Source organism: Colius striatus, chromosome 10, assembly GCF_028858725.1.
Source record: "Colius striatus isolate bColStr4 chromosome 10, bColStr4.1.hap1, whole genome shotgun sequence".
NCBI classification, from domain to species: domain Eukaryota; kingdom Metazoa; phylum Chordata; class Aves; order Coliiformes; family Coliidae; genus Colius; species Colius striatus.
Genome location: NC_084768.1, coordinates 18209365 through 18331791, shown reverse-complemented (window position 1 = coordinate 18331791; position 122427 = coordinate 18209365). Strand labels below are relative to the sequence as shown.

Genomic DNA, 122427 nt, shown 5'->3' with positions numbered 1-122427 from the left:
ATTGTGCTTAGGTCGGGGTAATTACCCGTGCAAATGCAAGATGGGAACCTTGCTGGCTAGCCAGACCTTTTACAGATAAAGATCCACGAGTACCTTGGATCAAAGAGGCAACACCGTGCTGCTGTGGGAAAGGTGAACATCCCCCCAGGACGTACAAACGCAGGCAGAACACAGCACCACTGGGTACTGCGTCTCGGGAGGTGAGGCGTGATGGAGAGATTCCAGCAGCGGCTGGGGCACAGCCTGTGGTCTTGCTCTGCAGAAGGACAGCAGGAACCCTGCCTGTTTAGTCGGAGGAAGAGATAGCTGCAGGGACACATGATAACCATTCCAAATACATAAAAGGCTCCTTCAGAGAGGAAGAGAATTCTTTTACCCATGGGGATCCGAACAAAATGTTGCCAGCTCAAATAGTAACAAGGGCAATTCAGGATAGTCAGGGACGTTTCCTACATGTGAGAACAGTTAAGTCAGGGAGAGTAAGAGACAGTAAGGACTCGCTGCCACTGAGGATTTAAAAGAAATGCACTAGGCAAGCTCCTGTATAGACAGTTTTGAGTATAGCTGATCCTGTGTTGGGGCAGGGGATGGCCCAAGTGATGCCAAAAGGTCCCTCCCAGCCCTGTTCACAGGACTGTACATTTCAGTGAGGTTTTCAACTTCCCGCTTCAGCAGGTGTGGAGATGTTTGCCAGATGGGTCCCACGTCCCAGCCAACGTCACACAGGATGCAAGAGGCTCTCTGGGGAAGGTGTGGCCCCTCTTTGCCCCATCCAGCCATGCTCCCATGGGCTGTGGCTTGTGGGCGGGACCATGGCACTGCCGGTGCCATGGGCAGGAGAGGTTGTATGCAGGGAAGAAGTTCCTGCAGGGATGGATTCCAGCACAGTCTCCCAGCCTCATGCCAGTTTCCAAGTGCTGACCATGGGCACAGCTCCTGCGCATAGCGCTGGGCCCCAGGAGCGATTCCCAGCTTGTCCTACACCCAGATCTGAACAGCAAACAGTAACGTCTAGGTTACCGGGTTCTTATGCTCATGCTGGCTGCTGCCAGCCTCTCTGCTGCCAGCCTCTCTGCCTTGCTTAGAGACAGACCAAAACGTCTGCTGCTGTGCTGAAGCTGTTTCAGGCTGTGCTGCCTGTCCACTTCTGAGTTGAGCATCTCTACAGGATGCCCGTCATGGCATTTCAGCCCCAGTTCCCCTCCTAAACCAGATGCTTGACACGTGGCAGGAGCAGACACACTTGAAGAAGGAAGGATAAGTAAATGCCTCTTGATGGGCCCTCAAAGGCTGTGAGCTGAGGATATTCAAGGCTTATTCATACAGAACACAACTTGCAACGATCAGATTACTGTCTCTTTCAAAACCAAGCCAGGGCTGCAAAGTGGAAGTGAATCAAATCCAAGCCCCAGATCGTTTTAGATGGCAGCTTTTCTCAAAACTTATCTGGGACTTTTGCACACTCTTCTTACACACACTGAATCATTTGTTTGGCTTAAGCCCCAGACTTTAGTATAGAAAATCTGTTTGGACTTGTCTCTCTCTAATGTGGTTTTGAGGCTACCTCCATACGTATTAGCTCTGCTGTATCTAGAATGTTTCTAGATGGCACTGGCCTCTACCTCACACGTCCAGAGTGATGTATGATGCAAATGCTTTCCTTTTTCTCGTATGCCAGGCTTGTTAGATGGAATCAAACTGCACCCAACTCTTCATCTGCCCTTCATACACTGATCAAAGCCAAGAAGGCTGTTTTAAAAAGGAAATTCCATTGAGGGTAATATGCCTTCTGTTGTCTGAAAAAAAAAAAAAAGCCCTGCTGATAAGGATCCTGGTGTGATTCAAAACCACAGGATGAAAGTACAAAGAGCCTGTGTCACCTCTACCTCCAGTTCAATACACAGACGCTAGAGAGGAAAGAGGTTCATGTCATTGACCATCTCCTCCTGGTCTGGCTTTCTGCTGCACAAGTGTTCTGTGAAAGGCCATGGGCAGCATTGAAACTGCTATTGTGTGAATCATTTTGCATAGCAGAGTAAGGGATTATTCCTCTTACAATTATAATAATGATAATTCTATAATTAGCTCTTTCCAAATATTGCCTTGATTGGTAGTGATACATTTCACAGCCAGGAAAGCCAGGGAGCTCTAAAAAGAGTGAGAGAGGGCAGAGGACAGCACAGGCAAGTGCATCAGGCAGCACACAGCAGGGCACCTGATATTATCATGAGTCCTGCCACATCATCAGCCGTTAAGATCTTCCTGCTGCTCACCCTAAACTGAGATACCCATCCTTAATTCCACTCCCAGTGCCCTGATGGCTCTCATTCCCACTGGGCTGCCATTGCATGCTGACAGGTTCTCTTCTCAGGCCTCCCCTGACGTTGCAGAAAGCTCCTCATGCCCAGAGCAGGTGCCAGGACTTTCCTGGGACCACAGAGGGTGCTGAGCTGTGGCTTTCACTGCAGCCTGATTCATCTTGCAGCCACCTGCACACGTGTGGCTTTCGTGTTTCTTTGTATGCACATGCCACTGGGCTCTGGAAGATTTGTTTGCTGTCTAATCTCACACCCTCACTTATTACTTGTGCTGCCTTCTCTGAGCTATGGTTTTTGTCACCATCTTTCTGAATAGAGTGTTTAATTTGAGGGCGATGGCAGAGCTTTTTATCTTTCTTATTTTTCACTCAGCTCTATGCATGGAATCCCACAGGGCACCACTCTTTGCTGATGGAAAACTCCTCCATTACACAAACAGAGGCACAGCCCTGCCCTTCTCCACGTACCCTCTTTCCTTCTCTGTGTGTCTGCTTTCTAGGTCTCCCTAATTCATTACATGTAGACTTGGTGTAGTTCTGTTGCTGAAGGTGTAACTCCAAGAGCCTCAATAAAAGTCAATTAGTCTCTCTGCAAAATCCTTGCCATTATTTCACTGTCCTCATTAGGGTTCTTTAGTCTCATTCCATCTGCGTATATTTGCTGAGGTTTATGTCCCTGTTTCCAGCCCTTTGAATCACTGAATGCAGCACTCCGCTGTAACAAACCCTGGTAAGGGCCAGGCAACAGTATCTGTAAATACTTGATCCCAGAAAATGCCACCCACTGTGATGCACAAACAGGATATTTATATTCATGCCACTGGCAAATGAACTGAGGGCACTATTTTAGAAACCGGGCAGACTGTTCCATGCAAACCCCTTCTGACTGGAATCACAGAATGGTGGGGAGTTGGAAGGGACCTCTAGAAATCCTCTAGTCCAACTCCCTGCCAAAGCAGGTTCCCCTCGATCAGGGGGCACAGGAACAAGTCTAGGTGGGTTTGGAAACCTCCAGAGGAGACTCCACACTCTCCCCAAGCAGCCTGTGCCAGGGCTCCTTCACTTAAACTGCAAAGAAGTTTCTCCTTGTGTTTAGTGGAACTTTTTGTGTTCCAGCTTGTGCCCGTTACCCCTTGTGCTGTCACTGGGTACTATGGAAAAAAGCATTGCCCCATCCTCCTGACATCCCCTTTAGGTACTTGTAATCATTGATGAGGTCCCCCTCGTTTCTGCAGGCTGAATAGCCCCAGGTCCCGCAGCTCTTCCTCATGAGAGAGATGCTCCAGTCCCCTGATCATCTTGGTGGCCCTGCGCTGGACTCTCTGCAGTAGTGCCCCGTCCCTCTTGAGCTGGGGAGTCCAGAAGTGGGACTCCGGATGAGGCCTCACCAGGGCAGAACTCAACAAAAGCAAATGCTCTATGTCCCCTCCCCTGCAAGTAGCCTCAGGGCACTGCGGCCTGGCAAGATGTCGGAGAGGGCCGTGCTGGCTGCAGGAGCGCCGCTGCGGCCCCTGAGCAGCGCCTGTGCCTGGCCGGGTTCGCGGGAGCGGCGCTGGGGAGGGAGGACGTTCCCCGGCAGGGGCAGAGCAGGCGGCGGACCGCGGCCCCGCTCCCCTCACAGCGCCCGCCATGGCAGCCGCTCCGCCTGCACTGACAGCCGCTCCGCCCAATCAGAGCCGCACCTCGCCGCGCTCTCCCCGCCTCTCGCTCAGCGCCGCGGCCATTGGCTAACGTCGTCTCCCGGAACTGCGGTCCTTTACTTCCGGCCGTTGCCAGGCGACGTGACCCGAGCAACTTCCGGGTCGCGGGTTGCATTTCCGGGATCGCGGCGGCGGTGCCGGGGCGGGTGGGATCACAATGAGCACCATGTTTGCCGACACCCTCCTCATCGTCTTCATCTCCGTTTGCACCGCGCTGCTGGCCGAGGGTGAGTGCCAAGTTTCGACTTTCGGCCTGTCCCCCTCCGCGGGCCGGCTGGGGCCTGTCCCAGCGGGGCTGTGGCGTAGCGGGGAGGCCCAGAGGCTGCTGGTTGCCTGTGGCATGTCACCCCTGAGGGCTGTTAGGTTAAAAGGCGGGATGGGGGTCTCAGGAGAACGGAAGGGAGAGTGGGTGTCGGAGGAGGAGCAGCACGGGAAGGGCGCGAAATGAGGCGCAGTTGTTCGGGGCCGCCTGAGGCCCTGAGCTTGGAGGCCAGTGTAGGGAGAATGGAGGCACCCCGGCAGACGGCAGTGAATGGCTCTCGAACAAAACTAAGCGGTGGGAAGTGGGCTCGTTCCCTCGAGGAAGGCTGCGTGAGGACAGGCTGACAGTTTTCAGTGTGCCTGAAAGAGGACACTGGTGGCTTTCTGTAGCTCTTTTGGCAGAATGTGAAGAAATCGCCTTCTTTTTGCAGTGATGGTGCCTTAAGGTGCTTGAATAGGCTTTTTAAATGGTAAGGTGGTGACAAGTGCAGCTCTTTAAGGATGAACTGAATAGGTACCTTTTGGGGTAGTTGAAGTCAGAGGCTGTTCCTCCTTCCTGTCACTGAGCTGTGTCCCAAAATCTCCCTCACCCCAGAGCAACATGACACTGTCTCTGGGCATTCAAGGGCAGGGAGAGTCCTAGGTGGAAGATGATACTTGCTTTTTTAGTCACCCTATTGCATTGTATTTGGGGTTGGATGGTGTACACATCCATTGTCTTTCACAGCACAAAGTTGTGTTGTCCTCAGCAGCATCCACAGGGCTCACTTCTCTGCAGCTGATGGTTCCTGGGATGTAGCAGCATCAACCCTGTTGTTCAACCAAAGCTTAAAGCTTTGTGTAGAAGCTCAGATCAAACTGTTCACAAACCACTGGTTCCACACTTGTGGCAGAACTTATTTTGAATGATCTTTGAGTGCGAGGAGTTGGGCTGGAAAACTTCTTGAAATCTCTTCTAGCCTAATATCCCTATTTGCCTTTTCAAAATGTGCTCCTACTAACGGGCAGGTCCCAATAGAAGTGGAAAATAATCCTTGGCCTTAATTAGGTGCTGTGAAAGTACAGAACACAAAGTTGTTGACTGCCTTAATCAGCTTCTGGCTCTAAGGTGAGCAACAGCTGGTAAATGTGAGCATGAAGGAACTGAATGAGTCCCATGCTCAGTAAGACAGCTGGTAACTTCTGAAGTAATTAGTTTTATAAGCAACATTGCTTCATTGAATTTGAAGGAAAGTGATGATGTAGCTTGCTGGTGCTTTTTGTTTTGCCAGGTTATAATGTGGTTTTGTGGACATATGATGTGTGGTTTTTGCATATGTGTTTGTTAACTTATATCCCTGTGATCACAGAGTTACTTGCTGAGTATCTTGTTTTCAGGTATAACTTGGGTGCTGGTATATCGAACAGACAAATACAAGAGATTAAAGGCTGAAGTGGAAAAACAGAGCAAGAAATGTAAGTACTTTTCAGGCTTTAGAGAAGGTGTCTGGCAGCTCCTGTTCCATCCTGCTTTAGCAGATGACACATTGAATAGTCTGCACTCTGAGAAATTCCTGCTAAGGGAAAAGAACTTTCTTCAGCTTTGATCTCTTAGGAGACTAATTTTACTAGTTGCATTAATCTGTACTGAGATGACTTCATTCTGTCCTTAATTCTTGTCTTTTGCTGGAGGGAAGGTTAGTACAACCTGTTACCTTGTCTGAATTGCCTCCCCTCTTAATGGAGGGCAGGAAGGAGTAAGCGATAGCACTGACATCTCTTGTTTTTTTTTTTTTTCCTGAACTAGAGGAGCTAGTGACTGTATATGTAGATTCCTTCTTTAGATGCCTGAAATAAGTTCAAAGATGCAGTTTCTGCTTTTCGAGGCCAATGGAGAATTTGAGATCTGTAGTGAGAAAGAAGTAGTGTTGAATAATGAACACCATGAGAGGAAAGCATAATATGTAAAGAGTAAAAGTGATGATTAATGGTGAGGAATGGTAAAGACAAAGTCATGAGGGAAAGCTCCTGCACCGTCAACTGGAGTAAAAAGAAATGACACTGCTGTAAAGTGTAAACAAATAGAATTGGTTAGAAAAAAAGGGCCCAGGTGACTTCCACAGAGAGGTATGAGAGGCCTGGGAAGGGTTGAACAAAGGATGAGAGAGGAAGGAAAAGGGAGCAGAGAGTCATCAGTCAGAAGACACTCATCCAATAGTAAGAGGAATGGTAAACAGGAAGATCTGAGCATGGAGTGCTTCAATGAACCTGTCTGTACCAGAAGCCAAGGAGCAGAGCAGAAATTCATCTGACCTTTCAAACTCAGTATATGCACCCTATGCCCACACTTGCAGCAGCCAGAGGCAGCATACAGCTGGAGTTGTTGAGCTGGTTTTACCTTAACAAAATTTCACTGTGATGTCAGTGCTGTTGCTATGTGAAAAAACAATATTGCCGAAGTGTGCTCTTTCCATCTTAGCTTATTCCAACCTTCCCCTGGGCTAAATAAACCAAAGAGATGAAGTATAGTCACGCTTATGTCACCGCTCCTAACTTAGGGGCTTTGTCACCACAGCAGTGTTGGATGGGGATTATGTCTCTGCCTGCCTCACTTAAATCCCACTTGGCTGACAAAAATGTATAGGATACAATTAACTCCAGAAGAGCAAGTCAGAGGAGTAGTTGAAACCCAGCTGAAAACTTAGAGTTAAATGTGCTGTGGAGCTCTGAAGGCAGTTAGCAGGGTTTAATCTCTGAGGTTTAATGATTACTGTAAGAGTTTAATACTATTTATTTTCATAGCTCTCCTGATATGTAGGCTATGATCTGTGAAGGGAAGGATGTGAGGTTCATGCATCTCAATTAGTTTCTAACCTCCTTGTTTGATTCTCCACGCCCAACAAAAAAATTAAAACTGAATAAGGAATCTCTAAAAATTCAGCTTTGACTTTTTTTTTGTGGGGTTTTTTCCCTCCTATGCTAAGGACAGCTGGCTGACCTGATGGCTTATAGGCAACTTGCAAAGTAGATCACTTGAGCCACACCTTTCAACTGTTATCTAACACATCTGGAACAGGAAAAAACACATTTGAGACCTTTAAGCTCTCCCATGGGAGTAGTCCTTAGGAGCTGCAAAAACAAACCAGCTAAGTAGTGTGCTTGAGCAGACATTGTTACTCACTGTCCTTAGTTTCATCTCTTCCTGTCCTCAGTCTACATTGAGCAGCACAGCATTGTTTGAAACTGCTGCAGAGATTATAGTGAGTGTCCTGGGATAAATGTAGTGGTAAATTTGCAAGTATGAAAGTTATCTCTAGAATTGCTGTCATGTATGTACCCACAGACAGGCCTGCCTGGCAGTTATTTGTTCTGCTTAAACCATAAGGGAATTAGGGCCGTAGAGCTCCTCAGTTTTTGGCTTAAGGCTCAATAGCTTTGTCTAGAGTGAAGCTGGGCTCTGGAGGAGACCTCTTTTTAGGGCTGGGGGCAGTAGATAGGCCTGAAAAGAGACAAAGTGTTCTCCAGTTTAGACTTGAGGGCCATAGGGTTATTTGGGATGGGGTTGGGATGGACTGGTTGGACTCTCCCAGCTGGATTGACATAAGGAAGGCCATGGAGAGAGCATTCTTTGAACACTGGGTGCATTGTGTCATCTGGTACCTCTCTCCTACATTCCCTCTGAGCAGACTTCTCTGTTTTCTCCCCACTGTGCTAGTCTGCCCATCAGAGATGTGCTTGTTCTTTGGAAGAAACAAACTGTCTTACTACCTGATCGGGGAAGAAATCATGTTTAGGTATCTGTCTTGCCTGGGCTAGTGTGGTTCTCTTGGTGTTTGTGACTGACTTGCGTATTGCAGACATTTCAGAAGGCAGCACAGCAAATCCTTGTGTGACTTGAAAGGATGTCTGTCTTGATTTCACCTGTGCTTTTAAATCAAAGCTAGAGCATTTGTGCTGAGCTAATACTTCATATGGGAGAAAAGTCCTAATGCTCAGCTCTCCAAGCTGGTTCTGTGAGCTAACAAGAAGCCAAGTCTGTTTGTTGGTAGAGTAGATATGGTGCACAGAAGAGTTTAGGGTGAAAAAGAGCTGCTATCAGTCATCCTTTATCATCCTTGCTTCTTGTGGTACTCTTGTTATAGGTCTTCAATTAAAATGTCTCTTCCTTCCTGAAAAAGCTCTTCTTGCTGTCAGCAGAGGAGCATTTGCAGATGAGCAGCCTATTTACTGTGTTATAAATTCACTATGCAGGCTTGGTGTTATCTGCTTTTGCTGCAGTGGCAGTCGTTTGCAGATACTCGGTGTGTGTCTGATTTGAGGTTTTAGTAACTCAGAGCTTGGGCTTCTACTTCAAAAGAATGGAAATGCTCCAGTGCTAATTAATTGAAGAAAGAAGAGGCTGTGGCTGACTGCTTGGACAGCATTTCCCCTGAGAATGCCTGCCTGTGAAGAAGGGATGCACGAGAACACAGGCTTTCCTATATTCTGCTTCCCACTGCAGATCATCAGGAGCAGAGCTTACCACAAAGCTCTTTTCATTTCACTTGCTGAATCAAAAGTACTGTCTAGCACTAATGACAAATCAGCAATGGTTATTTGGGCCAAAATTGTCCCTAGACTGCTCAGTTAACAATGTAATGGGTTCTTGATAGAGTTTGAAGTTAACCCCTTGAATATTCTGCTATCCAGGGGTTTTAATACACTTTTTGTTTCAAGGGATTGGTGGTTTGTGATTTATTGATTCTAAATATGTTCTGAGCCATGCATAGCTTCCTTCTAGGCCCCTGTTCTCTAAAGGCATTAAATGTTTTGTTAAGTGTGTGGAAAGGGATGTTGGTATTCCTATGCAAAAATGATGGAATATCTTTCTTTTCATTTGGCAGTGGAAAAGAAGAAGGAAACAATCACTGAATCAGCAGGCCGACAGCAGAAAAAGAAAATAGGTAAGATTGGGAGAAGAGTGTGGTGCCCCAAGAGTGGAAGTGATTATCCTTTCCTTCCTTTCAAAACTATTTATTCAGAGTGGTGCTAGAGCTGATTCTTGGTCTGATAACTGGAACATGAACACTTTTGCCTTATTCTTCCAAGACAGGAGGCATCTAGCCTCCTGATGGCTTTAGTTAAACCCAGAGAAGAGCAGCATCACCACAGAGGAGCAGCACTTGCTGTGTTTCTCTCTGATTTGAGCCTCTATCTGTGAATTACTAACTTCTGTTGTCAAAGCTCTTTGCTTCAGTGCACTGTCAGCTTTCAATGTCTATATAACTGTATGAGTGTGATTTTATTTATCTTTTTTTTTCCTCACTTGAAGACTTCAGAGCTGAAGCTGTTTGCATGTTAACTGTAACTGTGCTTAGATTAAAGTTTGATAAAACATTTTTGGTCAATTTGAAGTATTTTATTTTTCCATTCATTTTTCCTTCTCAATACTCTGAAGTCTTTCTGGGTACAGGTAAAACTTCAAGTGCTCAACTATGTAGGAACAACATGGTAGGTGTTTAACGGGTGTGAGCTTGAGAAGGTTCTGTTATCTGCAGGACTCAAGTAAAACATGCAGCAAAGCTCAGTTAAATTATTACAGAAATCGTGACAGGAACACTTCTGAGTGCTCCTGGGAGTTGATTTCCTCATTCCTCTGTAACACCAGGTAGCTGGATTAGTCATTTGATCTGTACAAAGCTTGGGAATAATTATAAACATATCTTCAAACAGTTTTTCCTAGGTAAAAAACCTGTTATCGCTGGACTCTTGAAGGGACGGGAGCCAAAACTCTTCCTCCTGCGCATTTTCAGTTCTTAGTTTGGAATAATCCGTGCATCGGACAAACACTTCTTGGTGGATAAGGCAACTTGTTAATGTTACGTGCTATTGTTACATATGGACACTTCTGAATGTGTGGCAATGACTTTCTTTGCAGGGCACCATCCAAGCTATGTTCCTAGCACTTGTACTTGGACTAAACTAATAAACAGCAGAATCTGAGGAATTCAGATGCTCCACCATTCTTTTTATACACTGAAATAATCTTGTTTTGCAAATGAAAAACAAAGCACAAAGGGATTAAGAAAAGAGCTTAGGAAATGACCACTGAATTTGTTTGCTGTCATGCTTGCTGGCCAAGCCTAAGGTACTAAGGCTGATTTTTTTATTTTGTTGGGTTTTTTGCAAGTGCTGCATAACTTCTCATTTGTTTTCAGGCAAAGCCGATTTCTTAGTGTTTCTGAAAAAATCAGGCACTGAATAGCAAGCTGGACATCCAGAAAATGACTCATAGCTGTTAACTGCTTTTGAAATCTTTGATCCCAGTAACTTACTGGATGTCAAATCATTCTGTAAGATTGTTGTAACAGCAAATTTACTTGTCCTGGAATTCCTTTAAATGTTACTATTCTAGTTTAAAAAGGAAAAGAGCTGAGGATTTACAGCTAGTCACAGCCATGGTACAGACCTGCCTCACTTGCCATCTGTTTTGTGCACAAGATAAGGCAGGAGGTGTGTGTATGATATTAACTTGGTTGTGTAAGGGATGAATCATGCATATGCACAGGGAGGTAGAGTGAAAGTTACATGAGAAGGCTTAATTTGGTGTTTCCTACTTAGCAAACTTCTTATTTTTAAGTGTACAGTGAACCAACTTCAGTCACATTGTGTCTAAACCACCTTTCACACTGCTAGAACGGGACACCTGTAATATCATACTGAAGCTTTCTGTCATTTCAGCTTAAGGAGTGTGTTAGCTTAAACTTTGTTACTACATTCTGTGTCCATGTGCTCCTAGAAGAAAAGTCAGTAGCATTCCCAGGACTCCACAGGACTGCTGAGTAGACAGAAAACCAAACCAAAAAACCAACACTGACAAATCATATTATTGCTATATCCCTCTGTCCTTGTGGTTTGTGTTCCTGTGAGCAGATTTAAGATGATTTTGGACTTCAGAGAGTGCTGCTTGTTGACTCAGACCTCTATGCCTCTACCCAGCTGTATAGCAAAGTACTTAAGTGCTGCTTATGTATGTCTTGGGCAGGAACAGACCATTTAGGTCGGGTGGGAAAGCACCCAGAGCCTGATGGGTTTGCATTTGTAGAAATGGGTGAGAAACAGATCGGGGGATCAGGGCTTCATTCTTTGTAACCTTTAGCCCATCTAAATAGATGGTTAGTTAGGGAAAAAACAAGTGTTTGTGCCAAATGTGATCCCTAAAAAGCTGGCAGGTGATTAGTGAAATGTCCCAGAACAAAACTCTTCACCTGGGTCAGGAAGCAGGTGTCTGGAAAGTTCCTGCCAGAGGAGTAGTTAGGAGCAATTGAAAACGTTAATGAGGAGTCTAAGAAATTGGGTCAGGGTGTTGCTGTTGCTTTTTGTAAATGTTAACTGTGAGTTACTGTATTTAGCATGTGAGAACTGTTGATTTTCTGTGCATGGGGCTCTTGTACTGAAACTTCAGCAGGAATCCACTGGACAACTCACATGCTGGATAGCCCATGACAATCCATCTGCATCCTCCTCTTCTTCATGCAGACTGTTATTAGAATATTCATCGTCCACATCCTTACTTCAGCTAAGCCCTGGCGCTGGATCCTCAGTCTGAGAGGATCACAGTGGACAAGGGACACTGGGAACTCAGGACAGGTGACAGGTGGTGGATAATGCTTGAGGCCAGAGCAGTCCTTCAATGAGGGCCATGGAAAAATGCTCTCCCAAAAACTGTGTATCTTTGGAGTTTGTGAGGACTTGAGGATGGGCTCTATTTCAAAAGTAGTATGTTAAGGTATTCTCTGCAAAGCATGGTAATGCACTCATTCCTGAAATGAGTGTAGAAAACATCTTTCCACTTTGGAGAACTTTTTGGGTGTGACAAAAGTCCACAATTCATCCCCAAGGCCAGTAGGATGTTAGCTTTGTTGAGGTGCAGCTCTCTGTGTATGGATTCAAAGTCCCTTCTGACACCTCCAAAATGAAATCCTTATAGAATGTATTTAAAATGGTGAGCCTGGTGCACAGCAAAATGAGACTGCTCTCTTTTGGAAGAGAGGTGAGAGAGAGGCACTGGCTTTGTTTTCTGGCAGCATTGCTCACACTAATGTGTTGGTTGAGTTGACAAATTTGACATTCTGTGCATTTCTTTCCAAAGTGCTGACTGTGTGATTCTAGCCTCCTCCTCTTTTGTTCCTGCTTTGCTGCATGTTGCTGTGGTGGAAAAGCACTTGGCTATGTATAGCTTTATACTGTCTGGCATAGAGAGCTGGAGTTGGTTTTGGAAGTGTTATTTGTTTGGAGAGACAAGAAGGTTAAGTCTTCCTGGAAATGAAAACACTCTGGTTTCTAGGTTGGTATAACTGATTATAACTGTTGTTTTTCTCTTTCCAGAAAGACAAGAAGAGAAACTGAAGAATAACAACAGGGACCTGTCAATGGTAAGAAAATTAAAGCCGGTTCCTGACTGATGAAGATTTCAGCCTGATTTCAGCCAGATTTTTTCAGCTTTTCCAACAGAAAGACTTTGTTCAATTGGCAGACATAGCAGCTTTTACTTCTGACAGGTCCTTCTGGATTATCTCTTAATAGCTGCAGATTTCAGTGTGAGCCACAGTTCTACAGCAGTCACTGCCTTATCTCATGCCCAGCCTTAGCTATTTTCAACTTTATAAGCCTCCATATTTTTTTCCAAGTAGAGTTAATTTGTCTGACTTCCTCTTGTAAGTTTTGTCTTAATAATGATCCCCTGCTGGTGGGTTGTATAGGCTTAAGGAAAAAGAACCCAACTTGTAGAAGGTAACAGGACAATTCTTGAGTAGTTTTTTTTCTTTTTTTCTCTGAAGCAGCTGTTCACATCAGTGGTCCAATCTATGGCTGCCTTTATACCCAGCTGTTGGCCAAACTTCTCTTTGTCAGTTCTTCGGTCACTTTTACAGTCCTTGTAGCCTTCTGGGTAATTTTTTTTTTCCTTCTAGATTCCAATGATGCTGTACAAAGCCTGTTTGTAAGGGTGTGAGCCCATAATCCCTCAGTGTAGGCCTGTTGTTTTGATTGTCTCTGACCTTTCTGCTTGCAGGTTCGGATGAAATCCATGTTTGCCATTGGCTTCTGCTTTACTGCCTTGATGGGAATGTTCAACTCCATGTAAGTATCACCTTCCTGGATATTTATTCAATTTTCATGGTGAATATAGTCTCCATCTTCCCTCTGTTACCTGAAGTGCTACAGTGACAGAGTCCCTCCAAGACCTGTAATTAATCTGTATTAAATGGATCAATATTTCATATGAAGATGCAGTTGTTTGGTCACCACATGTGTATTTTACAATCTGAATGTAATCCAGCTGAATAGATTACTTTGATGTAGATACAACTCTTAACATCCTTTCTGCTTGAGAACATCTTGATTAGGACAAGTTTGGTAGATGTCAGGCAAGTAGCTACAGTCTCCAGCTACTTTGGCTTTGTGACCAAAGAATGCTCTCTCAAGCAAAACTGGGTCAACTCCCCCTGAGCTATAATTGCAGTTTGTTGTTGCCTTACTTAAGGTGATCACAGTTAAGATATTAACAGGTCCAGGCATGGGCTCTAGTCTTCTTTTGCTTTAAAAATGACCTGGAATAGCTTTACTTTAAAAAAAAAAAAAAAAAGCCTAAACTGGTTTCCGGGGTACAGAGAGCTTTGTGTCAAAGCTGAAGGACTGTGTTTGACTTTTAAAATCGGATTCAGTCTTGAAATGCAAACTTGCCAGTGGCTGTTAAATCCCAAGATGACATGGGTATGGTTAGCACAGCCTTTGGGAGGCTGCTTAATATCTGGGCAATATACTTGTTCTGCAAACAAGAATTTATGTTCTTGGGTACCAAAACCTTTTGCCTCTGTACTGACAGTCCCCAGGATACAGTCAGCTGTTATCTCATTGCAGATCTGAGGGTGGATAAATTGCAACGAGGCAGGTAACATAAAACCAGAAGTGCCCCTGTGTGGACTTGCTATTTATTCAGCTTAGTAAGACTTCAGCATCAGGCATTCTCTGGAATGCTGTGAAACTGAGCAGAGGAACACAACACTAAAGGACTTAAATTTGCATCTAGCCTTGAGTCATTGGTGTCTCATTTCACTGCAGCCTTGAGCAGGGATGGAGGTGCATCGTGGGTCATGTGCCCAGCAACATAGCATCTGTGGGAGATTTATAGTGCTGTATCTGAGCCCTTCAAGTCCTTGCCTAGCAATTTAGCTGCACTACAGACACCACCTCTGCCCCGAAGCACTCTGAAAGCCAAACTTAACTTCCACCCTACTCTGCTCGCTTTCCTAGAGTAGGACAGGGCAGTTCAGAGTGTGCTATGACTGATGAGTGTTACAGGACTGGAACTTCATGAAGAGTTTTAGGAAGAAACTGATTTTGGTTAAATCCTGTATGTTTCCTCCTTCCATAGATGTTGCGCAAAAAAATCAAATCATTAGTTTCTTCTCCTATAAGACCACCAAGTTTATTTGACAGGTTCCTCTTTTAAGGTTTCCTGCCCACAAAGACCACGTACTAGACACAGAGTTGATGTGAAGCTTTTGGGTATATTTTTCCTTTAACTTTCTCTTCCTTTAGAAGGAATCTGAACATGATCAACAGGACTGTCCGGGGAGCTCACTGATTGTTTGAATTGAAATAGCTTTCTTGCTAGTATTTGAGGCTACTGAATAAAACTCTCTGTATTTGTCTGTCTGGCCTTTGGGACTAGTTAAATTTGTGCTCCTGCTCTTGGTACAAAGTAGCTAGCATGTTTGTATCGGAATGGCAGCTTTGGGGTGTTGTACCTGTACTGTCTGAAGCTGGTAGAATATGGGTTGATGGAGCTGATTCTCACTTATGTATTGACGTACCATAAAGGTCAGCTGCTTGTCTCAGGAGGAGAGTACTTCAGTTGTGACCCCAGGAGGCTCTCTCTGGGAAGCTATCGCTGCCAGCTCATCCATGGAAGCACTCTGGGTGTGGTGTGAAAAGGAAGAAAAGGGTGTCTGACACCTGCAGTGGCTGTAGTCTCTTTGGCTTGCCTTTCCTGTTCTTGAATGAGTTCGTTCCTCTAGGGGGCAAAAGGAGTAGGAATTTAATTGAAGTAGCATGATGTGCTGCCCTTTGGACAAGCACTCTGCAGACTAAGCACCTCACCTTTGCCAAATGCCAGCTTAGCCAAAATGGAAATTGCTGTAATGACTAGCTCTGTTCCTTAGAGTGTCAGTAGCAACGGGGATCATGTTGGAAGGGTAAGTGTCAAGAAGGCTGATTTCAACAGATCTTCATGCTGTGTTGAAGCAGCTCAATGAGACTGTTGTGGCATAAAAGGTATGTTAGGGCAGTGAGATCTGTGGTAGTGGCCTCCAAGCAGATTTGATATCTCTTGGGAAAGAAGTTGTCTTCTGCGTGTCTCAATTTTTCCTTGACAGAAACTTTTTAATGCAATCAGTTTTCAGCTTACTCCAAGTGGTGTGTTTCAGTACCCCCTTCATAACTGTGAAAACCTGCTGGAATGAAAAGCAGGTACCTCGGGGTGCTACTGCTGAAGTACTTGTCATTCTCACAGCAGGAATAACGCAGAACTTTAAGCCACTGGGGGATGTTACAGGGAGATAAACATCCGTTCCTAGCTCTTTTGCCAAACTGCCTGTGAGATGTAAACAAAACTGGCGTGTGTTTGAGCTGTAGCTGTGTGAATGCACCTCCACAGGAAAGAACGCTCATTTAGGATCTCTTGAAACAAGAAACACCTGTTAGAAAATCAGTGCATGCAGGGAAAATAACATCCAAGTATGCACATGCTGATGAGGCATCATACACACTTACTTCAAAAGACTGGGTTGACTGTCTGGGTTGGGAGAAATCTTTGCAAACTGGCCAGAATTCACACTCTGCCTGATGCCCTGGAATGCAGACCTGGAGGAGTTCCAGCAGCAGGAGTACATGGTATCGTCCTGCCTCTGCTCTGCTTTTGTCTTCAGAGCTAATGCAGACAAGACTCTTGGTATTAAGGCATTCTATTGGTGGCTCTTATACTCTTAGCACAAGAAGAATTCATTGCTGCTCTAGGAAAAGGTGTCTTTGGTTTATGCTTTGCTTAAAAAAATGCTCTTTTGCTTAAAGCAGAGTCCATCTTCTTACAGTAACTGCAATACAACAGGGTGATAGTCATCCATCTGTTATTCAAGTGCTGACTCTGTTCTGGAAAGTGATCTGCTAAATGTGACTTTTAAATAAAATACACCACTAAACTGCAAAACACCAACCAACATTTTTTGAACCAACAGCTTCTCCAGATGGTCACTTAAATCACTATGAAACACTCTGACTATGGCAAAACCATTACTGAGGGAGCCCTGCTTACCCTGTGGGTGACTAGGTGTGGAGGGCTTGATGAGAGAGCTGCATTTAGCCTCTTTGGTGTAGTATATGTAGAGGTGGACTGGAGAAGCCAGCATGACTTTTTAGCCTTCCACATCGGTCTTATCTCTTATCTCTTCTCCAGATTTGATGGCCGAGTGGTGGCCAAGCTCCCATTTATCCCACTCTCGTACATTCAAGGGCTCTCCCATCGCAACCTTCTGGGTGAGGATTACACCGACTGCTCCTTCATCTTCCTCTACATTCTGTGCACAATGTCTATCAGACAGGTGAGTTCACTGCTGTCTCTCTTGCATGCCTGGAGCGGGGAAAGCATGTCTCCATCCCTAAAGAGGAGTCTTTTACTGCTGTCCAGTTTTGCATGTATCTTTGATCCTTTTTGTGGTTTCTGTGTTTGCCTTTATTCCTATGCTTCATATTCAAAGCAAGTTTAACTTGAGATCATAAACACAGCCACTATCCTGGACCAGTGTGCAAGACTTGACTGGAGACTTGCACTAGGGCTCTAGGAAAGTGTTGGCAAAAATGGATTCCTTCCTTCTGTTTCTGTGTTTGACTTTTTGGATTGCCATGCCAAGAGATTTTCTTCATCAGATGCCAATCTAAGTACAGCTTCTTAGTAATTATCACTTTTTTAGAAATTATATGGGAGAAGTGTAGCATCTTCAGGGTCTTGGTGGCTTGAGGTTCTACAAAGGTTCAATCTATGAATTTGCTAGAGGAGTGAGGAAAGAGTTAAACCTATTCTTTTGGGTTTGTCCTTCCTGTTTTTGCTGACAGCCTGATTTTTTTTTTCAGGCTTAAGAACTTTACCTTTGGTGTTGACTCTCTCCTGGTGTTAGGGATGTGACACAAAAAAGGATCTAGTACAATAGGCCAAGAGTAAGCTGCACATAGGTCCCCAGCAAAAGTGGTTAGCCTCATCTTTTCAAAAGAGGAGCATCAGTGAGGATAAACAAAATGCCTGTTGAGGAAGGCTCACTAGCAGCTTAAGTGGCAGAATGGCTGGTGAGGACAAGTGTGCCTTCTCATAGCAACCAGAAGTCTCACTTGCCAATTTCCCCAGAGAGTGCTGGGGATAAATCAATAGATTCTGGGGACTGGAGGAATGCTGCTGTAACTAGCTGGAAATTATCTGCTCTTCTGTATTTATATTTCCTTTTTCTTTGATTCACTTCCTGAATTCTTTTCTCCTTGACCGACTCTGTTGCTTTTCCTCAGGGCTGCCAAGGGACTTAGACTTAAAGCAGACCAGCAGAAGGAAGTGGCGTGTTATGCCAGCTGCTGTAAGAAGTTTGGATGAGCTTGATGGAGCAGCTTAGAGAGTTCCTTTAGTCACAAAGTGCACACTAGTGAATCGACTTCTCCATAGCCCTCTGTATCAGGTGCTTGTGTTGAAGGTCTGTGTCTGGTCCTCTGAAAAAGCAGATAAAAGCTTCAGCATACCAAAGCCCAGGAGCTTCCTCGTTCTGTTTGCTGCAAGACAAATCTTGTTTCACTTCCCAGTAACTGGAGCAGTATTTTCTGCTTTGAAAGAAACTTTTTAGCTCTTGGGATCATTCTCCTGAAATCCTGGGATGCTGTGATCTTATGCTGTTCCTTCAGACCATCTTGTCTGGTCCTGCTCTGTGTTACTTACCATACATGGAAAGCTCTTTCTTTCTAATGTTGCAGACTACTATGTGAAACGAAATACCACCCTTGCAAGAAATTTCTGTACCCATTGGGTTGATTAGGGAACTCCCTTGCTGGAAAATCCCCTATGGGTTTGGGGTTTTTTTTGTCCAAAGATATGATTCCTGTGGTTAAATTCTATTCAGAAATGCTGATCTGTTGGCAGTGAGTTGGGCTTTCAAGTGAAATTCTGGGAGAAAAATTGCTGTTGTGTTTGAGAGTTCATGCTGATGGCCCTGTGGAGGATGGAGGTTACTTTATTGCTTTCAAGAAGGCTGATTTTGCTCTGAAGTGTTAAAGTGCAGTCTTCATAGTGCTGCCTTATCTATGTGATTGTGGTTAATTATATCTGCAGTTCTTGAGCTGTTAGCTCAGGTTCTTCCTCTGTGCTTCATGGAGGGAAAGGCAGAGACCAGTCACATTAGTTTGTGCAAAAACTAGGAACTGAAGCTGTGACTACTGACATCCTACTCTTGGCTTTATTGCTACTTGAAGTAACCTAGGTGAATTGGGAAGAGGACTTTGAAAGGCAGCAAGAGGCCAGGGAGAGAGGAAGGACTTAAAATAGTGCCAAAGACTTGCTTTTAGTTCTTTCGTGACCTTGGAGGTGAAAGCTTTGTGACCCTTTATGTTTGACTATGTGCAAAAGAGGAGAGCTCAGCAGGTCAGCTTCACAACAGCTGTTAGCCCAAGGGAGGAGAACTGATGTGGGAATCTGGTGTGATGCTGCTGGTGCTAGAGGAGGAGTGGACATTTGCCAAAAGTCGGGGAACAGGTTGCAAATGAATGAAGGAGACTGTACATCCCTCAGCCTTCCATTAAATCCTGGAGCTGCCCGTGAAGGGATCAAAGGCAGGGGAAAAGAGACATCCCTGTGGAGCTCAGAAGTAGAACTTTTGTGTCGGGAAAAATCAGTGAGCTGAAGGAGAGTATGTGAGGGTGGAGAGACTAACTGGACAGTGATTAAACTGACATTAATGGGATGGGCAGCAGCAGCATCAGACAGTCTCTTCATGTGGACCTCAGGCATGCAGGGGTGATAAACTCTTCAAACAGTGACTGGGAAGCTTGCTGCTGTGACCTGGCCAGCATCTCCCAAAATAGTCACCTCACAGTGAGTAACTTCCTTTGCGCTGTTCCCAGCTCTCCCTGGCACGTAAATCCTGTCCCCTAGTTCCTCCTGCCTTCCTGTTTGGAGAGAGGAGGGTTGCTGGGAGAGGCCTTCCAAGGGTCCTTGAGCTGTTGGGTTTCAGCTGGGAAAGTCTGCCGCTGGGCTGGGCGGGAGGCGTAATGTCAGGGTTACATCCTCTGTCCATGCTCCTGTTTCTGAGCTCCCAGCCCTCACCTGTGCTGTTTGTGAAGAGGAGTATGTTGCTGTTCCTCAGGCGTTTGCTGGTCTTCACTTCCCTTTCACACACGCCTGAACTGTAGATTAGGCTCCTTCCCTCTGAAATGTGTCCCCAGTGGGAAGGGGAGCCAGCAATTATCCCTGCTGCCAGGAGTGCACTTTCCCACACAGCCTGATCTTGGGGCAGGGAGCCACTAGCTGCCTTGTCTGTGAGGCCCTTTCTGGGTTTGAAGACAAACACAGAAGAGGCTCCTGTCATTCCTGCAGTCATTTGAGAGAAGTTCAGAAGAGCTCAGATGAGGAATGTGGGTCACTATATCTTAGTTTTCCCCTCTTACTCCTGAAGGTGATGGTCTTGTTTGTGTCAGAATTAGGCTCTCCAGACTTCCTTGTGCAGTGTGGCCCACAGCAGACAGTACAGGCTTCTGATGGACCTTGCCCCAGCACTGTTGTTTCCAGATCTATCTATAGACTTCAGGATTGCTGGCCATCAAAACTTGCTCTGCAGCTAGTGCAGGAGGTTAGCCACCTTCCACAGCAAGGACTGGACTACTCTGGAACGGTAATGCTAGACAGTGACTGTAGTCTGGAATCCACACACAAGCTGTCATCTCTCTTCCTCTTAGAACTGTTCAAGCAGATGGAGTAAACTTTAACACCACAGTTCTCTTCTCTTGTTACTTAAAGGAAGCATGTTTCCTTGCTTCCAGGGATGCTCTGCTAGGTTCTCTACTCTGTTCCAGGGGTAAGCCAGTAAAAATCTGGTGGGATCCTGGTCCTCCCTGCTGCTGACTCTGCAGCACCCTCTGGTGTTGTCGAATCTGTCCCTGAGCTGCTTTTTGTTTACTCCTTCCTGTCCATCTCTTGATGAGGAAAGCTCTGAGAAGAGGAACCACACAAAGGAGTGTCCCACAGTGAAATGCTCTCATATATATTCAATTTCCAAGTATCAACTAGAGACTGATTTATGTAGGTGACAGACTAAAGCTGATGTAATTCCTTTTTGAAGTGTTCACCTCCTCTCGTGCTTGTGTGTGGGTTGAAATGTTCCTTTCCATAGTCTCCACCTGGAATGATTTGGGATTTTAACAAAAATTAGCTACTGTGGAATGACGGAACTCTGCTTTTTTTTTTTCTTTAATTTGCTCTCCTTCCATGGTCAAAAAAGACAAGAACTCTGTGACCTTGCTATCTGACCTACTCTGACAGTTATTTTGGAGAGGACACTCAGGTTTGAAGAGAATCCTTCCTCCTTTTGTTATCTCAATTGCCAGGACTCAGCTGGTGACAGGAGGAGGACAAAGTTGTTTTCTTTTTTCCCTTGCATCAGATGTCTTTGTTTTGCCAGCACTGCATAGCAGCATCTTCAGCTGCAGTTGTTTACAGTGAAGGATGAAACTGAAAGCTGGTAGTTCTTTGTAGTTCCACTGTTGCAAAATTTAAAAGGAATTTCATAAAAAATCAAGAAAAACATTAAAATATTCTGCTAGGAGTTTTTAGGCTAATGCCTGGCTCTGCTACTTGATTCTTTCCTTGTCTGTTTTCACTGAAGCACCCTGCTTGGATGCAGATGAGGTCATCTCAGTAGTCAGGTTTGGGGTTTTGTTACCTATGTCCTGTTATATTGCATGTCTCTACCAAACCATTGTTCTGTCTGCATCACCAGCATTCATGCTAATTCTGTGCCTAAGCTCCTGACTTGAACTTGGCGCACACTCTGGTTGCCATGCTGCTGACACAAATTCAAGCTGCATTAGGAGGGAGCCTTCCTTGCCAGCTTGCAGACCCTCGGGCTCTGATGACCACCATCTACAGTCACTTCTGGAACTTGTGAGAACCAAAGGCTGCTTTGGTTCTGCCTGTGAGCAGATGTTGAGAACCTGCTCTGTGTGTGCACTGCAGTTAAATCACAACACTGACAATTGTAGGTGGATTTTCATAGAATTGCTTTGGTTGGAAAAGACGTTTAAGATTGTTGAGTCCAACCTCACTAACCTCACACTGCCAAGCCCATCACTAAACCATCTACACAGCTTTTAAATGTCCCCAGGGATGGGGACTCCACCACCTCCCTGGGCAGCCTGTGTCAGCATTTAACAACCCTCTCAGTGAAAAAGCTCTTCCAAATCTCCAATATAAACCTCCCTTGATGCAACTTGAGCCCATTTCCTCTTGTCCTATCATTTGTTACTTGGGAAAAGAGACCAACCCCCAGCTCACTACAACCTCTCAGCCTCTTCTCTGGGCTGAACACCCCCAGCTCCCTCAGCTGCTTCTCATTAGACTTGCTCTGTAGCCCTTTCCCAGCTCCATTGCCCATCTCTGGACATGCTCCAGCACCTCAGTGTCCTTGTAGTGAGGGGCCCAGAACTGGACACAGTACTTGAGGTGCAGCCTCACCAGCACCAAGTTCAGGAGGACAGTCACTTGGCCCTGCTGGTCACACTACTGCTGATACAGGCCCGGATGCCATTGGCCTTCTTGGCCACCTGGGCACACTGCTGGCTCATGTTCAGCCAGCTGCTGACCAACACTCCCAGGTCCTTTTCTGCCAGGCAGCTTTCCAGCCCCTCTGCCCCAAGCCTGTAGCGTTGCCTGGGGTTGTTGTGGCCCAAGTGCAGAACCTGGCACTTGGCCTTCCACCATTGGCCCTCATTCCAGCCTGTCCAGGTCCCTCTGAAGAATCTCCTTGCCCTCAAGCAGATCTATGCTTCTGCACTGCTTCATGTAATCTGCAAACTTACTGAGGGTGAACTTGATCCCCTCATCCAGATTGTTGATAAAGATGTTAAATAGAACAGGCTCCAGCACTGAGCCCTGAGGAACACCCCATGTGACTGGCTGCCAACTGGATTTAACTCCATTCACCACCACACGCTGGGGCTGGCCACTCAGACAGTTTAAACCAACCGTTAAACCAACCTGTGTGCCAAGGCATTAATGAGGTACCTACCTGAGGTGGAAAAGTTGGCCAGCTCTAACTGCAGCCATTGTGGATGGTTGTCTGGCTCTGTGCTAAGCTTTTTTTGAACTTACAGGGATAGAGGTCCAGTATATAGTAGCTGGCCTGGCTATGTGGGTGAGAACTTGAATCTGTTGAAACTAGTGGGAAGGTTGTATTTGTAAACAGAGTTGAGATTTCTTTCTCTGCCTTTCTTGTCATGGTCTGACACAGTCCTGCTCTCCTGTTCTTGTTTTTGCAGAACATCCAGAAGATGCTTGGTCTTGCTCCTTCCCGGGCTGCCACCAAGCAAGCAGGGGGCTTCCTCGGCCCTCCGCCTCAGGCAGGGAAGTTCTCCTGAACCACAGTTACAGCCTTCACAGGAGGTCTGAGCAGTGCACAAGACTGCCTTTGGGAGGTAATGAGATGAGATTCTGTGCCAGGCTTCACATGTCCAAAATCAGCCTGTGCACTATTGGCCACAGTCTTGGAAACATCTTCCATCTGGAGTATTCTACCAGCAGCTCACCAGACCGAGAAAGTTCTCAGAAGATAACTTGATCTTTTGTTTCTGAGAAATAAATGGCATGGGCATGTTTATTTAGATGTCTCTTAATTGTGCTTTAGGACAAGCAGAAATACATTGATGTAATGCAGTCAATGTAGGTTGTGGGATGCAAATCAAGTCGGATAGCAAGAGTGACAGCTGCAGAGTAGGCTATTTGGAAAAATCGGAATTCTCATGCTATAAAGTGACTCTCCTGTCTTAGCCATACTGGCTAAAGCCTTGGGAGCTGTGCAAGTAGGTGTGCTTAGTTCTCCCTTTGCAAAACTTGCTTTTGGAGGTGGCATGTGTTCCTGGGTGTAGCACGTGCTTCTGGGTGTACTGTCAGCCTATGTCTTCCTGCCAGAATACAGCCCCACAGAGATTTGTGCCATTAGGAAGCTCCTGTAAAAGTTGCTCACTTAAGCAGAATTTGCTCAGTTACAGAAACAAACCTGACCTTCAGACTTGAGTAACCTGTTAAACTATGTCAGTACCCTCCACTGCTAATAACCCTTTGTTGCCTGAGCAGTTACAACAGCAGCATTTTTGTTCATGCTCCTTAGTTTACTGCTAAACAGACTGATTATCAGTATGCATCTTAAAAGGCTTCTTGCTTAGGCTAGGAAGCTCTCTACACTATCATCTGCTTCAATCTTGTTGGCTGGAACCTGCTGACTGGATTTAAAAGGGGTAAATAAATCTTACTGCCACTCTCTAGTTAGGCTGACAGGTTTTCTTGAAGCCTGTGGTAGCCCTAGGGGCTATTGATTTCCTGCTGCTGTGACCAGAGTTTTATCATGCAGTACATCCTACTGCAGGTTTTTGACCAGATGCATGGCAAGGGGATAAATGTGAAACACTGTACAGCAGTGTGGAGCACTTGTGATACCATATTAAATACTAAATGTTGGATGAATTCTCACTAAGTATGGGGCACATTTATAGGATTATTTAAAGACAAATAGTGAGTGTGGAACCTCTGTTCAATGTCCTACCTCTCAAAAGTGAGTATTTGTCAGGTAAAGGAAAGCATCTACTGTATTCTGATGCTGCCTGCCTGTGTCTGCTGTAGCTGCAACTTCTTACAGAGAGCAGCTCTCCTTGTGCAATTCCTCCTTCCTTATGCAGTCTTTCCTAGTTCAAGGGCCTGATCCCTCAGCAAAGCTAGAGACACCCCAGCCTGTCACATGGATCAACCTTGTTGGAAGTAGTTTATTCTGTAGCGTTTGTCGAATCCTACAGGATCCACCACAGACACCCCCAGCTAATCAAGCTTAAAGGCAAACTACACCTTAATGGCTTCAGAAGCGTTAGGTGCAGCAAGGTCACCTCCCCTGCTGCCATCAGAAATCGTGCCCTCAGCAAATCTGCACGTTGCATCACACCACACTTTGTCACTTCCAGGGGGAAGCATTTGCATATCCACAGATCATCTGAAAATTACTGACCCATTGTGGTGTTCTGTCTGCTTTCTGCTGCCCCTTGTTTGACACCACAGTTCCCTGGGACTTTTTAATCATTATAACAAATGAGGAGAAGAGCTTTCTTAACCCCAGCCACCGAAAGTTCTTGAGAGGCTACAAAATGGAATGAAAAACCACTTTATGACCACAGGAAGACTGGTTTGGAGGAAAAAAAAAGTATATTCTGGGTTCTGTTTTGTAGATTAAAAAAAAAAAAGCTGCACGTAAATCTCACAAGAGAAATTGCAACTGTGGTTTCTTCGTGGGGATGTTTTAACTCCTGACAGCGGGCTCTCATTCACACATGCTGCATGGTGCTCCCATTGATTGTCATTCCCAGCCATGGACCTGTTCTTTTTGTGCTGCATTTTGCTCTCATGCAGATTTGTGGCATGGTCTCATGCCCCTGATACAATAAAAGCCGGCCTCAGTAAACTCTCTAAGGCTCAGTTTGGAGTTTTAGAAAGCAGGCATTCCTTTATTCAAAGCTGCAGCAGTGGAGACACACGGGGATATTTCCTCTGAAGCGTGTCTGTTATCACACAAAGACAGCTCTCTTTATTGTCGAGTTACATATTCATTATATTTCTCAGGAAAGATGCATATTCATTTTAGCTCTCTGTAATCGTTTACATATCCACTACCCCCCTGTGCATGCTCCATGATTTCAGTCGAGGGTCTTTTGGGGCCTCTATTAATCGTTTTGGAGTGTCTGCTGTTTCACCCTAAGGTGATTAGTCTATAAGGATTAAGGTTCAACGTTTGCCTTATAAGGAGCTGCTTTACCACACAGACTTTGTTAGTGGAAAGAAGCTGGAACAGAAAAAGTTCCGTTTAAACATAAGGAAAAACTATTTGACTGCTGAGGTGAGGGAGCCCTGGCACAGGCTGCCCAGGGAGGGTGTGCAGGCTCCTTCTCTGGAGGTCTTCAAAACCCACCTGGACATGTTCCTTTGTGACCTGATCTAGGGGAACCTGCTTTGGCAGTGGCATTGGACTGGATGATCTCTAAAGGTCCCTTCCAACCCCACCATTCTGTGATTCATATCTTGTCAGTTGCTGATGTATCTTTTTCCAAGTTATTTATGACCTCCTCCCCTCATCATCCCTTCCTTCCACCTTCCTGATTAGCTCCTTAGTACTTGAGTCTTCCCCTTGACTACCAGATTCCTACCGCCTGCCCCTCAATGCTGAACAAGCGTCTCGCCCCACTTTCTCCCAACCCGAGGCCCACGAGTCCGACCTTGTTCACGTCTCGTACCTCCGAGCCGCTGGGGGGCGCCCCGAGCGCGGGCCGCCGGGAGAGGGGCGGGGCCCGCGGCCGTGAGGTAAAAGGGCGGCGGCGGAGGCGGCTCCATCCCGCGGGTGAGAGGCTTTGCTCCCGTGGGGTTTGTCTCCCCACCCCCCGCTTCCCTCTCCCCCCCGCCTGACGGCACGGCCCATGGTGGTGTGGCCCCGCTTGCCGAACCTCCTTCTCTTCCCCCGGCTCTGCGTTTTCCGTCCCGGCCCCGCCATGAGCAGCGTTACCGGCACCCTCACTGTTCATCAGCCCCTCAACTACCGGGCGGGCGGCCGCGTCCAGCCCGCCGATGGCGGACAGGCCGAGGAGGTGTACGAGCCCGCCACAGGTACCGGCCCGCCGTCTGCCTGGGGTCGCGGGGGGGGGAACCCTGCGCATCGTTACTTGCCCGCGGCGGATCCCGCCTGGGAACGCCGAGGTGTTTGCGTGTTGCCCCCTGCGCTGCGGGTCTGTCGTCCGGCTCTTTACACGGAAATGAGCTCCGACGCTCAGTCGAGTGGTGCCGGATCAAGGCAAAAGACACGGCTGAAACATGTCTAAAAGTAATTGTAGGTTTTTAATTGGAGGTACTTAGGTTTCGCAGGAATCACTTTGAGAAAGGTTGTTTAAGTGTGCAGGGGAGTCCTGAAGCTGGTGGTGCCAAGTGTAACAACCTCCAGTGGGAAATGGAGGAGTTCTGTAACAATTGGAGCTAATTAGTAACCAAAACACGACTGTGGAGAACAGCAGATCTTTTAGTTCAGACCAGCTGAATTGCAGCCCTTCCCTAGTTAATTACAAATCCACATGAAAGATAGTGTGAAGTTCCGTAGCCTGGTATAGGTGGCTGAACTGAAGTCTTTGGGATTTGATGCAAGATAAACCATATTCTTCTGTTCCCCTTTTCTGAGATTTCTGTCGTATTTATTTCCTGTTTAAAATGTGCCCAGGTCGAGTGATAACCAAGCTGCTCTGCTCTGGGGAGAAAGAGGTTGATCTGGCTGTGCAGAGTGCAAAGGCTGCCTTTAAAATATGGAGTCAGATGTCTGGCATGGAGAGGAGCAGAGTGCTGCTGGAGGCTGCTAGAATTATTCGGGTATGTTGTGGGCACTTACCTCCTCTTTTGGAGTGGAGTGACTCAGTGTCTGAACTTTCTTGTGGGTTAACATAGCTGTTAGGGGGACTTCAGAACTCAGGAGGAAAACAGGAGTTGAAAACCTACCTTTGCCCAGAAGAGACAATAGGTTACCTTGGGCAGAGCTTCAGTCTTAGCACGTCATTCAAGGCCAGTGTGTATCTTCTGTGCTTAATTTTGTTAGGAGACATAAAACTGAAGCCATCCAGTAGAGATCTTGCAGGGCTCATCCAAAGTTTAAATTTCACTGCACATGATTTCAAAGCTGAAGTTACATAACTGTCATATTGTTGAACTTTCAGCTTGACTGTTGCTGTTGTCATGTGACTGGAGTGTATCTTGGTTTACAACTGAAAAAATGTAGAAATTCTGGTTTCTGTCTCAGACACCAGAAACTCATACACGTGAGAGATAGTGGATACAAATAGGCTAGCTTTATCCCAAACTGCTTTCTGAGATAAGATGTTCTTGAACATCAAAGCTAATCCCCGTTGAGGCACACATCTGTAAGAAACCAGACCTTCTTTCCCTACTCTGTATATGTGCTACCCTGTTTTCTTTCTGACAGACTTCTGCTTCTTCAGCAGGGTAATATCTCTGTCTGGGAGATGGTCTGTTAAAGGATGCTTCCCAGCTCTGTTGCTTTATCCATTCTTCACCAAGTCCTCTGGTTCTGTTTTGGACTTGCTGTTTGCTTTTCCTCCCAGCTTAGTTCTGTGAGTTTTAATCATTGTTTGCTGGCTGGCTTCTCTGTTCGAGTGTCCTCATCTCTTAGATAAACAGGGATGTTAAGCAAGACTAGACAAGCAGTAAAGCTCAGCAACTGCCTGTTTGATGTTCTCTTGTGTTTGGCTACCACTGGGAAACTGATAAATAGCAGTTGAGACTGTACCTTTTAGGGATGATGATTTCTCATGGCAAAGTCTTGTTTGGGACTGGTGTCCTTGACAAGCAGCATTCTCCTTGTAGAGTTCTACTACAGCCTTCTCTGATGCATTGTCACTGTCCTTTGCCTCTCACAGGAGCAGAGAGAAGAAATTGCCACCCTGGAAACTATCAACAATGGGAAATCCATCTTTGAAGCCAGAGTGGATATCGACATATCCTGGCAGTGCCTGGAGTATTATGCAGGACTGGCAGGATCTCTAGCTGGTGAGAATGTTACTGGAGTTTGCCCTTTACTCTCTGTCCTGCCACTTGTATTCCCTGGTAACTTCCATGGTACAATCTTTGCGTCTGCTTTCTCTGAGAGATGGACTGCTCCTGTTTCTGAAGATTTTCAGAGATCCTAATGCTGGTGTGCTCTGTGGGCACTTACCTTCTGTGAGCTTGCTCGGGTAAAAACCACGTGTCTTTGTTCCCAATCACAGTGAGATCTGGCCCCTGACACTCTAAGATGGGAAGAGTCTTTCCTCTTCTCTACCTCCTGGTGGTTTCTTTTCTTTGCAGGTGAACACATCCAGCTTCCTGGGGGATCCTTTGGGTACACTCGGAGAGAGCCCCTCGGGGTGTGTGTTGGGATTGGAGCCTGGAATTACCCTTTTCAGATTGCCTGCTGGAAGTCTGGCCCAGCGTTGGCTTGTGGTAATGGAGACCCTCTGCCTGTGCAAGCTTTTCTTTGAAGCTAAATGATCTTGTGGGGAAAAGTTATTTGGGAGATAGTCTAGATTTATCTTGAAAGAGGTGCTGAAGGATTAGCAGAGCCTTCAGGCTGTTACTCTGGCAGGAAGGGAAAGGAAATGGAGGTGGAACAAGGCATATGCCAAGAGAGTGGGAGTGCATCAGATAAAAGGCTGATGACTTGGTTTTATACCTGATGAGGAAGGTCTCTGGAAATGTCTGCAGCACAGAACCTGAAACCTCATCTCCTCCAGCCCTTCCCAGCAGCAAGGTACAGTTCATCCCTTCTGCTGGTTGCAGTGTTCAGCTGCCTCTCTTGGAAGAATCTTCTGGTATCTGTTGAGACAAGCTCATTGTGTGGTGTGGAGGGGTTCTTTTGTTTGGTGTTTTTTGTTCTTTTCCTTAAAGCAGTTTGGATGTTAACCCCACCTTGCCTCTGTGTGGCTTCCCCTAGGCAATGCGATGGTCTTCAAGCCTTCTCCCTTCACCCCTCTTTCAGTGGTGAAGTTGGCAGAGATCTTCACAGAGGCTGGTGTGCCCAAAGGGCTTTTCAATGTGGTGCAGGGTGGAGCTGCCACGGGCCAGTTTCTCTGCCATCACCCAGATGTGGCCAAAATCTCTTTCACTGGCAGTGTGCCAACAGGCATGAAGGTAAGGGCACCTTTGTGCTCAGGGATGTGAGGGGTCTGTAGTGCCAGACCTCCTGATGTGCTGTGGGTGTCGATGCCTCCTTGGGCTTCTGTGCATGGGGCTTGTAAAATGGGATGTGAGTTGGCATTTGTGGGTCTGAGCAAGGAGTTTGCATGTATGGGGTTACACTGACAGGGCAGTTACAGTTAGCTGACAGGGCAGTGGCTCAGGTGTCATTTTGGTGGAGTCCCTTCTCACCTGTGCTTGTTTAGCCCCTGGTTGCAGTGAAGCAACCTGAGCTGCTAAAGTAGGGTAATGGTGTGGGGAGGGGGAGCTACAATGAGAAAATGTGCGAGTGTTTCTGACAGTAACAGCTCAGTTTATGACACACAACCTACTGCTTTTAAGCAACGGGTTACTTTCTGTGAATTTCTTACCCTCAATTTATTCTTCAAAAAAGTAGAAGTCCCTAAAAAGATACTTAAAAATGTGATTTGAAAGAGGGGAAATGTTGTCCATTGGACTCATTACGTGTGTATACCTGTGCAGGGCAAGGACATGGCTGCATTTCCAGAGCACAGCTGTGCTTATGCTGAGCACGAGGCTGCCTGCAAATGACTCCTCGGGTTTTGTTGCTTTTCATTTTAAACAAACAAACCCCAAAACCTCTGACACTGCCCCCAGCGTGAGCAAAACAGATCTAGGAAGCCCAGCTTGCCCTTCACACTGCTTCTGTTGGTGAAGGCCCCTGCGGGTCTCTTCCCTTGGGTGTCTCGTACTTTCACCAGCTTCCTGTGTACCAGTGGGTCACTTATCTCTTCTGTTTCCCACAGATCATGGAGATGGCAGCTAAAGGGATCAAACCAGTCACTCTGGAGCTGGGGGGCAAATCTCCCCTTATCATCTTCTCAGACTGTTCTTTGGAGAATGCTGTGAAGGGAGCCCTCATGGCCAACTTCCTGACGCAGGGCGAGGTGTGTGTGTGTGTGTGTACTGGGTCTTCCCTAGTGAGGTGGGGTAGCTTGGCAATCAGGCAGCAGAGCCAGCCTGTGGCCTTCCATGGTGAGGGATGCCCTGAAGCTCCCATCTTGCCATGCATTTCCTGGTGCCATGTCAGAAGGGATGCCCTTGCAGAAGGCAGTGCAGAGTGTCCCTTAGCTACTGCCCTTGAGAGAATTGAAGCCTCTCTAGCACCTGATAGCCAGCTCAGAGCAGATGCTGCTGTGGCCTGGGATCCAGTCTGGTGCACAGAGGTCAGAAGAAGTGGTGCTGTTGTGTTCTGGAGGGGCAGCACGTTCCAGTCCAGTGCATTGAGTCCTATGAGACTCTGTCCCAAATATCATTTGGTAACTAATGATAGAACACAAGGAAATGGGTTTAAGTTGCACCAGGGGAGGTTTAGATTGGACATTAGGAGAAATTTTTCACCAAGAGGGTTGTTAAGCATTGGAACAAACTGCCCAGGGAGGTGGTGGAGTCCCCATCCCTAGAGATAATCAGAAGATGTGTAGATGAAGTACTGAGGTATATGGTTTAGTGATGGGCTTGGCAGTGTGAGGTGAGGGTTTGGACTCAATGTTCTTAAAAGATCTTTTCTAACCATAGCAATTCTATGGTTCTGTGAAATTTGCCATCTGAAAAGGCAGCTAAAGTCCTCTCCTGCTGGTAACTTGAAGTGGTTTTGCCACCTGGTGGCATCAGTACCACTAAATACAGCATAGATTGTTCAGTGCAGTCATGAGCAGCAGGGTAATCTGATCCCCATGGACAAGTTAGCTGGTTTAACAACTGTACAGGGACTTTTCTGAGGGCCTCTGGCAGGACCCAAGCAGGGAAGGACCGTGGAGTGCAACATGCCTTACTCTGAGCAGCCTGTCCTGTGTGCCAGGTGTGCTGCAATGGCACGCGGGTGTTTGTGGAGAGGAAGATACTGGATGTCTTCACCAAGGAAGTGGTGAAATGCACACAGAAAATCAAAGTTGGAGACCCACTCCTGGAAGACACACGGATGGGAGCTCTCATCAACCGGCCCCACCTGGAGCGTGTCCAGGGCTTTATCAAGCAGGCAAAGGAGCAGGTGAGACTTTCGTGCTGCCCCGTGACTGCCCTGAAATGTCTCTCTTAGACTGGCAGCTGCCACATACCTTCCCAGTTGTTTTGGTTTTGTTGTGGTTAAATTATTCAGTAGGTGTCTTGAGGTACTAGATTAAAAGTGACCTAGTGCACATCTCTTCAGCATTGAAGGTAACACAGCTTTTCATATACTTGATGTTGCCAAAGTTTAGAGGTGGTGAGATACCCAGCATGGCAGCGTGTAAAATGGGATCATCTGTAATCTTTGGGTTGATTCTAAGTGGTGGTGACACCTTGCATGCTTGGCTGTTATCTCCTTTGGGTTCCAGTTTTGTCGATTGCAGAAAGAGCAAAGGATCAAACAATCTCTGTAAGAGCAAGAAGATCTACCCAGGCTTTTTTTTTTTCCATTTTTTTTTAATCAAGTGTAAAGATAAGAAAAAACTATTTCACTGTGAGGGTGATGGAGCCCTGGCACAGGCTGCTCAGAGGGGTTGTGGAGTCTCCTTCCTTGGAGGTCTTCAAGACCCGCTTGGACGTGTTCCTGTGCGACCTGATCTAGGTGACCCTGCTTCTGCAGGGGGGTTGGGCTAGATGATCTCTAAAGGTCCCTTCCAACCCCAACCACTAGGTGAAGCCAGTTTGGGTTGGGCTGGAGAAGGGGAACTGTGAGTGAGTACTGGGACAGTTAGACAAGGTTTTGGAAACAGGAAAAGGGATGTGGAAGGAGGGGAGAGATCCCCATCTCTCAAGCAGGGAGTTTGGAGGCAGATGTTTCTTGCTAGGTGGAGTGCTAAGGGACTAGTTGACTGGCAAACAAGGGATTTCAGACCATGTGAAGATGTGGAATTTAATGCCATGCCAGCTGAGGATCTGCCTCTAGTTATAGTTGCTTCCTTCCAACCTATAGTAGCTCTTGTGGCACTTGCACACCAAAGCAGCACTGTTGGGACTTTTAGGATGGGTCTCACCCCCTGACTCTGAGCTATCAGGGACGCTCTGACAGCAGTCCTCGCTCAGAGGGACACCACGGGGAGACAGGCACGATGTGTCTGATGGGACCGAACCCAGCAGCGAGTGTTGGCTGGACAGAGCTGCAGGGGGCTCCAGGACACTGCTGCCTCCCTGGGCAGCGTACTCATGGGCAGGGTGCTGCTGGATGTGCCTGCCTCCCTTCTGCTTGGCTGTCTTTCAGGGGGCACAGGTGCTGTGTGGTGGGGACCTGTACGTGCCAGATGACGCGAAGCTGAAGAATGGGTATTACATGCGGCCCTGTGTGTTAGGTATCATCCTTCCCATTTACCATACCACAGTCTTGTGCATGGGTGTTGCTGAGCTGCTTCTAGAGAAAGCTGTGCTGAGTGTAACCTCTCTGTGTGTGTCTGCAGTGTGGACAGGCACTTGGCGGGTGTGCTAGATAGAGCTGGGGCACCCAAGAACTGCCCCCAGAGAAACCTCTGCTGTTGTAGGGTCTGACAGGAATCCTGCAGTTAGTGCCTCTGCTGCCTTGAGAGCTCCTCTGCTACACAAGCTGGGGGGACTGTGTAGTGCCTGAGTGCTGTCTTTGAAGGCTGTGTGGGTTGTTGAAGGCACAGGCTGTGCTGCTAGCTCTTCCTCCTGAAGCACATGTGCTCTGCTTTGCTTTCAGGGAACTGCACGGATGACATGACATGTGTGAAGGAAGAAATCTTTGGGCCTGTCATGTCCATTCTGCCATTTGACACAGAGGAGGAGGTTGTGGAGAGAGCCAACACCACCAAATTTGGCCTGGCAGGTGGTGTCTTCACCAGGTATGATGTGGTAGCATGGCTGGTGTCAAAGCAGTCTAGGAGGAGGGAAGGAGAGAGGAAGCAGACTGTGCATGTAAATGACTGCATTTCCTCATTTTTTTCTGAAGGGTTAGCTGGGCCCAGCTGTCCCTCAGACTCTTTCCAGCCTGTGCTTGGCCTGTTGCCTACCTTGCTGCACCTCCAGAGGCCATGCACCAGGAGCCTGCCATGCTGCTGAGAGCATTCAGACAGCTGCTGGCGGCTTGCCATAGCCTGTGCTGCTGCTGTCCTTGTCCTGCCCTCTCAAATCACATGCAGTTCTGAGTGTCCTTGGGAATAGGTGCTTCATTGAGCAGACAGAGTAGGGCAGGTTGGGCTCCACAAACCACTGTGACACCAGCTGGTAGGGAAGGAGGGGATGAACAGGAAGGGATCCAGCTGAAGTGCCCCTTTTCCTGTAGGGATATCCAGAAGGCTCACAGGGTAGTGGCTGCTCTCAAGGCTGGGATGTGCTTCATTAACAACTACAACATCAGCCCTGTGGAGCTGCCTTTTGGAGGATACAAGGCATCAGGTGAGCTCTGTTTGACCTTCCCTGGGATGTCTGCATGCCAGTTACAGGGGTATGAGGTGCCTGGCACTGCCAGGAGCTGTCTGCTCACTTGTGGCTTGTCCTTGCAGGATTTGGCAGAGAGAATGGGCGGGCAGCCATTGAGTACTACTCACAGCTGAAGACTGTCTGCGTGGAGATGGGTGATGTGGAATCTGTGTTTTAGTGGCTCTGGGGCCTGCCTAAGGGAGCATCAGACAGTTCTTGCCTGTCAGCCAGAGATGTGGATCATTTACACGGCAATAAAGTGCTCTAAATTGTAAGTGCCTGGTGGGGGGGGGGGGGCGGGGCAGTGCTGGAGCAGCATTTACCCACCCTGCTCCTGCAAGGGGGAATGTACACCCAGGGCTCAGCCTGTGGGCCTGCTGTGCCCTAACTGGGGGAAGATGGGAACCTAGGGGTTAGACAGGAGGCAGCAATATGGGTTTCAGCAGCAGCTTGTGCAGCTATGTAGGTGTCACCAGAGGCCTGACCCAAGCAGCTTCCCGTGCTGCCTGCCTTGAACCCCATTGCCTTCCACCCTCGTTCAACTTTGATTTTTGACGTAACAGGTATGAATGCACATATAAGCTCTTGGACATACAGATATTCTATAGCTATAGGCTCTGTCACTTCTCTGACTACATAAATACTTTAAAGGTAGGATAGTTTATTCCCTCTAGTCTCCTTGTAAACAGAAGTATTCCTTTTCCTATCTGTACCTCACTTCTAAAATGGGACAAAATAATGTGGGGATGGTTAGCTGATGCTGTCTGGGGCAGGCATGGCCCTAAGAATCATACAGAGTAGGGAGCACAACCAGAGTGATAGCAAGCTCCAGTGTAGGATAGATCTTAAGAGAAAACAATTTGACTTCCTTCGTCTAGACCTACTGCTCTTTATACACATGACAAAGCAACAACTTCAAATGCTTGCATCTTTTTTTAGCAATCAAATAAATGCTGACTCTGTTTGGAACATCTTATTTAATGAGGGGCCCAGAAATAGGGCTGCTGCAGTATGGGTTCAACAAGTTGCAAGATGGCTTTTTGGTCCCTAAAATCATAAAAAGTAGCACATCTCTTGCTGAGAGGCAGATTCCTGTAGTCCTACACACAAGTCATTCCACGAAATTCTGCAAAACTTCTCCATTACAGAGGGTTTTCTTAAGAATAAAAACACAGAATTGACAACTTCCATTTTATTGAATGAAGAGGGAAAAAAACCCCAAACCAACCAGGAAATGAAATGCTCTAAAAGCCAACAGAACAAAATCTCCCTTTACTTTCCCAGGCAGGTTCATGAGGGTTGGTTAGTCACGGCACAGCCAGCCGAGGTGCCGGCATGCTGAACACACGCTGGTGCCTGCCAGCCCAAGGAGTGCAATTGAACCAAAGCCCCCTCTGCTGCGCTGCTTGGGATCTGGGGAAAAAAATAAAAGATACTTTTTGTCAGTTGAGCAGCCCATTGCTGAATGAGCATCCTGGAAGTTAAAGAGGGAATGTGAACTAGAGAGAAATCTCAAGGCCAGTGCTGTTCCCATCTGTGGGAAAAGCCTACTGCAGAGCTGGCAGCCTGGGCATCTGCACCCTGACGAAGTTTTATGCTGCCTCCTTGATATCAGCTGGAGCAAAGAGCCCCGAAGCCACTGGAGGAGACTAGCAGCAGGTGCTTGGAAACTAAAGACCTACCTCCTGTGTAGTAGCCGTAGGCATAAAGGATTCTCCCGAGGATCCAGGTGATGCCAAGCCCTGTGACAGCCCGCTAGAGAGAAAGGAGGAGCATTAGAGGTTTTGGAGGCTTTGCTGTTTGCATGTGCTTAGCTTTTCTAGCAGCTTTACTTCACAGAAGTGCCCACCAACTCCAGTATGGGGCCTGGCCCTGCTGGGACAGCTGGGAGTTGGCGTGGCTGATGCAGGGTGCTGGGCTGAGTTTTGTAGAGTTGCTTTTGTGACACATAGTGAGGAGGGAGCACGTCATGTGGTGCTGCAGAGCCTTGATCTTTTGCAGCACCACTCTTCCTAAGTGCAGGCAGCAGGTCCTGACTCTGATTTAAGCACTGTCCAGTTAGTGAGTTAGACCAAGGGCCAGGCAGCTGATGCCCCCAGAAGGTCTGTTCCAGCAAGTGTACAGGTCTTCCTATCACAGGTGTTAAAATTCCATCTTCTCAATTTAGAGCTGCTTGTGTGTAATGTGGCTCTAGTTTGTCAGATTTGCCTGTGCTGCTGTATTCCCTCTCTGAAAAGGACTATTAAGGAAGGACCTGGCTTGTCTGTTGGTGGTACAGAGTGAGACAGTGCTTTTGGCCTCTCCCACACACCTTCCTCCTCAGTTATCTACCATCTTTTAATTAAAAATAACCCAGGCTTTTTTGATTCTCTGCACACCTTTGATAGTGGAAGTGAGGGGGAAGATCACCATGTTCCAAATCTATTCTTATCAGATGAACTCCTCACAGAAGTGTGGAGGAAAAAGGGTTCCTGTTCTCTGCACAGGCAGCTGCAGAGTATCTCTGCTGTAAGCCATGCAGGGCGAGGAGGAACCAGGCAGGGTTAGAGGGACCCTATCTACCCACACAAGGACCAGAAGCTGTCCAACAAGGCACCCTTAGGTGAAGGAAAAGGGTGTAATAGCTGAAGCAGCAGCAAAGAGTATTGGATACTTGTGATTTCCCTGGCACAAGACTCTCTACAACTGCATCTTCAGAAAGGGCATAGGCTCTTCTGTGTGGTCTGGCTAGCAAAGCAGCCTGCTGTCTCCAGAGGGGCTGGCTTGTCCTCCTGCCCCCACGCTCCCCCAAGTCAGAGAGTAAGAGCAGAGGTCAGGCAGAGCAGCACTGCAGTGTCACTTACCGGGTGGTAGAGTCCACCGGTGGCTAAAAAGAACAGGAAGGATGGGTAAACTTCCAACCTGAAAACAAAAGCAAGGAGGTGGTGTTTGAGCTCAGGTTGCTTACAAACAGGAAGCTCTACAAACACAGAAGCTGTGAGCATCCCCTGATAAGGGCTGTGCTGGGCGTGACTGTGAAGAGCCTCCATGCTTGATCTTGTGGCCACAGATGGAGGAAAGGGGGAACCTGAGCATGCATGGTCTTCAAGGGAGCTTGTCCCCATCTGTACCTGTCTCCAAGCACACGCACCCACTCTTTTCTGGTTTGTGGCCTAAGCCACTGTTTGTGTTGTGAAAACACTGCTGTGTGTTTTCTTTGAGCATGGAGCCTGACCCTCAGCACCTGGCAGCAGACAGGCTGTAGCTGTAGGCCCTGCTCCACAGCACTGTGCATTTTCAGGGCTGGTGTTCCAGGTGTTACTCACGTGTTCTGGTGTGCACGCTGGATGCAGTTGAATATACGCCCATGTTCAGGGTCTGTGCTGTACATGGTTGGATACTGCCAAAAGAAAATAACCAGCAGCAAACGATGAGCAAGCACAGCCTGGACTGAGGAGCCTGTCCTCCAGCAGCAAGGAGTGTGCCCTGCATTGGCAAGGTAGAGCCTGTCTCCTGTCCCATAGCTCCCCAACGCTCTGTTGAGTTTGTTGTTTGCCCTAGGCCACTTCCTGAGCTCTCAGAGCAACCTCCTGGCAGAGTCTTGCTCAGGCCTGAAATCCAGTGCTCTGTGCCATACACATTTGCTATGACTGACTTCCTGCTGTGGGAGTGGAGGCACCCAGGGGCCTGCAGCATGTGCCCTGGGCTGTCCTTGTGCTTGCCCCTGCTTGTCATGTCCCTGAGTGACAGGGTGGGGAAAGGTGTAGAGGAGTGTTTGTGCTTGGAGCCAAGTGGCACAGCAGCATCTGTGTGCCATTGCCCCAACTCCTTCCCAGCCCAAAGGCTCCTCAACAGACACACTTTGAGAGACTTCTTGTGACGGGGCTCACATCCTGCCTCTGACTTCCAGATGCCCTCCTGTCACTTTTGTTCTGCTATGATGATCCCTTTGCCCCCAGTGCTGCATCAGCCTTCTTTGCAGGGAACAAAGGCTGCCATGCAGTTTCTTGCACATCAGTGTTTCCAACCTCAGAGCCTTTTGCTTTCATCTGTCTTGGCACCTGATGCCCCAAACCCCGAGCTCTGTTGTGCCGTATGCTCCCCATCTGGAGAGCCAGAATGGCAGCTCCTTCTGCATCTGTATGGCGGGGCAGGAAATGTCAGCAAGTCACCCCAAAATAAGCAAAGTATCCCCTAGCTTAGCTGCAACATGCCTTGCTGACCGGCCCAACCTTCCTGCTCCCTCAGCTTGAGCACTCACCTCCACATTGTACTTCTTGCGGGCCCTGCCCACATTTATCGCAAGGTGCATGACCAGGATGAAGCTGGCAGCCCCGGTGAGGATGACATAGCCATACTCCTTTGAGAGAACAGCCATCTTGGTGCTGTCAGAGAAAGAGAGCCCGTTGCTATTTCAGGGTGTGACTGGAGAAGCAGCAGCTTGCTACATACGGATATGTGTGTTTGGAAGTGTTCCCATATGTGGACCCAAGTGCTCCCAGCACAGGGACTGGCTGGAGGAAGGGAGCAGGACTATGGCCAACAGCAGGTCCCACCAGCTACAGCTGTGGCTGATGAGGTCCCACACCCTCCCTGACACAGCACTGTGCCTGCAGCGATGCTCCGGAGAGCTGGATGGAAACTTCCACAGCCCCTTCCAACACCAGAGCTAGAGGTCACCAAGAGAAGTCAGGAAGCTGATTTGAATCAAACCAAGAGGTATTTTTTCATGCAGCAGGACACAAACCTGTGGAACTCTCTGCTGAGGGATGCTGGGAATGCAATGTCAAAAACTCAAGGAAGTCATCCTTACATAAAAAATTGTAGAATCACAGAATCATTTTGATTGGAAAAGACCTTTATGATCATCAAGGCCAAGCACTGACCCAGCACTGCCAAGCCTGTCACTAACCCCTGGTCCTCAGCACCTCAGCTACGTGTCTTTTCAATATCTCCAGGATGGGGTTCCCCCCGCCCCGGGCAGCCTGGGACAGTGTCTAAAAACCATCTCAGGGAAAAAGTTCTTCCTCATCGCCAATCTAAACCTCCCCAGTGCAACTTATTATCACCATGATTATAAACCTCACCACAACAGCAATAACAACTTTTTGGTGAAGGGGCACTGTGAGATGAGTGATGCTCATCCCTGCAGCTTCAAGGAACCTTCTGAGAGTCACAAGTCAGTGAACAGCCCCCAATGCCACACGGCTGCTGACCTTCACCAATATTAGCCCAAGCAAATGTGGGGACCAGAAGACCCCAGGGCCTGTGTGGTTTGCAGGTCACAGTTCTGCACTTCCTCACGCAGGGCTCAGATTGAAGTGCAGAGCAGAGGGCATGTGCAGTAGCCTCCTGCCGTGCTGCCCTGAACATGTCTCTCTCCTTTCTGCTCTCCAACTGATGCAACAGACTTGCTGTCAGCCTGAGCTGCTGGGAACTGCTCCACACTGGCACCCTCCCCAGCTGCAGGTGAGCACAAGGGCCCCACAGCTCTCTGGCACGGGTCCTCTTGCACAATCCCAAACCTCAGATGTCTGTCTGCATGACCCAAGACAGTGCAGCACAGCAGGAGATGGCAGAGACCTCTTCTCTGGCACTGGGCCAATTCCCTCTCCAAACTGAACCCCAGCTGATCCCTGTCTCCATCTGGTGCCTCCAGGACGTAGCATGGTTTTGGTGGTGTCTCCTGCACAATCTGTCTGTGTGAGAGGAAATGGGCCACCTCATGGAACCAGGGCATACAGCTGTCCTGTTGCAGCAGCGCCAGCAGCACCCCTCACCAGGGATCTTTAGGGCTCAGAGGCTTTTCTTTGTCATTTGCAGAGGGTTTATTATTGATGGAGCAAGGTGAAGCTGCCAGCTGGTTTTGTCCACGTGAAGTTTCATAAACAATTATCAGTAAGAACATTCAAAACCTCAAGTAACAAAGAAATGTCAGCTGCACCCACATGTAATAGAGGTTAGTGCCGGACAGGGGAGACGCTAAAAATACAACACATTCCCACCTGGTAGAACAGGTTGACAGGGTTGGTGGAGAACCCCATCTGCCAGCAAGGCGCAGGCGCTTCATCTCCAGCAGCTACAATCTGGGTTTTGTCTTACTGGCAAGAGCACAACTCAGTCGCAGCAAAGCATTAAGCCGGGTTATAAAGCTACTACTCTTACATTCTACTGGTGTAAAACTCATCTGAGTCATTGCTCTAGTCACCTGGAGCCTTATAAAGCACTTCAAAGTCCAGGGGACTCTCGGCCTCTCCCCGGGTACACCCCTTGCGGCCGTTTCCGGATTCTGGTGCCTTGCTGCCTGCATTTCAGCAGCCTTTGTCCTCAGCTGCAAGGACTTTGCTGACAAGCATCAGCGGCTTGCACAGGACTGAATCTGTATCATCCATGCAGCGATGTTTCAAGCCAGAGACACACGACCAAGAGATTCTGGAGCACGACACTGCGCAGACTGGGAGCTGCAGCAGAAGCGCTCCCTGGGGCTGCCTTCACTCCGGACCCGGGATCCTTCCCAAGCTTGCCCGAATTACTATGACTCAGCAAAGCCGATACAGGCCACGGACTGACCCGTGCCCAGGCTCTGGCTAGACCACCGTGGCTCAGCCGTTCTCTCCAGCCTTCAGCGCCCTGTTCCCAGGCTCTGCCTCCAGGGCTGAGCTCTCTGCTAGCCTCGCCGACTCAGCCTCCGGCTAAGCCTACCTAGGTGAAGGCCGGGCCCCGCGACGCTCTGCTCATCACCCTGCGAGCACCTCGCCCTCAGCCTGCCCTCGGAGGGCAAACGGAAAGTGCTGCCGCGGGGTGACAGCGCTCGCTGTTTTCTTTACCGTCGGATAACCGCCGCAAGCACGTATTCGCTCCGCCCACGCCCCCCGCCCCGTCCCGCCGCGTCTCCGGCTCCCGGAGGGGCGAGCTGGGGGTCCCGGGCCCACACTCACCCTCAGGCGCGGCGCGGACAGGAACGCAACGCAACGCAACGGCGCAGCACGCGGCGGGCGGGAGGAGGCGGGAGCGGCGGCGCGCCCGGGGCCGGGTCTGCCCGCGGCACCGCCCGCAGGCGGGCAGGGGGCAGGGCCGGGCCGGGCCCGTCGGCCTGCCGTGGGAGCCGGCCGAGCGCTGGGAGCCGGGGTTGGCACCTCCGCAGCGAGTGCGACGTGTGCGACGCGGAGCTCTGGCTGTGTGGCCTCAGCGCGGCGATATCGGGCTGTGCCGCCGTGTCTGCTCGTACACGTTATTTGTGCACCTAAACCAAAGATTTCAGCTTTGACTCACAGCCTGCAGTTGAATGGCTGTAATTTATACCATGCCTGCTCAAATCTCCTCCTTTTCCCTTGTATTTCCCCAGATCCTGGTGGTACCAGAGGAGCAGCCGGTGTTTCACACGCGGAGCTGCTGCACTCGCTCGGGTAAGCAGATGCTTCTTTTGGCCATTGCCAACACAAGTGCTGTCGAGGATCTTATTGACATGTCCCGTTATTCCGGTCTCTAGAGACAACCTTGGGACTTTGGCACGGAAACACGAGCAGGTTCCAAGAATTCATGGCCTGTGTGTAAGCATTAGTTTTTTTACACCAAAAACAAATATTACAGATTTAGGGATATGTGATACAAAACTGGAGCTGGACTTCCCAGCTCTATAATTGTTCATCAGGTGGTGGAGGTACAGGGTGTGTGGCCACAGGGGGACAGATGGTGTGTTTTGCTGTCAGCAGTGTATTCAGGAAGGCAGCAGGATTCGGAGCACGGAGACTTCCATCTCTTGGAGTTTTATTTCACTTCAGAAAATAACATCTAGAATGGGACATAAGCTGGGAAATCAGGCAGCAAGAGTCTGCCTTCAGTTCCCACAGTGGGTGTTTAGAAGGATTTGTAGGGCTGATCCTAAGTAACCATGTCTTCCTCCTCTTCCTCTTCTTCTCCTCCTTTTGAAGTGTGGGCTTCATAGATGACAGCACAGATGCCAGCCAGCCAGGCTGCCATGGTGCCAGCAAAGAATATGCAGAAGCCAATGAGACACAGAAAGATGTAGTCTCGCTTGTGTAGCTGGGTCAGGCAGCTGAAGTGGAGCTGTGCCTCCACTGCAGGCATTTTCAGGGCACGCAGGCTTTCTGGGGTGTAGCAGGTGATGTTGTCAACATCTGCAGAGGGAAAAGGAGAAGGAAGACTCTCTTGCTTGTATCTTAAGCATTAATGAGAATCCTGCTAGAAAAAAATGATGCAGGAGTTTGCTAAACCCTGAAAATGCCAACAGACTTCAAACCCATCTCCCTCTGTGGCTTAGGTGAAACCAGACAGGCAAACTCATGCCAAACCACAATTTCTAGGTTGCCAGAATAATTTCCGTGGTGTTGCCTCCACAGAAAAGGCAGCAGTGGAGAGGCATAAGCTACAAAGGATTTATGTTATATTACATTACATCTTATAATACTGAGTGATATAGCTGCAGGGGGTTTCCATGCTGCTATCTCCTTCTGCTGAGTACAACTGGACAGCTCTTCTGTCTCTAGTACCCAAATCCTTTGTGTGAGCACCTAGGCTGCACAGATCCAGCTGAGCACAAAATGCAGCTGCAAAAGTGTTCTGTGAAGCAGCAGAAGCTCTTTAAAGGCCTGGCTGGGGATCTGCTTGCAGCAGATCAGGGCTCTGTCCCAATACCTCTTTGTACTGGAGCTCGCTTGGCTTCTGTCACAACCCTCAGTTTAGGCCTGCCTCGTCCCAATGGCAATGGAACTGCCTTTCCTACGCCTACTGTCTCAAACTGCCTCAGTGAGTTTTACTCTTCTGTCCAGTTCCACTCTTACTGCTAAGAACAGCACTTTTTTATACTGTCCATTAACTGCCTGTAACCTGTATGGGGAAAATAAAGTCATTTACTGTCTATAGGGAGCTTACTACACCTAATAAGACACAGAGATGTCCTTAATTATATTCTGTTCTAAAAGCAGTTTCCATTTTCCCTTCCCTTTTCTCCCACAGGCTCTTCTGTGGTTGGGAAAAACTGAGTTTGTGTGTTGCAGCTGCAGCACGAAGCTTTGCCCTTGGGAGCAGTGTCTTCCTGGGAAAGGGAACTGGTGGTGCAAGGACGCTCAGTGTCCACAGCCCAGTTGTGGAGTCTCTCAAAATTATGATAAACAGCTGATTTTGGGGGTCTCAGATGGAAGGAAAGAAGCCTTGGAGAGGGTGTTTTCAAGGAATGGCTTTTATTCAGAAGCTGTGCTGTGCCTCTGCAGCCCGTGGAACTCGGTGCTTGCCTGCACCACACATACATTTCAGAAAACTTAAAAGTGAGACAATGTGCTCTGGGGCGCTAGAGGAAGAGTGGGAACATCTGGAGTCTCCCAGCCATATGGATACAGACTTTTCAGAGTACAACTTGTGCTCTGTTTCACTCTGACCATCAAAAGTCAGAAGGGACCCAAACCAGAGCTCCAATGGGAACAACTAAAGGTCTCGCTGGCTTCTGAGCACTGGGTCACAGTCTGATACACGGCATCAGCCAAAGGTTCCTGCTGTGAGGGCTGAGGAGCCCTTTCACAGCTGGAAGTTGCAGGATTTGTAATTTCAATCTGTCTTGGCACAACAGCTGCTGTGCTCTTAAAGCATGGTGTTCACTCTTCATGTAAGGAAATGGGTTGGTTAGGGGCACAGTGTGACCACAGCATCACAGAAGTCAGCAGCCAAACCCTCACTGGCTTCCATGCTGGCTACCCAAGTTTTTTATGGAGACTCTGTCAGTGAGAGATGAGAGCAGAAGAGGAAGGTGACTGGCATTCAACCCAGCTTGGAGCAGAATTGCTGCTGTAGAGGCTGCATGAATGAAATCTGCCTGCCTGTTGTGCAGGAATTGGCTAGTGGGAGGTGTTTGAGGTGAAGGAGACACTGGCCGAACAGTGGAGAGCTCGGGGCTGGAGAGGCTGCCCCGAGCAAGTCAGAACAGAGACAGGAGAGGATTTCCACAGAGAGAGGGAGGTTAACTGTTTGTTATAGACACACAGGTGCTGCAGCAGCATCAAATGATCAGAGCAGATGGACAGAAGACAGGGAATTCAGAGTGGCAGCTTTCCCAGTGCAGATCTCCCCAGAGCTGTGTTGGACTCCTCATTCTTATCCCTGCAGCCATGGGGTCCTGTGACCTGCAGACACAGGGACACCTCCTGAGGCTGGAGCCAGGTGGTTCAAAGCAGCAGCAGTGTCCTAGCTACAGGCTACACCTCCCTGGATGTCTTGTGGATGTGAGGAAGTGTGACTGTGGGTGGAATGCCTGTAACCCAGCTGCTCTGATCCATGTTTTCAGCACCAGGAGCTGGGACCTGCAGTCGCTGTGCAGTGGCACAGCCTTGTGAGCCAAAGCTTTGGGAAAGAGAACAGAGGGCCCTCTTTGTTCCACACAGATCTGCAGGGGTAGAGAGGAGAGAGGTCCTACTCACACAGCCCTCACCTGGAAAATGAAGGTTGCTCTCTGTCATCCAAGTGACGAAGTCCAAAAATGAACAGTTACAGTGCCAGAGATTGTCATTGAGCCCCAGCAACCTCAGGTTGGGCAGGTCCCGGACAGTGCTGGTGTCCAGGAACGTTAAGCCTGTCCGGCTCACATCTAAGTGCCTCAGCCAGGTGTTGTTGGCGAAAGCATCTTTCTCAATGGTCACAAGGTTGGGATTGTCTGAGATCTTCAGCACCACAAGGCTGAGGAGGTGTGAGAAGGTGGTGAAGGTGACCTGTGTGAGGTTGTTGAAGCTGAGGTCCAGATAAACAAGCTTGGCCACACCAATGAAAGTGAAATCCAGGTCATCCCCCAAGAGATTCTTCCTGCAGTCCAGATACACCAAATCAGCCAAGAAGCTCAATTCCACTGCCGGCAGGTACGAGACGCTGTTTTCTGCCAGAATCAGCTGCCTGGTGTCCAGTGGGATGGCAGCAGGGAACTCCTGCAACTGTTGCCCCGTGCAGTTCACTTCTAGGTACTGACAGCTACACCTGCTCGGGCAGTTGGTCTTCTCCAATGCCATCCCCATCCCCACAAGAAACATGAGGCTCAAGACCAGTAGTCTATCTGGAGGAGACATGATTTAAGACCTTCCAGGCTTCTTAGCCCTTTGGGGACTGGGAGCAGCCCTATGCAAGCTGCGTTACTGTTACAGCCATGCCGAGCAGAAGTCCGGCTGCAAGGAAGCGCTTTGTGTCCGTGACTCACCTGACTCCTTGGCAGAGTGCCCATCTGGAAACTGAGCCCAGTGGCTACATCAGCAAGTGTGGAATGGTGGCTGGAGTATCTCCATGTCTCACTCCATGCCAGATGACACCTCTGATGTCAACGGTTTGTAATAGCTGCCCGGCTTTGAGGACAGTGCCGTGACCTTGCTGGCCGAACAGGAGCTGCTTTTGTGTCAGCGGAGGCGCAGGGAAGATGTGCATCAGGTGAGAGCAGGAGGTGTGGGAAGATATGAATTGAGCGAGAGCAACAAAGCATGCAGGGCAAGTGTGAACGATGTCTGTTTTGCCACAAATGGTGTCAAACTGGAAGAGGTGGTCACTCGTTCTCATTAAGCAAGAGAGCCCTGCCTAACGCTGCACTGGGCTGGCTTTGTCTCCTATCAGGAGGCGGTACAAGGAAGCTGAGGAGGTTCTTCTTACCGTGGACAAGCTTTGCAAAGCCGCCTCTGCTGCGGCTGCTGACTGCCACGGTGTTCCGCCGCCTGCCCACTCCTCTGCCCGCCCTGCCCCGGACTGAGGGGTCGCTGGTTGTGAGTGCCCGTGTAGCGCTCAGCCCGCCAAGCGGGGCTGCTGGCAGGCTCCCATAGCCCTCAGGCGGGCGCTGCTATGGCGGTGAGTGCTGCGGCTCCCCACCGCCCGGCACAGGCGAGGCGGCGGCGCCGGCCGTGAGGGGCGGCCGGGCGGGGCGCAGCGGGACCCGCGTCCGCCGCCAGCAGCAGCCCCGCCCCTAGCGGCTAACGGCCGTCGCTCGACGGGGCTCGCCAAGCTCCGCCCCCTCCCGCGGGCGCGGGCGCGATTGGCCGTCGGCGGGGTGTCGCGTGACGCGGCGGGGCGGGGCAGGCGCGCGCCAGATTCAAGCGGCGGGCCCGGAGCCGCCGCTCGTGCGCCGTCAGGTTCTCGCCCCTCCGCCGCTATGGACACGCTGACTTTCCCCCGCTACAGCCTCGACGACATCATCAGCTACCTCCGCAGCCACATCCTGACGGGTGCCGAGGCACGGAACCTGGTCAAGGCTGACGTATTCGGTAACCCCAAGGTGCGTGAGGAAGTCTGGGGAGGCCGCGGCCTGCTCCTCGCCCGGTGCTCCTTCATCCCTCCCTTTCGCGGGGGATCGGATGGTTTCTTGGGTGGTCACTCTCCCGTCTACGCTTAGAGCTTCTTCCTTCAGGCTGAGGAAGAGTTGCGCAAGGCTTACCAGGGAGTGGGCTCTCAAGTGGACAAACGTGACGTTACGTGATCTGTCTCAGTTCTGTGGGCACTGGGTTAAAGTAGCCACCGTGTTTGGTACAGTGTCGTGGTTTCAAGAGCTTGCTTAATCAGCCAGTGCTTTTAAACCAGTCTGGTAAATATCCCTCTGCTGGCCTTTTTTTTTTTTCTTGTCTGGGTCTGAGCATTAATGATGGTGCAGGCTTAATGTAACCTCAACAGACAAAGAAGTGACTTTAAAGTTGACTTGATGCCTCAACATGATTTCTTGGGCTGCTGTATAAGTGCTTGTGCCTGCTGAAGGGGGAAGCTTCATGTTCCCTGCTTGTTTGGGGAAGGATGGGATGATTGTTTTTAAGAAACAAGATCCATGTGAATTAATCTTGAATTAGCATGGTAAATGAATAACTTTTGGTGTGCGGGTATTTTTTTTCCCCCCCTTCATTTTAATAATGTGATGTAAGAGTATTCTTTGCTATGGGCTTATAGTTTTTGTGACCCTTTTTTTAGATTTTTAGTGTTCCTCACTTTGCAAACTGCTTAGTGAGCAGCAGTGTAATGAGAAACACTGCCTAGCTGTGGCAGTGCTGTGTCTGAGCCGATTGTTGTCTCTTATAATACTGACGTGTGGAACAAACTCTATAACACAGTTAAGGGTTATAAAGTAGGTCTGTATTGTGCCGGGAGGTGCAAGGGAGGTAGTTCTGCCCAGCTCACACACCCTATTCTCTAGCAAAGGGCTACTTACAGGGTACAGGTAGGGGTATGCATAAGCACCTACTACATATTCATGAACTAATAAGTCCTCTTTGAGCTTACCCTTGTTCAGTGTCTCTGATAGATTTCCAGGCAATGGAGCAGGATGCAAACAATTCTGTTTTCCACAATTCCAAGTCCTCCTTATCCACAGCTGTCTTCACACCAGCTTATTAGTTATCTGCTTATTAGTTATCTTCAAGGCCTTTACTAACGAGTGATTTGAATTCCAGTGAGCTGAGGTTTCTTATCATGTTGTTAGTTTACAGTGAATCCTGTCTTTCTAACTTTCTCAGGCCTTTCCCTTCTGTATGTCTGCTTTTGCCCATCAATACAATTATGACATAGTACTGCTTGGACTGCAAACTGATGGAAAATGAAACTTTGTGGCTTGGTGAAGTTAGCCTTTGTGTTAAAGGCAGAACTGCTTTTATGGTCTAGTCTGAGAACCTTGAATAATCAATCGTATGGAATAGTGATTCACGTCCTTTCTTTCTGCAGCATGAGGTTTTACACATGATTTACATGAGGATCCTGCAGAAGGTATATGGAATCCGCCTGGAGCGTTTCTACATGGTATGTCTGTAGTGGCAGGTGAAAGGAAAAACAAATGCACTTACTTCAACATTTAGTTTATCTTCTTGTTAGTAAATGACAAGTAGCTTACTGTTTTCTGTCTTGTAATTGCATGATTGTGAACTTAGAAATTCTGCCTGTTTTATATTGTGGGAAAAAAAATCCATGTGTATTTAAATATTGTCTACTTATCCATTGACTTTTTTTAATCTTTAGATGCCAGTCAACGTTGACATAATGTATCCACAGATATTTGAAGGCTTTCTACCTGTTTGTAACTTGTATATTCACATGTAAGTAGAAGATGCTGCATTTGTTCAGTTGCTACTCCTTGTAAGGATGCATTTTACTAGAAGTAGTGTGGCTTTCTGCCTTTTTGCCACTGGTTTGGCTTGGAGCAAAGGAAAATTTACAGATGAATAGGGGACAGCATTGTTTAATAGAATAAAATTCTCAACAGGCAAACATTTTGTCAAACTAAGTATACTAACCCAGTAATCCAGCCTCATCAAGATGGAGTGTGAATCTATACTTTGGATGGCTAGAGGGTCATATTTCCACCTAGATGAGCTATTTTAAGTACCTATAGTGTAAGTCTGCTGTCTGAATTCTGTGTGGATATCTTTGTTGGAATGAGGGGAGTGTTAGACTTCAAGCTTCATTTCAGCTGAGTGCATGATTAGCTAAGAGTTAAAGTGTAGGAATTCCCTAATTAGACTGAGAAGTTGTTCTACGTGCAAGTACTTTCTTTATGGAAATCTTTGTGAGATGCCTGAAGAATACAGTTTTATAATGCTGATGTGTGTGTGGAGTCCTATTGTGTTATTCTCATGAGACTTGCTGTTGTCCTGTGCTTGCTGTATGAATGCTCTGGGATGAGAGGACAAGATCTGTTTTGTAGTAACTGAATATAGCACAAAAAATGGTCACTGCAGCTGAGGTGGTGTTTTGTTTTCCTTGCAGGGAGCGCTTACTTCCAGTGTGTCGGGTCAATGATTTTCAAATTGCTGATGTTTTAAACCCAAGTAAGCAAATTCATTGTAATCCTTGTGTGTTCTGGCATGGCGGGCATCACTTGATAGCCAGGTGCTTTTTCTCGTTTGGTGTAGCCAAATGGATATCTCTTATGGAGAACTGTCCCAGGTTTCCAGATACTCTGTCTTCAGAGCTGTAGGTGAAGATTGACACTTTCTCCCTGACTTCTGTTTCATAGAGAGGCTGCATGTCAGAGTCTTTGTCACAGGTGCTGCTTCATTTGTCAAATTGCATAGAATTGCTAAGTCATAGCAAGCTCAGGAAGAGGAAAAACTAAGTTGGATTCTGTTTTGAAGTTTCTATCTCTTCTGAGAATTATGTTTTGCCCAACTATTTTCTTAGTCATCGTAATGCATGGAGAAACCAGAATAGTGATGACTTACAATTGCCATTGCAGAAACAAAGAGGACAGCTCGCTTCTTGAGTGGCATTATCAACTTTGTGAACTTCAGAGAACATCGACGTGCAGTCTATTTGGAGTTACAACTGAACTACGTAAGACTGAGTGCCGTGTTACTCTAGATAGCTACTTGTATATCGTATTAACCTACCACTGGGAGCATAAATGTTGTTTAACTGCATGTTTAAGTAACATATTGCAATCTTAAATCTAGCCAAGGAATACAGGATAGTACCAGTTTAATACCATGTAAAACTTGTACAACTGTGTAGCATGTTATAAGCACACACAGCTCCTGTAAATAGGTTAATTAGAAAAGCCCTTGCAAAGCTCTTGAGGAAACATTTCAGTTTAGAAAACTGCATGAGACTGTCGACATCCTAAAGGTTTCTATATGACCGTGACCAAGTTATTACTTAGGCTGTTGTCTGAAGTTTTTGTCCATAACTCATTTGATGGTTTAGCTTGGTAAAGAAGGGTTCAACACATCGTTCTTTTGAGAAAGGATAGATATAGCAATTGGTAGACTGGGGCTGGAGTTGCAGATGGCTTCTCTTCCAAATACGTCAGTAGTCCAGAGGTGGTGCATTTCATGTGAAATAATGACAAGTAGGGCCCTAATGTAGGCCTCGGGGGGGAAAAAATGTATTAATCTAAAATGAAAAATACCTCTGAATATTTAATTTGCAGACGTTGGCTATGGAGAAACGCCAACAACTGGAGACCGCAAATCAGGAGGCAGCAGCGAAGCTGGAGAAACTGAAGTGAGTATGAGGAGTGAGTACTGGGAGAGGTGCCACTAGACTTTTCATTCAGTGTGCACCATCTCAACAGGCTGTAGTGATAGGCTGGGGTCAGTTGTAGGAGGCGTAACAAGACCAAGTGCTGCATCCTGCACTTAGGCCACAGCAACCCCGTGCAACCCTACAGGCTTGGGGATGGGGGGGGGGCTGGAAAGCTGCCTGGTGGGAAAGGGCCTGGGAGTGTTGGTTGACAATTGCCAGAAAGAGTCAACAGTGTGACTAGGTGGCCAAGAAGGCCAATAGCATTCTGACTTGTATCAGAAATAGTGTCCTGTAGAACCAGGAAAGTGATAGTCCTCCAGTACTCGGTACTGGTGAGGCTGCACCTCAAATACTGTGTTCAGTTTTGGGCCCCTCACTACAGGAGGGACATTGAGGAGCTGCAGTCCAACAAAGCTGGATCAGGAATGCCAGTTTGAGGAGTGGCTGAGGGAAATGAAGTGTTTTAGTCTTGAGAAGAGGAGGCTGAGGGGAGACCCTGTTGCTCTTGACAACTCTCTGACAGGAGATTGTAGTGAGTTGTCTTTTCCCAAGTAACAGATATTAGGACAAGAAGAAGCAGCCTCACTTTGTGCCAGGGGAGGTTTAGGTTGGATATTGGTAAAGAGTTCTTCACCAAAAGGGTTGTCAAGTATGGAACTGTCTGCTTAGGGAAGTAGTTGAGTCACCATCCTTGGAGGCATCTAAAAGCATGTAGATGTGGCACTTAAGGACATGGTTTAGTGGTGGACTGGACAGTGTTAGGTTAACAGTTGGATGTGATCTTTAGGATCTCTCTAACCTGATGATTCCGTATGGATTGCCAAAATGGAAAGAGACTAGTTAATCTGTGTGATGTGATGGAAATGTTTGATAACTACTATAGCAACTTTCAATTTGAGCAGACTTATCTTCTCCTTTGGCCCTTGTCTGACTCTGCTGGTTAGCCTCCCTGGGAAATAAGCCAGAAAATAGGGATGTTGCTGTTGGTTGTGCTCAGAGATACAGAAGTAGATTTACTGGCATTAAGATGGAAGAGTTTCTGGCGGAAAATAAACATGTGACTTTGGGAGCATAGGGTTGCTTTGAGAGGATACTGGATTCTTGTATGTTGGAGACTATGGTGAAACTTCTTGCTGTTCTACTTGAGTATTAGTGATAGGTCTCTATCTCTTCAATAGCTGTAGGAAGCCCATCTTTAACTTAATAGATGAGTCAAGTTGTCCTTGGTTATTTGATGTGCTTGCCTCATTCTCTGTTTCAGACCATTTAGTCCTACTGCCTGTGGCTTTGCACCGTTAACTTTTGTTTTGCCTGTGGATAATAGGATGAAGAGAGAGCTAGCTTCTGAGAGAGCTTTCAAAACAGTGTGGGTTGTTTTTTTCCTCTGATAGCTGCACTTGATTTGTGCTGGACAGGAAGTTCTTTGGGTCTACCTGTAGGTCTACCGTAATACAAAGTGTCTCTATGTCAGGTAACACTAGGCAAATTTGATAAATGAAAATCACCATGAAAGTTGATGGGAGTGTTGTTCTTTTGTGCTTTGCTTTAGCTGATCTTTAAACTTAGTTCCTTTTTATGCTTACCAAAACAGCTCTTTAGATTGTGTTTCAACTGCAGAATCTTACAACCAGAGGAAAGCAAGATGCATTAATTTGAGACCATCTTGTCCTGAGTGATAAAGTTACTGCTTATAAACTCTTTGGAGAGAGTGATAGTTTTATCTACTGTTTTCTGACCTGACTAAGGATGTCTGAAAGTGTCCGGTATCTTTACTTTTGCATAGCACTGTTCCAGTTGAACATCAGGCAGAGGTGAAGCAACTGACAGAGAGCATTCGAGAACTGGAGCAAGTTCTAAGGCAAGACTATCGTCGGAAACAAGTATGACCTTGTTTTATATTTCTCTGAAATGCTGCTATGGCTTCTAATCATGGATGTTCCTTATTTCTGTTGACTTTGTTCCACTCCCCTTCCTTCTACAAAGGCTGAAGGGACTTTTACTGATGTAAAACAAAAGTCGTTATACCACAATGATTTGTCTAAAGCCTAGCACTGACTCTGCACTTCGCTGTAAGGAATGTGAAACATGCCTGAAATCAGTCTTGGAGAACAAAGTGTGTATTGGGCTTTTTCTTTTTGAAATGAAGTACTGCAGTGACTTGGGAGATAGCTGTATCATTGTTCAGAGGTGGGATGTGTATGTTTCCCTTTGTTTTCTACCTGAATTGGAAGAATTGGAACTGGAGGTGAGCCATGGCAGGAAATTAGGCCTAAAAAGGGTCACCCAAGGGAATAGGTGGCAAAAAGAGTAGAGTTCATTGCAGGGGTAACTTTCCAGCAATGGCAACTTGCCTCTAAGGTCTCACAGGTGACCTTCTCAGCTACTTTGGAAAACAATGACATAAAATCTATATAGTTAATTTGGTTGGGTTTTTTTTGGTCATGTGAAGTCATCTTTCTACTATTAACGATATACTTGACTTATATATTATTGGGGACCTTGTATTAACTTAGTTTATTATTCAGAACAGTGCCTCTGGCAAAGAAGATTGTGTGTGTCTAATGCTGCCAGTGTCAGTAAGAAGAGTAGTAGTCTGTCATTTTCCCCTCTTCCCAGTTACCTACTGCTGGCTGCATCCCTAGTGCTCCCAGTGGCTTTTATGAGAATGTCCTCTGCCCTTGTCTTTTAAATCTTATAGACTGCATTTGTTTCTGCTAGCTCTGGCACTCCAAAGAAACCATAAATGGGATTTTTCTTGTAGACAGATCTGATAGAAGAGTAAAGGAGGTAGCAGTTGTAGAGGTGCTTATTTAAATCTTGTTGCTTTTTATAGACAGCTTTGCAAGAGGTGATTTCACAAAAGAAGTCAGATATTGCAGAGAGAACCCGAAAGCTGGTAAGTACCCATCTGAAAGACCATCTCTCTTTCTAGGATCAAATTCTTTTTGGAGCCGAGTGACACTCGGCTGGTGGTTACTAGTATTTTAAAAAACAGATCTGACTGCTTTTTTCTCCTAAGGATGCTTTATTGTAGTAGCTTGTTGTTAACGTGAAATACACCTCTCTGCAATGTAAAGCCCTGTCAATGTTTAGGAAGCTGATCCTGTTAAAGGCAAGAAATGTAGACTTCTGAGAAGCTATGGGCTTCCCTCAGTGCATAGGATGGCTCATGAGGCAGCCACTGACTCGGTGGGGACAAACCAGGATGTTTTTGAGAGGTTTGACAGGGAGATTGTTGCTCTCCTACCAGGTTGATACAGCTAGCTCAGCAGTCCTGCAGTGATTGCCTGTGTTTCCCTAGGTGAAGGAAAGAGTTGCTAGTGATACATATTAGCTGACAAGGTCTTTGTGGAGTGCTGGTTAAATGCTATTCTTGTGACTCAGTATTGCACCTCTTTGAGCATGTTCAGGGAGCAAAATAGACTATGAACTACTGTGGAGAATGTTAATGCTGTTTAAAGGAATTGATTTTTAACACAAACTTCCTAATGAGGAATGACTTAAACCAGAAAAGAACCTGTCTAGCCATAAGGTCCTGGCAAACCATGCTTTACAGTTCCTCTTTGTTCACTTAACATTGCTGGCATTGAAAGTGTTTGTCTTGTTAACTAGAATGAGCTCAAAGTGTTAATGGCTGCTTTGAAAGAAGAACAAGAGCAGCTGAAATCAAAAATTGTGGAGAGTCCAGAGGAACTGAAAAATTACAAAGAACTAATGAAAGAGAATGTTAAGAAGCTCAAGAAATCCAAGGTGAGGTTTTCCTTTGCCTACACAAGGAGATATTCTGTTGTCAAAAGCACATGCTTTTCTGCACTGTCATCATCCAGAACTGCTTCTTGAATGACTTCTACTTCTAGTCAAAAATCAACAGAGCAGTGGTTAGTCTGAAATGAAGTCACAACTTCAGAGAAAATTGAAGGCTGTGGGGGTTATTTTAGTTTAGCTTTTGTGGGGTTTTTTATTTGTTGGTGGCTTTTTGCTTTGAAAAGCAGGATTGCAGTCACTGCTGCTTTGTCCTTGTTGAGTAACCGTCTAGTTGTGAAATGAGGTGTAGAACTCTTGAATCTGTTATACTTGTCTGGCGGTTTGCTCTCAGGAGATGAATATTTGGGCAGCTCACAAGTGTCTTTGCATTTAAAACGAAGGATTCATAGTGTTTCTGTTATCATTCACCGTTTTAGGAACACTGTGATGTCCATGTTTGTAGTTCATGATCACTCATGCATCAATGAAGCTTATGTAACTTTGTCTCCCTAGGTATTTTTGTTCCAAAGTATGCTTTATTGCTGTCATTGCAGACATCTGTCTTTATCATGCTTTACCTAACCGCTGTTTTAACAGTATGGAATTTCTTCACTGTACAGCTTTTTTTTTAGTCGTGAAAGCCCTTGCAACAAGCTAGTTAGTTGAGCATAAAACATTTACATGTCACCTTTTCCTGTGCTTTCCAAACAAATGATTTTTTTAATACAAACTGAAGATCTCATTTCAGTAACTACTAAATATTAATTTTAGAGTATATTAAACAATGAGGTAGTGGATACCAAAGTCAATAGGCATTAAAACTATACAAAGGAACTGCTGAACACTAAAGCCCTTTATTAATAGTCTTTTCTCTTTAAAGCGAGAAATTATTGAGAAATATGAAGCTTATAGAGACCTAGTTGAAGTTCTCCCATCGTGCCAACTGGAGGTGCAGTTATATCAAAAGAAGATGGAAAGACAGAGAGCAAATGTGGAGAGGCTGGCCAGTGTATTATCAGAGGTTTGTATTATCCAAATTTTATCTGGTTAGGGAGAATTTAATGTCAAAGCAAGATAGTTGATCATCAATAAATGTCTGCATCTTGAAAGCTCCATCTCCTCCCCCAAAAGGAAGAATTTTGATAACTTCAAAGTCTCATTCTTAAATACAGAGCTGCTGCTGTGCCACTAGCTAATGCACTATTGACCACTTGAAATAGTCAAAGCCTTTGTTGCCATAGAAACCTAACCTAAAATAGTTTGAACTGTCTTGGCACTGTTGGTAAGAAATGATGGAAGAAAAGTGAGATCCAGTTTCTTCTGCCTAGAGAGCAGAAACTGAGAGTAAAAAAATTGCCACTTCAGGAAGAGTCATGTCTTCAGTGCCTTGAACTTTATTAATATTACTAAGCCAGCCTTTCCCTGATGAAATGTTTGTCACAATGCATACCTTGCTATTTACTGCTCAATTTTGGAAGAGTGCAATTGTTGGGAGCATTTGCAAAATGGTGTGCAGTCTGATTGGGTATTTGTGTAACGCTTGTTCAAATCACTTTTGGCTGAGAGCTATAGCAGAACTCATAGTACCTCCTGAAAATAATTCTAAGTGATATGGGTCTTATTAGTTTGGATGTATTTAAAACTAGGTAAGACTATTAAACTGGGATTTAACTGGGAGAATTAATTAGTAATCAGAACTCCAGAAAGCAGAAATCTAGTTCTAATTGTAGTAAACTATTGGAGTATACTGTTTTGCTAACTTCCTTCATTTAATTTAATACTTCTATACTCTAGGTCAGAAATCTGGAGGACCAGCTTGAGAGTGCTCAGATAGAGCTGAAAAAGGGGAAGACAGATGAGATGTCCTTAAAGAGACTGGTCACTGCAAAACAGGAGAAGCTGTCTACAGCTGAAATAAGGATAAAAAAGAAGCGTGAGGATGTTGAGCAATATAAGCAGGCTGTGTTTGAGTACGGATGAGTTGACATTTCTGCCTGATACTACTTTATGTCTTTGTTACGTGCTACCAAAGTTTGTGTCTGGTACAAACATGTAGCTTAGCAGTAAGAAGAAAATGAGTGATGTGGGATAGCTTTGTATGAAGGAGACCAGTAATGCTGCAGGCAGGGACTTGGGGTCTCAAATCAATAATTGCAATGTGACTTGACAGCAATTCTTTTATTGGAGCACTAATTTAATTTATAATGCTTATTCTTGATTCTTTTATCTTCTTAAAGAGAATGTCACATTGGGATAATTTTCCAACTTATCAGACTTCAACAAAGCCCCATTTGCCTTTCATGAATTTTTCATAATTTCCCTTGCCACTTCTGCTCATTATCAAAGATGTTCAAGACCCATGGGGAAATGGGGCTCGTATCTCAGAGGAGTATTATCCTGACATGATGCTTCCAAAACAAAAGGAAAAGTGTCATTTGATCAAAGCCTCTTAGCCCATCTTGCTTCATACTGCATGCTAAAGGCAAGCTGCAAGGCAGTGTTTACAGCACAGCAGTTGCTTCTGCAGCACCAAACTGTAGCCTTGTAAGGCCCTGGCTTTGCTGTGAGATTAGAAGTGCTGAGCTGTTAGAGAGAAAGCTTGTTCTAGAATGGTTTTTATACATGGATACAGAAGGGGATATGAGAAATTACTGAGTGAATGGAAAAGAGCTTTTTCCACATAGCTTTGAGAGTCAACTAAGACTTAGTCATGCTGATAAGGCTTGTGCAAATGTGTAAATTGGCAGCAAGATTCCCAGGCTTCCTTTGCTCTTTGCTTAGTGATTGTACCAACTAGAGGTACAATACACTAAGCTACTTTTCCTCCCACTCTAATAAAGAATGAAAAGGATCCAATCTAATGCTACTTTATATTAAAGGTTGCTGCTATGTATCTGTTTTTAATGTGTTAATATATTTCCCTTGAATTATTAAAATTAGATGCTTTGCTAAGCAAGAGGAGAAGGGAGGTAGCTTTGGTTTGAAAACAAGTTTTCACTGGTGAATAACAGAATGTGTCCCGACTCTTCCCTTGAGTGGAAGACGTAAGTAGGCCCTTGCTAACTGTGAGTGATTTCAGCCATTTTTTAGAGAAAGCAGCTGCTACAGTTCCAAGTAATTATTGTACAAATGCTCAGTGTAAACTGGGAGGTGTTTTTTTTTTTTAACTTCCAAGTCAGAGTAGATCTCCTGTTCTCACACTAACCTTTTCCTGATTACATGGCAGCTCATAGTTGGAGCTATCTGTATTTACCTGCAAGCAGGGGAAATACTACTTGTTTTTTCATTGGGATGCAGTGAAACAATGGACTGGAAGTTGCAAATAACATATGTAGATGAATGAGATTAGAACTCTAATTTGGTGGGAGGAGATCTGTTGCTAAGGGAAATGTGTGACTTTCATTTATGCTGAAACTTCAAGTGTAGCTGTATTGCTTTTAACCTGGCCCAATGGCTGACTTTTAGTCAGGGCTCTTCCCTGATACTTGTACCTGACAGCAACTGAGAATCTTCAACATACTCTGATTGGAATTTCACTTCTTGTTGTTCTAGTTTAAGAACTGGGCAAATTTCCAAGCAAATACATTCTATACAGCATTGTTTATAGAAGCTGTTAGTTTCATGCTTATAAAATAGAATCTTTTCTTGTGGTGGGCTTAAGATTAATCTGGAATTAGTCAAATGACTCAGTACTAACTTTTTCTTCCACCTTTAGATATTGTAACAGAGTTCAGGAGAAAAGGGGTGCTGTATATGATAAAGTGACAGCGATTCACAAGGAAATCCAGCAGACAAGGTTCAAAATTCAGCAGCTGAAAGAGAATGCTGAAAAAGAAGAAATGAAAGCAAAGGTGAGGTGGTTGATTTTTTTTTTTTTTTTTTTTTTTGAGGCATTTTATCCCCTAAAGGAATCCTACTTGGTATTCTCAAAACTGTTGTTTTTTGTGTTTTTTTTTTTTTTTTTTTAGCTTGGGCTATATAGCTGATAAAAGAATACTTATTGGCCCTCAAACTGAGTAGGCTGAGCAGGTGGTGGTTTGGGTGGACAGCAGGAAGGAGAACATGTCTTACTTGGGGTTCTCCTGAGTTGCTAGGGCTAGTTCTCATCACTGTAGACTGTATAGATGGCCCACAGGTGCATTCTCCTACAGACCTGGGAGAAAAGACTCTGGAATGGTGTGATTGCCCAGTATTTTGGGAGATAAAATTAAACTTGTCTTCCCACCTCTGCCTGTAGCAGATGGTATGCTAGTTCCATGATGTCTGTTTTTATGTCGTGGTACTTCTAGCTCTAAACAGTGTTTTTTCTTTTATTGTTTGTCCCCTGGGACCTTACTTGTGAGACTTTGTGTTGTTGTGGTGAGCAGTACTGTACTCCTCTCAACAGCCTCTCTCAAATACAGGACCACTTGCCATGTCACAAACCCTTTCCTCCTAAGATATCAGGAAGAATACTGTCCACCTCAGCTTTGGAAAGAAATCCTGATGGGTTGGGAACAGGGAGTTATGTTCTACCTGTAACATCTCATCATGTTGGTTCATTACTGTTCATGCTGGTAGTATACACTAGTAGTAGTCACAGTGACAGAGACATTGGTGACAAACATTAACATAGAATAGAGTTGTAGTGTGAGTACTGGGCTAGTGCTAGTTGTTTGACCATCTTAGTAACATGGGGGTTTTGCTTGTGACTGCTCTTCTGATGTTTTAACTTCTCTCTGTTCTATGAATGCTGCTGCTTAAGCCAGGGATGAGGTACCTTTGAAATGACTTGATCATAGACCACTCTCACCTATATCCTTACAAAGCAGACTTTAACTTTACTGATGGGAAATTTTTTTTTATCTCCTCTTTGTAGGAAATATACTTAAATCTGAAAGCTGGGTTGGAGAAGCACCATGATTCTCTCATTAAGACTGCAGAGAGTTATGCAGCCTCAAGAGAAGATAAAATTGCTGAGTTGAAGAAGTGGCTACTGAGAGTTCAGACTCCTGGAAGTAGCTCTTAGACCATCTTCATTTGTGTTCTACTTTCATTATGTTTATGCTCATATCTGAACTGAGAAGAGCTTGTGCTTTGTATGAGCTGGATAATCATTCCAGGAAAAAAACTTTGTCAGAATGTGTCAGAAAACATTTAACTTTCTAGACAGATCCTGCTGTAAGCTCACTAATGTGGGTAAGGGAACACTTGGCTTAGCCTGTTTGTATTGTTGCTGTCAGTTTCTGAATTTAGGGGTAATAATGCAAGTCTTGCTGATAGCAAATTGCTTGCCATTTAGGCAGAATCTTGCTTTTTCTTTTTTTTTTTGGTAGAAACTGTTCTGCAAACTTTGATCTAGGAAGACCTGATGCTTTGGTCTGGCCTGAATGGACATGCTGTTCAAGATGAGTCAGGTGACATTCCAGTACCAATATTCAATTGATATTAAATCCAGATGGAGCAGTAGCATCCATGTAAGTGCACTCTCAGTGTGAATATTGGTGAGTGTAAACACTCATGAGTATCATTTCAGTTAAAAGTACAGTATCTCTAGGTTCTTGAAGTCACTGCTTCTGCTCTGTGGGGTATTGAACTCTTCTGTGTTTTATTAGGAACTCTGTGTGTGAGTGCTTAGCCCTATTAAAAAGAAATACATAGATGAGTATTTTGTACCTTAACTTGTGATGATACTCAGTTTGCCACAGTGGTTATAATTATTTCAAAAAATAAAATGTTAATTTTAAAAGATGGTTACTATAAAGATATTGAGCTGTATTTCTGAGCTGTATTCACTGTCCCAACTGGCTTGGCGTGTCCCAACTGGCTTGATGTGACATAACATTCCAGTTCAAAACCTCACATTTGTACATGTGCAGGAATGTGTGCTGCTAGAGTTTTTTAGAATGAAGGAAGGAGGATTCAAGTCTGTATAGATAATATCTTTCTGGTTTTGTTTAATTCTTCAAGTTCTCTGTTAGCTAGAGGTGTTATCAAGTCAGTGGGGAATAGCAGGTGATCATTGCTCCTAAAGCTCTTACTGAGGCATCAGACCCTTCTAATGTTTTACTGAAGTTTTTTTTCTTATACTGTAGCATGTGAAAGTCTGTGTTAATCTGCAACTCTTAACCTAGTACAAAGCTTCTCATACAATTTTCCCACTGCCCTCAATAGTCTGTGTGATGGGATGTGTGCAGCACAACTTTGTACTCACTTAAAGTGTGTGTGCTCTTCATCCCAGCAGTCTTGCAGTGTTGGACAGCAGCATCTGCTGTATAGACTTGCAAAAGGCAGATGCTTTTTCCAATAGCTAAAGATGTTAAGTACATGCAAGGCATAGAAAAACTCTTTATGGATTTCAAGCTCTAGGCCACACATGGAATAATTACCGATGTTTTGGGTGTTGTGCTTGGAAAGTGAGGTTTTTTTAATGAATCTTTGCATGGACTTCAGTGTGACACAGATACTATCTGCAGGAAGATGTTCCTTCTCATTGGCAGTACTTGCTAATGAACTTGATGTTTGTGCAAAACTGATAATTTTTAAGTATTCACAGACTCACAATATTATAAAATTCTTGAAGACAGATGACAAGGCTTGTGTAGACTTTTCCCTGAGCTTTCTTGAGCTATCCCTGCATCTCATAGAATCATAGAACAGTAGGGGCTGGAAGGAACCTTTGGAGATCGTCTAGTCCAAAACCAGTATGGCTTCTATCCCAGCTTGACAAGGTACTGGAAGGCAAGCACTCCTCCTATTAACTTCCCTGAGAATTTGGGGTGTGGCTTATCTTTCTTTTTTTGTGAGTCACTTGTGTGACTTGGTATTCTATAAATATAGGTGTAGTACCTGCTTCCTCATAAAGACTGGCTGGAGGCTGAGCTCCACAGCCTGGATGTTTCAGCAGCTCTTAGAAGAAAAGATTTCCAGAATCTTCAAATAGATACTGCAAGGGATTCATTCCAGGAGATGATCTTCATAGGGTAAACTTACTGCCTTTCAGGAAACTGCATGTAAAGATCAACATTCTTAGACTAGAGAGAACACGCTTGTGTTCGCTAGGTTCTCAGGAACCTGCAGGATGAAGAAAATGCTAGTTTGTTTCCTGCTGTCAGGGGCTTTGCAACACCAGCTGATGGGTCAAATAAAAGCCTTAATTTCCTGAAGAAACAGAACTTCTGATTTCCAGGGAGAAACTGATGTATTTCCACTACGTTCTCGTATTTTGAATGACCTGTCTATTTATAGGTACAACCAAATAAAACCTAATCAAAACTATATTTTACCTAGACATAATGGATTCTGAGGTGTCAGTACTACATTTCAAGAACTTCTATTTATCTCAAACCATATGTCAAGGCAGTGGGGGGGAGTTTGTGTGACCCCAGTAGCAGGGAAGGTGATGTGCGGAACAAACTGTAACACAGGTAAGGGTTATAAAGCTGGTCTGTATTGTGCTGACGGGTACAAGGGAGATCATTCTGCCCAGCTCACACACCCTATTGTCTAACAAAAGGCTACTTAAGGGTACAGGTAGGGGTATGCATAAGTGCCTATTACATATTCATGACCTTGTTTAGGAGGGCTCTGATCTAATGTGTGTCCTGTTTAGTTTTGATATTGCCTTAGAGAATTCTTAGCTCCTTTATGCTGCCCTTTCCGCTTGCTAGTTCATCTGGTCCTTGGTTGGACTGTGGGGCCTTTTGGCACTTCAGGGTTCAGAGCCATAGCCTGATCTGGCTTCTAGCCTATGTATATGTACACTGCCTGTAGTATCTGGGTCAAATGATATTTTGGAGGCGTCTTTAAAACAAGCAAAACCCAAACCCCACCAACAGTGGTGACAATGGTATTTGTGACTACATCTTACACCCAGCACAGGGATAATTTAAGGGTGAATTATTTAGCAGGGCAGAAATACAGACTGTGTGCATAACTATATTTGCAACTAGATAGAAGGTTTAAAGAAGAATATGAAGAATATTCTTAGCTCCCAATCCCGGAAGTAAACATGTAATTTCTACTTAGGTCGAATGCTCAATATGAAGATATTAGTCTAGTAATATATGTATAGTGTATCTCCTTCTCTTAGTATATAGGGCATTAAGTAACTTTAGTTTCCCACCTGGGCAAAAATAGTTTGTTGTAACTGTTTCATCCAAGTCCTTAACACTCTTCTTGTGCCTATTTTTTATTAAGTTAAACCAACTTTGGTATTGTTGCACATAGAAGAGGTAGTAATGGTAAGATAAGAAATGGGTGGACAACTTAGATTATGGCTTGGCACCATATGTGAACATGAACAAGACTTTAAGAGGCTGTGTGACATCTCTCTCCTGTTTGTGTGTCTTGCTGCTCCTTTCCTTGTGAAGAAAGGATGGAAGCCTCTCTTTCACTCCCTTGTCTTTACTCCAGTCTTCCTGGAATGAAGATTCAGAACTCTCTCTCAGAAGCCCCCTTTCCATGAGGCGCTGGGCAGTGTGTCGGGCTGGGGTAGATGGGAAAGTTTGTGAGTTTTCAACAACGTTTGCTGGGAAGTGTCTGCTTCGATGGGGATGAAGCTGAGTAGGGGCGTGTGGCCACGCGGTGGGGCTGTTGGCACAGGCAGTGCTGGGAAATTCACCTTTGTTTCTGCCATAGCTTCGAGGAAGCCAAAGGAAACTTGCTGAATCCTCAGCCCCAGCGTTAAGGACTTTGCAGCCTGACATTCATGTGCTCTAGGAATAGCCAGCACCAGCTACGCTTACAACTTTTTTTTTTTTTTTTATAAAGACTTTAGGCACCTGAGAGTCAGCTTTGCACAAAGACCATCCAAACCACTGCAAAGAACGGCAGTGTCCTTGGTGGTGGTTTCCACCTGGAGGATGTGAAAGCTGTTCTGAGGTTGGCAGTACCCATGAAACCATGTTGCATTATGCAAGTGATAGGGCTCAACTTTTGAAGTGCTGTTTTACCTTTAGTAAAGCTTGCTCAGGCACTGAAGCACCTTAAGCTTTGGAGACCCAGTGCCAGCTAACCGATAGATGTTTCCATCTGAGGATATGACCCTTTATACCGCTGAAGTCAGAGCTAGTCTGGAGAAAGGAGATAATAGACTTGGCACTTGGTTAAGTGTAAAAAGCTCATACACATGGAGCTGTGCTCTGATGTGAGGTGAACTGTGTAAGTTGTAAGGTTGTGAGGTGCAGAACAAAAGAATGGGATCTGGAAGATAAATGCTCTTGTGTATTGAAGTCTTGTATTTAGAAGGAGATTTTCCTTTTGGAAAGATTCTCTTGATGATTCCATCAGACTTGTTAAAGATAATCCTTCTTATTACAAGAAAGCAAAGTAAATGGGTACAGATACCTGGGAATAAAAACAAGAAAAATTTCGAGCTGAATACCCAAATTCTCTTTGCCTGCAAAGTGCCTCATTTTCCAAAGCTGATCCTTGGAGCCTTCTAAATGGGGACAACTGTATGTCACATGTTGAAACTCCGTAGCATTTCACACTTAATTGGTCTCCTGTGACATTCAAGGGACCCTCTTAATTTGTGGTATTTTTTGTTTTGACGTTTCTGTGAGAATGCTTGCAGAATGCCAGTGGACTTTCTTGATGCCAATGGATGCAAGAAAATACATGGTAGGTAGGCACCAGCACTGCTGCAGTACACTTCAGTTTCTTCAACCACCAAAGTTTTGTGTGCTCTCCTGCTGTTTTATCAATCACTGCATGATAACAGTAGAATGACTCCAGGGTGGCAAAACCCAGTAGCAGTTCTGAAAAACTGCACTGTAATGTCTCACAAGGTAGAGACCAAGTTTTTATTTTGTGTATGTGCATGACTTGATGGGCATTGGGTTGGGTTTGTTCCTCTTATTCCTTATCATCTCATGCCACTTCTTTTTTGTAGTGCCAGGTTTGGCTGTTGCTGTGCTATCTATTGTATCACAGTCCCTGATAGTCTTTACCCTACAGTGCTGACAATCTAAAAGAGATAGTGGGACAAGTAAGGTGAAAAGACCCTTCTGCGGCCTTGCCAAGTATCACTTCCCAAGTGTGATTCTTTACCAGTTTGTAGTAGTATTGCTAAATTCTCTTCTGGCATCCTCATCTGGCATGTATAGTCACTGGTGGAGGCCTGGGCTATCTAACACAGAAGAATCCCCAGGATCTTGTTTCTTTTCTGACTGTGTTCCTTGCTTTGATGTGGCTGTCTGACCCTACTGCAAATACCTGGTTTATTTCAAGGAGTTTTAGGTTGCTTTTTGGGTTTGGTTTTGCTTCCTAAACAGAAAGCTCACACACAGAGCTATTGCAATTTGAGAGTGATCACCTGCACTGCAAGACAGGTCCTGACAAGTACTAAAACAATCACTAGAGGTGCAAGCTGCTGACTCTGGGAGAACGGAACGTTGTAGATGGACTTCATTCAGGGAAAACCACAGGAATGCTCAATGTTGTTACCATGAGGTTTTTCTCTTTCCCCAAGCAGGAAGAGAGCAAGGTGTTTAGGGGATCAGTGGCAAGTTATACAGTACTTAATGCAAAAGAAGAGCTTGGAGGTTGTGACAGTGATACTGTGAAAGGCAGTGTGCTGAAAAATGTACTCACAAAGAGAAGTGGATGTCAGGGAAAAAAAAGGGGTTTGCAAGCTGCCAGCCCACTGGAGAAGACTGGGAGAGGCCAGTGTTTATAGCAAGTGAACAAACAAAAGGAGGGAAAACCCAGGTTATGTTGAGGTTTCCATAGCAACACAATACTTTTCCTGGAAATATCAAATGATGAGATCTAATCTATCTGCTATTTAACTCTTGCATGGAAAGGCGTTTCCCAACTTTCTCAACTTACCTGCTGCCCTTCTCTATTGATGGACATATGGTTGCTGTGCACGGCTGATCTGCATGGAGAATGATGATCCTGGGGCAAGGCTGTTCCTGTTCTGTTCCACCTTGTCCAAAGCACACACAAAAGGGAAAAATTTCAAGGCAGATGCAATGTGTGTGATGAACTGTGTGTAGGAATGACTTACCAGCTGCGCTGACCTTGGGAAGTTTGTTTCCTGCAGATCCCAGAGAGGATTGGTGAAGCTGGTACTGAGAGCAAAGCTACCAGGCAGATATTGCTGAAATGCTCCATAATCTGCAGAGTTTACTGCATAAGGATGTGTCCTCCTTCAAAGTGATGCAGCCTAGTGTGTGCCTGAAATCTGTAGAAAACTTTCTGATTATGGGGAAGTTCATCAAAGTAGCCTGACTTAAATTTGTATGTATCAGTCCATCCTTTGATGAGCTTTTGGGGACTGGGAATCCTTGATGGCAGGGGAGATTTCATGTGAGGGAAGGTGAAAAGGTCAGTTTTTACCTGATGAAAGGACAATGGAGAGAGTGGGCAGCATGACGAAAGTCTATGAAATTGCCAATGGTCTCAGATATATAGAAAAGAGCTTCTGCTCTTCCTTTGTGTGGAGAGAAGCCCTGAGTAGATGTGAGACAGCCTTTGTTTTTGCTGCAGATCTCAAGACTTAGGACTCTTGAGTGAAGTGCTGTGGTCTGTGGCGTGTGGCAGTGTAGGCTATTTTCAGTCTTCTCTACTGTAAGTGCAGCAAAGGGAGTTCAAGAGCCTCTGTCATCTCCCTGGTTCTGATTCTTTGTGGTGAGAGCAAAGCCTACAGAGTATGATGTACAGTGTGACATAGGACTTCTGTATCTGTATTTAGATGTATTGTGTTACAGCCTTGTCAAGGGCCTGGCTGTGGCCAAGCCCTGCAATATTCTGGTTTCAATAGGTGGGCTTCACGGGTTTGGTTTTTCCCTCTGCCTCGTTCTGTTATTAACCTGTTAATGCTTATTGAGCCCTGAAGATTTATGGATAGGAAACAGCCATAATTGCAATATTTAGAAGAAGCAGTTCAGAGTGGTTGAAAGAACCAGATATGTGCCAATAAATAGGAAATGTTACTTTAATATCCCTTAACAAACTATCCCCTGCCTTTAAATGTTTATTCTGTTTCCTCCTGTTTCTCCTGACAGCCACTTGTTCAACTTCTGACCTGTTTGTAAAAACCTGCACACCATCTATCAGAGGGATACACACACTTACAAACTTCTGTTCTGTGGGCATTGAGTAAATTATTTCTTTAAGATCATATGGCAGATCTATAATTAATTAAACCCTCCATGATATTAGCTCAAAATAATTTAGCCTTTCTAAAAAGGTAAATGTAATTTGCCAATCTGGTATTTGGAAGAATGCTTTCCCCAAAATCAATTCCTTTAGTTTCCAGAGAATAGAAATGAGAAGCAATCTCATTTTAATTATATCTCTTTATTGCTAACAAAGGAATGATTTATGCAATTAAATTAACTGGCTAGAAAATTATTCTCAGCTGGGCTGTCCTAATTCTTTGCTTTCTGAATTGCAGGCTCTTACACTTCTCTATGTAGATTAATTTTTCTGATATGCAAACAATGCTCCTTGTGTTCATTTTTAACGTTTTTTATTCACAGCTCCCCTTTTCTTAGTGTCAATGACATGAGTAATATTTGTGCACTGCTGGGCCCTGATTCAGGCCTTTTTATGTAGAAAAATTGGAAAAAAAAATCTTTTCTTTTGAATCTCATTATTGCCAGTGCAGAGCAAGGTTTTGAAGTTTTCTTATCTATTGCTGAGAAACAGCAGCAGGAACATGGAGGGACTGCAAAGATGTCAAAGGACGCAAACTTTTGAAGGGAAATGTATCAGCACTGAGGAGACAGGTGAGTTTGCAGCTAGTGTTAAAAAGGCATATATTTTTTTAATGTATTCTTCTTAAATCCCTGTCTTCTTGCAGCCAGGCAAAAAGCTGAAACTCAAGGGCAAAAAAAACCTGGTTTGTGTTGTACACAGACTTGAGAAGGGAAAGGATTTTGGATTTTCTTTTTGCCTGGGATTGCCTTACAGTGGCTCGCCAGAGCACTAGCTAGTGATATTTGGGCTGAGGGGAAAATTACCATGTAGCAACACATTGTGACCATGTGCCAACACAGTCTGACATCTTCTGAATGGGGCATTGGTGTAATCTTCTGTTTTAAAACAGCAGTGAACATATTGCAGAGCACGTGTTAGCTCTGTCTGAGCCGTCCTGCCCTGTATCAGCAGAGATGTGTCATCTGGTCAGTGTTTGCTGTGTTGGCACTCTTGGGCTACTGTCAGATGGGTTTGGAATTAAAAAGAAAAAGCAGAGTTTGGTCTGGGTTGGTATGTGCTGCTTTGGGTGTGGAAAGGTCTAAGCCACTGGGATTCAGAACGGCTTCTGAAGGCTTTTGAGGAAAGACCAGGCTGTGATGACCTGGATGGGACAAGAAAGCACTCTGAGCTGGTTTCCTTCAAGCATGGATCATCCAAGGGCCATCTTTCCTTTGGGCTGGGTAGCTGCTGGGTGGGTGGGTGATGGGGTAGTTGGGCCAGTGCCCGTTGCCTGCATTCACTGGTGTTATCCTCGAGGATACAGCATGGACTGAATTTCCTTAGCAAGTGGGATCACACTTTCTGGAAGAATCCTTCTCAAAGAGCAGTTGCCCTTGACTTACTGCCAGTGCCTTTTTTCTTTTTCCCCTAGTCCTGCAAGGTCTCTGCACTGGGTGGTACACTTGTCTTTCATGAATACCATGGCTCGTACAGGAAAGGTTATCTTACAAAACCTGAGGAGGATGCCATAGCAGGTGAGTTTGCAAGCAGTCTGTAGAGCAGGCTTTGAGTTAGAAATTATCCAGACTGAAGGAATGGGTAGAAATCAATAAGATGAAGTTCATGACAAATGTTACCTTTAAGGAGGAAACTTCTGATTAAAACAATGAGAAACAACTGCCTAGGCAAGCAGTACTGCAGGGAAGGATTTAGGTTCATAGTGAATCACAGCCATGTGAGTCAGTGATGCACCTTTAAAAAGAAATCTTGCTCCTGGTAGTATTGATAGGAGTGTCATGTGCAAATCGTGGGGTCGGAGGAGAGATACAACTGCTCTGTTACTTGGTGATGCTTAGTCTGGCAGAAGGCATCCAGCTTCACAGCTGCATTTCAAAGCAAAAAATGGGAAGAACTGGGAAATCGTGACCTGTGGGATAAGTACTGACAATTCTTACAGAGTGAGAAAACCAAACTTCACTTACAGCAAGGGAGAATTAAGCTGGTACCAGGAAAACCTTAACAATAAACTTCAGTGCTCGTGTATCAGCCTGCCAAGAAGAAACCTCAGCCCACTGAATATGACCTTTGCTTCCCAACTCCACCTACTTGTATTCTTAACTCGGCAAAACCGAGCTTCCTGTTCCCTTGCCCTGTCTGCCTACAGCTTGTGTAGGTAGAATAGTTTCATACCTCTTCCTCATCTACTCTTAGCTCTTGTTTTCTGCTACCTGCTTCATTCTACTTTGACAACAAATTTCACTGGGGGATGGTACCGAAAGCTGCTTCTAGTGATGACTAAGGGAGAGGTTTCACAGTGCAATGCCAGAAATGCTCCACTCCTTTTGGAACAAGCAGTGTGTGTAAATGCACAAGGAACAGAGTAAGTAGAGAGGCGTGCTCACAGGGGAAGGGAATGAAAGATGAGGCAAGGAAATTAAAACCCAAAACATAAAACAACTGATGAGCAAAATATGCAACCACAAACAAAAAACCTAACCAAAACAGAAAACAACTTTCCTACCCATAATGGTAAGGTGATGCTTCACTGGCATCTCAGATCAGTTCTTTTGCTGAAGGGCATGGTGGGACCACTCGAAAGCTTTTAATGAAGGGCAATGTAAGTTGCAAAACCAGGGCATCCTTGGTTTTATCCTGTGGAAATAGGAAGTGAATGCTGTGGTACCAGGAAATGTCCAGTAATAGATATGTCTTCATGGAGCCACTATGGGAGGGGAGGCAGGGCCAGAGTAAAGTCCTCAAACTTCCAAAATGGTAGAGAGTGCAGAGTTTGATGTGGACTTGTTACAAGCACAGCCATGTAATAGTATGTGAATGGAAGCAATGGTTTTGAGGGTCAGCTCCAAAACAAACTGCTCCAATTTACATTCTGGACTTTTTCTATTCCTTAACAAAAGAAATAAGAGTGAGTTCCCTCCTTCCTCTAATAGAATTAATCACCTCTCCATGGGCCTTTCCCAAATGCACCAGGATTTAATTTCACAATGAGTGATATCCAGATGAAAAACTGTCTTTGGAAATGTGGAGAATCTTTCCTGTAAAGCAGATCTCTATTACAGGTGGCTGTGCTCTCTATAGGAAGATCTCTATAGGAAGCCCCTGCTTTTCCTCTCTTGCATAAGTTTTCCTCTCTTAAATAAGGTTTACTGCTTTGTGAAGCTACTGTAGATGTGCTTTCTGCGTGTGCTTCTCTTCTAGATGAGATGCTGCTGAGATATTAGTAAAAGAGTGGTTAACTTGGTGTGTGGACCAGTGAGGTGTATGGTTGGGACCACGTGCTCTCTGAAAAACTGGGTGGAATTTGAGGACCTTTTCTGTTTGTCCACAGTTTCCTGACTGGAAAGCCCTATTTTATACTTGCTTCATTCTTTCACGTTGCTGTTATGGTTTTTTTTTCAGAAGTCTGTCTTCTGTTTCACAGAATCACAGAATGGTGGGGTTGGAAGGGGCCCTTAGAGATCATCTAGTCCAACCCCCCAGTCAAATCATCTAGTCTAACCCCCCCAGCCAAAGCAGGCTCCCCTAGATCAGGTCACACAGGAATGTGTGTTTCTGCTCAGTTTCTTGTGAAGCAGGACCCAGCTAGATGGAGTTTGGACTTGCTAGCACGAGAGCAGTATTTGCATAAAAGCAATTTTAATGTGAGAGGTTTTTTTGTTGTTCATGATGTAAAATGACAGTTTTAATGACTATCTTAATAAAAAATTAGTAATTAATATTTCAGGTAGCACTGATACCTATAATCTGATATAAACAAAAGTGTCTGAGTGCTACAATCTGGAGTTTAAGTCATCTGGCTCACAACACATAAAGATGTAAGTACTGGGAGGCTTTATGCTGGTATCTTCATTTCTTCTGACTTTTCATTCCTAGTCTTTCCTATATCCCAGTAAATTACTGAGAAATAGCTCCTAGATAGATTTCTTTATCTGCTCATAAGATATAACATACAGAAAATAGATGCTGAATAGTACTGTATGGAATGAGACTATTTAGTTGTGCATGTGTCTCATGGAATTTCAGAGAGATACACTGTGTAGCAATAGACTCAGAGCTTTTATACCTTGGCCTTTAAAAACCTATTTTGGTATTCTTGTCTTGAAACAAGATCTAATTTGGAGCTGAGTGATCTCCTTAAGGTCCCCTCCAACCTAAACTACCACCCCGTACTTCTATGCGTGGCTTTTAGGTGTCCAAATTGGCCACAGCTTCATTGCTTGGGTGAAGATTCGCGCTGAAAGACAGATAGAAAATGACACAGCTTGGTGCAGGTATTTGCCTCAATGTCATGGGATTGCTGTCAACCTGCTGGACTCCCTGAAAAGCAACCCTGTCCTCCAGAGTACAGACTTGCCCTGCTGTTTTGAGGTTGTCTGCCCACCTGCTGAGACTGCTCTGTCCCATCATATAAGTTGTCAATAAGGCCGTCAAATGATACCGATCCCAGTGTCCATTTCTTAGAGATGCCACTGGTAACCCGCTTTGTTCTGCTGATCACCAGGCCTGGCCAGTTCTCTGCCCACCTTATTTCTTGTTTCTGTCCACATCTTGATTTGTTTTCCCCCCTTTTTGATCCAAATGAACTCTTTCTACAGGAGTTCTAATGTCTAGAGCTGTCTTGGCTAAGAATTGGCCACTCCATTGATTCGAAAGAGCAAAACTTTCAATATGCAAATAATAATAATAATTATTGCTGCTAAGAATGGGAGCAGCATGGGATTTCTTTATTTTTTTTTTAGATTTCTCTGTCCTCTGCAGATGCCACTTTAATGCAAATCAAACTTTGTGGATTGTGTTACCTATTGAAAAATAGTTTCAATTAGAAATTCAATTACACTGTCTTGGGGGGATGGAACTGACAGTTTCTTTGAATTTTGCACATTACAGAGGGCTCCAAAGTGCCATAAATCTGCTAATTGATTTCTGTACCTGTAATGTTTGATTAGGTGTATTTTATTGTCTTCTTGGTTTTAATTAACCCCAGGCTTGTCAAAATGCTTCCACTGACAAAGGATATATGATGAACTGAGATAAACTCTATTAACAGAGGCTGACTTTTGTCAGTAATTGCTATCATGAGTAAGAGTTATTAGAAATTATCACACACAAAAAGAAACTGTACTTTTGGTAACAACTTTTATGGGCTGCTATAAATCTGTTGATTGCCCCCTACATGCAGGAGATAAGCAACTGTGAATGACAAGGAGTCCGAAGGAAAATCAATCATTTGCTAGATGTCTTATAAATATTAAGAGTGACAAAATAGGAAGAGTTATGAAGTCTAAGTGCTGAAAATTGAATGGACGCTAATGTACCCAAACTGGTTCCCATTAGACTGTGAGGGCTGTTGAGACAAGGGCATGACTACCTCGGGAAGCTCTTGGTTTTAGTGAAGCAGAATTTGGCTGTGGAACTCTGAAAGACTAAAGCCAGACTGAGCTTGTTCCTTCTAAGCCCTTGTTTGGAGTCCAGGTCTGGGCTGTCACCACATGGTGAATGTCTGTTGCCTCGCAGGACAGACACTAACAGGGTCATATCACTAGTGTTTGAGGACAGAGGCAAGGAGAAGGATTGACAGGCAGCTCATGTGCACGTTTCACCCAAAAGCAACCACAGAGACTGGAGTTGAGATGTTTTTGCTCGGTGCAGAGGTACTGAGAAGTGCCGTGTGCTGTGTGTGTGGCCTGCTGTTAGAAATGCTTTATATAGCATTACAGTGGCAAACCTGACAAACTGTCTGTTCTCAAACAGCGGAAAAAAGGTTTTCCTCATTTTCATTCATGTATCCACCTTGTAAGGACTTGGGTTATGCAAGATCTTTAGATAGTAACGTATACAAACATGCAGAAATCTGTGCACACGTGTTTTTGGCTGAAGTGTGACTTCTGCTGTGCACCTCTGCCCTTGTTTGGCCTCTGGACACTACGTTGCTCTGGAGCTCTGTATGAATGGGGTATTGACACAGGTACAGTCCTGTGAACACAACTGATGCAAGGCTGGGAAGATAGAGAGCAGTAAGGAAGCCATTCAAAGTTGTAAAAGTAGGAGATAAAACTTTTGCAACATAGCTGTCAAAGTTGATATGAATGCTTCCTAGAAACACTGTATGAAGTTATGATTTGTGTTGGTAAAGCAATTGTCTGTAAAGCACATACAATCTGCCAGACCTGCAGAGACCTGTTCTGTGTTTTCTGCCAACTTCCATCCAAGCCTTGGACACTTGGCTGCAGGAATTTTGAAGTTGCTTAATAGATCTTCTGCTTACTCAGAGTGGTTAATTTTACCTTGATTTCTTTTTCATCTATAACTAAGCAGATATTTTAAACTAACTTTCATTCTCTTTGCTGCTTTTTCTAAGAATTGTCACAATGGCTTAACATTGCAGTTGTGTGAGTGTGCATGGAGAAAGAGGGAGCAGAGCAGAGCCTTCCTGTGCAGTGGTCACATGCAATCCTAAAAGCTGTTTGATCTAACAATGTTAGGATGTTTAGCTTAGTGGGGAGCTTTAAAACATCTCTGGAGCTTGGGAGGTGTGAGAATCTCACTTTGCTGTCTTAGTTTAGGCCAAAACAGATTTTCAAATGCTTTTGGGGCTTTTTGGAGGAGACCTTTTTCTTCCTGGGCACTGGGCACCCACAGTGTTTGAAGTGGCAGGAGTGACTGGAGTGAATCTACTGCTGTGTGTGGGTGTGCTGAGGTGGAGAGGCAAGGCTGGCACCAGAGGACTGCTACCATGGACACAATCATCCTTCAGTTCCCAGCAACAGAAAGCCACTTAGCCTGCTGATCCTCATGCATGAGGCAAGAAATCCCCTTGTGTGCTTGAATCCCACTTCCTGGGGATCATTCCCAAGTGGGACCCACAGGGAAGGTATCCTGCAGCATGCCAGGTTCCTAAGGACCCACATGCCTAAGTGAGCTACAAGAGTGAGAACTGCATGGCTGATTTCTGCAGGCCAGCAGGGATTCTGGTGCTGGACCGCTGGCATGGCATCAGTGGGATTTCCTATGGGATTCTCCCCTCTCAGATGCTGTGAGAGTGGGGAACTCTAGTAGCTGAGAATTGTCATTTGATGAGGTTTAGTGAAGTATTAAGTGCCCTAGGCATCACATAACTTGTGATGTGGGAATGTGAGTTGAGACTAGCAGAGGAGAGAAGGTGCAGAGAGGGCTAAGGATGCCTTGTATTGAGCGGTGAGATGGATCTCTTAGCCTGGGTAAAAGATCTTAGTCTGCTTCTGCAGACTGGACAGTTCCAATTGCCTTGCTGTGTGTGGTATTGGAGTGCTGCATCACTGTACTGCAGTTCTGCCACCACACCACACTCCAGCCTTCAAGGGGCACAGGGTATGTTTAGTAGCTGCACACTTGTTTTTGTTTGTCTTGGTTTCATAGCTCTGTTTAAGAGGTTCCATGTGAGTCTCGTGTGTGAGTGCACATAGATGATATCTACATTCCCTCTTGGGGTATGCTGAAAACAATACATTTAGAAAGCAGATGTCCTTGTCTCTCTTGGCATCTGGTTAAATATCAGCCAAGCAGGAGAAGGTAAATCCTAGGATGCCTTAACAACTTCTGGGGCTGTGAAGCCTTCAGTTTCATCTGATGGGATTTGAAGGTCATGGTAGTTGCCCACACATGAAAGATGTGTCCTCATTCCCCATAGATAAACCAGATCAAAACGATCTCTTAAGGTGTCCCTAAACCGAGATGCTGAGACACGTGTGTTTCGGTCTGCTGAGACCAGAGGTCGCTGTTGAACTGGAAATGGAGACCCTCGCTGCTCCGGAGCCACCTTCTCTCTATTGTGCCCAGCTCCTCACCTGCTTTGTGATACCTCAGGCTTCTTTTCCTTTACAGAAAGACTGCTCTCTCAAAAGCACATTAGGCTTCTGAAAATGAGAGACTGAGCAGATGTAGCTAGAGGCGAATGTAGGCCGGTGTGGTGGAGCTTTGTTTCTCTGCAGTTCACTCTTGCCCTGCACATCTACCAACACGTCCTGCAAATCCCCTTCAGTCTTAACCTGTAGCTCCCCCATTTCATTCATTCCTGGTCCCTGGCATAGCCTTGTTCATAGCAGACATCTTTTATCCCTGGTAGCTGCCTACACGAAGAGGACAGGATGTAGTGTTGAGCAGCAAAGTAGCAGCCAAGGTTGTGTGATACAGAAGAACAGAATCGTTCAGTTGGAAAACACCTTTAAGATCATAAAGTCCAACCATTAACCTCACACTGAGAGGAGCTTGCAGATGTGATGTTCATTCTGTCTGCAAGTCCAGAGGAATGAGACTGGTCAGAAGCAGACATACCTTTGAGTAACATAGCCATGAGAGGGGAACACTTACAGGAGCAATGCTCAATGTTTACTTAGGTAAGACAGGCAATATTTTCCAGCAGTGAGGTATGGGTGGCTATAGGCTATCACACAATTGAACTCAACTGACTCTGCATGAACAGAAAACGTGGTGAGGCTCAGAAACCTCCGTGCACATGAGTTCTGCAGGTGAGCTCATCTCCGCTATACTCTCCTGGAACTGTGTTGTGTGGATAAGTAGGGATTGTGTGAGCCCTGGAAAAAACTTGGTCTGAGTAGCAGCACTGCAGGGAACCCATTCAGAAGCTCATTGAGCCCCTTTTGGCTGTGCTGGAGGTTAAACTATTGCTGCTACACATAAGTGCACTCCTGCAGAGAGGTATCATCCTCTCCTGGGCAGGCCTGTGGCAGCAGGCATAGAGCTGCACCATTCTAGCACCAAGGCTGAACCACTAAGCTCAGCTGATCCTGACGTGGCTGTGACTGTGTCTACATCAAGTCTATTCCTAGACAAAGAGAGCTGGCTGAAAAAGCTCAGCTCCTTTTGTGAATCTCCATAAAATCCCTTAGGTCACAATTTGCTGCAAACTTCACAAGTGAATTAGTATCTTATGTCAGCATTCCTTACTGCTTGAAAACACCTTGGCTTTTAAGTTCATTGTTTCTCTCTACACAAAAAAGCAAATCAGAGCTTCCAGCAGAGACCACAGACACTCGTGTCTCTCTGCAGAGGAATGGTCAGGAATGCCTGGGCTGGACAAGATGGTTTCCCAGAGTGTTGCTGCCATGGATGTCCCAACAAACTGTATTTCACATCACTCGCCTAATTCAGTATTCACAGTAGCCTGAGATCCACTGGTATGTTCTCATTTGGTTTATTATAGTCAATACTTATTACTAATAGATATGAAACAGATGAGATCTGAGCCTTTTGATGTTGTAAAATCAATATAGTTCACTCCCTGAAACTATTCTCAGCAGAGCCACAAATCCTTAGTTAAAACTTCACTCTTTTGCCTAGACCTGTAAACTTACTGTGGATACCTTTGTCTTGGTAGAAACAGGTCTGTCATTAGTCCTGCTATTTGAGTACATGTGGAGAATAAACTATCCAGCAGAAGACATTGTTTTGCTGGAAAGATTAGCCTGGTGTGGTTATTTTGGCAAATGCCACGTAGCTACTAAATACATTCCCAGGGGTGTAGCAGCCTGTATTTGAGTGGACTTCAGTTGTGCCTCTTCTCCCTTGGGAGCAGAACTCTGCATTCAAAGCAGTGGGAGTGTAGGAAATACTGTAGTGTCTAAATAACTTGCAACATCCTGTAATGTTACTGCACAAAAGGTCTGAGTTAATGATCCAGTTGATTTACAAGTCAGCTGCTTGACAACACAAATTAATATTCACTGATGAGCCAAACTGAGGCCTTGAATTATTTTTTTCTCTCTAATGGTTTTGTGTCAAATCTCTGGGTGAGTTCATATACCTGTGTATGGATCAGAGGGTATCTGGGGATAAGCAGCATTTGATTAACTTTTGGACTGTCCTGGAAAACACAGTGCAAGGAATCTTGTGTGAAACTGCTGTCCTGAAAATATCTCCTGGTAATATGGAGTGAGTAGGTGGAAAAGGAGATTCCTGATCAAATGTGGCTTTGTTTAGGGGGCAAAAAGTAGCTGAGGCTGGATTCTGCTCTCCTTCTTGTGATTTATACTCATTTGAGCTTGAACCACTGTAAAATCACAGTGAGAGAAAAGCTGTGGTTATTAGGGGAGGGAGGTGTCACTTTTAACTGATATGTAGTTAAAACCAGGCTTGCTGAGTGAAAGCTACTGGCTGTGGCAAGTCGCTTTGCTGCAGCTGGTGGCTGTATGGAGAGGGCTTCTGTCTCAGCATACAGATGATAAACTGTGTTTAGCCCAAAGAACTGTAGTGTCAATCACCTGCCTGTTACATGGATGGGTGTTGGCTGTCTGAGAGCAGGTCCTTAACACTTGCAAGAATGGCTTTGGATATCTTTGCTTTTGAAGTTTTCAGCTGAGCTGAGTAATGTCCTGTGCTATGCCTGAGGCCAGAGGTTGCATGAAGAGTTCCCTCATCAACCTTGGGCCACCTGCGAGGTGAGGACCTCCAGGGATGTAACATCCTTCCTCCCTCCTCCCATTGAACATGTCCTTTTCCTCAGAAGAGGATTTAAGCTTATCTGATCTTTGTTTTGCTGTTCAGCATTAGCAGGGACTGTGTGCAAATGCTTTGGCAGAGGCAGATCCTGGCCTTGCTTTCTGCTCTCTGAGGTCCAGAAAGGTCTGCAACATCCCCAGGCTGTCCCTCTCCTGTAGCTTCTCTCTTGCAGAGCCAGTGCTTAGCAAAACTCCTCTAATAGCCTTTATGATCTTAACCCAATTTCCTTCAACACTGCCATATGCTGTGTGAGCTTTGGGAGGGATTAAGAACATGAGAAGGCTGCTCTTTTAAATCCCATGGAAAGGAGGAAATGTGGCATTTTGAGTGCCTGCAGGCAAGGAATAGAGGAATCTCATCACTTCTGTTTTGGGGCAGGAAAAAAAAAAAACCCTTATGCCCTTACTAAGCTTAGAACTGCCTCCTTCAGCAAGCATGTTTCCTAACTGGAAGAAATGTGAGGGAAGTCTCACCTGCTGTTTTGTTGTCATATTGGGCGATGCTCTTACATGCTACTGAAACTGGTGAGGAAATGAGACCATGTAGGGCATGAAGAGCTCCAAAGAAGAAATGGATGCTGCAGAGATGGAGTTGAGCCTTCTGCTGAGTAACCATTTCATGCCATTTTCCTCCATATCAGCTTGAGATCTCTCCTGGCTGTTAGAGAGACTTTTGCAGGGTGGTGACTTTTGCAGGGCAGTGAGCCAGCCAGGTGCTGTCTTACGAATCTCTGTTGTGGCATGTGATGGCAGGTAATATTTAATTGGAGAGTTAAAACACCTGATACCAGGTGTTTTGGTATCTATACTAGGTGTTTGCCCTTCATGCAGGACAAGGTAAGACAAATTTCAGACGATGAGTCAGAGACAACCTCCTGGCAGCCACATTGGGAAGCTGAGTGATCCTGGAGTTAGACTTGGAGGGTCTACATGTAATAAGACTCAGCCTCTTCAGGATTTGTAGACTAGTGCTGAAATCCATGGACTGCCATGGAGCAGGGCACCTTCCTTTCCACAGTGCTATTGTGTGCTTGTCCTCAATCCAGCACGTGAGGCTCTGGTGCCTCTCACCTGGAGTTAAATCCTGCCTGGATCAAGATAAGGAGCCAGAATGTCTCCATTGGAGTGAGAAAGAAATCTGTCTCTATAGCTAAGGGCAGACTTCATGCAACGAAGCTGGAATACCAGAAGGTGGGCATTTCTTATGTATGCATAGAGGGTGCACAGTGCATAAACAGATCAAAACTGGAAGTATTTTTTCATCTGAAACACCTGATTTTTGAGCCTGTGGTGTTTGTAGCCTGTAGGTTTTTGTGAAGGGGGTGTTGTATTACAGAACTGGGGTAATGAGTGAAATGGACCCTTTCTCCTGCTTTGGAGGGCTGCAGTAAGAGTTTATTCTGCAGTGAGGTCCTTTGTTGAGCACTGTGGTTGAAGGACAAAGTGCAGTGATGGAAACCATTGTGAGAAGCAGGATCCAGAGGTCAATTAGTGAATGAGCAGGGATAAGAAAATGGAGGTTGAAAAAGAGTCAAAGATATTTACAGCCTGCATGGCCTTCCTTCTCCTGGTGCTTTATTTTTAATGGCTTGCTGCTTTTACCTCTCTTTGTTTAATGAATATGTTGCTGAGTTATTGGAAGCACAAACTGAATCCAAAAGCAGGACACTCAGGGTTTATTATATTCATATAACTCAAAAACAGCCAAATTGATTTTTTTTTTCCCTCTCCTTCTCTACTTCACCTTTAAATCTTGCAGTGGGTTTAGTGCTAGTGACAGCTACGAGAATGACAGCACTGGAGATGGAGAAGCTTTGTTTAGGTAATGACCCCAGCCATGGGCTGGGGAGAGCTCCTTCTCCTCTTCACCTGGTGCTTGCTTTGCCTCCACCTTTCCCTGTGGCTTGGGGCAGATGCAGTCCTTCACTGCCTGCTTGAAATTCTGCTGCTGGAATGGCTTTGAGAACCTGTCTTTTCCATCTAGTAACCTGTGTGGCTTCATGCCAGTGGGGTCACCTGCTCTCCTATGACCAGAGAGTGGAGGTGACAGACATCTGCAGTCATCACAGCACAGAGTGTGAACTTGGAGCTCTGCAAAGGCTGTTGCACCTGGAGCCCCTCGGGTGGCTTCAGACTCCCTTGCTGCAGGAGATGAGCAGCTTGTGGGGAAAAAGCATATGAAACAGTTATTCTGGGTGGTGTTTTTATGTAAGCATCTCTGGGAGTCTCCACGGATTAGCAGGCTCAGTCCAGGTAATTGTTTTTATGAAGTGGCAAAGGGGATGTTTTTGTTGGCTTCCACCCTTTTTATGGCAGCCTGCTTAGACGTGTATTCTGCCTGCCCTCTCTCAGGGGTATTCCTCTTGCTAGCACAGAGGTGAATGTGCCAGGCAAGTGTAGGGCAGTTCTTGGAGCCACGTTAGCTGCTGAACCCTGGGACCGTGTCCTATAGTTACCCCACCTGTCTGAGGCGAGTGTAGCAACAGGGGGCTTCAGAGGCACACCTGCCCTGCCTTCCCAGCACGGGAAAGGGGCAGAGGAGAAAACCAGGGGGTAGGGAGATATCTACTCCTGGAGAGAAATTGAGGACCCCACCCTCGATATGAAACAGCAAGAGGTTTTCGTCTCAGCCCTGGTTAATGAGGGCATTTTGATCTACAATTGTTGACTGTAAAAAGAGCTTCCCTGATAAAGGGGGAAGGGATGTCCTGGGGGAGAGGGTGGCTGAATATGCATGGCCTCGGGTCTCTTTGTTTAGCTGATATCTGACTATATTTATTCTTCTAGATTACACATTCTGACTGCGGAACAAAGGGCTGGCAGGAGCTGCTCTCTTGTGCTTAATAATTTGAGTGAATTTACATTTCAATGCAGCCCTGCGCCACTTCCCACCCCCCGTGGAAAGAGCAGAATTTCCCTCTTGCGGGGAGGGGGGAAAAGAAACTCCCACCCCAGTGGCCAGGCTGGGAGATTTATTGATATTCCTCTCTGAATTTATTCCTCACGAATCCCGTACGTGTGTGCCCACCCGCCCGGAGCGGAGATGTTTCCTTCCCGGCCACCCTGCTCCATGACTTGCTCAGATAATGCTCTTTGCCCCACCTTCCAGCTGAGCAGTGTGATTCATTGTCAGGTAATTAACCATCAGCAGTACAGCAAGTACCTAGCTAGGCAGAAGTGTGAAAACCACATCTACAGAAGGGGAACTGGACGGAAGATTTCCAGTTTGAATGACACCCAGGGAGCTGCAAAGTGACAAAAAGACAGAGTTAGCTACTGCCAAAACTCCCCAAACATGCTCTGCTTTCGATGTAATGTTCTTTGCACTCTACTTTGGGGCCTTAAAGTGCAAAAAATCATTTGCTGAGTCAGAGTTGAAGTCATGGGGGGTCTAGAGGTGGCAGTTTCTCACTTGTCTGTCTGACCAGGCTTGGATCCCTGCCTGTAGAGGATGGTTTAACTACAGGTTGCCTCATCTCTCACTTCCAAGACGATTTTTCCCAGTTCTGTCTCCTCCAAGCTTACCTACATGTATGATTTTGTGTCCTTGCATAGGATCCTGGGCCTTGTGTGAATCAGTGTTCTGTGTTAGGTGCCACCCAGCACTTACTGAGCCACAGTCCTGCAGTTTCATGTTAGAAGAGCTGTGTACATTGTCTCTTGCCTGCCTGATAACCTTGCAGGGACAGGATGCCGATAACCCCAACATGCTACACTGCATTTGGGTCTCTTACCATTACTGCTCTGCATTAGCCCATTATAATGAACATTTGATTATAGGAAGGAGATTCTTGTTGCTATTTCAGAGGGCAACTCTGCTTGTCTCAAGCTGTTTAGGAGATGGGTTGTGAGCCCACAAGCACAGGGCTTTGCTGGGTGGGGTCTGTGTGTTGAGATGTGGATGAAGTAATACTTCTCTGCCATTTGGTCTAGTCCCATGTTGTCTTTGTGCAAAATGAGATGGACCCTCTCAGCTCTATAGACGGAAGAAGTGGGACACGATGGAAAGAGCAGCCTCAGACATACCTGAGCCCAGCAGCAGCCTCTTCCAGAATCTTGTTCCATCTGCTCCTTTGGACAGCCAGAGGACAGGTACTTTTGTCTTCAATACTTTTTCTTGCCGTTTGTGTCCTGTGCATGGGAGATGTGAGCTTTTGAGCTACTGAGTGCTTCTGTGTGTGAGGGAAGTCAGCCCCAGGTGTGTGACCAGTGGCCTTTAGAACATTCAATTCAGACCTTCATTCCATTCTGGACTGCAGAAGAACTTGTAAATTGGTTTTATAGCTGTGTTTCACCACTTTGTACGTTGGGATGTGTCAAGCTCTCTGTGGATGTGCTTCTCTGTGCTTTACAGGGAAGTGGGGTGAATGCTTGGCTCTACAGAAAGCAGTGCAATGGTCCTAACTTAACCAGTGCCTATAAAGTAAGAGCTCATGCATGTGTGATGCTGCTCTTCTTGCTGCTACCCTTGCTAGATGTATTGTTCAGCAAGGCAGGATGTAACAGCTAAGGAACAGGGGCAGGACCAGCACAAGCTGTGTGCCACTTAAGCACAGCAGAAAGAGTTTCCTGCCCTGCAGAGCTTCCATCTAAAGGCTAAACCAGTGGGTGGCTGTCACAAATTTGGTCTGAAACACATAGTGGAACAGGTAGCTGTGTTTATTTTAATGGATAAATGTACACGCTGATTATTTTCCCTTCATTTTGCGTTGTGTACATGCATAAATGTGGAAACATACATATGTATTTTCCATATCACACATACATACACAATCTGTAATACCCATGAACACAATGCAGCATTAAATCAAGGGGTTTTGCTTCTCTTAATTACCTAATTATATTGATTTTTACATTCTGTACATCTTGGTTTTATCTGAACTTTACAGAAGGTGTAAGCAATACACATCTTGTCACATCCCATTTTCACACTAGCGCTGTTGCTGTATGAACCATTGCTAGAAATAAAACACGACTAGAATAGTCAGCCATCTGTCTGGAAAGCACATGCAGTCCCAGATGGCAGTTTCTCTCCCGCTCGCTGGTAGCAAAGTCCTCTGTCTAAGGAACACAGCAGAAACGTGTAACAATTCAGTGGGGATATGTATCATGTGCAGCCCTCCCCCAGGCTGGGGCTGAGGGCCCTCCAGCAAAGGAAGAGGAGGGAAGCTTTGAGCACTGAGTCCATCCCTAAAGGGGGGAGGTGTTCACCTCCTGCCGAGCTGAGAGATCAGCATCCAGAGCCGCCCAGCTCTGTATGGATGAGGTTTCTCATCCCCTCTGCCTCTCCTCATAACAATTCTTCTGCAGGGGTGCAGTGGGGGGCAGATGGAAGAGTCACTGGGACCTTGGTAGGTAAAGATGGAGGGAGATGAAAGCCCGTGAGCTGTTTTCTCTGGCATGGCAGGACTGTTCATCTGTCTCTACTGGAGAGCTGAGTGCTGGTTTGCAGTTTTGCAGGCTGCTTGGCCACTTTCCCACCTCAAAGGCCCGCAAACCACCCTCACAACCTGTCTTCCTCAGCCAAGGAGTTGCTCTGTATTGTTCAGAGCAATTGAGGGGTGATGGTGTCACTTGCCTTAGTTGGTGCCACTTGTGAAAAGGCAGCACAGGAATGCCTTCCCTGCCAATAGAGGTGAAGGGGTGACGAAGCAACTCTAATTAGCAGAGCATGGTCATTTCTCCCGGGCTCAGTCTCCAAGGGTTGTTTTCACTGATAAAAATGAGCAAAATCAAAGCCTAAGAATATGAAAATCACCAAAGTCTAGGGGCTGACTCTGAGAATGCAGCTTCATCATCCTTTGAATTCTTTGCTCCTTCATGCAGTTTTGAAGCTGGCCTGTGGGAGGGATAAAGGATAACAGAAAACTGAGGAATACAGAAGAAATTATGACAAAACGAATGACAGTACTCTCTGCTTTTGGGAGAGGCACCTAAAACCTCTTGGCTGTGGCTTTCACTCCAGCCTTTAGAAGAGCTGAACAATAGTCTCGTGAAACAATGACACATTTCCTTACTTTCTGATCACTTTGCCTTGCAAAAGCATCTCCTTTGTGGGTTCCAGTTTTCTAGCATGCCTTTCAGGCCTGTTTCTGTTCCCAGAAAACTCGTTGCACCATCTCCTGACTTTTTAACCTCACGATACCTGTCCTCATGTGCTGTTCTTCTGCCGGGAGAATTGTGAATGTGATGTTGTGTGGCACAGATTGGCACAAGCCCTTTTGTAGAGAGAAAAGCTGCTGTGTGAGCTCTGTGAAACCTTCAGGAGCATAGTAGCCAGCGATAGGACAAGGGGTAGGGGGCATAAGCTGGAACACAAAAAGTAGTGCTTGAACATGAGGAGAAATTTCTTTGGTGTTGAGGTGAGGGAGCCCTGGCACAGGCTGCCCAGGGAGGGTGTGGAGGCTCTTTCTCGGGAAGTGTCCAAATCTGGACATGTTCCTGTTTGACTTGATCAAGGAGAACCTGTTTTAGCAGGGAGTTGGGCTGGATGAGCTCTAGAGGTCCCTTCCAACCCTCACCATCCTGTGATTAAGGAGCCAACAGAGTTTTGCTTCAAAACCTGTCTTACGCTGGAGCATTCTCTGGCTGGAGATCAACTACCTGTCTGCTCTCTGTGCTGAGAGAGAGCTGGGAAGGAGCCTCGTCACCACCATGGTACAGCTGTCATGGTGGTGCAGTAGGTGTAATGAGCGATATAGCCCTCCAGTGCAGCTCTTCCCTCTACAGAGCTTTCGTGGGAGCAGTGGAGATGCCCTGTCCATGAAGCCACAGAAGACTGCAGCTCCTAGAGCTGCTGGTTCCTAGCTATCCCCTTTGCACTTGCACAGTCAGGAGGAAAGACAGAATGCTTCAAGAAAAGGTCCTGCTGAGACTGGGCAAAGGGTCAGATTGTTTTGGAGGCAGGAGAAAAACAACTGCTGCTTTCCTCTTCTCAGAAATGATTTTTTTGCCTTGGCCCAGCCTTTACAAAATGGAATTAGAGAGCCTTGCTGAGCATTGGGAGCTGGCGGGAGCCATCACCCAGCCAATTCATCATAACAGGAGCCTGGTATCTAATAAGCAGGTAATAAATGTGCTAAGTGTCCACCTTTAGCTTGCCTGTGTGCCTCCCCACAGAGGCACATCCTGGCCTGCAGCTGCTGACAGGGAGACATCGCCCTGCCTGATAAAGCAGATGTCAGGCTTGCTGGAGCAATAGATCTCTGGCTTTCCTCTCCTGGCCATGGGTATGGCAGGGGAGGGCACAGGCTCTGCAGGGCAAGGTGTGGGGTGGGAGAAGGGGGTTAAGAAATGAAATCCTCATCCTGTGTAAATCAGCCCTCGAGGCAGTGGAGCCTGTCTGGTTTCCAGGAGTCACACAGCAGGTTGTGGTAGGGAATGACTTTTGCTTTCTCAAGAGAAACTTCACATCTTTGGTTGAGGTGTTAAAATTGTGACCTTTCCAGTTTTGTTTTAGGTGCACGAGGTGATGGACAAAAGGCAGCTAGAGGGGACATGCTGAGGAAGAACAAGAGGATGTTGAGTACAGAAGTATAGAGTGATACTCTCCCTGCACAGAGAAAGGAGCTGTGGGGCACACTGTGGTGCCAGGGGGACCTGGCCCTAGGCCTGGGGTCAGAGAAGCTCCAGGGAAGCCTGTATACCAGGGAATTGCCCATCTCACCTCCCCTGCTGTGCCACAGTAAGTGGCTGTTCTTGCTGGGGAATGTGGGTGGAAAGAGGAAATCCTGGAGGAGGTGACAAGCCCAGATTTTCCTCTGGCCCCAGGGAAACACTGATCCCAAGTAGCAGTCAGGGCGATGCAGGGGCTTGCAGGGGCCATCAAAATGGCATCAGGCAGCAAGGACTGGGTCACTAGAGCAATATCTCAGGTGGGACTGGGAACAATCCTGGCTGGGGAATGTAGCAATGGCAGGAAACAAGGACCCCTTTATGTCCTCAAAGTGTGAAGGACCTGTCAGAACATAAACCCGGGGACCACCACCTGTGATTGACAGTGCAGGGAGCTTCTCTCCTTTCTAGAACTCTTCCCAGGGCAACCACTAGTGCTGGGGGATGCTGCACTCCCCAGTTCTCTGCTGGTCCTGCCCATCCAGGCTCCAAGCAGCCACTGGCAAGGAGGTCGTTATCTCAGGGCCCAACTCAGCAAAGCAGGGAAGCCCATCCCTATTTGTCACCGCGCATCAGGGCCTTGGAGGTGAATCAGATGCACTGTATTAATAGATCTAATCATGGCAAGCCTTGGTTGTGCTCTGTGTAGCAATCTGTTTCCTGGCTGACAGCGTGTGCGCTGCAAGCAGGAGAGAGCCGGGGGAAGAAGCATCGCCTGTCCACAGCTCTGTGGGGCAGGACCTTGAAGGGGGCTGAAGGGAGTTTCTTTTAGTATGTTGCCTGGGTGCAATCCTGCGCTCTTGCTCATTGATGGCAAATCTGCTGACAAGAGAGAGTCACAGCCAGGCAGACTTTGGTTTTTGGAGAATTTCCTCTGCTTTCTGGACAGGGATGTCTCTCTCTGTCTTGAGTATCTTTGAAATAGAGATCTGCTTCTCCTTTTAACTTGCTGGCAGACCTTTGTTTTGCATTTGCCTGCCTTGTTAGTAGTTGGTGCCACTGCTGGCTGGTGTTTCAGACCAGCCTCAGATCAATAGGGGAGCACTTGCTAGCATCATATTAATTGAGTCTTATGCTGAGAGCCCTCACGCTATTGATCGTAACAGTAACTTCAGCTGGAATTTGGGAAGCACTTGCTTGAAGTCTAAAAAATGAGAAGAAAGCAGAATGCTGGGTGATTGGATTGACTTCATTTTCAGCAGATTACACTGTAGTAATTGTGTATGTCCAGTCTGCTTTCATTACTTGTCCCTCTAATAAACGTACCGGGAGTGCTTTTGGATTGCACTATGCAGGATTACAGGGCTTGTTTGGAGGAAGCACCAGAGTTCACTGGACAGGTGCAATATAAGAGACTTTATCTTAATAACTGGCAGAAGATACCTACTCATCCTGCTGTCTGCCCCATTCACATCCTTTTCTTTGCTTTCCTTCATCTAAAAAAGAGGGAAACAAAAATGCCAATTACTGAGAACATGAATTTTTCATTGACCTCCTGTAATTCCCCACAAAGCTGAGGAGCTGGGAAGGTAATGAAATGAGATTTCTTCAAAGAACAAATGAATGGAGAAGATGACTGCCTGAATCGAAAGCCTGGTGAGATGAGGGCATCATCAAGGGCTTGTCTTTGGGGTGAGGGAAGGACAGAGATGCTTTAGGGTCAGGAGAGATAAGGAGTGGCTGGAGGCTCATCACACATCTTTGCTTTTCCTCCCAGCCAGGGAGTAGCCCTCTCTCTAAGGAGCTGCTGAGACTATGGGATGGTGTGGGATGTCCTGAGGGGTTGGGGCAACCTTAGCATGAACATGCAGGGCTGTTGTTTGGGGATTTTCCCCCCCAATATATAGCCTTCCCCTATCGCTCTCGGTGTGGGTTGAAGTATACTGAGTGCACCCAGGCTGAGGGTGCTTTGGTTGTCAAGTACCTTGGTTATTTTGCAGAGTTCTTTGTGGAAGCCTGCTTGCTCATGGCCCCAAGCTTCTTGGAGCCTTGGCACCATGCTGGGGCTTTCTAGGACTTCTGTTGGTTTTAATATGCTTCTTTCAAATAACCCAGCAAAACCTACTCTCAAACTCATTTATTATTTTTATAAAGGCTTCCCCCCCCCCCCCTTTTTTTTTTAAGATGCTGTCAAATTGCACTTCTTAAGATTCATGGTGGATCTCCTGTGCCTGACTCTATTACCCAATTTAAATACACAACAGCAAGAGGGGTTGAATGCCACTGTGTTAACACAGTGCCAGAGACCTCCGTGAGGTTGTTTGTTAAAAGCAAATTGTACCTGTTAAGGGGCTGGGAAGGGGAGCACAGCTGCTGTTAACTGCTTTACCAAATTGACTCTGACTCATTCGCTTCAAATGAAAATTGAAATGCTTTTGACTTCTTCTTTTTCTGCTCTTTTTTTTTTCCATCCTTCCAGTGGCAAATTTGCTTTACTTAACGCTAAGTGGGGATCATTTCTTGTGATTACTGAAAAATGCATCATAACTTTTGATTACGCTGCTATTAAGGATGCAGAATGGCAATTGCTGCTGCTTGCAGAGAGGGAGAGAGAGGAAACGCTGCTGGAAGAGCTGGTGTAACCCTTTGCTATGCTGAGCACTGCGGAGAAAGTGTAACTGCTGTTGTTCTGGGTTTGCAGGCTGGTGGGGCAGGACCTAGGGGATGAATTCAGGCTGGGTGCAAGTGGAGTATGAATTCAGATGACCTCAGTGGGATGAAGTGAGGGCTGGGGCATCACTGAGCTGCCTCAGCTTCCTTGAAGTTTGTTTTTTTTGCAGGGGCTCATGGTCTTCTCTTTAATGGAAACCCTTTGGGATGATGGGCTGTTGTTTGGAAGAAGGGAATGTTTTGGGTGGTAGAGAGGGAATGCTGCTAGCAGCAGGATAAAGGACATGCATCCCATGGTTATAGAGAGCTTTCAGTGGAAAGGAAGTTTGTGGCAGAGGGATCTGGATTTACAGTAGGGGAATGGGGAGAATGATGCAAACAGCCTGGGAGATGCAGCAGGAGAGGGATTATGGAGTGCTCAAGGATGCTGCCCACCGTGCTGTGGAAACTGAGGCAGGGAAGAGAAGGTGAGAGGATGAATTTCAACGTCGTGTTGTGGTTCTCATGCAGTGATTTCTTGTGTTTAGGGAGCACCTGCTCTGCCGTAGGGACATTTGCCCTCCTATGTATGTGATGATCCCCAGGGTCTATGTGGAGCACAGGGACATGTTGGAATATCTGAAATGCTGTGTTTTGGAACTGGTAAACCCTGCTCCTGAGCTGCAGAGCAGCAGCAAAGGCTTGACCTCAAGATAAGTGCCAGCAAAGCTGATGAGCGTACTGGAGACAATACTCACTTGGATGGAGAAAACACTCTGGGCCACTGCAGAGAGCCCTTTCCTGGCTTAGAAAAGGTGTAATTGATGTTTTACTCCTGCTGCTCAACATGGTGGGCTATAACCAGAGCACACGTGGACTGCTGTAAACCTCTGAGTTGAGGACAGGAGGGGAGATACTGATTTTGTGCTCTCAGCCTCCAGACAGCTCATCAGAGGGGCTACTGGGAGCGAGGTGCATGGAGTCTTGACGACTAGCTTAAGCTAGTTGCTTAAACATTTGCTCCTCTGCAGTCCCTTTCCAAGGAGTCTTACTTCAATATTTTTACTTCCCCTTTTGGACCTCTCCCAGGGCACTGCAGCCCTCTGCAGCTGCTCTAGCCTTGTTTTTCTGCCAGGAACTACATTTCCCAGAGTTCCTTCTCTTAAAGGACTGAAGTGCTATAACAGGCAGTGCTGAGCTGCTTCTGACGAGATGTAACATTTACAAGAAATGCTGGAAGTGAAGCTACACTTAAATAATAACCACAGAAGAGCAGCCATAGCAGACATTTGCAACAGGTTTGGAAGATAAGGCTGTCTTAAGAATAAAGGAAGGAACTTTTTCTTCCTGCTGCAGTTCTTGTTGCGTTGGAGAGCACAGTGGCCAGCTGCAAACAGCTGCAAACAACTTCTGATGCCTTGAAAGAGCAGAGTTGTTGGTGGGAGGGAAAGGTCAGGCTTAGTTACTGAGGAGGCTGTGTTTGTGAGTACTGTGAGGCTCTCTGCATGCTCAGGAAGAAGTTTCTGCCCTTGCAATGCTTGCCTTTAAGCCTCCCAGAAACAGCAGCAGTGTTGCAAGTCTGAAAAATTTGAAGATGTATTACGGACAGAAATGTGTGGATTGGTCAGATGCAGAGATCACCTTGTACAGCCACAAAGGAAGAAATGTAATGGCTACTGGTATTGTTGAGACAGTCAGTTCCCTCCATGCACAATTCTGCTTTCTGCTTTGTTGTCTCCCTCTTGGTACAGTAAACAGAGATAGATGGAACAGACTTGGCTGTGCATTCTGGTTACAGGAAAGGGCTTGTTCCAAAAGCACTGGTGGCAGCGCAAGTTGGATTTCTCAGGTAGCTCTCAAGGGATCACACCTTTCCCAGCTCACCACTGAGCCCCATCCCCAGCTGGAGAGGCCCTAAACCAGTGCTTGCAGCCCACCCACCCGCCACATCTAACACGGACGTGTAGGGGTTGGCTTTGGCTTGGGGATCCTCACGGCCAGAGACTGGGGCATGGCAATGTGACCAAGGTCAACCAGTTTCAGCGTTCCTAAAAGTACACCCGGGCACACATACTTACAGATACACATATATATGTGTGTGTAGATATCAAATACTTATATATATATATATAATTTTTTTTTTGCTGGCAGCTGAGATAAAAGGGATATAATGAAAATGTAAACGAAAAACTTTACACCAGGCATGGCCTGACAGAGGGAAGATTGATATCCCATGATGCTTTGTCTTGATGAGACAATGAAAAATAACCACCACGGCAGCTGTGTCAATATCAGACTTGGTAATGCACCACTAGCTGTGGGTTTTTATTTAATCCGCTTTGCTTTAAGATGATAACGGTTGTTACTTTTCAATGCCTGTCTGTCAGCACCCTGGCATTGCAATATTCCTCCGCAGCTTTGCGAGCGGCTTTCATTTATTTTAAAATACCATTTCACACACTGCTGACTTTTAACAGTGTTCCATGTGAGTTTGGGAGATTGAATAGTGACAGAAACAACACTTTTTATGAGAATACAGAATATTAAAAATGGGGCACAATATACAGATGGCAGTTTTCACTACAGCTTGTTTTTTTTCCCCCCAACCTGCTTCTGCTACTCAGCTTCCCACTGAATGCATTTGTAGTAACACCATAAATGTCACTTTCGCTGACTGCCTTTTGGCATTTTATTTAAATAGGAATTGGGCTCTTGCTGCTGCCGCTACTGCACCGAGCTCGTGTTTTGCAGGACTGCCACTGTGCACAGTCCTCTTGCATCCAGTGCATCTTCTAGCAGCTTCGCATCCAGGGGCTGCCAAAAGAGCAGCCCCAGCTGTGGCAGAGCGATGGGGGGGGGTGTGTCTGTGTGCACACACCTGCGTATCTCTGGGAGCACTGGGAAGGGCACTGAACGCCATCCAAAAGTGGTTTCTACTTGGTGAAATACTTTTTCTTTCTGCTTGGCTTCTCTAAGACTCTCCTCTTGCCAGCAAAATGCAAAATCATTTGCTGCTGTGATGGCACCAAGAGGCAGATGATATCTGGAGTTAGTAACTCTTGGTTTTAACTCCTGGGGCTCTTTTGGCTGCCTTCTGCCTAAAATCTGTCTGTTTGCTTTTGTTTAGTTGCCATGGTGTCGAAGGAACCCTGTCCACCCCCCCACTCAGGTTTCCTGGGGCACGTAGCAGTAAAGGCTTCCTACAAGGTGATACAGTCACAGGACACCTCTCTCTGTGGGCCTGTCTGGTGCTCCTATGGCTGCACAGATCTCAAAAAAAAATCTCAAAAGCTTGGCATCTGAAGGGCTGTGATGGGTGACAGTCCTTGGCAGTCCTGATCTGTCTCCTGTCACAGGGCTGGAGACAGCTGCTGCTCTGTAAGTGCAGTCCTGGGGGACCGTGTAGACTGAGAGCAACAGGGAAGGGGTAAACTGAGGACTTGATTTGCTTTGCCTCCCAAAACACTTGTTTCTCAGGGTGGCTAGAGATGACCAGCGACTTCCTGAAGCATCCCTTTTCGTTGGGAACAGATAATAGTTTTGCTGGCTTTTACCCCATTGTGGCCCACGAGGGAAGAGCATGTGAACTGCTGTGTGTCCCCCAGATGCTACGGCCCCCCTTGCTGCCTTGGGCAGCTCTGCTCCCTGTCTTTCCTGCACATCAGCTTTTTGAGTTGTGATTCTGTAAACACAGGAGGACTTTACACCTGGTGCTGCCTATATCCCTTATCAACACACAGTTCCTTCAGCATATGGAGGAAAAGCTGGTGCAAGCCTTATCCTTATATTTCTTGTCCCTGTTCCCACTGCCTATGGCCCTGTTGATAGTCTACACTGTGACAGGTCACTGTCCTCTCTTAAACCCAGCTGTGGGAGGGACGAGTTACACTCCTGTCTTCATCTTCTAATTCTGCAAGACACCAAAGTGGTCTTGAAGACACACAATTGCCTGGTTCCCTCTGTTCTTTGCATACCTTTAGAATTGTCTAAGCCTCTGCACGTCTGGGCTGGAATGGTCTGACAGAGTTGTAGGGGATGATTGTGGCAGAGCCAGGAATCCTGTAGCATGATGGACAGAAAAATATTTCTGCTTGAAAATGGAAATATTTATTTTGCTTAACATGGGAAAAGAAAAAAAGATTACATAGAACTTTGCTTTTTGAGTCTTTATTTGTCATTTTGGGATGATGGCTGGTAGCAGGGAAGTATTTCTTTGTTTCCTACCCATGTACCCTGTGGAGATCCCTGACATCACCCAGTGCTTCATAAAGTTCTCATGTTTTGGAAAAGGATAGATGTAGAATTATTACTTTCATTTCTGTAGAAGGCTTTTATTTTAATCTTGGAGCTGGAGGTTCATTGTACAGGTATAGAAGGACATTTGATGAAATATAATGACCCAAAACAATATTGTTCCATCCTCTCTGTAATATTTTTGCTGGTAAAGATTCTGCAGGACTAAGTGCACCTGCATACCTTGAGCCCTTCTGGGAGGCTGGAAATTTGTCCTTTTCTATTCCACTGGGACAAAGCTGCTATTTCTGTCCTTGTAGGTTGCAATGGCTTCAGACTCACAAGTGGTGATATTTTAATGTACATAAAGCTGTTTTCCAGTGCAGGCTGAATCTTCTCCCTTCTTGGCCCCAAGGGAAGCGTGTAGCAGGGGGGTGGGAGGGGCAGGATGAGCCATTACTGAACAGGTTGACTTTTTAAAGAAAATGTGAGCTGTTTGAAAATGCTCCTCCATGTGCAATGTTCCAGGCAATCCTGGGAGATGGATGAGCAGCGAGAGCGCAGGTGAGGCAGGCAGAGGCACAGGAGAAAATGTTGCTTTCGTGTCTCTGTCCCAACAGGAACAATTTCCACACAAATAGCACCTATCTGTTATTTAACACTTAAATCATCAAAGTGTCCATCAGCACAGGGCTCTTTTATGCTGGGTGCATCACAAATATAAAAGAGCATGCATGGGGAAGCGTGGAGATGGTTTATGGCTCCCGTTTTAGGGCAGGTAGATAGTGCAGGTGACCTCTTCAGAGCCCTTACACTCCATTATTTATTCATCATCTATTATAACTCTTCTTTGTTGCACAAAGTTTATCCTACATTTCAGCAGGTAGGAGCCTGGGGCACACAAATCAGCTCTATGGTCTAGTTTCCTAGAGTTAATGTAGGGAAGCCAAACTTTCCTCCTGGTGTCTAGGTAAAAATCCCTCAGCTACACTTGTGCATGTGTTGGTGTTGTGTAACTCAATAGTAATGCTCTATTTGCATGATCCATCAGAAAAAAAATGTACCTTTAGCCTGCTCCTTTCTGGGTTCTTTGACATGAAGCAAGATGGATAACAGGGAAAATAGTCTTCATTATAAAACTGCTGCTAGTTCTGTATGTTTTGGCCTTGCTCTTGTGCTTCCTAAAAAGTTGCATTCCTATTTTCCAGAGCCTCAGTGTTTGTGTAGTGCCAACAGTTGCCAGTGTTAAATTAGTGGTTCCACAGCCTTACCTGGCATGGCTGTGCCAGAGGATACTGCTGCACTCCAGTGTGCCATGTGTTGGATATGACTTGCTCCCTGCAGCTCAGCAAAGCAGCTCCTTGAGCAAGCAGAATGGATAAATTAATTCAAGATAGGTTCCTTAACACCCTTCTCTCTCTAAACAGTTGTTTTCTGTGGGACTGGGCAGCGACACTTCATGTGTAACAAATGAGGAAGTGTGTTGGGTAAGGGGAATGTTGTTAAGGCTGGGTGAATGACAGTGATGTGAGAATCATGTCTCAACTGGGCACCTAAGCTATGTGTCTTTCTAGTGAAAGGTGGCATGGCTCATGTGCCCTGGAAACCTGTCTCTTTGCTCCCAGCATGGCACTTTTGAGCTTTGGGGAAGCAGGAGCAGCACTGGACAACAGGATTTTCTAGGACCCAGTAGAAGTGACGTTAAGGTATCTCCCAGTTTGAGCTCTCTCCATCGCTAGGTGCAGCTTTCCTGTGAGGTGGTTTATAAAGCCTTCCCTATATCTTTCAGATAAACAATTTTTCTGTGTTTGACTTTTCATGCAAAGGCCTTATTTCATCTCTGAAGATGCTCATCCTCCTTGGAGGACCATGGCAAGTAGCAGAGGAGATAGTCCCTTTGCATTGTTCTTTCAACAGAAGGTAATGGTTTTTTTAGCATAGAACTATTGGTAGTTAGGGTGGGAGGCTGAGACTTCTGCAGGTGGGGCTCAGCATACTTTTCTGGCTGGACTCCTGGGTTTGTGGGTATGAGACCACCCTGACAGGCTTTGTCAGGCACTTCTGGTACCTATCTGACAAACATCATGCCTCATACAGCGTTCTGATTGCCTGGCTACTTCTGTTTATCCATTCCAGCCCCTTTAATATATAGAGTCCCATGGGCTGTTATTTTCCACAAATGCAGTCCAAGACCATTTAAAGGTCCCAAGCCATCTATAGTGCCAGCTGGGAGGCAGCAGCAGGGATGGCCAGCAAGCCCTGCACAGAGGAGCCAGCTGCCTTCCTGTCATGCAGATATGCAGCTGGAATGATGGACTCCAGCTTTTGAGAGGCAACCAGAGGGCATTTTGACTTTCCCTGGTGTTTGTTTTCTCTCTAGCAGAATCTGTTTGAGTGCACCCTCTGAGTGAATTCACCACTGCTTCCAAGGATTTAGGTTTGTGCCTCCACCAGATGGGAAGAAGGACTCCCTTTCCAATGTAGTGTTTGTAACTTTAGCACAATACTGTTGTGTTTTCAGTGGCTGAGCTGGTGGCTGGCTGTGTGCCTGTGTTCATTGTGTCCAGGGCAATGAGCATCGTGCCTTCCCTGTTGAACCACCTAACCAAGCTGTCTTTTGTTATCTTCCCACAGTTGGAAACAGCCCGTGCCTGCTGCCGATCTGCCGTGCACCGCAGGCCATGGCACAGTTGGCTGCTCTGCAAGTCTGTCCATATGTGCTGTTGAGATGTGGCCCTGCTACGTCTGGGAGAAGAGGACTTCATCCAAAGAACAACGACCACTGGAGTATGGAGAATCTCAGAAAGAAGTGAGTAGATCCCAGTTGTGTTTGTGTTGATAACACGGGCTTCTGTGTTGGCCTTGGTTTTTATGCTGTGCCGCTGACACTGAGTCTTCTCAGAGTGATGGTGATACTGGCTTTTTTTGAAGATGATGCTGAAACTCTTGTTGGCTGAGGTGGATGCAGAGTTAGGCTCCCAGGGCAGTAAACTTGGATGTAACTGGCCTTCTCTAGCTTGAGTGTGAGGTAATATCTGGGGAGGCAGAGTGGTATGTGGAAGAATGACCCGTTTGATTACTCAGACCTGCAGGATCCAGGAGGTCAATTCAGCATGCACACAGGAGCGGATCTAGGATGACCTGGGATTCTTCCTTGATCTCAAGCTGAGACCTGTTCTAGGATACATGGGGCAGGAGGTGGCAATTTCATTCCAGACCTGGTACTGCAATTGCTGATTTTTCTGCCTCTCTTTCACTTATGCCCCCTGATTTTGCCTGGGCTGTGGAGCCTATATGTGCCAAACTTTGTGCAAGAGTGACAAGAGTTGTGAAGAGAGCACTGGGTGATGACAGGTCTGGACAGGTGGGATTAACCCTGCTCCAGCACTTTCCATGCATTGTGTTTTGCTGCTTGAAAGAACAGTAGGTGACTGTGCAACAGATCCCCAGCCCTGAAGGGTCCCTGTGTGGTCCCTCCACCTCATCCCATCATCCCCCCAACATCCCATAGGAAACTCTACCCTGACTGTCACAACTGTAATGTGTGGACAAAGACAACCTGCAAGAGTCCTGAGCTGTGTGCAGGCGTTTCTAGCTCTCTGTGCAGAGCACTGAATGCCACTGGGAGTTTCCAGCACTTCCATCTTCTGTTGCAATGCCGTTGTTATTATGGATAGCAATATCAGTACCTGGTAACTCTTTCGTGGCAGTTGCTGTTTCAGAGGCTATTAAGCTTGCAGAGGAACAGTTCTTTGTCTAAGTTAACGCCTAATCTTTCACATGACAATATCTTTACAGCTATACCCATCTGGAGTCTGAGACAAAATCAGATTCGCTTTCTGTTAAAACTGCAGATTTGGAGAATTACACTGTGTCAGCAGGGGAGGGGGGAGAGGTTTTTGGTAAGATGATGGAGGAGATGTGGATACAAAATGGCAGCACTAAATCTTTGTCAGGGAACCTTAGGAGGGATAATATCTTGCTACATAAAAAAACCACCCCAAAACAGAGATAATGGACATTTACGTGAGAGCAAATGATACATGATTTTTGAGCATATTGGAATTTTCCCTGGCTAATGGACTACTTTTTCAGATGACATCTTTTAAGTTCATTAGCTTTGTTCCACTCTCCACTTGGTATTTTAATATGTATTCTAAAACACTACTTGCATTATATTTCTATCCCTATGATTCAAAATATTGGCTAGGACAGCTTTAGTTACCCCTGTATTATCTCTTGCTTGAGATCTGAGTATTAATATGATTTGGAGGATGAAATACAGGTTCACATATTTTCCATGCTGCTCACTGTAGAGCTATGAAATTACTAACTTGACACCTTCCGTTTGTCTCTACGTTTCCAGTTGTGTGATGCTCCCTGCCAAAGGGAGGTGAGTTATAGATGGGAACTGTTGAGGTTTTAATCTTGGAAAACTCTGCCTACAGCGTGCAGCAGCAAAGGGCTCCCATCCTGTACTTCTGATGAGAGTTTTGTTATTGAAGAAGGCTTGTGCTGGAGAAATACCACATCTCCTGCCCCTGGTTGTCCTTAGACCTCCAAGTCTCTTTTCTCTCCAATTATTTTTTCCCCTTCTTTCTTTCTTTCTTTCTCTCTTATGCTCCCGATCTTCCAGTTGTACCCACTCCCTGAAACAGCCTGCTGGAAACTGCAGTAGTGTTTCTGGAAGGAAATGTATGCATGTGCTCCATGTACCAAGCTGTGGAGGTGCATAGATGGGATGGCGCTGGAAGTGCGTTAAGCCCTGAAAGACTTCAAACAGTTCCTGAATAATTCCTCCTCCCTTTGTGTTTGTTTTTTTTTCTGCCTTGTTTATGTTCTTATTACTTTAAAAAAACAAAGAAAAAAATCCTCCCAAAACAACTCTTCCAAAATACTGGGTTTTTACTCCCACTTGATCTCTACATCACTCATGTATTCTGTTTATTCTGAGTGTGTTTTTGTTCTCTATTTAAATTTCTATTTCTGTGAAGGATTTCTAAATGGTATAGCAAGGTCTTTTTTTTTTCCTTACATGCCTCTGTTTATATGGGAAGACGCTTATACAGCCATGGTACAGAAATACCCTCATATTTTCTAGGTATGCTGTATCTGTCTTTGTCTGCGGTGACCCTCTGACCAAATAATATCCCCAGCCACTTAGCTATCCTCCTTATAACCATCAGATTAAGTGCTGAGGACAAAATGTGTACACTGTACCTTCAGTTTCTAATCACAATGGCAGAGCTTAGATTGGTACTAGCTTTTTTTTTTAATGACCAGCAATTCAGTTTCTTGGATGAGGCAGTTAATTGGTTCTTTATTGTCTACTGCCTCAGCAAAGCTGCTTTTGAAACTTTTTTTTATTTGTGAAAACACTAAAAGTTGAAGATAGGAGATTGTCTTTTTTTTTTGAGAGAGAGAAAATGAAAAAAGAATCTACAAAATGCATGTATTTTTGTGGGGATTTTCATCTAAAAGTCACTTTTCCAGTGCAATGAAAGCTCTTAATGGAGCAAGCTTCTGTAAACAAATCTGAAACTCGGGCCAAGCTCTGAGTCATGACTAAGCTTTAAGGTGAGGAGAGGGGCCATTGGGAGTTATGTGGGGGAGTCAAATTTAAGGAAACAACCATTGGAGACATTCCATTTGTTTGTCTTCTGGCTTCAAGGACTTCACAGCCACAGAGGTTAGAAACTTGCAATTATCCTTTAGCACAATTATTATGATACTCATGTGATTGCTTTCCACTAGCAGCTGAGGCTTGGAAAAATCTCCTACAATATTTTAAGACAGGGAAATAATGAGCACTTAGGAATATTGCATTAGGTGCTTGAACTTTTATCTGTTCGGAAGTACTGGACAACTGCCATTTCATGGATTTTAGCATGGGGTGCCAGTTGAGTAAGGGGGTTTAAACATCTGTATACATGGAGTAACAAGCTGTTTCATGTTAAAAGATGAACTACAGAGTCCCACTGTATGCTTAGATGTGGGCTATGGTGTGTTGGTGGTGTAAAGAAAATCTTGTCAGCAGAAGAACCTGCAGTCAGGTGAGCTGAGCGTGATCTAATGTTCCTGCAGAGCTGGGGAACTGAAGGCAGGCATGGACATGCCAGTTAGTGAGTGTGATCCCAGTTTAATGCCTGAATGCCAGCTTTGTTACTGGAGGTTGCCAAACAATGCCTCTGATTTTCTTTGCATGGAGGAGGAGGCGGCTTTCAAGTGCTGAAGTGCCCGTTTGATGGAGAAGGTGACGCTAGAGACACTGGTTCCTTACGGGCTGCCGAGGGCAGGAAATACCGGGGCTGCACTTTCACCTTTCAGAGTTGAGGTTGTTTTCCTTTCTAATGAAATTGAGGCCATCCAGGGCTGCTCTGAGCTGTGGGATCCAGCTTTGAGGAATTTATTCCTTGTGAGTCACTAATTTCAGGGAGGAGGGAGGCCTGACATCTCTCTCCTGGGATATACTGTGGAAAGGTCATGTGCAAAACAGGGAAAAAGGTACTTGTTTCTTCTGCCAGGTGGTATTTTGGTGTGTGAGCAGAGGAGTGCTTATTTAGCATGGGTGTCTATTGAAGGTGCATGTATCCCTTGCAAGCCTGCTCCTGTCTTAACTTTTTGGAAGGAGTTGTGTGTGTACTTGGGTTCCTACAAACACAGATGTCATGGTGAAAATATGGTGAGTTCTCAAAACTATTCCAACCCTTGGAAGGACTTAGATTGCTAAGAGTCTGACTACTGGTGCTGCAGATGTACTGAGTCCTTGTAACTCAATGAGTTTGTCTTAGAACTTGTTGATAGTTGTATTAGAATAAAGTGATGGAATTGGTGTAATACAAGGAAAATCACTGCATGCTGTTATTTAACAGAAAAATAGTGTAAGATGAAGTGTATTGTCCAGCATCAGTGTTCTGAGGCAGATTTCAGTGTGTGAAAGGGAGTAGACAGGGGAAGAAATCTTGGAGGGGGTCAAAAGCGTTATCAGGAAGAGCCTTCCTGGATGGGCTGTCTGCCATCACTGTGCCCTGGGCTGGCCTCATGTCCTCCCATGCTGCTGGAGAAGTGTCCCTGTAGCTGCAGGCAGGTCTGAGCCTCACAAGGGAGCAGCATGCAGAGGACCTGCCTTCCAGCCAGACTGCTTCTTATGTGGTCTCTGAAGGAACTTTTCATTGCATATGTAAGCCCGGGGTGGAGAAGCTGGTTCGCAGTCATTCTTAGCCCCACAGGGAGCTATGAACACTTATGTTAGCTGTGCTTACAGCACGTTATTCCTTAGCTCTGCACTTACACAGCACCACTAAGCACCTGCTAATGCTCTGGAGGATTTTTAACCATGCATAGCTTGATTAAATACAAAGTGAGCCAGATAGGCAAGGAAAATGTGACTGTAGTCCCGCAAAATCTGCATCCTCTAGCTAGATTCAGGTGACTGTAAGTGGGTGTTTTGTATCCAAGCAAGCTCCTGTTGATAACATCAGGTTTGCTACCTGTGATTGTCATTGTTGGAACTGCACAGGGCAAATGATCCCTCCAGGCATGAAAATTTTCCTTGCCACTTTACAGAGATTAAACAAAAGCAAGGGATGTGTTTCCTGATCACAGGCAAGTCCCTCTGATTTACAGCCATGTGAGCACAAGCAGAGCCACTTACACTTTGAGTGCAATTTATAGAAGGACTCTGCAAGGTGCTGATGAAATACCTCCCTTGCACTCTGTTCCCACTGGGATCTGCTCCTGTAACTACTGTCTAAGTTTGAAAACTCTACTGGGTTTTTTTTTGAGGCTTATGACCAGGTGTATGCCAAGGGCTGGTGTCCCCAGGCTCAGAGGGAAAGGGGTTGTTTCACTGGAAATGCCCAGATGCTGGGTTCAGCCTGCCCCTGGGCTCTGCTGAGATGGCAGGGGCTGGTGAGGCTGTGCTGGGGCTGTTGCTCCCTGAGAAGAGGCCATCTGAGCCACACGTGAGGGCCAAGGCGGGAGCAGAGTGCTGTTCTAAGTGAATTGTCAGCCGCCTTTCTGTGTGTCCTCCCTGTGCTCCCGCTTTCTCCTTACCGACATATCAGCGATGTTTATTAAGAGATGACAAGTCTATCAGGCCTCATAAGCAGCCTTTCACAAGGAGGAGATCTTATATCCAGAGAGCATCATCAATCTTGTCTCTGCTCTGCTCTTCTGAGCAGCTGATAGCAAACAAGGCTCCATCCTCTTCCCCCCTCCTTCCCACCCCTTCCCCTCTCCTCCCCTCCACCAACCCTCTGCAGCACAGCAGGAGGCAGCCAAAGAGAGATTTGATTTGCATAAAGTCTTTCTGGTAAAGAGGGAACAAGCAGAGAAGAAACCCAGCTTCTCTTGAAATGCAGCCCTGCTCTGAGAGCCCTCCACTGCCTGGATTGGAGTAGTCCAAGGCTTCATGGTGAAACACACCCCAATCTGTTGCCCAGGCAGCATGCAGCTGAAGGCTGGCTCCTTCTAGAGGAATCAGCACTGGGGCAGGGGCAGTGGATAGAGGTAGACACTAGAAAATCCCCTTCCCTAGCTGAGGCTGATGCTGTGCCACTGAGGACGAGGTGCTGGAGCAAGGCTGTGATCCATCTGTGCCCTCTTGAGTGTGTATCGCTGCTGCCCAAGGAAAGGAAACCTATTGGGGCACATCTCTACAGCTCATCAGTCTCTGCTGTTAACTGGAGGCATGGTCTGGTGGAAAAGGCATCTTGTCCAGGGCAAATGGGTAGAGCACATGTGCAGTCCTTTAGAATGCAAGAGGAAGAGCCAAATCCAGGAAATAACGTGCAAGGGGTCAGAAATCCCATCTCAGAGCAGAAATCATCCTTTTTGTTGCTATTTTACAAACGTCATCCTGGCATAACTTGTTTTTGCATGTTCTCCACACATGGTGCTTGCAGTGAGCTGATGTGTTGGAAATCAAAGGTTACTTTTTTTCCCCCCCAACCAAATTAAATTTCAAGCTCTTTTCTTTCCCCTCTCCCTGTTTTCCACTTTGTTTTTTAAAACTCCCTTTCTCAGCTCGGCTTTTAGATGTAGACCTTGATTGAAGAAAAGCCACACTGTGCCTCTTTGTGGTCCTCCTTCCATGGCTATCCTGTAACTGGCAATGCTTAGCTATCTGGGGAAAAGACATGGATTTACTTTTGGGAGCTTGTTAGGTAGCAGAGCAGGGAGCTTATTCAACAAAGATTTTTATTCCCTGGTGTTTCCAAGAGTTTTGCAGTGGTGTTTATGGCAGAGAGAGGGGGCCGAGTGATCTGTGAGGAAGTGGGCTGCCTGTGGAAGCTCTGAACCGAGCCCTGGATATCCTCAGCTGTCTGCCTCCCATTTGCAGGAGACAGCTACAAAATCACCTTTAGCAAATATATATAATCCCACAACCAAAGGTTTAGACTATTGGGCTGGCGAGCGTGGGACAAATGTTGACACTTTGTGGTTAAAAGTGTTGCCGAAACTTGCGTATCCGATGTGCTTTCTTTTTTTAAACTAAAAACTGTAGACAGTGCCCCAGATATAATCAGGATGCACCTCACCAGGTTTTGCATAGGCAGGCAGTTCTGTCTGAAGATGTATCAGAGAAGCTGGCAGTTTCAAAGAGTTCCCATTAAAACTTTATGATGAGAAATTGAACACAAACCTCAGAGTGTATTCAAAGCATTAAAACTAAACCTGTGTGAAATTTCCCACCAATCCCTCTAGGAGGACATGTACTTCCAGAGGAGGAGGCAGGAGTTTATGCTCCATTTTAAGACTCCTTGAGCACATCCCCGACCAGGATGGCAGCAGAAGCTGCCTGTGTTAACAGATCCTCATGGGACATGTGGTGGAGAGAATTACGAGCCTTTCTTGGAGGCATTTGAAGTCTGATCTAGCTGCCTTGAGCTGGATGGGAGATCTGTTAGTGTGCGGAGCACAGGCGGGAGCGTGAGGGGAGCTGGAGGCAGTGGGGAGCACTGTGGGGCTCATGGACCCATAAGTTGGCACTCAGACCCCAGACTGCCAAAGTCATTTGACTTATTGACAGAATGGCTGAGAGAGGAGAGGAGGAGACAGGAAATGTCTTTCAGCTGGAAAAAAGGTCCTGTTAGAAAGGAATTTAATTGCTATGTTAAATATGTAGGCTCCAAGGGATGGCAGGAGTTGCACGAAGGTCTCTTTGACTCAACCTGATGTTTGTAATGGTTCCAGCACTGGGCTTTTTAGTAGAAGGTGGAGGAAGGAGGAAACTTTAGAGCAGGTGGCTGTGCAGGTGACTTATTCTCATTTGTCTGTCTGTCAAAGGTCATCACAACCCAAGGGTTTATATCCCTTCCAAAATTCTGTGGCAAGGGCTGCCATGCACCCCAGGGAAGGGGCCCTGTGGGCCACAGGGAGATGCAGCCCCATGTCGTTGAGGTCTGAGGAACATGTATGGCTGCAGGGAGACCCTGATTTTTGTGGAGTGGCAGCTCTCTTGGTGCAAAATGTCCATTTCCCTGGGAAGTACCACTGCAGCAGAGGTTGGTACGCTTCTAAAGCTGTTCCCCAGCTGCCATGTGGAATCGTACAGTTTTTGTCTTGCTGCCGTTAATGAGGAAGAGGGGACAGTTTTCTCCATCACTTGGTTAGTTCTAAGCCACACATTGACTCAGGAGAAAGTCCCTTCCTGTAGTAGAAATGCCCCAGTGATGAGCGAGCCAGCTTCATGCCTAGTTTTTTGCTGTCTGTAAAGTTTGAGCACAGTGTTGAGGCTCTGGCTTCAAACACCAGTGTGGCTGTGGTGGCGCTACGGCTGATGGACCCCGCAGCCAGTAATGAGCTTGCAGGAGCGTTCCTCTGTCCTCTGAAATGCTGTGACTCACGTCTGACCATGGAGAGGAGCAGCTGCAGCCTCCAGGAGAGCCCGTAATGAGGCCAGGATCTCCAGCACAGGGCCTGCTTTCTGTCAGCTCTTGGAGGAGAGCGCGGGTAATTACCTCTCCTGTCTGCTCCTCTCTGCTGCCGGCTTCGCTTCAGGTTCAAACGCTCGCTGACAGGGAGAAGGGCTTTCAGATACATAATTTAAAATTCTGATGGCATGTTGTCAGGTCAACATGCTGCAACATGGGAAGAGATTTTTACATCATAAGAACTCCAGTGTCACTCTTGGCTACGCTGCTTGTCTGGCACATTTCTACCTGTTTGAAGGGTACATGGTGGGTAGATTTCTGGCTGCCTTTGGGTTTCCCTGCAGTGGGGTTATAGCTGTGCATTGTCTCATCTCGCCAGACCTTTTGAAGTCTGTGGCTGCCTACTCAGTCTGCTCCCATATTGGGGATTGTGCAGGATGCCTGAGTGTGTTTTACATTGGGCTGGATGAGCTGCAAATGACAGGAGCATTGTGGAAGAAGGAAGGTTGAAAGGAAAGAAATCCAGACCAGAGATCACTATAAATTGCCGTAACCCTTCCTTTACCTGATGTTGGTGCCTTTACAGTGGGGCAAACCTTTTATAAGGGTTCACTGTGATGTTTTATCAGGATTTTTTTGTGTGCACAACCTTGGCCTAGAGTTAAATCTGTGCTTTAACTGACCTTTCCCTACAGCCTGTGCTTCTAGAGTTGGGTAATGCACCTTTTGTCATGTGAAGTAGCACCAAGTGTGATCCTCCTAGTAGTCTTTTCACCTGCCTTTGGTAGGATTGGGAAGGACACTTAGCTCTGTAAATTATGTCTTGCTCTCCTCAGGACAGCTCAAGTGCCTGGGTGATTTGCACAGGCTTGCTGGAAAACAAGCCTAATCAAACACCAGTCTGGCCTTGTTGGGGACTGAGAGAAATTTTCCCTGTTCTGTGCTGATGGACCAAGGACCTTTCTTTGAGATAACTGTGTCTCCTCTCTGTCCTTCTGGCCTGGAAGGGAGCAGTTCTTGGCTGTCCCAGTGTGACTGGGGCTGGGCAGATCTCAGCAAAGGAATGGCACAGATCTTCTGCAGAGAAGGAAGAGAGCCTTGGTGTAAACAGATGCAGAAGTGCCCAAAACAGATGGCTGTTTTAAGCTGGGAGAGAAGAAGGGGTCTCTGCTGCTTATGAACTGAGTGCAAGTGGGAGACAAAGGGAGAAGTAGTGGGGAAAGAGTGCCAGCCTTTGTGTGCCTGAGTGCAAATGTTCAGCTTCTGTCTCATTGTTTTATCTCGCCTGCTGCCAGCCACCTTCCCTGTCTGTGCATGGTGTGCTGGGCAGGCTCAGCTGTGCCAAGTTGCTTCTCTGTGATCCTGGGTGACAGTCAGGGGTGGACACAGGTACATCAGAAGTGCCTGCACTGGAACCAAGGAGGCAAGGCAGGCAGTGTTGCAGGCAAAACAGTCTCCAACAGGAAGATCCCTGCACTTTCTGGGGCTATGGTTAGGAATGGGAGCACGGTGGTGTCTTCGTTTGGAGCCAAGTGATGCTGCAACCTGCTATGGAGGTAGAAATCAAGCAGCTGGGATTTGGGGGTAGGTGCTTGGGTTTGTTAGGATCAGGTGGTTTTTTGTGTTTTGTTTTCTCATTCTTGCTTCTCTCTAGGACTGTTATCCTTCCAGCCAGGAGGTGGCTCTGGAGCACGCCGTGGAGTTGGGCACAGCTCAGCGTGCAGTAGCCAAAGCGACAGGGAGAATCTGTGACCGTCACCAGTTGGATGAAAGGCAGATGGCCTTTCTTGGAGCTTCCAGACGGGATGCGTGCGTGTCCTCTGACACACATATGCAGAGGCAGCTTCAATGCATTTCCAAATGCTTCTGACACTGTGTGCTCTGATGCAATGTTTAGGAAGTGAGGAACATGCTTCTGGTGCTGGGAACATAAGCTTGGCTCAGACTGTCCTTTGGGAGTGGGGATGACTCCAAACGTGGTGTCATACCAGATGCAGGCTGTTCTCAAGAGCTCCAGACCTGCAGTGAAAGTTGTTGTGTGAGGCAGCCGTTCTGAGCTGTGGAAAAGAGCTGTCTCTGTGCTTGCCACAGTCCCCAGGGAAGGATGTAGGACATGAGAGGAAAAGCAGGGAAAGCCTTGACAGAAGAAGTACAGAGAAGCACTGCTATCTAGGAAGATATTAGCATCCCAGGCTTTGGAGTCTGTGCCAAAACTTATGCCTGGGACATCCAGGACTGCCAAATCTAAATTACTTGCTTTCTGTCATCCTTGGGCAGCCCTATCATAGAATCATAGAATGGCAGAGGTTGGAAGGGACCTTTAGAAGCAGAGAAAGACCTGACCAATGGAAAACCCTGGGCCTTAGTCCTCCCGTGTGAGGAGAGCAGGTTCACAACAGTAGCCCAGAGCTCTCCTCATGGCTGAAGCTTTGGGATGTCCTGGAAGCAGGAGTCCCTCCTGTTCTGTTAGTACTGTGGTATGGCTCCTAGTGGTCTCTTCTATGCTGAAGACTGTTGCCTGGGGAAAACTTGGCAAAATAAATCCACAAAACCTACCATGCACATACCTTGATACATGCCCTGAGATCTGCCAACCTTGAGTGTGCTTCTGCAAGAAAACTGGGCAAATTTCTGTGGCAATTTATTTTCCTCTGCACTGGGATCCTCCCTAGGTGCTCACAGAAGAGCTGCACCAGCAGATCTTTTTTTTTTTTAAATTTTTTTTTCTCTTTGCAAAAACTGGAATTCACATTTTGAGTTGCAAGAGGGATGGTGACAATCACGTAGGTCAGAACTCCTCAAAGGATTTTTGAGGTGGTTTTAGGGAAGAAAGAGGCCTAGAGTTCACCTGGGCCAGAGCAGAGATGTGTTCAGTTTGTTTCATGGGAGCATCATCTGGGCACTGTTTGGAAGGTCAGAACCAGAGATCCTGGTGCTGGTGCAAATAGTTTCCCGCATCCCTTCGGGAGAGAGGGCTATTAGGTGAGAAGCTCTGTCTCGTGACAAGAGGGAGAAGGACGTTGTCGGGGACATGGAAAGGCCAGAAGAAAGCATGACAGCTTGAGACCTAGGTGGGCTGGCAAGAGGTGTGCTTTCAAGGATTTTGAAGTCTTCCCTTCCAAAATATTTTGATTCCAGTGACCTGCAAGCATCAAGGCAAATCTTGGTACTCGCTTACAAAGGAAGCTGAATCTCCTGACCTTGTGCATGGTTGAGTGGGAGGAGAAGGGAGACTTTCAGGACATGTCCCTCACACTCACTTGGCGTGGTGGCTGTCCTGTCCCCACAGGGTCTGGCCAACCCATGTGTCCCTAAGTGTTGCACTTCATGGCTTTCAGCTGCAGCCTCAGCTTATGTGTTAGATGCTGTTGGTGCTTTGTGTGTGCTCTGAAGACCTTATTTCCTGACAACGGTGCTGGGTCAGGGCAGTGCCTTGGGGGAGCTGCCTTTGATGGCAGAACAGTTGCGTGTTCAGATGGAGACAAGTTGTGCTCAGCATCACTGTCAGCTGGTTGTGGGGAACCCTGTGGTGTGGTATCAGTGCCCTTCTCCCCAGCTGCAATGTCAGGCTGCTGCAATTAGTGTCTGATTTGTGTGTGTGCCCTGTTCACGGGAGTGGCCAGAAGTCACTGAGTCTATGTTTGGTGGCTGTGTCATCAACTAAGCACAATGTGATCCCTCAGGCATAAGTTTGCCTGGGCCTCTGCAGGCTAGGACACAACCTGTAGCAATGGAAGGAGGGCAGAGCGTGCTTGCTTACACCAGTCTTCTAGAAATGCATAAATACAGTGCTGTTACTGAAGCAGTGAGAGCCTTGCATTGTGTTTCAGGGCTTATACTGCACGCAAAAACTGTCCTGCCCAGGAGAAAGTCCGACAAAGCTTTGTCTCTATCTCCAATGGGCCAGCTGTGCTGATGGTGCTGCAGGACAGACATTTAGTCCCCTTTCTAATGTCTGAGATTAATGGGGAGCCTGACATTGACTTTGTGGGCTTGGAGATAAGATCCAAACATTTTGCCCGTTGACCCACAGAAGTCTGTGGCAGGACCAATGACTGCAGCTTGAACCTCAGCCTTCTCTGCTGCCAGCCGGGTTTGGCTGGGAGCCAGGGCCTGCAAATGGGCCCTGCTGTGAGCTACTGATTGTTTGCCATTCATATCCTATTTACAAAGGCAAAACTTGCAGGAGGAGTACAGGCTTTAATTTGGCTCTAGAATCTCTGTTGTCTACTAATTTGTGCTCTGCCATTGCTGTGTAGAATGGAGAAGAAGGGCTGTTTCAGCACCATGGTCTTTAGTCTGAGGACAGACCCCCAGCCCCAGGCCTCACTTGCTGAATGAGTTGGGTCTAGAATTATTGCTGTTTTGTTTTTCATTGAGGTCTATAAGACAAGACTTCCCTCTGGGGTCTAAGGGAAGTTGCTGGTATTGAACTCAAAAATCCGAACTTGTTGCCATATTTCAAACCGTGCAGTGATGCCTGTCTGATTTCCGCTTGTCTATGACTTTTCGGAGCTAGGGAGAAAGAGAAGAGATTGCCTAAGCTCCATGTGAGGTGCAACTGTAATTCAGTGTGGGTTGCCGGACGCAGAGTCCGCTGTGGGCTGTTGGAGGAATACATGCTCTGCTAGGGTTAAAGGCTTACATGAAATCAATAGCAGTTTTATTGCCACCACGTGACTTCAGCTGGAACTCTGCCATCCGTAATAGAAGTTGTGTTAGGTCTCCCCCCTCCAACTACAGGACAGATATATTAGTCTAGACAACTGAAAAATAGTGGTATATGGGGAGGCTGCGTTTTCATTATGTAAATGGTACTCTACAGGAGGATTAATTGATTATTCAGTTACTGTAGATCTGTCCTGGATGTCCTGGGAAGATGAGAACACCTGATGGAAACTCTCCAGTGAGGCTATAGGGTAGTACAAAAGAGTCATTGAGCATCCCCTGCTCCCCTCCAGACAATGCACAGCACGGACACGTTGCTCTCCTTACAAGGAGACTTGTCTCCCAGAATGGTGTAGGTGTCTTCATGCTCTTCAGGCCTTAGGACTGGTGACTGTATCCTGGTACAGGCAACAGAGGTTTGAAAGGGATAGCCAGAAACAACCTGTTTCAGCCTACAGCCATGCTGTTTGGAGAGACTTTCCTGGTGACCAGGTCTTGTTGATGGCAGCTGGAGACCATCCACGGGGCTCATGAAGAAATGTGTTGCTGCAAGTGCTGGGAGTTGTGAGAGATAAATCCTCTTCTGGAGATTCACTCTTGGCTGAAAAGCAGGGGTAATGCATTGCCTTAGCCTCAGCCCAGGGGGTGAATGATAGAGAAGCAGAGGGGCAATAATTTGGAAAGAGAAGTTGGGGGAAGGAGGGCTTCATGATAGGGCCGGGCCTGAAGATGTATTTTATGGGCAGCCTGCAAGCTCTTAAGAGGAGGTCTAGTGGACAATGTGACACTCCAGATGAACATTAGTAGCATTTAGGCATCAAGGTCAGTGTCCACAGCTGACTATTTTGGAACAGAGATCAGCTGCTGACAGGAACTGCCACTAAGTCAATGCTGCTGTCGTACTTTCTCTTTTCTGTGTTGCGTCTGAACGTGCCATTTTGAGGCAAAGCAAAGGACAGCTTTCTTGTATTCATGCTGAGACCTCCATCCCTGGCTGCATCAGACAGGGTGTCTGGGTGTTGGGACAGCTCTGGAGCACCTCTGCTTTCTCCCTGTGAGCCCTGGAGGGTAGAATCATTTTGTAGGTAAGCAAGCAGGAGCTATGACATCTTTCTAACTAGCTATGTCCCTTCTGGCAAGGATAACACATTATAGCAGGGACAGTGTTTTTTGAATTGGAAATACCTGTAGTGCCCTCCACAGTGGTGGGAAATAGATCTGCACAGTCTGTTGGACTCGGGATGCTGGAGGAAGAAAGGACAGCTGTGGTGAGATGGATGGATTTGCTTTCTGCTCTCCTGCTGCATGGGATATAATTGTTTTGTTGTCCTCTGTTTTTCTAAAACCATTTTGATTCTGCTGCCCAGACCAAATTTTGTGAAGAACATTTTAAAACAAATCTTAGCCTTTGGCCTGAAATACATCACCTGTAGAAAGTTTTACAAACAATTCTGACTTGGAGACTGTGGGTGGAAAGGCTGTGATATTGGACAAGTGGAGATTTAGATCATGTTTCTCATGGGTAAGCACAGATACTGGAACTGAGGGCAGTGTATCCCCAGATTTGCATGGGAAACAACTTTATGGGAGTGAAAAATGTTCCAGTGTTGAAAGCACGGTGTTTTCAGGAAGACCTGTTTATACTGGTGAAAGAGGAAAACTTGCCTCCATTTCCATGCCCGTAGAAGGGGGACAAGAGGTAAAAATTCAGCCATCTCATTAAATGTCACACACCCTTCCAGAAAGTTCGCAGAGTGCCCTGCAATCCTGTTGAGAACAAGGCAAAAACACTTTCTGAACACCAAAATAAGGACCATAACTGATGGAATTTCCCCCTTTTTCTATGAGAAGAGATTAACCCACAGGCGCCTACCCCCTTCTCATGGGCAACAGGATTGCACTGGGCTACTATTGTAATAGATGTGAGATGGCTTTTTCCATGCATGTCCCGATGGTGTGAAGCTGCAGAGGAGACGTTGTTAGGCTGGCAAGGTTTTAGGTCAAGGCTCTCACTGAATTTGGAATTTATGTATCATTTATTTCATTTATACTTGCTGCTGCCTGGTTTGGTATTGGTAAAGGCAGCTCAGTACATGCTTCGTGGTGCTGGCATGCTTGGTGCCTCACTAGGGGCCTTTGCTCGTTATTTGAAGTCACCAAGCACCGACAATTTAAGTGCAGTGCAAAATTCTGCAGACATGAGGCTCGTTTGCAAGACACAGATGCATTTCCACATCCTGTCTCGTGGATTCCCGAACAAAGATGTTTACAGGAAAAAAAAAAAAAGCAGCACTAATGCTATACTGGAGGGGGGAGCATAATGTATTCTTCAAATGTTTGTATGTCAGCAAAATGCCTGCAAACCATTCAATAGATTAATCCTGTAGCTAGCCTAAAAGGAATGGATTTCTAGCCATAACTGAGATTGGGAAAAATTGATTTCCATGTTCTTGTTGACTGAATAAGATAAAAACAACTGCCTTGGCACTCATTATTGGGCCAAGAATTCAGAGCTCTGCCACCGAAGTGCAGAGTTGGGTTGAATGCTGGAACCAGCCCAGCTCAAGGCCTGATGAAAAGGGACTTTTCAGGAACCGAATCTTAAACCTTTCCCATTGCAGAAATGGGACTTGCAGCAGAGCATGGCTGATAAAATACCTGGTGGCTTTGTATATATGTATGGCTTTGGTCTTTCAGCCAGAACTATGAAGGCACTTCTGGTAATAAAAAATGTGAGAATGAGGAGAGGACCTTGGCTAATCTTTCTACATCAGAGAGCTGCTGCTAGAGATGATGCATGCCTTGCCACCTGGAGCCTGGCTATTAGTTTGAGCTCTTGAACAATGTCTTGAACTCTTTGGGATTGCTATTGCTCTTTGGTACTCAATGGTCCATCGCATCTGGATTTGGAAGAGGGAAGTAGTGGCTGGTCTGTTACTGGTGAGAGTGCCAGAGTGCATACCATCGAGTGGGCTTCTCTGAAAGGTCTTTCCTCTAGCTTGAGATACATTAATTATGTTTCAAAAGGCAGTTCAAAAGAAGAAATTTAAGCTACATTCAGATTTTAGGAAGGATATTTGCTAGTTTTACTGTTAAGCATTTCTTAGCAAGGGGAACAATAATCTCATGCCATTGGATTGGAAATGCTCATTGAATGGGCTGCATCCTCTTGCTGGGGTGCTGTGTAGGAGAGCTGACTTCAGCTCAGGGAGAGATGTGGGAAGCCATGGTGCCTGGATGGCTCTGGCTCAGTGGAATGCATCTGGTATCATCATATGAAAGAATTTCTGTACTCAGGAGAAGGGTAAAGCTCTGCAGTGCAAGAGATGCCACCTGGGAAGTACTTTGCATCTTTTGTTCACCTGAAATGAGTAATGAACAGGGTCTTATGAGTTAAGCCTAGTATCCAGTGCATCAGTTTGCATCAGTCTCCAGACATGACCAGAGAGTAGGAAAATGGGTTCAACTTGGCCTAATTATTTTTCTCACTTCTGTCTTGTTTTTAGTACAGTTGGAGCAGTTTATAAAAAGAATCCCAAAGTACTTTGGACTGAGGGAGATCTTCTACACTTTGTTCTGACACCATTTCAGGAGCTTTTCTTTTCCTCGTGGGTCTGGTGGTTCTTGGAGTGTCCTTGTGGAAGAAGCAGAGGAGACAAGCAATAGAAAAACTTGTTTTGAGGTCCTGCAAATCCAAACAAACGTCTCTCAGTGTTGTGGATTAGACTAATGTGTAATGGTAAATCCCTGTCCTAAAACTCCTCAGGCAAACTGGGAGTCGTGGCAGTTTTTGACTGGCTGCAAACAGATCACTTGATAACTCTCAGTCTTATTGACACAACTCTAAAAATACGCTGCAAAGAGTAAATAATAAATGTGTAGTATCTGCAGTGGAGCAAGTAAACACCGCCTGATGTTGTCTGATATTTCACTGGCAAGGTGTCCTCAGCGATGCTCCAGCAGAATAATTTTCCAAGCGAGTGGCTTGCGTGACAGGTGGATGTGCTGAGCTAATGCAGGCGCTCCTGGGGCTGCCTGGGGGAGAGAGGCTGCCTGGGGTGGGCAGGGCTCTTGGCTGGAGCGCGTGGCCACCAGCCCACCCACCCTGGCTGGCCCACGGCTCCCCTCCTGCCCGTGCTCAGCAGCTCACAAGGGAGGTGTGAGAAGGTGCCCGATGAGCTTGCTGTGGGCTTGCTGACCTGGGTGTGTTGCTAAAAGCCTTTTTTTCCTGTGTGGTGTGGATGTATCGGGTTCTGAGGCTGAATGACACGCTGATTAATAATTCATGCTGGCAGTATTGACTGTTGGGAGCTAATCTGAGAATGCCTCGGTGAAAGCCGTTAGTACATTTGCCCTGGGTGAAGAAGCTGTCTTCCTGCTCAGGTGCTGGGGTTGTGTGGTAAAGACAGACTCCTGACTGGAGACTGGCAAGGTCTGGCAAATCCTTCCCAGGTCGGCAGTTATGGCAGCCAGGACTCTGCTCCCATTTTCCATCTTTCTGGGGTATCTCAAGATGGCTGGAGACTTGAGACTGTTCAAGACCAGCTTTTACCATGGTTCCTTGTGTCTGATGTCCCAGAGATGCTGGGGTTTGAAAGCCTTCTGTGACAGGATGGCCTCTGGATTTACTCTGCAGTTGCTGTTCTGGCACATCATAGTGTGTAGGCACAGTCTGTGAACTTCCCAGGGGGGCTGCAAGGCAGGAAAGCATACACAGGCTGAGTGTGAATGGCCAGCCCACCCAGATGGACCTTTGAAACTTGGCTTTCAACATGACCCTGGTGGAGTCTCATCCACCAAGAAGTGGATGTATCTTCCAGGAAGTGGGAAACAACAGTTTGCATAAATGTGGATTTTAAAGGAATATGTGGCTTTGGATGCTGCTGTGATCCTGGATGGAAGGTGCCACCCTCACGCTGTACATTGTGCCTGATTGGGCAGGGATCTTTTTTCCTTGACCATATCTCTGAGCTTTCCTGGGAGGCTGAACACCCTAGGGCCATACAAGAACAATCTATGATGTCTGTATTCATGAGTGGTAGACAGAAGAGACTGGTGATATGTTTCCAGGACTCCTAGGAAAACTACTGGTAGCTACAGCAGTCACAGAGCCCCAGCAGGATCTGCCTTTACTCTCCCCTTGTCCTAGTGCACCATGCAACATTGCACCGACTTTTTGAAATAAGATGTAAACCCGAGCTGATGGGCTTTTGCAAGCAAAGCTCTGTTAACAAGAGCAGGGATGTTAACCTTGGATCCCTGCCCAAATTGAAATGGATATAATCTCTAAATGGCTCATACTGAAATGAAATCCATTTACAAGGGAATGTTTGTTCCTCTCTCCCCTGCAGTGTTGATATGTCGAGCACAGAGGGGACAGCAAGTTGTGGGTGAGTCAATTTTGTGTTGAATGTGGGAGGGAGCAAACCAGCCCCCTCTCCTTCCTGGATGTTGTTCTGTCTTCAAGAAGATTTGAAAAAAATAAGCTGGAAGCAAGCAAAAAAAACCCCAGAACAGACCAAATCCTGACCGAAGTCTCCATTTTGATGGACTCTGGATTAGTCCTGAGCTGTGGGAATTCACGTCAGAGTACTTATGGGACTACTTTATGCTTGGCGCTTTCTCAGATGCCACAGTCCCTTGGCTAGGGCTGTGCTGTCATCCAGTTCTGTGTGATGGAGAGGGCTCCAGACTGGAGTAAGGCTCCAGATTGGAGTAAGACTCCAGAGCACGTGGCTTAGAGATGGTGTTCTTCTTCCCAGCCTGGTCGGGGGGAAAAGCAGCTGGGATCCTGGGGGTTGTGGTTAAAAGGAGCACTGGAGACTGCTCACTGTGAGTGAAGGCAGTGCACCAGGAGCCTGGGGAAGGGCAGTGCCTCTTGTAGCTGATGGGTTTTATTGCCTGCCTGCACACCAAGATCCCATTGCTCCATCATCCAGGAGATGTCTGGTGGCATAGTTTGGAGGTACAGCCCTGTGCTTCACCATGGCTTAATGTCTGGGTAATGGATAGTCTCTGCCTGTGTCAGGTGTTTATGTATGGGCTGTAATAGCCCTCTGAAAAAAGATGCCATGGCAGATGTTAGCCACTGGATCCTTCATGAATGGAAGGGAACGTCACATGCTTCTCCTCCTCAGAGAATACTGAGAGGGAGAGCAGGACATCACAGCACTGCAGAGAGGACTGTGGGATGAGGAAAGATGAGGTCACAGTGCCATGGTCACACTCAGACCTGGATGGGTGCAGATGACTTCATGCTGGGAAGCAGGAGCAGTCAACACAAGAGGCACTTCCATGCCACGGAGCAGCAGGAATAGGGTGGAAAGCACAGCACCCTGCTATGTAACAGCTGTGTATCTGTGTGCCATAGGCTAGGTGTGTGAAACAGCAGTGCCAGCACTCGCTGCTGGGCTCAGAGGAAGAAGTGTGCCTCATGCTGGGAGATGTGCTGTAGCGATGCAGGATCTCCATGTATCCTGGTCACCCAGCAGGGCCGCATCAAGGGCTGGGGAGATGTTTGCAGCTTCAGCCTCACCAAACGCTAGCTCTGGCTAATGCAAATGCTGTTTTGGAGATGCTGAGAGGTTTTTCTCCCCCTCTCAAAAAGAGCATATGTTCTCACTGCTAACGAGCAGGTTTGCAAAGAGTCTATTTTTAAGATGATTACAGGGTATCAGTAGCTGTTCCAGTGTCAACTGTCGGTTTTGTTTCCTCGTCGGCAGTAAACTGTTGGCAGGTTTGTGCACCAGAGGTTTACTCCTTCCCAGCTGTAATTGCACAGCACAGAAATTATCACTTGCTCTGTGCATGCCTCTGCTGGTTTCTCCCTGTGAGCCTGCTGTTCACAAGCAGCTCCTTCAAGCGTTTTCTGCCCGGTGAAGAGCCGTGTCGTGGCATCTCCTGCTGGCAAAGGCAAGGCCTGGGTAGCTCTAAATAGCAGAGATGAGACTAAATGTGGCATCTAATACATGTGTACTTGCAATCAGTGCATCCCACTTTGTTGCCCAGAGGAGCACAGAACCCACTTCCTCGCCCAATGTAAGCCCAAAGCAGAGACTGGCTTTTGCAGGCAGTTTTCTCTGTGCATTATATAAAATCATACCTCCAGCCCCAGCTGGGGTCTTCAGGGTGTTGAGCATAGCTGACCTGGTGGCTGGGTCTCCAGAGAGCTGGTGGTCTTCAGCTTGTGCATATATCTGGCGTTTAGCTCAGTGTTTCTGCTCCTTGGATATCCGTGTGACTGGCAGACACAACAGCACGGCCACTCTCCACCACACTCTTCCCCACGCAGAGGATCTGAAGTCCTCTGATGCTCTTGTGAAAGGGGCTACAAAGTCCTTCTGCTACAGCAAAAGCTGTGTTTGCTAGAGGGCACTGGAGTGTTAACTCACATCATCCCTGTGTCCTGCTACCACACTTCTAAACCAGAGGTGACTTATGGAGGAGGAAGCAAATAGGATCCTTTATTGGGAATTAAGGAAATCACATTGTAAACAGTTGCATCCTTTTATGTTTTTTAAGAGTCTAAGTGAACCCATGATTTGTGAGTGCAGCTTTGCACACAGAGGTGACGAGGGAGTGCAGTGGGAGGTGTCAGCTCAAGAGAGGAGGGCTCAGAAGCCCCTTTCCTTACCCCACAGCACTTTGAAGTCTCCTTATTCCTTCTCCCTCGACACAGTGGGTGGCTGGCATCACGACGCTGCCTGGCTGTAAAGTCTGCTCCTTGTCCTTCCCTGCAAGTCCTTGGCACACCTCTGAGTTCAGACTCAGCTTTCTCCCCCACCCTGAAAGTTTCCAAGTGCCACAGAACCGATGGGAGAGAAACAATTGCTGTGTTTCCCAGGCTGACACCTCCCGCTGAGCAGCCTTCCCCGCAGGAACGGCAGTCCTCTTGCGTTACTCTGGGGACACGACGCCTCGGTGCTGATGGGACCAGACAGGATCCGTCACTGTGCTCATGTGTCTTCTCCACAAAATATCCCAAATGACACCAGTGTCTGAGGCACAAGGAACAAAGAACAAACAAACAAAAATATCTGTTCATTTTGTTACCCTCTGGTCATCTTGTAATCCAAATCTGGAGTGGGGACCGTGGGCTTTGCTGTGGAGGAGGGATTGGGTTTGGGGGTTCTGCTAGGGGTATGAAATAGGATAGGTTTTTTCACATGAGACCAATGAGCCTTGTAGGCCAAAACACTGCTGCTGCTGGGCTGTGTTTATGAACTATCTGTCCCTGGTTGTTTCTAGAGTATGGGATCCTCTGACTGGTACCATAACCAATCTGGCAGTAGGGCACAGAGGGGATGGGGTAGAACTCGGCATTGCTTGTACTAAAGCATAGAGCCACAGAAGAATAGGCACCAGAAGGACCTTGCCAAGGTCGTGTGAGTCTGTCTCCCTGCCCCAAGGTAAGATCAACTCTACCTATGTCATTTCTGGACTAATCTGTTTTTAAAGACCCGTAGGGATAAAGGTTGCTCAACCTCTTCCAGGGCTTCTAACAAGAATAATGTAACAAGCATCGAAGTGTGTTGTTTTTTTTCCCCTCCCTGCCCTCTTCCCTCCCCCCCCCCCCCCCCCCCCGATTTGATCTAATCTTCCTTGCCTCAATTTTTAGCTTGTTGTTTATATTCTGTGGTGGATGTGTCTGGAAAAAAACCCAACAACCCCAAAGCCTTTCCCTTGCCATTTCTGGCAGGCTGTTTGAAAGGTGATCAATGAAGACCAACTGGATGGCTGTGCTCCTGCGCAATGGGTGTGACAGATGTGTCACCTCTGGGCTCACTCTCTCCAGATGGTCCATTTCTGTCGCAAAACAAGGTGTCCAAAAGCAGAAAACGAGACTCATGATGAAAATCAGCCCTTTTATAATCGGCCCTATATATTTTAACCTGATACATTTTTGCTTGAACAAGATAGATGGGGAACCTCACTCAGCTGAGGATGCTGACATTAAACCTTCAAGGCGTTGTGGCCTTAGCTCTTGAGAACTTGTCTCGTTCAACCGGGCAAGGAGATTTCTCCAAGATGTTTCCTGGTTTTAAATTGGCTGGCAGAATTTTCCCCTGTCTTTTTATAGATAGCTGCTTTTTGCTAGCTTCAGCAGTGAAGATATTTTAAAGTTGGGTGCTTTAGTGCTTGTGACTGGTCTAGGCTGTTCACTTTCATAGAAATGAAGTCTGACTTACTGTTTCTATCTTGAACGTGCTAGGAAAATTCTTTCCTTTGCTTAGAGGCCATTTCACACTTAAATTGTGGGCTTTACTCTCTGTTTCTGTAAGTTGTGTCAGCTGAGAGTTGTATGGTCTGTGACAGCCTCTTCTCTGTGATGGCAAGATTTTTGGGACCTACCTAGTTGCAGTTTTGAGTGGCATCACGTCAAAGCATGTTGGAGCTACCTTTTTTGGGGAGAGAATGGAGGGGATATGGCTAAGGCAACCTGAAGAATGTTGCTCTGGGAAATGGCAGTGCATCTAGTTGAAGTGATTACTAAGAACAGGATGGCTAACCTAGAACCATAAACATGTTACGTAAGGACAGCTGGACTAAAAGCTTGCAAAATAAAGTCTTTCTGACCTTGTAGCCTAGCCTCAGGCAAATGATTTTCTGTGGGTCTCACAGAAGAGTTGTGAAGAACTGAGTGAAACAAAACACAGAGAAAACAAAACATCCAGTTCTTTAAAAATGCCCCAGTCTGAGTAGCTCAAGTCCCAGAAAACAGCCTTAAATATAACCAACCTGTAGCTTTGCCTATTTACACAGCACAGCCACCACCTTCCCTTCCACAGGCCGATGAAGCAGGTTGGAAACTAAGTACTGGTGTGGTGACAGCAGAGCTTGCAATGAAAGCACTGGGTCTTGTCCCTGGGTAGCCTCAGTTAAGAAGGAAATACATCTGCAGGCACCGAGTCTCCTGTCTGCTGCTGGGACTGCTCGCTGGTGATGACATCTCAAATATGTTTTAATAACCAGAGGCTGCTAATAAGCACTAGCTACTTTGCCAGCTTAGATGCATCTCTTTAAATTTAAACAGGATTAGATAAGGTAGGGAGATTATTAAATACCCAAATGAACATTAAGCAGATATATTGGAGGCTTAACAACTCTGCAGCAGATTGTTAAATTGCTCTAAATATTTCCCTACTAGTCTGGGGGTATTTAATTAAAACAACCCCTCTAGTCCTCTGTAATGTGCCTAGCAGGCCTACAAGCCCTGCACAGGGCAGGACCCTAATTGGCAGCGTTACTGTAAAGCTGAGCTGTGCTTGAGGACAATTAAAAAACCAGCTCCCCCCCATCCCCATCCCACCCCACCAACCACCCCAAGCCCCTCTAATTAGTGTGAGAAATGACGACAAAACAACTCCGAGTGTCTCCAGTGACAGGTGCACAAATAACAAGGCTGATGAAAGATTTTGCAATTAAGATTGTGCTATGAAGATTAATGGGATATTTTCATAAACTGATGTAAGATTGCCTATAACCCAGTCGCCTTCACGTGGCTCCAGCTCCTTCTCACCAGCCCTTCCCTATCTCTTAGTTCTCAGGCTTTCTTTGCCCACGTTTTCCAGGCGCATGTGGGGTTTTGTCCCCAGCACGTTTTTTCTGGTGTCTGATGTTACCTTGCTTTTTTCCTTCTCTTCCTTAGGCTGGTGGTGTCTAAATCTTGGGTTTCTTCTCCATTTAAATGTCCTGGGTGGGAGTGGAAAGGGGGTTGCCCATAAGGGATGTCTGTGTAGTGTTATTCCATCACAGCCTGTGCTTGCAGAGCACAGGGCAGTGGATGACTTGAAGGTATTTCTGAGGTAGCTCAGCTCTGGTGCTGCTCATGGTGTTGCTGCATGGCACCAGAGGGACTTAAGGACAAGCCAAATTATTTCTAGACAGGCTTTCTACCGTTGTACTCAGCAGTCACTTCTCTTTTCCATTTATTTTGGAGGTTTATGGAGCCATTTGACTGGTTTCCTCAGCAGTGACAGATCAGGATCTCAGAGGAATTAAACTCCTGCTCGTCACATGGAAATGCATGGCTGGGTAGCAAAGGGAGACCGTTAACACCTTACTGGGGAAGGGCATGCAGTGTGTGATTGACCTTTATTAGCATCCTGAGGATCCAGCTGCAAAGCAGGCGTGTGCCCGTGCTTTCTGAGGCCCATGGGTCACGTTGCCTGTGCCTCTTCCCAGCAATGTCTCCCTTGAGCGTGCCAGAGATCCCATTAACCCAGATTAAATGTGATACCTCGTCCACTGCTTGATAGGAAGCGTTAAACTGGCAGAGAAGTAAACTGAGAGCTGGAGCAGATACTCTCTTCAGAGAATGAGGGAGATTTGCACCGATCACCCCAACCCAGTCCTTTCCCAGAGATGTTTGCCTGTTGCTGCTGTCACTGCTCTTTCGTTACTGTTAATTGCCTGTTACTCTCCATCTCTGAGGCAGGCTGGTACACAGGGAATTTACATTTTTAATCTAGTGAAAGCAATGATTGGACACACAGCCTCCGGTCCTGGTTTTCTTCCTCTCACAATTGCTGCCACGTTCAAGGTTTGATGACTGGCTTTGCAGTCTGTTCGTGCTTACTCGCTGCTCCCTTTTCATTCCTGACCTTGTCCTCAGCCTTGCCAATGGCTTTTTGCTGTGACTTTCCTGTGAGACCTCTGAGGACTTTCTTAGGACAGGGGGTCGGTGGCTCTGTGGGGGAGGGTATTAGGGACCCTAGTGCTGCCTTGCTGGAGTGGGCTCTTTTCTTGCTCCTTGCTTTTTCTTTTGCCACATGTGTGTCTAATGATGTGTTAGAAGAGAGGCCTGCCCAAACTGCTGTCCTGCTTCTCCAGGGCCCTCTCACCAGCCATGGGCCCCAAGGCTGCCCAGGACTTGTAGAGATGGGTGTTTAATCCCATGTGCAGGGATTTGGGAACAGTTATACCTGGGACCCCAAGACCTGAACAGCCACTTCCACTGTGCTGATTGTTTACTCTGATGGGGAAGTGTGTAAAGAAGACCTCAGTGAGTTGCTGTTTGCCTCCTGATTCAGAGACTCCCTGTGCCTCCTCTGTTTCCCTGTGCCTCAAGCCCTAGCTACGGGGCTGTAAATTCTTGTTTCCACAGTTTGCGAACAGTCTTTAAATGAGAGTTAGTGCAGGGCCAGCTGCTTGTTTCAGCCACTGTGCAGAGTGATTCTGTGCACTCTAAACTCTGCCACCCTTTCTGTAGGGTCAATGTAAAAACCTGGTCCAGCAAAAAGGCAGGATTCCAGTCTCTCAAGGAAGGGGCTCTAATTGGTGGTGACACAGAGATGTAGTTTTTCCTGAGCATGATATCTGTCTGACAGTATTGCACTCACCAAAGCAAACAAGCAGAAATTAGGTCTCTCTGTCTCTTGTCCATGAGCCTTTTTGACTTGATACCTCCTTCTCTCTACTCTCCTTTTAATTGCTCAGCTGTTGTCCTATTAGTGTCAATGCTTGGCGCAATGCAGAGGTTATAGCTGAAATGCTCTGGCTGGTGTGATGCGGGGTGTCAGCCTGGATAAATACAGTGGTTCTTCCTCTTCTCACAAACCTCCTCTCCCATCCCCTCCTTGCCTGAAAAAAAATCAGCAAAAAGTTACTGCAGTGGCAGTCTTGAAATGTAGGAAGCCTTCCCTCCCAGATCCTGGCTTGTTGGTCCTTGCAGCCCTCCTCAGTGTGTCCCAAATGTGACTAGCTCTTTGAGGCTCGATGGAATTGTGAACTCCAGAGGTGAGGTTATGCTGGAAACCAGATATGCTGAGCAATGAGGCTGGCTGCAGGGAAATTGTACTCCTTGGTTTGGAATAATCAGGGTCCAGTAGAGTTGGAAAATGCTTCAAAACCTTTCAGCTGCTGTTTACTCCCTGTCTTACTGGGAGTGCAGGTCTGCAGGACTTGTGAAGGTGCAGTCTGTCACCCATTGCAGCCTCGCCTCTTGGTTGTGTGTGTTAGTCTCACCTCTGTGTGTGGTGATCTTAAGTGCCTGGCAGCAAGCCGGCTGGCCAGCTGCCTGTCTCTGTGCTTTATTCCCCTCTGACTGTCCTGGTGGTTGCACTTACGCTTGGTTCCAACAAATTAACCTTTTGGGGGAGGTCTTTACCTTGTTAGCTTCTTCCCTGGGCTACTAATAACTCCTGAGGGGGCTAATGCTTCACGGTGATGTGGGGCAGCCAGATAGCCTGCCTTTTCCTCTGTGCTGTGGGTTTCCTGGTGGTGGTGGGTACCTAGGGCAAAGATGAGAAGACGTCAGAGTTCAGATCTACCTTACAAATTGAGCTCTCCCTTACTGCTGCAGTCTGCTGGGACAAGGGAGCAGAACATGCCACATATGAGACTGTCCCTGGAAAACTGTTCTTGCCAAAGGCTGCACAAAAATGGTTTCCTGGGAAGAAATGCAGATAGTGCCAAACTGAACCTGCTGAGGAGCAGATCCCATTGTCAATAGTTGCCTGTGATTCTGCTGTGACCTCTGTCACTGTGCCACTCTTTTCTCCAGAGAGAGCTCAAAGCCATGTGTGGTTGAGCCTCCCTGCTCTGTAGAGAGGTAAAGGCTATCCAGACAGACGTGCCCTGACCCAAATGGCCCATACCATTAATGCCTAACATGTCTGAGCAGCAACTGGAGCCCAGTGCGGTCAGAGGTGCTGGGAGATGCAGTAGCAGAGCCTCGAGGAACCCTTTACTCAGTTCCCACCCTGGATGAGACAGAGGTGATGAGAAGTATGCAGGATGTGGCCCTGCCAGTAAAGATGCTTTGAAGCAAGCAAACACATGGGTGGGAAGGGAATTTGTGTTGCAGGGCAGATTTAATTGCTGGTATTTTATAACCTGAGTACTTGACTTTTACATATGTGGTTTTATTATCCCCTCCCATGTTAATAGCTATTTTATAAATATTATTATGAAGACGTCTTGGTGGTAATGCTAAAAGGAAGCTGGGCTTTGTTTTATCTGAATAGTGCTTGCTTCCAGCTTTGGGATAAGGGCTGTAATGCTGCAGAATGAAGCTGAGCTGGAACAAAAGGAAATCTATTCATTAACTTAAATCGTAGTAATTTGAGCCTGACCCAAGAGGAGCCTGGTGAATCTAACGCTCTGTTTTCCCACATCCTTCCTAGCAAGTGCCTTTCTTTCTAGCCGAGGTTTGAGAGCTGACTCACTTCTAGACTAAGGTATAGTCTGGGATGGATATTTTTCTTTCTTTAAGATTTTGTTTTTGAAGAGTCAGTGCTGTTACAGCAATTGCAGTGGAAAGAGAAATGATTGTCATTGTTGATTTTGGTGTGTAAAAGCTGAATTTAGGTTGTCCACTTAGCAATTTCCTAGTTATTTGCTTGATTTTGGTTTTGTTATGCTTGGTCACAGATTTCTGTAGATGCTGCCACCCACCCAGAGTAGAAATCATGTCTGAGACCTTGATTGCTTTAATCACTTATGATATTAATGACCCTTTTTCTAGGGATGTGCCTTTGTTTTTTGTAGGACTCTGCATTTTGTAGTGGGGATGAGAGGTACAAATGACTGTTCAGGGTGGACTGAAAGGGACTTGCTATTGCCAAGGCAGGTGAAGAGTCCTAGCCACTTGCAAGTCGAGGTCCAGACCCTGGACCTTTCCCACCACCATGGGCTAAAGCCAGAGCTTGACTTCCCTTGACAGGTTTTTTTTGTTGGAGGTTGAGTTGTTGGGGGTTTTTTTTGTAAGCAGCTACAGCTGTAAAGATGAGTGGATAAAGGAACATCTTGGAGAGACAGGAGGGGGTTCCTGGGGGTCAGGGGACTAGAGGACTGGGGATACGGGATGTCACAGGTATCTCTTCCTGCCTGTGTTTTGTATCTCAGTTTCCCGGTCTGTAAAATGGGGGCAAGGAGGTTGATAACTTATGTAAGAGCTACTGACATGCAGGACTTTATAAAGGCTCCGAAAAAAACCTTCTGGAGGCAAAGCACAATGGGAGCAGAGACAGCCTCATCACTCAGACAGCAAACTCCTACGTGTGAAAACGTGAGCTGGGAGTTTGACGTATCTGCTACCCAAATGCTCGCAGGTGACGAGCAGATGGGGCTGCCGGGCGCTCATCTGAGGTCTGCCTGAGCAGAAGGTGGAGGGGGAGTGGGGATCTGAGTGCTGGGGCTTGTGTGTGTGTGTGTGTGTGTGTGTGTGTGGTGTTGATAGCTGACACGTGGTTCTCACCAAAGATGTAAAAATAGAAGCGGTTGGGTTTCGCAGGGCTGTGGCACGGCACTGCTTTATCTGGAGTTGCATGTCACGCTCTCTCCCGTTATTTATAGGCAGCAGGCAAAGCTTGGGAGAAGGACAAGAGGAACGAAATGTGGGAAACGTTTCACATGGTGGTTTTGGACTATGGCATTGCCTGCTGGGCTGTGGGAACTGGGAGCCCTGTGTCTGCTCTTAAGAGTGCCTCTGTTGATGCTGTAAGGACTGACACAGGGAGGGGAGTCTGTCTTCAGAGGGGCTCTTCTTCATTCTGATCCATGTGTCTGATCTGCCTTGGAGGTGATGTGAATTTAAATACATGGGGGAAGAGATGGGAGTGGATTAGAATCATAGAATCATAGGAGTTAGAAGGGACCTCTAGAGCTCATCCAGCCCAACCCCCTGCTAAAGCAGGTTCCTTTCATTCAGAGGACACAGGAACATGTCCAGGCAGGTTTTGAAACCTTGAGAGGAGACTCCACACCCTCCCTGGGCAGCTTGTGTCAGGGCTCCCTCACCTCAACAGTAAATAAGTTTCTCCTTGTGTTTAAGTGGAAGTTGTTGTGTCCAAACTTGTACCTATTACCCCTTGTCCTGTCACTGGGCACTGCAGAAAAAACTGTCACCTCATCCTCCCGACACCCACCCTTTAGGTACTGGTAAGTGTTGATGAGATCCCCCTCACTCTTCTCTTCTCCAGGCTAAACAGTCCCAGGTCTTTCAGCCTTTCTTCATAAGAAAGATCAACAAAATTGACCAGCCAGGCTGAACAGCCCCAGTTCCCGCAGCCTTTCCCCATCAGAGAGATGTTCCAGTCCCCTCATCATCCTGATGGCCCTGTGCTGGACTCTCTCCAGCAGTTCCCTGTCCCTCTTGAGCTGAGGAGCCCAGAACTGAACACAGAACTCCAGATGAAGCCTCACCAAGGCAGAGCAGAGGGGGAGGAGAACCTCCCTCAACCTGCTGCCCACACTTTTAATGACCCCCAGGATGCCATTGGCCTTCTTGCCCATGAGGCCACATTGCTGGCTCATGTTTGGTTTGCTGCTCACCAGGACTCCCAGGTCTCTCTCTGCAGAGCTACTCTCCAGCAGATTACCCCCAGCCTGTGTTGATGTGTTGGGTTGTTCCTGCTCAGCTGCAGGACTCTGCACTTGCCCTTGTTGAATGAACCTTAGGAGGTTCCTC

At 46.4% G+C, this 122427-nt stretch overlaps 5 protein-coding genes across 9 annotated transcripts; 3 read left to right on the top strand and 2 right to left on the bottom strand.

Moving 5' to 3' along the window:
- Positions 1-4106: 4106 nt before the first annotated feature.
- Positions 4107-23189, top strand: TMCO1 (transmembrane and coiled-coil domains 1). Its single transcript, XM_010198714.2, has 7 exons — positions 4107-4244; positions 5656-5733; positions 9141-9200; positions 12625-12671; positions 13310-13377; positions 16751-16895; positions 22852-23189. The coding sequence occupies exons 1-7, from the start codon at positions 4175-4177 to the stop codon at positions 22948-22950; spliced, it is 567 nt and encodes a 188-aa protein (XP_010197016.1). The 5' UTR covers positions 4107-4174; the 3' UTR covers positions 22951-23189.
- Positions 23190-25951: 2762 nt separating this feature from the next.
- ALDH9A1 (aldehyde dehydrogenase 9 family member A1) lies at positions 25952-41051 on the top strand. Of its 2 annotated transcripts, XR_009819340.1 has the most exons (12): positions 25952-26227; positions 26829-26974; positions 28036-28165; positions 28463-28597; positions 29088-29284; positions 30097-30237; positions 31152-31340; positions 32532-32619; positions 32985-33126; positions 33567-33679; positions 33787-33974; positions 41028-41051. XR_009819340.1 is itself a non-coding variant. In XM_062003315.1 (11 exons), exons 1-11 carry the CDS (start codon positions 26041-26043, stop codon positions 33879-33881), a joined length of 1563 nt encoding a protein of 520 aa, XP_061859299.1. In that variant the 5' UTR covers positions 25952-26040; the 3' UTR covers positions 33882-33978. The 2 variants fall into 2 exon arrangements, 1 of the variants encoding a protein (XP_061859299.1); XM_062003315.1 differs by lacking the exon at positions 41028-41051 and having other exon boundaries at positions 33787-33978.
- Positions 34881-40716, bottom strand: MGST3 (microsomal glutathione S-transferase 3). The gene is made up of 6 exons (XM_062003317.1): positions 40621-40716; positions 37944-38067; positions 37009-37082; positions 36547-36604; positions 35386-35458; positions 34881-35116 (listed from the first exon to the last, which is right to left on the bottom strand). Exons 2-6 carry the CDS (start codon positions 38058-38060, stop codon positions 35007-35009), a joined length of 432 nt encoding a protein of 143 aa, XP_061859301.1. The 5' UTR covers positions 38061-38067; positions 40621-40716; the 3' UTR covers positions 34881-35006.
- LRRC52 (leucine rich repeat containing 52) lies at positions 40442-44694 on the bottom strand. Its single transcript, XM_062004349.1, has 3 exons — positions 44121-44694; positions 41573-41820; positions 40442-40798 (listed from the first exon to the last, which is right to left on the bottom strand). Exons 1-3 carry the CDS (start codon positions 44692-44694, stop codon positions 40442-40444), a joined length of 1179 nt encoding a protein of 392 aa, XP_061860333.1.
- Positions 44394-80032, top strand: NUF2 (NUF2 component of NDC80 kinetochore complex). 4 transcript variants are annotated; one of them, XR_009819341.1, is made up of 14 exons: positions 45807-45929; positions 47357-47431; positions 47648-47724; positions 48395-48456; positions 48864-48961; positions 49557-49630; positions 51435-51531; positions 52485-52547; positions 53264-53401; positions 54276-54416; positions 55190-55365; positions 57111-57246; positions 58254-58851; positions 79969-80032. XR_009819341.1 is itself a non-coding variant. In XM_062003316.1 (13 exons), exons 2-13 carry the CDS (start codon positions 47372-47374, stop codon positions 58401-58403), a joined length of 1272 nt encoding a protein of 423 aa, XP_061859300.1. In that variant the 5' UTR covers positions 44394-45097; positions 47357-47371; the 3' UTR covers positions 58404-59156. The 4 variants fall into 4 exon arrangements, 2 of the variants coding, with proteins under 2 accessions (XP_061859300.1, XP_010200032.1); XR_009819342.1 differs by lacking the exon at positions 79969-80032 and having other exon boundaries at positions 58254-58573; positions 58711-59156; XM_062003316.1 differs by lacking the exons at positions 45807-45929; positions 79969-80032 and adding an exon at positions 44394-45097 and having other exon boundaries at positions 58254-59156.
- Positions 80033-122427: the final 42395 nt, after the last annotated feature.

Excerpts from the sequence above, each read along its gene's own strand:
- TMCO1 (XM_010198714.2), top strand. The coding sequence starts at position 4,175 with ATGAGCACCATGTTTGCCGACACCCTCCTCATCGTCTTCATCTCCGTT. Across the intron at positions 4,245-5,655 it reads CACCGCGCTGCTGGCCGAGG|GTATAACTTGGGTGCTGGTA; the intron begins GTGAGTGCCAAG and ends TCTTGTTTTCAG. Across the intron at positions 16,896-22,851 it reads GCACAATGTCTATCAGACAG|AACATCCAGAAGATGCTTGG; the intron begins GTGAGTTCACTG and ends TTGTTTTTGCAG.
- ALDH9A1 (XM_062003315.1), top strand. The coding sequence starts at position 26,041 with ATGGTGGTGTGGCCCCGCTTGCCGAACCTCCTTCTCTTCCCCCGGCTC. Across the intron at positions 26,975-28,035 it reads AGGCTGCTAGAATTATTCGG|GAGCAGAGAGAAGAAATTGC; the intron begins GTATGTTGTGGG and ends TGCCTCTCACAG. Across the intron at positions 33,680-33,786 it reads TGGAGGATACAAGGCATCAG|GATTTGGCAGAGAGAATGGG; the intron begins GTGAGCTCTGTT and ends TTGTCCTTGCAG.
- MGST3 (XM_062003317.1), bottom strand. The coding sequence starts at position 38,060 with ATGGCTGTTCTCTCAAAGGAGTATGGCTATGTCATCCTCACCGGGGCT. Across the intron at positions 37,083-37,943 it reads GCAAGAAGTACAATGTGGAG|TATCCAACCATGTACAGCAC; the intron begins GTGAGTGCTCAA and ends TTCTTTTGGCAG. Across the intron at positions 36,605-37,008 it reads CAGCGTGCACACCAGAACAC|GTTGGAAGTTTACCCATCCT; the intron begins GTGAGTAACACC and ends TTTTGTTTTCAG.
- LRRC52 (XM_062004349.1), bottom strand. The coding sequence starts at position 44,694 with ATGGGGATGGCATTGGAGAAGACCAACTGCCCGAGCAGGTGTAGCTGT. Across the intron at positions 41,821-44,120 it reads GAGCAACCTTCATTTTCCAG|ATGTTGACAACATCACCTGC; the intron begins GTGAGGGCTGTG and ends TTCCCTCTGCAG. Across the intron at positions 40,799-41,572 it reads AGGAAGAGGAGGAAGACATG|CGCTCGGCCGGCTCCCACGG; the intron begins GTTACTTAGGAT and ends CCCGGCTCCCAG.
- NUF2 (XM_010201730.2), top strand. The coding sequence starts at position 45,807 with ATGGACACGCTGACTTTCCCCCGCTACAGCCTCGACGACATCATCAGC. Across the intron at positions 52,548-53,263 it reads CAGAGAGAACCCGAAAGCTG|AATGAGCTCAAAGTGTTAAT; the intron begins GTAAGTACCCAT and ends CTTGTTAACTAG. Across the intron at positions 55,366-57,110 it reads TATAAGCAGGCTGTGTTTGA|ATATTGTAACAGAGTTCAGG; the intron begins GTACGGATGAGT and ends TTCCACCTTTAG.